The sequence below is a fragment of the Orbicella franksi genome, chromosome 11 (assembly GCF_964199315.1).
Source record: "Orbicella franksi chromosome 11, jaOrbFran1.1, whole genome shotgun sequence".
Classification (NCBI taxonomy): Eukaryota; Metazoa; Cnidaria; class Anthozoa; order Scleractinia; family Merulinidae; genus Orbicella; species Orbicella franksi.
This window is the reverse complement of record NC_138155.1, coordinates 21,084,779-21,213,245: the sequence shown is the minus strand read 5'-3', so window position 1 is coordinate 21,213,245 and position 128,467 is coordinate 21,084,779. Positions and strand designations below refer to the sequence as shown.

The 128,467-nt window shown below is 39.1% G+C and overlaps 6 protein-coding genes and 2 long non-coding RNA genes across 10 annotated transcripts; 4 read left to right on the top strand and 4 right to left on the bottom strand.

The window, feature by feature from the left end:
- Positions 1-19,803: 19,803 nt before the first annotated feature.
- Positions 19,804-24,132, top strand: LOC145460500 (melanocyte-stimulating hormone receptor-like). The gene has a single exon (XM_081445338.1). It carries the CDS (start codon positions 20,844-20,846, stop codon positions 21,732-21,734), a length of 891 nt encoding a protein of 296 aa, XP_081301464.1. The 5' UTR covers positions 19,804-20,843; the 3' UTR covers positions 21,735-24,132.
- Positions 24,133-24,983: 851 nt separating this feature from the next.
- LOC145460498 (DDB1- and CUL4-associated factor 1-like) lies at positions 24,984-66,427 on the bottom strand. Of its 2 annotated transcripts, none has more exons than XM_081445335.1 (34): positions 65,311-66,427; positions 63,512-63,588; positions 61,669-61,877; positions 61,158-61,227; positions 60,368-60,435; positions 58,977-59,241; positions 58,370-58,566; positions 58,157-58,258; positions 57,237-57,395; positions 55,487-55,666; positions 54,884-55,090; positions 53,309-53,398; positions 52,458-52,537; positions 51,426-51,566; positions 50,157-50,259; positions 48,810-49,074; positions 48,111-48,253; positions 47,573-47,654; positions 46,630-46,724; positions 45,790-45,903; positions 43,146-43,285; positions 42,672-42,747; positions 42,140-42,201; positions 41,766-41,832; positions 41,047-41,118; positions 40,553-40,612; positions 39,771-39,853; positions 38,394-38,478; positions 36,223-36,456; positions 29,798-29,891; positions 29,433-29,537; positions 28,362-28,435; positions 27,738-27,818; positions 24,984-27,129 (listed from the first exon to the last, which is right to left on the bottom strand). In XM_081445335.1, the coding sequence occupies exons 1-34, from the start codon at positions 65,406-65,408 to the stop codon at positions 26,962-26,964; spliced, it is 4,146 nt and encodes a 1,381-aa protein (XP_081301461.1). In that variant the 5' UTR covers positions 65,409-66,427; the 3' UTR covers positions 24,984-26,961. The 2 variants fall into 2 exon arrangements, with proteins under 2 accessions (XP_081301461.1, XP_081301462.1); XM_081445336.1 differs by having other exon boundaries at positions 61,158-61,223; positions 61,683-61,877; positions 65,311-66,426.
- On the top strand, positions 30,508-36,212 carry LOC145460499 (beta-1 adrenergic receptor-like). The gene is made up of 2 exons (XM_081445337.1): positions 30,508-35,383; positions 35,419-36,212. The coding sequence occupies exon 1, from the start codon at positions 33,395-33,397 to the stop codon at positions 34,391-34,393; it is 999 nt and encodes a 332-aa protein (XP_081301463.1). The 5' UTR covers positions 30,508-33,394; the 3' UTR covers positions 34,394-35,383; positions 35,419-36,212.
- Positions 66,428-75,496: 9,069 nt separating the features above from the next.
- LOC145502884 (transmembrane protein 121B-like) lies at positions 75,497-80,100 on the bottom strand. Its single transcript, XM_081482285.1, has 2 exons — positions 80,030-80,100; positions 75,497-79,916 (listed from the first exon to the last, which is right to left on the bottom strand). Exon 2 carries the CDS (start codon positions 79,837-79,839, stop codon positions 78,814-78,816), a length of 1,026 nt encoding a protein of 341 aa, XP_081338411.1. The 5' UTR covers positions 79,840-79,916; positions 80,030-80,100; the 3' UTR covers positions 75,497-78,813.
- A 2,747-nt stretch (positions 80,101-82,847) lies between these two features.
- On the top strand, positions 82,848-86,054 carry LOC145502311 (uncharacterized). The gene is made up of 3 exons (XR_014051310.1): positions 82,848-83,020; positions 84,066-84,216; positions 85,848-86,054. It is a non-coding gene; the product is annotated as an uncharacterized LOC145502311 (long non-coding RNA).
- Positions 86,055-87,220: 1,166 nt separating this feature from the next.
- LOC145502309 (von Willebrand factor A domain-containing protein 7-like) lies at positions 87,221-94,800 on the bottom strand. Of its 2 annotated transcripts, XM_081481569.1 has the most exons (6): positions 93,844-94,800; positions 93,622-93,735; positions 92,590-92,853; positions 91,052-91,327; positions 89,589-89,849; positions 87,221-88,794 (listed from the first exon to the last, which is right to left on the bottom strand). In XM_081481569.1, the coding sequence occupies exons 1-6, from the start codon at positions 94,310-94,312 to the stop codon at positions 88,205-88,207; spliced, it is 1,974 nt and encodes a 657-aa protein (XP_081337695.1). In that variant the 5' UTR covers positions 94,313-94,800; the 3' UTR covers positions 87,221-88,204. The 2 variants fall into 2 exon arrangements, with proteins under 2 accessions (XP_081337695.1, XP_081337694.1); XM_081481568.1 differs by having other exon boundaries at positions 87,222-88,794; positions 93,622-94,800.
- Positions 94,801-99,225: 4,425 nt separating this feature from the next.
- Positions 99,226-107,735, bottom strand: LOC145502308 (von Willebrand factor A domain-containing protein 7-like). The gene is made up of 5 exons (XM_081481567.1): positions 105,895-107,735; positions 104,354-104,623; positions 102,794-103,099; positions 101,469-101,729; positions 99,226-100,977 (listed from the first exon to the last, which is right to left on the bottom strand). Exons 1-5 carry the CDS (start codon positions 106,757-106,759, stop codon positions 100,397-100,399), a joined length of 2,283 nt encoding a protein of 760 aa, XP_081337693.1. The 5' UTR covers positions 106,760-107,735; the 3' UTR covers positions 99,226-100,396.
- A 2,537-nt stretch (positions 107,736-110,272) lies between these two features.
- LOC145502930 (uncharacterized) lies at positions 110,273-126,503 on the top strand. The gene is made up of 6 exons (XR_014051405.1): positions 110,273-110,772; positions 111,979-112,109; positions 113,975-114,066; positions 114,966-115,044; positions 119,915-119,978; positions 125,294-126,503. It is a non-coding gene; the product is annotated as an uncharacterized LOC145502930 (long non-coding RNA).
- Positions 126,504-128,467: the final 1,964 nt, after the last annotated feature.

Here is a 128,467-nt window from a genome sequence, read left to right as displayed (position 1 = left end):
CACATGTCTTTTCATATTTGAATACTTTTTCTCTTTAACTTTTCCAACAATAAATGTATGATACTATCACTTCACCTCACAGAAAATTAATTAGTAGAAAGTACGGTGATCCCGGTACCTTTTGATTAACCCATGATCAAAAAGCACATTCACAAGTGGTAACGAAACAATATGTAGTATTGAGACTCTTAATGGTGCCACTTATAGTTGTCTAGTGGTTTTCTTACATAAACTCGGGTAGCGTTCTAATGATACTGTATTGTATTGTATTCTATTGAATTTTGCCGACGCAGTTAAAGAAAAAATCTGTCAGGAAATTCATTAAACTGTCTTGACCAGTCACCGCGGTGTCTTTTGATTGAACATGGTCAAATAGCGCATTCACAACTGGACAGGGAAAAGTTCTCCAGTGCAAAGCGTTGAGAGCCTAAAGGGTTGCCACTTTAAAAAGAATATATAATAGATAATTAAAGCACGAAAAGATTCAAGCTTCTCATTGCGGATTCAGATTCACGAGCCGTTACTCACCTTTTGATAAGGGTTTCTACCTCTCACGATATTTCTCCAAACTGGAAACGACCTTTTGACACCAAGACACACCAGTACTGGTGTGATACCTGTCAGTGATTACTGAATCGGGACAATACAACTTTGGTAAGAATTGTAGTCCCTGCTTAAGTTGCTACGATAAACACAGAACCTCCGCGCCACACAGGGCTAAGCGGCCTCAAAGTAGCATTAGTTCGCAAGCCTGTTATTTGGTTTAGTGTCAGTTGTACTTCCCGTAAAAAAGATGGCTGTAGGAGCCTTTTGAACCTTGTATCTAATTTATCGGCAGTGTCACGCATCTTATGAGTTTTTAGTTCATTCCTATTGAATTTGTATATTCCGTAACCGGATTAAGTCGCTTGATTATGTAATTTAACTTTTTTCCGCGACAGCCAAAAGTTCGGCTGGAGGATTGACAAAGTCTTGTAACCAACAAATGCGAAACTTCCTCTCTTACTTCCTTGCTAATTTGAAAGTTTCTTGCTCCTTAAATCGCAACCGGATTTACTGGACTGAAACTCCTCATTTGCTTCATTTTCAGGTAAAGCATATTGAAGCAGTGCTGTCCGATACTAACAGGGTCAGCCCTTTGCCAGGTTGGACAGGTTTACAACAGAGAATTTCGATAATTGTACTATAGGAACATGAATTCTTGGCCTAACTAGGAGGGAAAATGGTGAACTTTACTATTTGCCAGCCAGTTCTCATCGAAACACATCAACAGATGGTCATATCAGCTTTAAATATTCCTCTATCCCTCACTGCATTTCTGGCGAATCTTGTGATCATCATTGCTCTTCAAAAACCATCTTCTCTTCATCCGCCATAAAAGCTTTTGTTAGGTTGTCTTGCGGGCACTGATCTTTGCGTGGGTCTCATTATACAACCTGTTTTCGCTACCTACTTAATGTCTTCTGAACACTATAAACGTTATTATCTTCAATTACTTATAAGTCCTACAAGTGCGATTTTCTGTGGAGTGTCATTGCTGACAATGACTGCTATAAGTGTGGACAGACTTCTTGCCCTGATGTTGGGACTACGATTTAGGCAGGTGGTAACTTTGAGGAGAGTCTGGGTTCTTGTTGTTTCTTTTTGGTTTTATCATGCTTCGATTTCGCCCACATTCTTCTTCAACGCCGACATTTTTATAAAGCTAATTAGCGTAGAAGTGTTGTTGTGTGTAATTATCTCAACTTGTTGTTACTCTAAAATATATTTCATACTTCGTCAACATCACGCTCAAGTACATGTGCAAGACCATGTCCACCGAGGACAACTGAACGGAGGAGGCATTGGAATCAATATAGCACGATACAAAAAGACGGTGTCCAGTGCACTATGGATGCAAACAGTATTTGTTCTGTCTTATATGCCATGGGGTTTAACAACAGCTCTTGTTGTTACAATTGGACTGTCTACACCATCTCTTTACCTCGCCGTGTGCGTAACATTTTCTCTCACTTTGTTAAGCTCATCTCTTAACCCATTTCTGTACTGTTGGAAGATGAGGGAAGTGAGAAAAGCAGTGAAGGACGCGATCAAAGGATTCTGGTGTTCGAGTTAACTGAGCAAGTCACTTATTTAGTTATAGCCCTAATAAAGCGAATTAACCCTATTAACCCTATTAACCCTATCGCACTACTCAGAATTAACCTACGATCAAGCCATTCTTTTTTTTTTTTTTTTTTTGCAATCGTTATTTTCTTGACGTGGAGGCGAATACCATGTTTAAGAAAAAAAGTAAATGATCGCGGAAAATTCATCTGATCACAGGTAAGCTCGCTGCTTTTGATAACCTGCTAAGTCTATCGGTTGTTTTGTTTTGTTTTGTTTTGTTTTGTTTTGTTTTGTTTTGTTTTGTTTTGTTTTGTTTTGTTTTGTTTTGTTTTGTTTTGTTTTGTTTTGTTTTGTTTTGTGTTCTATCTACAACAAGCCGCATTTCGCACTTGAAAGAAAAAAAAAAAAAAAAAAAAAAAAAAAACGCTTTGTGAAGAGTGCGGTCCGCCTTTAATTAGTGGGCTATTGTTAACTGTATTGCACCTTGGGATTTATTTTACCCATTCAACCGTTTGATTGACAGCAGCTCAAATCTGTGAAGAGACTCAAGTATTTCCAATGCTAACTCTGTTGACCAATCACAGCCAACTAGTTTTAGACATGCAAATTATTATGCCGCGGGTTAATAATCTCAGAACTGTAAGTACATGTCGCGAAAGATAATGGCATCCTGCGCGATGGACAGGTTTATTTCCGGTTGGAACTTGACGTGGGGAAGAGAAAGAGTCCGTTGACTCACAGCTATAGACCACCAATGTTACAACCACTAAATAAGAACAGCAGAATATAAGCATTACTTGTGTTCACTACAGGTACTTTGCTCGCATTATGACGTTATTTTTATTTGTATTGCTTTGTTTTGATGTTTGAAGGCAAGACGACGAAAATTTTGATGCAGTTGCGTTCTTGATTAAAGTATGAATTGCAAGAATATTCTGGATGTCATAAGCAACGAAGAACACGTGATCATCACGTCACTGATTTCCTAAATTTAGAGGCAGAGGTTCTTTGTTATTTACAAAACATTCGCAAGTTTCGTATGGGAATATCCGTTCGAGAAAAATGGGTTTCATTTGACGTTTCTCCAAAGGGACTCTGCTCATTAGGCGAAGATCGTGGTCATTTTGTCCAGTTTTGGGCATCATTAATAAATTACTAATTTTTTACATCCCAGTTTCATTTTTGGCTATTTTTGGACTTCGAATTCTAAGCCGAATGCTGAGTCAAGATGGGAGACTTCATTACTTTCTAAGACCACCTGTTGCTCTATCTGAGGGAAAAATATATTGTCAAATAAAGGAAAACGACACTAGGCAGGGCCGGGAGGCTTTTTATATACTTACTCTGAAACTTAAGGGCCGTCGCAACCTTAACAAAGAAAATAACAGTCAAAAAATGTGATGGTCATGGGCCAGCAAGAGCGTGACAACCACTTTGTTTAATCATTCACAAAGGTCATACCGATCCCACCCCATACCACTCCCCAAAATATATCTCTCCACACTTTACCCTCCCTCATCGATGAAACGTCTGATAGTCTAGGCCGAATCACCACGAAGGTTTTAATTGTTTTCTTGATGTACCATAAAATTCTAAGGAGGAATTTTAAAAAGATGTTTGGAAATCAATGGAAAAAAAATTATGCAACTGTTTTTTTTACCAAGCAGATCAGTAAATGATGGATTCGTCTCGTATAGTTAGTGTTCTGCTTTGATTACGTAAATATATTTCTTAAAATAAATGGAACCCTTAGCTGTTTAAATCTGTTATTATGTCGGGTACACAGTGCGTGTTTGATGTTGGGTCAGGTGCTTCGCTGTAAGGGCGTCTCTGCTTTGCGATTAAAAAGCCGCGAAAAAAATAATTTCTTATACCAAAGTTACCCAACGGTGTTTGTGTAAATTTTATGTATTAAATGGATGTTTTTTCTTACAGCTGCCCATATCTTTTCAGATTAAATGCTGTGAGTTTTTACTGTTTTTGTTATTTAATGGCTTTGTTATAGTATCACTTCACCTGGTGTAGAGCTGACATTGAATCTAACATTGTATCTTGAGCTTAGATACAAATTGTTTCCATCTAAAAAGCATTGGCCCATGCCTTTTTCATGTAGAATATTTCATCAGTTTTTACTGTCCAATGGTTTTCTAAGATCACCTCTCGCGTTGTGATGATATTGTATCTTAATTGAATTTTATTACAACGCTTAAAAAGAAAGAAACTTTTTTAGGAAATTAATTAAACTGTCAAGACCAGTAGCTAGCCGCGGTGTTTTTTGATGGAGCCAAAGACAAATAGCACGTTCAGAATTAAATTAGATAAGTGAAACATAAACAGATTCAAGTTTTTCACTGTAGATTTAGATTCACGAATTGCTCACCTTTGAAAATGTTTTGAGCTGCTACAAATTGGAAAACGACCTTTTAGCACCAAGGACACACTTGTACCAATCTGAGGGTTTTCAGTGATAACTGGATCGAGTTAATACAACTTTGGTGAGAATCATAGGTCCTGCTTGAAATGCTAGGTTATACAAGGTAAAAACATAAACTCCATGCCACACAAGACATAGCAGTTTTAAAAGGAATTCGTGGACAAGATTGTTATCTCCATTTAGGTTTACAGTCAGTTGTGTTTTTCTGTAACTGTGCCACTGAAAACACCTCGCTTGATTACCCGATTTAACTTTTCAGAATACAAGTGGCTGCAGCTTAGAGTGAATGCCAAATACGGGGCGACAATGATCGTGCTCGTGCTACGCAAGTCCCACTTGTCACGACTTTAGGGTTTGTACCGGAGTCCTTAAAAAAGCGACTTGTCATTTTGGATTACAATTAGTTCTGCACTGAAACTATGCATTCGCTTCATTTTCAGGTTAAGCCACTAAAGCAGTGCTTCATCCATCACTTTCCGACAGGCCTTCGACCGGTTTTGAACAGAGAATTTCAGTCAGTGATGCTAAAGGAGCATAATTTTTTAAGATAATTGCTAAGAAGACAAGTAATCAGTTAAATAAGACGAAAAATGGTGAACGTGACTATTTGCTTGCCAGGTCTTATCGAAACACATCAACGGATGGTTATATCAGCTTTGAATATTCCTCTATCCTTCACGGCAATTCTGGGAAATATTCTGATTATCGTTGCTCTTCAAAAACCGTCGTCTCTTCATCCGCCATCTAAGCTTTTGTTGGGTTGCCTTACGAGCACTGACCTTTGCGTGGGTCTTATTATTCAACCTCTTTTCGTTATTTATTTAATGTCTTCAGAAAACTACAAACGTTGTTATTATATTCAACTAGCTGTAAATGCTATCAGTGTGATTTTCTGCGGAGTATCTTTGATGACAATGACTGCAATAAGTGTGGACAGACTTCTTGCCCTAATGTTGGGACTACGATACAGACAGGTGGTAACTTTGAGGGGAGCCTGGGTTCTTGTTGCTTTCATTTAGCTTAATAATATTTCGATTTTGGCCACATTATTTGTCAACGCCAACATTTATGTAAAGCTAATTAGCATAGAGGTAATGTTGAGTGCAATTATCTCAACTTGTTGTTACTCTAAAGTATATTTCATACTTCGTCAACATCAAGCTCAAGTACGAGATAATGTCCATCAAGAAGAAGCGCACGGAGGACGGATTAGAATTAATCTAGCAAGATACAAGAAGACGGTGTCCAGTGCATTATGGGTGCAAGCCGTTTGTCTGGTGTCTTATGTCCCATTCGGTTTAACATTAGATGTTGTTGTTATTACTGGATTGCTTACGCCATCTCTTTACCTCGCTGTGTATGTAACATTTTCTCTTACTTTGTTAAACTCATCTCTTAACCCATTTCTGTACTGTTGGAAGATGAATGAAGTGAGACAAGCAGTGAAAGACACGATCAGAGGATTCTTTGTTAACTGAGAAATTGCAAGTCGTAAATTCATCAAGCAAACACAATCTAATGCTGGTAATACCTGTAACAACGCGAATTCGTTCTATTCATTTATTTAAGTGGAGACTGGAGGTGGGTAAGAGAAAGCGTTCTCACAACTCTTGACTGTCACTACAACAACCACCAAATATATACATGTACAGCATATACGCATGAAGAAACTCTGGTCACTTAGTTGATTTTTCAGGCTTAAGCCGTCTTTGATGATGTGATTATCACGTCCTTTCTATAAATAAAACAGAAACTAGCGCCTCTCCCAAATTAGCGATAAAGGCTGCTCACCATTAAGAAAAAAGAAATAGATTATAAGTTTCGTTGTACAATTTCCTTTCGGGAAGAATGTGTCCCATTTTACGCTTCTCCAAATTAAAGCAAGAAAACGCCCTTTTCAGCGAGGCCTTTGGCCGTTTTTTTTTTTTTTTTTTTTTTTTCACTTTCCTTGGGCGACATTTCAGAATTGTCTTTTGGCTAACTTCCCATGAATTCACATTTATTTATGTTATGATGTTCTGAGCAAGTAGAGTAATCCAAGATGGCAGAAAAAAAGATGGCGGACTTAATGACCATAGCCAGTAATGCCTGTAAGATTTACTATTCTGTTTTACTGAATTACTTATATTTAATGCTTAAAATGAATAAAATTTTTTATCTTTTTCTCAACTCGTGAGCGGGCGGAATTCAACAAATCCTACAATCTGATTGGTTCCGGGAGCGGGCGGAATTTTCTCATCCGGACCGCCACAGCGGGCGGAATCCGTCGAGTTGATCTATTTTCGTGAACGAATTAGCGGAAATCGTCAATTTTTCACCCATTCGCTAGTTAGATTTTTTTAGGATTGGTTTGTGCACGGCGCGTAGGCTATGACAAAGTTGCGTAAACAAACCCACTTGTAAGCCAATTTACCGCAAGAAAAAAAAGATAAACATGTTATTGTCCGGCTTAGGGTCGGTCCGTATAGTGAAAAACTGTGACCTCGGGCTTGAAAATGCCTCGGTCACAGTTTTTCCCTATACGGACCTCCCAACCGGCCAGTAACATATATTTATTATATGGCTGTGTCTCACAAGGACTGGGAACTAACGAATTCACGAATTTGATTGGCTGAAATCGATATTGACCGCGGTCTAGATTTTCCCATCTAGACCGGCATCTAGACCGGTTTCATTTTGCGTTGAAAAAGTAGCAAACTAAAATACAAAAAATGTTCACCATTTTCTTTTATTTTCTTCTCAATCATTTATGGAAGTGCCAAAAAGCCTGATGACAAAAAAAAAAAAGTAAAGAGGACGAGCAAATTTCGGCAGGTTTATGTTAAGCTCATCGCCGTTCGCAAGCAAAATGTCAGCAAACCAGTTATATTAAACGAATTAAAGTTTTCTTCTTTGCCATATAATAAACATCTTATTAACCGAGCTAAGTCGGTCTGTATGGGAGAATCTTGACCTCGGTCGTGTGCACAGACCTCACTGCGTTCGGTCTGTACTCACGACCTCGGTCAAGATTCTCCCATAGAGACCTCCTGCTCGGTTAATAAGAGCTAATTACTGTTTAAATCTGTCTTAATATGAGGTGTACAATGACGACTCTTGCAATCCATCGGGACAGGGTGTTTTGCTGGAAAGACGACTGAGGCGTTGTTTGTATAAATAAACCGTAAAATGAAATATATATATTTTTTGACCTCAATGTTTCCAACTGTTTGCTTCAGTTTAGTGGCAAAGCATCGATTAGCTTTTTTTCTAATACTAACCCATGCCTATTTGATGTAAAAAAGCACTTTGCTGACTGTATTTATCATGAGATGACCTCGCCTAGTGTAGGCATTATCTGAATTTGTGTCTGAATTGAATTTTCTTGAAACCCTTGAAGAAAAAGTCTCAGTTGTAAGGAAATAAACTAAACTTGCTAGACCAACAGCCACGGTCTGTTTCAATCAAGCCATTAACAAAATAGCATATCAAAACTGGCAAGAGAAATTCACAGCTCATTAGGTTCAAAACAGCGAGGTATTCATTTACAAAACTAAACTAATTTTTGAAAACACAAACATGTTGCAAGCTTCGCTTTTTCCAGTGGATTTCGACACAAGAAGTCCTTGCGGTTTGACGCGGCCGGTTTTTTACTGATCAGACTTCTGGTAACTGGAAAACATTCTGTACACACCACGGTCCCTTGTGTTCTGGTCTGAAGCTTATTTTTTCAATGACGATTGGACCGGAACAATATGACTCTGGCAAGGATATTTTATTCTATTTGAAATGATAGTGAGTTTTTAAAGCTAGGTCCATAACTTCATTCACCATGGCATTGTGGTTTCAAGTGGCAGCATTGGCCTGTTATCTTCGAGTCGGTTTAGAAACAGCTATATTTTCCATCACTGTATTACTATCACCACGCTCAGACCTTGCTTTAAAAGTGTCTGCCTACCTGTTAAATCTAACTTGAAATTTTTCAGTGAATTGAACTACGAGCGGCAACGTCTTGCTTGCAATAAGGTAGAAATACTAAACTTGTTGTACAGCTACCAGATGCTAATTCTTACTGTTCGATGCTTGCAAACTGTTTTAGGATACTAATATTACTATTTCGCTTTAATTACGTATATCAATTTCTTAAACGAATGCGGAAACTCTAACTTTCATTTTCCTTTTTTTTTTTCTTTTTTTCTGTTTTTTTTTTGTTTTGTTTTTTGAGGAGTGCAATCCTTCTAATTCATAAGGCCAGGTGTTTCGCTGTTAAGACGACCATGACGTCCTGCTGTTTGTATAGATAAACCGTAAAAATAATTTCCTTGGCTGACGTTTCGCGATTAAGTAGTTCAGCTTAAACGCGAAGTATTAATTAGCCTTTTTCAATGTCAACCCATGCCTTTTTGATGTAAAGTAGCACTTTTTCTTTTTAATTGCTCACTACATTTATGAGGAGATGACCGCTCCTAGTGCGGATTATCTGAATTTGTGTCTGAACTGAATTCTAAGGAAACGCCGAGGAAAACCTTCAGCTGTCAGGAAATTAATTAAACTTGCTAGACCAACAACCAGGGCGTGATTTAATAAAGGCATTCATAACTAGCATATTCAGAACTGACAAGAGAAATTTGTAGCCTATTAGGCTGTCAACATCTTATTCGAGAGACCTTTTTCGATGTCCACCATTTCGAATGAGATATGCCTTTGCCTTTGAATGCACATTAAACCTTAATTCTTATTTTTTTTTTTTTTTCATAAATGAAAATGAATAAAAGATAAGAGAGACGACGAAGGATAAAAACCGAAAGGTTCAAGGTATGAAAAACAAAACAAAACAAAACAAAAAAACACACACTTTAAAAAAAAAAACAAAAATAAACAAACAAATTGCAGGTATTCATTTAGAAAATTAAAAGGAAAACATGGAAATTCGCAAGCTTTTTGTGGTTGATTCAGACTCAACAACTGCTCAGAGTTGGAGCCCTGTTTTACTGATCACATATCTTGGAACTGGAAGACGATAGGTAAAGTCCACGGACCCATATCTACTGGTTTTAATTTAAAGGAAAATGACACTTGTCAAAACTGGGTATCCAGGATAAAATGGACAAAACTGGCAGAAGTCAAATGGAAATGCATTTTGTAAAACAAGCGAAACAGGTTAAAAAAAAAAAAAAAACTTGTTACGTCTTCTAGAGTTCACGCAGTACTGTGCTTTTGGGTAAAGAACTTTAATGGTAAAATCTAACCAACATAGAAACAGCGTTGCCAGAATTTTCATTTACCGTCAATGAAAGTTTGCACGTGACATCTGCTTACACAAAGTGCGGAATATGAGATGACAGTAATCATACTAGAGCTAGACAAGACCCTCTTGTCACCGCTCCGGCAACTGCAAGTTTGCACAAGAGTCTTTGAAAACGTGACAAATCCCATACTCTGTGACTCGCAATTTTCTGTAATAAAACTCTGCATTGTCTTCATTTTTAGGTAAAGCAACTTAGACGGTACTGTCAGACCGTCACTTCAAGACAGGCCTTCGACCAGTTTTCAACGGTGAATTTCAATGAAGCTAAACGAACATTGTCTCTTGACCTAACTACTACGAAAACAAGGATTAACAAGAAAATTGGTGAACTTGACTATTTGCTTGTCAAGTTTTATCGAAACACATCAGCAGATGGTCATATCAGCTTTGAATGTTCCTCTTTCCGTCACTACATTTCTTGGAAATCTACTGATCATTGTTGCTCTTCAAAAACCATCGTCCCTTCATCCGTCATGTAAGCTTTTGTTGGGTTGGCTTGAGAGCACTAATCTTTGTGTGGACTCTGGTTTAATTACGTATATTAATTCCCAAAACTCTAACTTTCGTTTTCTTTTTCATAACTTGAGGTGTTCATTGACAGCTCTTGTAATTCATAGGGTCAAGTGCTTCGCAGCAAAGACGACCAATAGGTCTTGTTGTTTGTATAAATAAACCATAAAATTAATTCCCTTGGCTGAATTAGGGTCTGGACGCACTGGACTGACAAAATTTGTTTGGCCCTTCCAAAAATCTCGACAAAATTTGTCTCTGCCAAATTTTTAATTTGTCAAGCGTGGGCGCACTGAATCACAGCAAAATATTTGTTAACCACAAGTGTTAATCACATGGAAATTAACATCATCGCTTGCGCGCTTTCAATTTGATTACATGTAGTCGAGAAACTTGCACTTGTACTTGTACTCGGCTGACTCGGGTGGACATACGGATGTACCAATTGAGCAGAGCTTGGTCTTGGAGATGCAGCTGGAACGTTAACGTAGACTTGGGAACCGTAATAGTTGTACTGTGCGAACGGATCGTCATGGAGCATACCGAGGTACGAATCTTCCATGTTTATCGTTGATTGCCGCGCAAATATAAATTTAATTTTGGTGGGCTTCGGACTGAAATACTCCGACTAAAAATACAGATCAAATTTTCTTGATTGACATTTTCCTTCAAATCATGGCGTGTAAATTGACAAATCTGTCAGATTTCATGCCTGACAAAAATTTGTCCTGCTCCGAGGCAGGACGACGGCGTCTTTGAAGTTTGGTAAGCCTTGACAAAATTTGGTAGGTCTAAAAATTACCGGACGCACTTGTCTCAGGGAATTGATGACAGATTTTTTCGCAAAATAAACAAAAATTTGCCCAGTGCGTCCGGCCCCTTAGAAGTTTAATTTCCCGACTGAGTACTTCAGCTTCAATTCGAAGTATTAATTAGCACTTTTTCAATGTCAAACCAGGTCTCTGTGATGTAAAGTACCACTTGGTTTTTAACTGTCACAATATTTATCATGAGATGACCTCACCTAGTGTAGACACTATCTAAATTTGTGTCGAAGTTTATTGAAACGCTCTCAGAATAACATGAGTTGTCAGGAAATTAATTAAACTTGCTAGACCAACAACCACGCAGTCTTTTAATAAAGCCACTGATAACTAGCATATTCACAACATGCAAGCGAAATTCGCAACCCATTAGGAGAAAAGTTCAGGGGAGACCTTTAGTCGCGTTCCTTTATTTCGAATGAGATGTACCTTTGCCATATGACTGCAAAGAAAATGTTTATTCTTACTTTTTCAAAAAAAAAAAAAAAGAATTACGAAATAAAAGAGACGGCGAGGGATAAAAAAAATGAAAGGTCAAAGCTTTGTAAAAAGACTGCACGTATTCATTTAGAAAAGATGTAATCTAATAAACACAGAAAATTGCGAACATCTTCTTGTGGATTCGGACTCAAGAACTGCTCACGTTTGCTCGCTGGTTCAAGTTATACTGATCATATATCCCGGAAATGGTAAACGTTAAGTAAACACCATGGACCCATACATAGGGGTTTCAATTTAAGGAAAACTGACACTTGTCAAAACTGGGTATAGTGGCAAAGTAACCTGAAATGGAAACGTGTCACGATCTAAGACATACTTCGTAAAACAAGCGAAACAGGTTAAAAAAAGATGTGATTTATTCTCGTCTTCTTGTAGTATTGTGCTTTTGGATAAGGATTTTTTATGGTAAAATCTGACCAACATAGAAACAGAGCTCCCCGAAACTTTAATTTACAGTCAATGGAAGCATGCGCGATTCCACTGCTTGCAGTAAGTGCAAAATATCACATGACAGTTATCATACTCGTGCTAGACAAGTTCCTCTTGTCATGGCTTCGGCGTGTTTGTAAGTGTCTTTCTAGAACTCGACATTGTCTCTATTTGTCGGGTAAAACAACTTAGACGGCGCTGTCAGACCCTCACTTCAGGACGGGCCTTCGACCAGTTTTCAACGGTGAATTTCAATGAAGCGTAACGAACATTGCTTCTTGACCTAACTACTAACAAGACAAGGATTAACAACAAAAATGGTGAACTTGACTATTTGCTTGTCAGGTCTTATCGAAAGGCATCAGCAGATGGTCATATCAGCTTTAAATATTCCTCTTTCCGTCACTGCATTACTAGGAAATCTTCTGATCATTGTTGCTCTTCAAAAACCATCGTCCCTTCATCCGCCATCTAAGCTTTTGTTAGGTTGCCTTGCGAGCACTGACTTTTGCGTGGGTTTCATTATTCAACCTCTTTTTGTTACCTTTTTGATGTCTTCAGAACACTACAAACGTTGTTATTATGTTCAACGCATTTTCAGTACGACAGTTGCAATTTTCTGCGGCGTATCTTTGATGACACTGACTGCAATTAGTGTGGACAGACTTCTAGCCCTGAAGTTGGGACTGCGATACAGGTTTGTGGTGACTTTGAGGAGAGTCTGGAGTCTTGTTGCTTCTCTTTGGCTCTATCACGTTTCGATTTCAACCATATTACATTTAAACGAGGATATTGGTTTAAACGTAATTTGTATAGAGGGGATATTGTGCATAACAATCTTAACTTGCTGTTACTCGAAAATATATTTCATACTTCGCCAACATCAAGCCCAAGTACAAGATAATGTCCACCAAGGACAACTGAACGGAGGATGGACTGGTGTCCAGTACATTATGGGTGCAAATGATGTTACTGGTTTGTTATCTGCCAATGGCTTTAACAACAGTTGTTGCTGTTATTACTGGACTGCTTACACCGTCTCTGTACCTCGCTGTGTATGTATCATTTTCTTTCGGGTTGTTAAACTCATCTCTAAACCCTTTTCTGTACTGCTGGAAGATCAAGGAAGTGAGACAAGTAGTGAAGGACGCGATCAGAGGATTCTGTCAACTCATCAATCTATTCATCGAGCAAACACAAGCTGATGCTGGTAATATAGCCGTAACAAAGCGAACTAAACCTATTAAGACCAGTCTACTTTCCGTTGGAACTGGACGAAGGAAAGAGAAAGAGTTCAGGGATTCACAATTGAATACCACTAATGCTATGAACACTAAATAAACACAGCAGAATAACAATAACTTTGATAGGTACGTTCTTGATGAAAATATGAAGCGCAAGGACTCTCTAGACGTCATTAGCAACCAAGACGTGATTATCACGTCATTTATATAAAAAGACATTCCCCGAGAAAGATTTTCTAAAATTAGCGATGGAGGTTCCTTGACATTTCGCGAGTTTCGTAAGGAAATATCCGTTCGGGAAGAATGGGTTTCATTCGACGTTCCTCCGAAGAGTCTGTTTTATGGGTGTGGCCCGTGTTCATTTTGTCCAGTTTTCTTGGGAAAATGAATTACTAATTTTTTTTACATTCTAGTGTGATCAAAGATGGCGGGGTAGAGATGTCGAAAATGATGACTTTGTAAGACTACATATTGTTCTATCTGAGGGAAACATATATTGTCCAATAAACGAAAACGAAACTAGGTAAGATAGGTTGGCTTTTTACATATATCCTCTGAAACTTAAAGGCCGTCGCACTCTTTGCAAAGAAAATAACAGTGAAAAAATGTCTATGGCTATGAGCCGCCAAGACAATGATAACCTGTTTGTTTAGTTATGCACAAAAGACAATAATAATAATAATAATAATAATAATAATGATAATAATAATAATAACAATAACAATAACAATAACAGTGACAATGACAATGACAATGACAATGATAATAATGATAATAATGATAATGATAATAATGATAATAATGATAATACTGATAATAATGATAATGATAATGATAATAATAATAATAATAATAATAATAATAATAATAATAATAATAATGTTATTTAACCAGGGAGCTCACATCACCAAAGGTGTTATTCAGTGAGGCCCTGCCAAAAGAAAAACAAAAAGAAAAATGTTAAATTTGAAATAGTTAAAAATATCAAAAGTTAAAAAACACAATATTAAGATGTTCAATAAAATAACAGGATTGAAACCAGTTAAAAACCCTCATGTCACATATTGATTTGTCATAGCTGTTCCATTCTGCTATTCCTTGACATAAAAGGCGCTGTTTTCCATAATTGCGTCTAACTCGCAGTAAGTAAAAATGTTAGGTGTTTAATTAGGTTGCTTTGTATTAGTTGCCACTGGGATAATCATACCTTTATATACCACTCCTTGTGAATATTACACCACTTGACGCCGACCACTTTACTTGAGGCTGTTTTTCCTTATTGACAGTATCGTTGTTTAACTGAATAGCGTGTGACATTTTCTTAGATTCTCTGGCTCAAGTAACCTGTAATCAGCGTGTCTAAGTTCTTGTAAATAAACTTGATTATTGCCGGCGGCTCCCTCCACTATTTGTCCTCTACATATAATAGAAATGTTCCTATTCGGCTGAGCGAGGCGAGATAGAAGAAAAATTGGATTTGCCACCAGTATTATAAGAATGGATGTTACTGATTCGCTTTGTATCAAACTTGAAATCTATAACGCCATTTTCATACTTAAAAACGAAGACACAAAGGTGAAATAACCTATTTTTAAAAAGTGTTGGCCAACAAAGTTCTTTCAATACGTCTGTAGAAGAATAAAAATTAGGTAAACTGAGAATAATCTTGGCAGCATTGTTTTGCAAAATCATCATTTAGATTTATATTGTTTTGTCATGTACCACAAAATCATAAGCAGGAATTTTAAAAAGAAGTCTGGAAATCAGTGAAAAGAAATTATGCAACTTTTTTTTTTTACAAAACAGATCAGCAAATAATGGATTCATGTCATAAAGTCAATATTCTGCTTTGATTATGTAAATATGTTTCTTAAAATAAATGAAACCTTTAGCTGTTTAAATCCGTTATATATAATGTGGGGTATACGGTGCGGGTTGAAGTCGGGTGAGGTGCTTCGCTCTAAGGACCTCTCTGCTGTGCGATTAAAAAGCCCCCCCAAAAATTATTTCTTTTACTTAAGTTACCCAACGGCCCATACCTTTCCATATTAAATGCTGCGAGTTTTGACTGTTTTTATTTTTTTGATGGCTTTGTTATAGTATCACCTCACCTAGTCATTGAATCTAGCATTGTACCTCGAGCTCAAATACGAATTGTTTATAGTTTCTTTCCTAACATTGGCCCACGCCTTTTTCATGTAAAATATCTCATCAGTTTTTATTGTCCAAAGTTTTTCTAACATAAACTCACCTAGCGTTCTGATGATATTGTACCTTTATCGCATTTTATTGAAACACTTTGACAGAAAGAAACTTTGCTAGAAAATTAATTAAACTCTGCAGACCAGTAGCTAGCCGCGATGTCTTTAGATGGAGCCAAGGTCAAATAGAGCGTTCAGAATTAAATTAAATAAGTAAAACATACACAGATTCAAGCTTTTCATTGTGGATTCAGATTCACGAGTTCCTAATCTTTTGACAATGGTTTGCACTGCTAAAAAACTGGAAAACGATATTTAAACACCGCAGACACTATAGTACTGATCGGAAGTGTTTCAGTGATAACTGGACCGAGTTAATACAACTTTGGTAAGAATCTTAGTTCCTCCTTTTAATACTAGGTTATTAAGGGTAAACACTTAAACTCCATGCCACCCAGGTTATAGCGGTTTCAAATGGTATTAGTGAGCAAGCTTTCAGTAAGGTTCAATGTAAGCTGTATTTTTGTAATTTGGTTTCTTACACCACCCTTGATTATCCAGTTTAGCTTTTCAGCATACAAGTGACAGCAGCTTAGAGCGAATGCCAGATACGAGACGACAGTGATCGTGCTCGCGCAAGAAAAGTCCAACTTGCCACGACTTCACGGATTGTACAGGAGACATGGAAAAAGCTACCTGTCACTTTGGATCGCAATGTTCTACACAGACACTCTGTATTCACTTTATTATTACTTAGCGACAGATCTTCGACCGGTTTTGAACAGAGATTGTGAGTCAGTGATGCTATAGGAACACTGTCTCTTGAATTAAGTGCTAAGGAGACAAGGATAAATAAATAGACAGGAAAATGGTGAACTTCACTATTTGCCTGTCAGGTCTTATCGAAACACATCAACAGATGGTTATATCAGTTTTAAATATTCCTTTCTCCGTCACTGCAATTCTGGGAAACCTTCTAATAATCATTGCCCTTCAAAAACCATCGTCCCTTAATCCGCCATCTAAGCTTTTGCTAGGTTGCCTTGCGAGCACTGACCTTTGCGTAGGTCATATTGTTCAACCTCTTTTCGTTATTATTTCGAAACCTACAAACGTTGGTATTATATTCAATTTGCTGCAAATGCTATCAGTGTGATTTTCTGCGGAGTATCTTTGATGACAATGACTGCAATAAGTGTGGGCAGACTTCTCGCCCTCATGCTGGGACTACGATACAGACAGGTGATAACTTTGAGGAGAGTCTGGGTTCTTGTTGCTTGTCTTTGGCTTTATCATACCTCGATTTCGGCCATATTGTTTTTCAACGAGGATGTCTTTGTAATCGTCATTTGCATAGAGGTGATATTGTGTACCATAATCTCAACTTGTTGTTACTCTAAAATATATTTCATACTTCGTCAACAACAAACTCAAGTGCAAGACCATGTCCGCCAAGAAGAAGCAAACGGAGGAGGGATTAGAATCAATATAACAAGATACAAGGAGACGGTGTCCAGTGCATTATGGGTGCAAACGATATTTCTGTTTTTTTTTTTCTGCCAATAGGATTATCAGTAGCTGTTGTTGTTATTACTGGACTGGTTACACCATCTCTTCACCTCGCGGTGTTTGTTACATTTTCTCTCGTTTCGTTAAACTCGTCTCTCAACCCATTTCTGTACTTTTGGAAGACGAGGGAAGTGAGACAAGCGGTGAAAGATACGATCAGAGGATTCGGGTGTTTGAGATAACTGTGCAAGTCATTTATTTATCAAGCAAACAAAAGTAACTGCAGACAATAGCCCCAACATAGTGAATTAACCCTATTCAGACCGGGCTATTTCGGGTTGCAACCGGACGTTGGAAAGACTTAAAGTTCAAGGACTCAAATCTCTGTACAGCGAAAGCTATAACCACGAAATAGACACAGCAGAATGGACCCATGAATTGTTGTAGCTCCTGGTACTTTGTTCTCAATTTGATGTCACTTTGATGCTGTTTAATTTTTTTGTTTTGCTTGTTTTTTTTGTTTTTTTTAGCAGAACCCGTCTTCCGTCAATATTTCCATGAAGATTGAAAGTAGAACAACAAATATTCATAAGCAAAGGATCTATCGTGATTATCTCGTTATATATTTATACTAGTACCCAAGCCAGAGGATAGCGACTCTTCGAAATTAATGAGAATAGCTGTTTACCTTTTTTTAAGTTTCTTGTTTAATTTTTCGTTCGGGAAGAATGTTTTCCCTTTCACGTTTTCCCTAAAAAACTTCGTTTTTGGGGGAAGTGCGCGGTCGTTTTTTGAAACTTTCGTGGGCAACATTCCGGAATTACTAACTTTTTACATCTTAATATCATTTCCGATAATTTCGAAACAACTTTCCTTTGTTTAGTCATGGCCAAAAGTCGGACCCATTCGACTCCACTCCATCCCATTCCATTCCTTTCTGCCATTGGTGTCACTGGACTTGTTACACCATCTCCTTACCCCGCGTGTTTGTAACATTTTCTCTGGTTTCGTTAAACGCATCACTTAACCCATTTCTGTACTGTTGGAAGATGAGGGAAGTAAGACAACAACATTCCAGAATTTCTAACTTTTCACATTTTACCTTCATTTTCCGATAATTGCAGAATAGTATTATTTCGTTTATGGTTATGTGTCGCCATAGTACGGGAAAAAATGACGACAGCCACATTGTTTAGTCATACCCAAAAGTCGGACCCATTCTACTCCATTCTTGTCCCAATAAACATTCGTCTCCAGTTTAGCTCGTCTCATCAATGATACTTTAATAGGCTAGAGCGAATCATCACGTTGTTTTATATTATTATGTTGAAGTACGTCCAAATTCTAAGAAGTAATTTCAAAGCGGGGTCTTGAAATCAGCGGAAAGAAATCATACACAGTTTTACTCTTCAGAATCAGGAAAATCATGGATTGTCTTCTTAAAGTCAAAATCTGCTATGAGTACGAAAATTAATTCCTTGGGAAAAAATGAACTCGCTGTTTAAATTTTCATAATTTGAGGTGTGCAATGAGGGTTGCCCTCGGGCCAGGTTTTTCTATGTAAAGGTGTCTCCTTTTGTGTGTATAAATGGACCATAAAATTAATTTCGTTAGCTAAAGTTTCCCGACTGTGTTCTTGAGCTTAGCTGACAACTATTAGTCACATCTGGTCTACGATCACCACATACCTTTTCATGTTAAATGCCTTAGGTTTTACTGTGCAATGACTTTATTAGAATATCAGCTGACCTAGTGTAGAGCTAACATTGAATCTGATATTGAAGTTTGAGCTCAGCTGCAAATTATTTATTAGCTTTTTTTTTTTTCAACATTGCCCATGCCTTATTCATGTTAAATAGCTTGTCAGCTTTTATTCTTTAATGGTTTTATCATATAATCTCACCTAGCACTGATGATATCGTATCTTAATTTACCGAAACGCTCAAAGAGAGACTTTGTCAGGAAATTAACTTAACTGTTTAGACCAATTTATTACCGCGGTGTCTTTTGATCGAGCCATGATTGAATGGCACATTCACAACTGGTAAAGTAAAAGCTTTTAAGTATGTAAAATTGACATCCTACAGGACTGCCACTAATACAGCTAGTTATAAAACATAAACAGATGCAAGCTTTCCGCTGTGGATCCAGATTAACGACCTTCTCACGTTTTGGCAAAGGTTTCTAGTCATTGTCAACTACTCCCATTGGCAAAAGTTGTATTCCTCGAACACACACACAGTAGTAATGAATGAATGTTGAGCTAAATTTACAAGTTTCTATGCTTATGTAAATCTTAGAAAGTTCCAGAAGCGTCTCTGCATCTATATTGCAACTATACCTGAAAGGTGACAGAATTTATAGAATTACATATGCTGATTATGGAACACTCATCACGATGTACCTCAAAACTTGAAATCGAATTATCAACCACAGAAACTGGTCTGAAGCGTTTCAATGATTACTAGAATGGGATAACACAACTCTGGTAAGAATCTCAGTTCCTGCTTGAGATACTAAGGTGATTACATAAACTCTATGATATAGCGGTTTCAAACGGCATTGATGGAGAAGCCTGCTATTTTCAATTAGATGTAGTGCCACGAATTGTGTTTTCTGTAACTGAGTTTCTTATATCACATCTTAACTTCGCTTGATTATCTAAATTTATGTATATTTTTCCCTGACTACAGAGAATTGCGACTAAACGAGTAATAATGGGTACCTTCTTGTCAGTAATTATAAACTAGGGGGGGGGGGGGAACAAGGGGGTCAGAACCTCCTGCCTCCTGTACCCTGCTCTCCCATTTCCCGTACCTTTATCTCCCGCCTCCCGTCCTTTCGCGTGCTGCTCCCGTTCCCTGTAAATTGGCAGTCAAAACACATCCTAGTCATTTAGCGTCGCAATTCTTAAGCATTTCCTTTGTTTTTAAATAATTTAACAAGAGCACTATTGTCATATGTTTTAATTCAATGAAGTTTTGACCTACTTGTTTATCTTGAGTTTCACCATTTCAGTCCATTTTCACCGGCTGTTCAGATTTGTTTCTGAAATCCGTTTTCAGTGACGACGGTCTCAAAAGTTAATTCTAAGTTGTCTCGTGTTCTGATAAAGTATACGCATTTCCAGTAACCAGCCCGGCGTTTATTGGGACCAGACAATTAAATCATGGAAGTAGGTCGTCTCACCTTTTTGCAATTTGACAGTTTACGCGACACGTGCACTCATGCCGCTTGACATTTCGTGACTTATGACGTAACCACTGTAAACGGGTTTACTATTTAACCGGAAGTAAGCCTGTTTTTCAGCCCAAGCGCAAATTTTCGTTTCCTCGTTTGCTCAGAAGTCTCAGAAGTGACTGAGAAGACGTTAACTGCAAGTCAACTATATTTTGGGTTCTTGTTTTTGAAAGTATTCTAACGCATTGTTGAATTAAAAAAATTAGCGTTTCGCATTTCTCTCCCGCTTCCCGCCCTTTCCTCTCCGCCCGCCTCCCGTACCCCTCCCGCCCCCTATTCTCCCGGGCTCCCGCCCTCCTGTCCCCCCACAAACTAGAAATGGAAAGCTTCTCCTTGAACATGTGACAAGTGTCTTCAATGCCCTTTGGATCACAATATTCTATACTAAAAATCTGTCTTCTCTTCATCTTCAGGAAAAAGCCTTAATGCAGTGCTTTCCGACCTCATTCTAGGGACAGACAATGGGAAGATTTTAAACAGAAAATTTTAATAACCACACTAAAGGTACATTATCTCTTGACCAACCTGGAAAGGAAATAGAGATTCACAAGAGAAATGGTGAACTTGACTATTTGCTTGTCAGCTCTTATCGAAAGACAACAACAGATAGTTCTATCAGCTTTGAATATTCCTCTTAGCGTCACTGCATTTTTGACGAACCTCCTGATCATCGTTGCTCTTCAAAAACCATCGTCCCTTCATCAGCCATCTAAGCTTTTGTTAGGTTGCCTTGCGAGCACTGACCTTTGCGTGGGTCTCATTACACAACCTCTTTTCGTTGCCTTTTTAATGTCTTCAGAAAACTCGAAACGCTGTTATTATGTTCAATTATTTTTAAGTACCACCAGTGCCATCTTTTGCGGAGTATCTGTGGTTACGCTAACTGCAATAAGTGTGGACAGACTTCTCGCGGTGAAGTTGGGACTACGATACAGACAGGTGGTGACTTTGAGGAGAGTCTGGGTTCTTGTTGTTTCTTTTTGGTTTTATCATGTTTCGATTTCGGCAATATCATTTTTCAACGACTTCATTTTTGTAACCTTTACTTGTATAGAGGGGATACTGTGTATAATAACATCAACTTGCTGCTACTTTAAAATATATCTCACACTTCGCCAACATCAAGGTCAAGTAGAAGACCAGGTCCACCAAGGACAACCGAACGGAGGAGGGATTGGAATCAATATGGCACGATACAAGAAGACGGTGTCCAGTGCGCTATGGGTGCAAACAATATTTCTTGTTTCTTATGTCCCATTTGGCTTTGCAGTAGCTGTTCTTGTTATCACTGGACTTCTCCTACCAGATCTTTACCTCGCTTTGGATGTGACATTTTCTCTCATTTTGTTAAACGCATCACTTAACCCATTTCTGTACTGTTGGAAGATGAGGGAAGTGAGGCAAGCAGTAAAGAACACAATCAGAGGATTTTGGTGTTCGAGTTAACTAAGCAAGTCATTTATTTATCAAGCAAACAGAAGTAATTGTCATTATAACAAACCTAAGGGGGCTGGACTTGGCGTGGGAAAGAGGAAGAGTAAGTCCAGGGACTCATAATTTAAATCTAGACTGCCAGCACAATGACCCCTAAATAAACATAGCAGAATATACGCATCGCTTGTTATAAAAAAACTTAAGGTACTTTCTTGTGATTATGACGTCACTAGTTGATTTTTTTTGGGGGGGGGGGGCGTCTTTCGTCATGTTTAAATGTAGAACAATACATTTGGTAGGTACGTTCTTGATGAAAGTTAAATTGTGTAACGACACTTTGGCCCGAATATCATCAGCAACGGATATGACGTGATTTGATCGTGTTTAAATGTAGAATACATTTGGTAGGTACGGTCTTGATGAAAGTTTAATTGTGCAATGACACTTTGGCCCGAATATCATTACCAACGGAGGTGACGTGATTTGATTGTCTCGTCAGATATATAGAAATACGAACCCGGAGGAAGTACGGATTCTCAACAATTAGACATGATGGTAACTTACTATTTACAAAACATTCTAGTGTCGTGTGGAAATATCCATTCTGGAAGAATGGGTTCCGTTTGACGTTTCCTCAAAGAAACTGTCTTTCAGACGAGGCATGTGACATTTTGTACAAAGATGTTTTAAGATTATATATTTATATCTAAGGGGAAAAAATGTATGTCCAATGAAGGGAAACGTAACTAGGTAGGGCAGGATTCACGGTTTTTATATATTTCCTCTGAAACCTAATTGCCGCTGAAAATTTATGAAGAAACGAGCAGAGAAAAATGGCATAGTAGTGTAACTAGTGCGTTTATGGCTGTATCACCATAGTACGTAGGGATCCCTCTTGATAGGGAGAACTATGACAACCACTTTGTTTAGTTATACGCGAGTTATACCTATTCCACCACCCGTGTAGAACTATCTTTCTCCAATTTGCTTCCCCTCATAGATGAAACGGCTCATAGGACGGGAAAAAAAAACCAATCATCACCCAGGTTTATATTGTTACGGTGATGTACCTGCAAAGTCGGTACTAAAATGAATGGAAAGAAATGACAAACTTGTTTTTTCGTGAAGCAGTTGTGCTCCTCAGAAGCGGTAAATGTTGGATGGACTTGGCCCAGTCAATACTCTGTTTTACCACAATTGCTACTAATTTCGTAATCTGATTGGCTAATTTGCCGTTGTTGATAAGAGTCCAGACAACGCTGCTCGCGTCAATGTGTCTCGCGATGCCTTTTTCAGCGCGCGCTCTGAAAAAAGCATTTTCTTTGACGTTGATATTGTGGTAAAAAACAAATCGAAATGTGGTTTAGCGTGCATGGTCTGCACTCTTATCGACAACGATACGGGTCATCGCAATGGTCAAAATTTGTTGTGGACTCACTCGGCCGGCTGCGCCTCGTGAGTCCGCAACATTTTGATCACTGTGATGACGCGTATCGTTGTCGAAAAGAGAACAGACCACGCTAAACCACATTCGATTTGTTAACTTTAATTGCGTATACTAATTTCTTGAAATGAATGAACCATTTTCTGTATAAATGTCATAATTTGAGGGGCACAAAGGGGGCTCTCGTCAGACCAGCTGGCGGTCTCTTTTCTGTGTATAGACCATAAAAATAATTTCCTCAGCTAAAGTTTCCCGACTATGTACTTCAGCTTACACGCAAAGTATTATGTAGATTTGGTCTAACATCATCACCCCATAGCTTTTCATGCTAAATGCTTCGGGTTTTTACTGTTTAATGCCTTTATTACTTATTAAATGTAACATTGTATTTTGTACTTAGCAGCAATTTAGTTATTAGCTTTTTTTCATTGTCCCATCCCTTTTTCAGTTTAAACGCGTTAGTTTTGTTTGTCTCATAGTTTTCTCATATTACCTTAGCTAGCGTTCTGATGATATTGTGTCTTCACTGAATTTTAAGAAACGCTCAAAGAAATTTGTTAGGAAATTAATTTAACAGCCAAGGTCACCGCGGTATCTTCTGATTGAGCCATGGTCAAATAGGACATTCACCACTGGTAAGGGAAACGTTCCCCAGTATAAAGCAATTAGAGCCTATAGCTGCCACTAGTAAAACTAATTACAATAAATAATTAAAACATAAGCAGTTAAAGCTATTCATTGTGGATTCAGATTCACGAGTTGTTCACCTTTTGACAACGGTTTGATGTATCTCCAAATTGGAGGCGGTGCTGTCAGAGCCTCACTTCGAGACAGTCCTTCGACCGGTTTTCAACAGAGAATTTCAGAGATGCTAAAGGAACATGGCCTCTTGACCTAAATATCAAGGAAGCAAGGATTGACACGAAAAATGGTGAACTTGACTATTTGCCGGCCTGTTCTCATCGAAACACATCAGTAGATGGTGATATCAGCTTTGAATATTCCTCTATCCGTCACTGCATTTCTAGGAAATCTTCTGATCATTGCTGTTCTTCAAAAACCATCGTCCCTTCATCCACCCTCTCAGCTTTTGCTAGGTTGCCTTGCGAGCACTGACCTTTGCGTGGGTCTTATTATTCAACCTCTTTTCGCCATCAACTTAATGTCTTCTGAACACTACAAACGTTGCTATTATGTTCAGTTACTTGTGCATGGTATCGGTGCTATTTTCTGTGGCGTATCAATGCTGACAATGACTGCCATCAGTGTGGACAGATTTCTCGCCCTGATGTTGGGACTGCGATACAGACAGGTAGTAACCTTGAAGAGAGTCTGGGTTCGTGTTGCTTCTCTTTGGCTTAATGTTTTGATTTCGGTCGTATTATTTCACAACGCCGACATTTTTTTAACTCTCATTTGCATTGAGCTTTTGTTGTGTATAATAATCTCAAGTTCTCGTTACTCGAAAATATTTCTCATACTTCGCGAACATCAAACTCAAGTGCGAGACCATGTCCACCAACAACAACTGACCGGAGAAATTCCAATCAATATTGCACGATACAAGAAGACGGTGTCCAGTGCACTATGGGTGCAAACCGTTTGTCTAGTTTCTTATGTCCCATTCGGCTTAATAGAAGCAGTTTTTGTTGTCACTGGACTGCTTACACCATCTCTTTACCTCGCTATGTGTGTAACATTTTCGCTCGTCTTGTCAAACTCTTCTCTTAACCCATTTCTGTACTGTTGGAAGATGAGGGAAGTGAGGCAAGCAGTGAAGGACACGATGAGAGGATTCTTTTGTTCGAGTTAACTAACCAATTGATCCACCAGGGAAACCAAACACAAGCAATTGCTGGTAACAGCCGTAACAAAGCGAATTAACTTTATTTTAAGTTGGGACCAGGCCTGAGAAAGAAAGTCTAGGGACCTTCTACTCTGCCACTGAAACCGCCAGTGCTATGACCAATACGTAAACACAGCAGAATATGGCCATGAATGAATTGCAATGGAATTGTAGTGGAATTTCGGGAAACAATCAAAATCTCAAGGGTGTTGACAAATCATGGAAGTAGCGTTTCTCCAAAATATCACTAAGTAATAATGTGACATTTTAGACTTCATCTGATGCTTGTTTGTCACGTATTGACACACTAGAACTGAAAGAGTCAATATGCCTGTATTACCGTCGCTGCTGTGTTTTTTTTTTTTTTTTGAAGGGCAGATTACAAACATTTAAATTGGTAACGAGCTTAGGATATTTTGGTTAACAACCTGGAACTTTATCACAGTATAAAGAAGTGGTTCAATCTTAATTACTAACAAGCATTGTGCAACATCCCCCCCCCCCCCCTCGGGGGGAGCGTACTCACATATATAGGCTATGGACAGTTTGCACGGCAGGCATGTTGTATGGCAAGAAAAATTAAAATGTTTTGCATTAGAAAGAAAATTTTTTGCCATAGGAAAAATAATCTATTGTTCCTGCCATAAAACACGGCTGCCGTGCAAAACCTTTATATAGGTATGTGTCGCTGTGAAGTGTATGGTTTTCAGGTAGTTCAGTTTGGGATAGAATATAGAGATCAGACAGTTTTGGTCTAAAATAGCATATGATGTTCCGGAAAAGTGGCCAGTGTATAAATAATTTAATGTAGAATAGGGTTCTTTACCTGGGGTTATATAATAGAGATTGAAACGCGGAAGTGACTTTGTAAGATATTGGTTTAGTTCACGTATGTTGGACTAAGATAGCGATAACGATTCTGCAAGGAAAATAGCTAGTCTGGGATGGGGTAGGGGTTTTTGGTACCTAGTCTGGAATGGGGTTGCAAAAAAGAGGCGATTATGGTCTGGTATAGGGTAAAGGGTTTCTGTGTCTCAGCGGCGTACCCAACCCAAAGACTAACAGAGTACCATCCACAGGAATTTTACAAACCTTAAATATAGAGGGCGGACAGGGCGAGGGAATCCGCTTCACAGAGGTTTCTATAATAGATCACAATGGGAAACACTGTCGTGGTAATTTTAGACTAAATTCAATTAACTTTTCCTCAAATAGCGTTGGTAGATAGAGTAGAAAGACATACAAACTATGCAATCAGAAAATGTGGAAATACCATTCATTAAAGCGGGGAATTATGAATTTTTGTTGAAGTTTTAAATACGGTTGCCATAGAAAAGTAAACGTCAGTAATAGACGAGGTAGTAACGTCAAGATGTTCTCAGATACATCTATTCAACCGAAGTACAAACAGTATGTACAAGTCTGAGATATGTATCCAACATATTGAGAAAATCCCCTCACCCTTAAAAATAAAATACAAGTTGTGTCGGAATAATGATACATAAAAATTATTTTTTTGCCATATTGGTTTAATCCTGAATGTCGTTCGGGTTGAATGCTGTCGACAAAGGCAAGGACTGAGCGGCTTGTACGAGGTCGTCTTGCAAAAAGAATTTAAAGTATGCTCAGGTTTCAATTTTATTTTGTAATCGCCGTCTTCCCTCCCCATTGTTGCCCATCGTCACTTCCAGATGGATTTGTGCCACTCAACGAGTGCTGCCTACAAAATCATATCATTTATCGTCGAGGATCCTGTTATTTGGTCACGGTTTTGAGTTTCTCAAATTCATGGTAAAAACTAATGGAACTTTATGACTTGTTTCGTTTGAGACTGGTGATTAAAAACCGAACGTTGACGTTGACGTGCTTCCATCTAACTTCCCTTCCTGTTGTCAAATTCCCTGTGATCTGAATTGACCTTTCTGGAGGCACGGTCATGCTGCAGTCCTTCAAAACGCTACCAGTGTATCACTATCTTCGTCCGAATCATCGTCATCTCCTGAAATTGTGATTTCTATTTCGTCATCATCATCGTCATCATCATCGTCGTCATCATCGTTGTCATCATCATCATCATCATCGACGTCATCGTCCTCCTCACCGCCTTCGTCGGATTCCTATGAGCAAAGAAAAATATTACAAGGGGATTGCGTTACGTAGATAGGATACTTGGTAAAAGGCCTTGGCCACAAAGGCTGGAAAACGTCATTCTATACGCATTTTGCCACTCCCCACCCCTGCGCAACGTTGACAAAACACATCCATCTAACGCAAGTTTTCATTTTATCATTTTCCAACACTAAAAGGGGGAATAAGGTTGCTGACACTTCTTTTGTAGGTATTAGGGTTATGATTTCATGTTTTTACTCATTTTTCTTGCCAAGTTTGGAGAGCACTCAAGAAGCTAGAGTTGCTTTCGACTATCGCCTCGAGCAACTCTCGCGCTTCTTTCGTGCTGTCCAAACTTCCCGCGTGCATCCAGAACTCGATATACGCACGCTAAGCATGAACCATTTCTTTAATTTTCGGACAAAAAAAAAAAAAAAAAAAAAAACGGGCTCAAATTCGAGGTAACGGAGGAGTTTCAGTCAATTTCAGGAGCGAAAAATGAAATGTTTGGGACTTCATATGTTGAAAATATAACACTTCTGTTGAGACATGAGCGAACAAACTTTATGTAGAAACAACCAGCAAGTTAAGCACCATGCCCTCAAACCTCTCTTACCTGCTCGTCCTCTTCATCCGCCCTACGCATCCTTCCAACTTCGTATACGCGACAAACACTCTCATCTGTGCTGGCCTGGTTCTGAAATAAAAGGCGGGCATTCTGGTGAAATAAGGTTAAATAACTTCAAGGGGAGAAGCTCTCAAGTCAATTGTGACCACAATTAGCACTACTCGATTCCTTCTTATTTCAAACTATTTTCTGTTTCATACTTTTCAGTTTTTGAAGCACCCACCTGGGAGAGCTTCTAAATTAGTTAACTTTGCTCCTCTCATTAAAACAACAACAAGAAACAAACCAAAGACAAATCAATTGAAAATAAATAAATAAATACTTAAAAAAATACACAAATAAATAAATAAACAATGAAAATAAATACAAAACAATTCTCCCAGACCATGTTCGTCATAACACAGTAAAAGTTAAATAAGTAAATAACTTTATTTATGTGACAAATCTTCTAACACTTGAGGTACTTAGTGGTCAATGAATAACAAAAAAAACCCCTTAAGTTACAATGCTTAACGTCAAATTAAAAATACCTAAATAAATATATTTCAAGTACTAAAATTATGCTATACAAGAGTAATTTAAATACTGTTGACTAGATCTCTGGAAGCTTACCTCGATAACGGCCACAAAACTGTCAGTAACATCCGTACACAGGTCAAATATCGTTTTCTTGACGTCAATTGTAGCTGATGAAGAAAAACCTCAGTTGAAATTTATCTTGTAATGCATTTTTCGTTACATCGATAAGTACAACATATTTTCAGTCGGAAACATATTCTGAAGATGCCCCGTATATAAACTGCACAATCCATCAACGAGTGGAAAGTGGTGAAAGCCCATCGCCTCCTGTACCCTTCCTATTTACGGATGAAAAACGATTTGCATATACAATGAAAATTCATTCTTTTTTTTTTTTCAGTAAGAAAGCTTCTAGTTTCCTTGGAATGTCCCTTTACATCATCGTTTCATAACCTATGACGACCCCTATAAAGATGATTATTTTTTTCGAGTTACTATAAACAAATGTTTCCGGTTAACAAATACAGAACAATGGGTGGGTTGCAACTGACTGTCGTGAAACCAGCGATTTCGCGCATCTGGCCCATGACAACAAATGGGAAGAACACAATGAACCAATCAGAAACCGTGACAAGAGTATGCAAGCGGCGCAAAACCCGACAACTGACGCAAAGGGCGCAAAGGGCGCAAAGGGCGCAAAGGGCGCAAAGGGCGCGAAAACGCGTATGAACTAAGCGCGATTGATCGTAACTTTGCCTCTGATTGAATAAACCCAAGAAAAGAAAGAAAGAAACGAAACAAAATAGGGGGAAAATATAACAAAATCGAAACACTGGGATTTTTCAACAATATTACACAGGTGTTCCGAGAAAAGTTGTCTCACCAAAGCGTAAAAGCGTACGGTCTTAAGGTATCATGGGTAATGGTCACGGTGGTTCATGGTTGTTTGCTTGAAGCTCAAAGCACTTCACCGTGGTAGAAGGAAACAGCACAAACAAGTGTTTTCATGCTTTATCCTTCCTTCTTGGTGAAACAGCGTGAATCTCAGTCAAGCAACGCCAAACTATTACTACGCATCGAAATTGACGCGTCCGCTTTCACGTTCTTTGGGACAACCTTTGGCAAAAACGCTGTATAATATTTCTTTTCGCTTATCCTTCTCACCAATTGGTTGGTAGTCTGTTGCATCGAACGTTCTAAAGGATGACTCATACGGTCCTAATAGCCTGGAAGCCAAGGGTATTTCCAGTGGATCGGATTGATGCTTTACTGCAAGAAATAATTACAAGACTCATTTTAGACAAGTGTTCAAGAACGATTCTTATTATTTTTTGCACCAATAAATAAAGAACTGAATAAGGTCTTAATGGGGTTAACCGTCAGTGGTTGCTGGTAAAACGGCCCAAAAAACAATTTTAACCCTTGGTCGTAAAAAAAAAAGTTCACCGTAATTTTTTTTTTCCCTTGAATCTAAGACTTTGACTTTCTAAGTTAGAAGGAACACGATCTGAAGCCATCAAACAACTTACCACCGTACATGACGTCACCACTGTTGTTGAAAATCACGTGACACTGATCCAGTGATGGGCAGGTATCAAGCAAATGAAACGAACGGAGATCCCACTGTTTGTCGAGTCAAGGATTTTCAAGATAAAATTGAACAGATAAACAAGATTAACTCTACTCACGTAATCTCGTATGTGTACGATCTCATAATGAACAATAACGCTTTTCCAGGGGACCTGGCCTTTCGACCTTTCATGACTCCACGAGTACCGCGCTCCAACCAAACCTACCCTTCCCACCCCTCCCCACTCCTTCCCGTGGAACTGGTAAACCAACACCTTTTTAACCTGTTTTCATACGCATGGAAAGGCCACGAGAAGTGCTTACTACGCTCATTTGACACTGTAGAAAAAGTTAAGATTAAAAGATTTTGTGCCTCTTTCCCAGAATGTCCCAAGAAGGCAAAGGCAGTGAGTTACAACTCACTGGGAATTTGTTCAAATTTGGAAAACAATCTGTTTAACTTAGCTACATCACGGGATGTAATAGATACCTATATATAGATAGATAGATAGATAGATAGATAGATAGATAGATAGATAGATAGATAGATAGATAGATAGATAGATAGATAGATAGATAGATAGATAGATAGATAGATAGATAGATAGATAGATAGATAGATATAGATATATAGATATAGATATAGATATATGGCAACGGCCATTATCATCACTCATTTCCGACCATTTTTTAAACTATCTATTTTCTCGTTTTACGAAATGATACGTCAATATTCATCTGCAATCATACGTCTGAAAATTTAGCGTCTCTGGAAAGAACAGATCACAAAAATGTAAACTCCGCTGTTTTAAGCGTGGTCAGCGCGTAGAATGTCCACTGTTCTCAGGACATTGTCTTCGATTGACGAACATGATGAAATACCCGGAGGGGGGGGGGGAGGGGGACTCCCACATAAAAAGGACGGGGGTGCTCGTCGTACCTTTAAGGGGTTAAAAAAGCGGTTTTGGTAACTGTTACGGTGTTCAGCCTCAACAGGTGCACGCCGGGAGCTTTTGCGGCACCTTTTAGGGTATTGAGCTGAAAACATATGAGAGGAGATATGTGAAAATCAACTGACTTTTAATTTTGTCTCAGAATTGGTACCTCTTGGGAGTGAAAAAAATTTCAAGCCACGCCCACAAAACAGGATCTTGGTACCTCTTAGAGGCTCTTTTCAAAATTTCCCACGAGCACCCCCGTTCTTTTTACATGGGAGTCACCCCAGGTGACATATTGCCTATTGGTACTTAAATATTAAGATACATTTATTTCAGTTAACGTTGTCGGATCAAAGATTCAACTTTACGAAACAAGACTCTTGTCCAGTTGGCATGGGTGGAAGAAGAGAGCTGGTGTACTTGCTAAGGCAAACATCATGTCACACGTTTTCTTCTTCAGACTTGAAGAAATAAGATTGTTTTCCCCACACTGAATTTAAGAAGAATTTTCAACTAAAAGTAATGCACTAACGAAAAATAAAAGCTACAAAAAAATGGTCTTATGAGTGCAAAATCTAGTGTATCCTTGCTAATACCTCACGTTCAAGGTTAACTGAAAAAGATGTAATAAACGTGAGCGTTTTTCCGCGGGGAATAAAGCTCTGCTCATTAACGTAACAGGGCGGGTCTACAAACAATTAACCCTTGGAGCTATTCTTTTCGTTATCGCTTCACTCACTTGCACTTCTCAAAGTAATTTTACTACTTTTACAAACACACAGCCGCCTTGATCGCTACAGAAAAACTTGAGCGATCTTTATGACTGCCGGTTTCCATATGATAGCTGCACTTCTTGAAACAGAACTCAAGGCTATCTCAGCAAACATTGTCGCAACGCTCGCTACGATTTCTATAATCGCTTGAGACCACTCTCTCTGTGATCGCATTGATCTCTGAAAGCAATAAGAAAATGCTAAAATCTCAAAGTGGAAACGAGGGTCGTTTTGTCAGAGTATTCCAGGTCCTTCAAATTCGTCATTTGGAAACAATTTTCTTTTTTTCGCCCAATTGAATTTAAGAAGGATTTTCAACCAAAAGTCATGTAACAGTGAAAAACAAAAACCACAGAAAAATGGTCTTACGAGTGGAAAATCGCTAATACCTCACGTGCGAGGTTAACTGAAAGAGCTGCAATAAACGTGAGCGTTTTTTTTTCCACCAGGAGTAAAGCTTTGCTCATTAATGTTTCAGGGCGGACCAAATAAACAATGAACCTTTGGTGCTATTGTTTTCGTTATCGTTTCAGTTACTCGCACATCTCAAAGTAAATTTACCGCTTTCACGAACACAAAGCCGCCTTGATCACTAAAAAAAAGCTGAGCGATCTTGAAAAAATAAACAGCGACGAAAGAAAACGAAATGGAGAGAAGTGACGAAAAAACCATCAATCAATAAACGCTACAAACATCAATGACAATCTGCCTTTGAAGACACATGGTGAACTGAGGTGGAGATAAATAGGCCAATTTTTACCCTAACAATAGACCTCAGCACGACACTCTGGGGAATAAACCCCACAAACTCTGTGCTGAGGTCTTTTGTTTCAGGATGAATTTTAATATATAGAAATAGGTCTATTGAAGCTATATATAGCCCGTAGAGGTAAACTTGTAGACCGTGTTAGTACAAATCTTCTCGCGTTCTATCAAGAATGATGTTTTCTTATTTACGCTTCTCACTATCTATTCTGTTGTAGATAGTGAGTAGCCTAGCTGTGTGCGGTTGTAAACAAAATTGCGGCCTTTTCTTCACGTTTTCGAAATGTCTGTGAAGAGGATTTAGATAATTTACAGCAGATTTTCAATTATACTAAATCTATTACATAATTTACGCCGGCCTTCGACAACTATCACGCCAACGATCTCGACCTCATAATCCAACTGTTGAAAAGAGTTACAAAAGTTCCTTGTACACTCTTTTAAGCATTGTCCTTTAAGTGTTAAATCCGACAGAACTCCTGCGAACAAAGCCTTTTTATATGTAGCTCGATTACGCAAACACCGGTTCCAGCTTCTCTTGTCCTTTGTATTTTTAAGCAATTGTTTTATTATATACTTTTCTATATTCAAGCGCATCACAAATTCCAGCTACATGAGCAGAATAGCGAAGCGCGCGAGTGACGTTATAACTCAGACAAACTCACACAAACAAAACGGAGTGGTGGAAGATTTGAAGCTTTTTCAAGCGCGTAAGCAAGTGTTTCTGAAACAATTTTTAAACCTAAACTTCGGCGCTCATTTTCCTCCTTTTGCTCTCTCCCGGGGTTCCAATAATTTGCATTCTATTTTTAATCTTCGCCCGCTACGTTATTTATGAATAACAAAACATCTAATAATAGACTTTTCATGAAAAGACATACTCGTGCAAATACTAGTTCACACAACCAACATTAAGCGCACGTTTAAAGTACCATGTCATTGCAGGAACAAGATAAATAAGGAGCCTTTCTTGAACAGTGTTAATTCTACATTAACTGCCAAGGAAACTCCACCTAACAGGGGACTGTGCTACGCCAGAAAACTATCTAAAGAACACGAAAGGTCAGTTAACGGAAGAGAGATGAATCACACTACGGCCAACACCACTTTGATTAGTTGTGGTTTCGCATTTCTTCCTTTAAATCCCGCAATGATTCTTCCTGATCTTTTCGCTGTATTTATCGTCAGAATCGTCGTTAACCTCCTCACCTGTCCTCTAATCATTTTGCTCAACATCTTGGTGATGGTTGCAGTGAAAACCAAACGACAGCTTCGCACCAAATCTAACATAGCACTCGCCTGTTTGGCCACAACTGACCTCGTGGTAGGTCTAGTTGTTCAACCTCTACTCATCGCCAGCTCTGCCTTACTCTTCGAAGGTAAAACAGACACGTTTTGCAGTCTAACTGACACATCATTTGCCGTTACAAGAAAATGTGTTCCAGCGTCGTTATACCATTTGTTTTTAATCAGTTTAGAACGTTACATTGCGGTTAAACATCCCTTCACGTACCAGAACAAGGTGACTGAAGGTCGTATCATCATTGTCTCTGGTCTGGTGTGGGCTGTAGTGATCCTTCTTCCCAGAGAGGAACTCTCGAAGACTGACATTCATTTTGCAATGATAATAGCTGGATCTCTTATACCGTTCATTTTGTTTCCCGCGATAATTTTCTTTAATGTTTCTGTATACAAGGAAGTCCGCCGTGCCGAGAAACAAATTGCTGCTAACCAAGTTTCTTTAGAAGCCAAGGAGAAGTTACTTAATAACAAGAAAGCTTTGTACACGACGATAGTTCTATTACTCGCCATGATTCTGTGTTACATTCCAGTAAAAATAAGTAATTATGTTATGACCTTCCTTAAAAAGAGCATCCCTTCTTATGATGGATATTCATTTTTATGTCTAGTTACTTTATTACCAGTAGTGAATTCGTTGTTTAATCCGTTGATTTACGCCGCTAGAATGAGATGTTTTCGCGTAGCTTTCATTCAGTTGTTGTCGAGAAAAACTATTTCACAAGCTGAGGAACTTGAAAGGAAAAATCTTTGGACCACGGCAGCTTGGAGTCGCAACTAATGTCCAGCAACGACAACATCGTGGGGCAAGCAGAGAGGAAGAACAACAGGGAAATGAGACAATGAACAACGAACACGACACGACAGTGCGAACACAGCCACAAGAGGAATATGAAGAAACAGCTCTGTGAGGACATAGGTGAAAATCTCTTGAAGGCTTTAGCTCAAAAGACCGGGCTTATTAAAAATTCATTAAGTTTAAACAAAGGACTGTGTTTTGACTAACTATGGTTTGGATATCTTACCCTAATTAGTACAGATTAAATGATTCTTTTTCTCTTTAGTTTTAGTTTCGATGTAATATATCAAACACGAGAGACAGTGTTTCACTGATATATCAAACGCTCAAGACAGTGGCCGCTTTCCATTCGATAAAAAAATAGACTGTTCACAGGCCTCTTTTCCTCGTATGTTTAATTGAAGGGGACAATGGGGTTCGCGGTATTGAACAGTTTTTCTTACGGTATGTCGATAATTTTAATCTCGAATTACGTTATTGCGGTATGCTCCGAAACCGCGGGATGCGTTTTTTTTTCGCATTTTGGACGGTATTAAAAATTATCCTCCAAGTCCTCCAACGTTTCGCGAGCCTTTTCCAAAGTCTGCTGAAAAAGGAAGGAAAAATGCATCGAATGATAATTCGCGTTATTCCCATCGATCACTTTCGACAATTTTTTTTTTATTTTCCTTCACGATTTACAAAATGGTGCGCAACTTCCACCTTAAACAGATTGATTGCAAAACAGTCTGAAGTACAAGGAAAAATTACCACAAGAGAAGAAAGTTTCTTGTTTTGGAGGATGGGGAAGTTCTTTTTTTAAAAAAAAAAAACAAACAAAAAAAACAAACAAACAAACAAACAAAATGCGTACGGCAGTAAACAAGTCTTTCTGCGTCCGTGTTCGCGAGCTCAAGAGTTTTCATTGGCTTAACCATCATAGTATATATAAACAATAGCCTCCATTTGGCGCGAAAATATGCTCGGATATTTGTCCGCGGACATTATTTGTTCCGAGAACGGAACAGAAAACTGTGAGCTTTGAAGAAAAGATAACGTCCAAGGACAAATATCCGAGCATATTTTCAAAGTCAAATGGAGGCTATTGTGTTTATTATCCTTCAAATATTTTTCGCAACACGCGCAGTTTTGAACATTGGGGAATATTCTGGGATATTCCCAATTTTAGCTGGTGAATATCCGGTCACGTGTCGCGTTTAGACCAATCGCGCGCCAGCAAAAATATTCGATGGATTATAAGAGCCATTATATTACGCCGCTCTACAAAAATGGTAAGTGTATGTGTTTTTTTTTGTTGTTGTTGTTTTTTTTTTTTTTTTGGTGGGGAGGGGGAGGTAATTTTACTTTAGGTTTCTATATTTTAGGGGCGTTTTTAATAAAACAGTTATTCCATTCACGCTTGTTGGACATGAGATGTATACAGTCACTCGGCGCTAGGCGCCTCGTTGGCTATCTTCCATCTCATATCCAACGGGCGCTCGTGGAATCATTGGTAATTATACGTTTGGAATTGGTCATTTCCCTGCAAGCGAGCGAGTGCGGCCCGTACGGTGACCATACATGCTCATCAAGTAGGGATTCGATCGATTGGTTCCTCTTTTGTTAACTAGTGCTTAATCCGTGCACCCTGAGTATAACAGAAGATTATTCGTGTTGTTCGAGTTGTACTGACGCGAAGTAGATAACAGAGAGCGATTACAATGAACCGAGCAAAACACACATTATTGAACTCTATCTTCTAATTTAATTACCTGTTTGAACCTGTTAGAAAGAAAAAGAGAAGTTCTCAATTGGTTATTTATCAAGGATACAATTTCCGAGTTGATGATGATCTCAAGTCCCGACGGATGAAAGACGCCGCTGACGAAGTTGTTGAACTTGTCAAACTTGTGTATAACCCGTTTTCCCTTGACATCCCATAATACACCGTCATTGAGTACCAGGTCGTCTGTCGGGTTGAACGAAGCGAGGTTCTTTGAATAGTTATTGGTGTTGTTGGAGTCGTGTAGAGTTAAAATTTTGTGACCTGTTGCTGTATCGTATATCTGAGGGGAAAAAATATTTTGAAAAAAAGAAAATAGAAAGGAAAAAAGAAAAAATAGTGAGTGGATCGAGTCTGACCAAATGACAACCGGCCTAAACATACGTCGTCTAACTCTTTCGGGTGTTTTCAGTTTGAGCTGACTAACAGTATTGTCTCTCTTTATAAAAGGAATTTTAATACAATCGACCCTATCTACACCGGCGACCTTGGGGACAGAGGCAAGTGGCCGTCGTAGAAAGATGGCCGTTATGGTGAGGTAGGATTGTAATATGACACCTTCCTTTCGAGGGTACATCATTTATTATTTGTAAAAATGCTTATTTTAGCCTGTAAATACGTAACACAATCAAAATATATCAATAAAACAAAAACTGAATAGAAACGGAGACCAACGACGCGTGGTACGGATCAAGTTTGGTGACCTTTTACAATAAAAAAAGTGTGGTTTTGTATACACCTTTCGCCAGTAATTGATTAACTGGCCGTTGTCGAGAGGTTAACAGGGACTTTAAGATACGCTACGGCGAGGTGCTACTACGGCTACTTTGGCCGTGAGGGACTAGGCTTACAACGGTGTTTTACCCGCCAAACTCAAATGATTAAGATTTTGCTGTACGGCAACGGTATGTGCAGTCTCTACGTATCTTTCAAAAATGACTACTTTCAAGGAAACCAGAGATCACTCTACTTTCATACGAAATAGGCTTGATTAATGACAATGATTTCCTTCTCCTGCATCCGTCTTACATCTCCCAAAGCTAAGATTTGCCTTTTAGAACTTGATAGAACCGCCTGTAATTCCAACCACAATTTAACACGGACAGGCTGTTCGTACGACGATTACATGATAAGCCCGAAAATACAAACTTTTGATTATAATAAAATACATTTTGAACAGTAATAAACAATTATAGCTCCTATTAGAACATTCGAAGCTTTCTTATAAACGGCTGGTCGGCCCGATACTAATATGACTGAATTGATCATCTCGCGGTAGGTGTTAAAATCGTTCAAATTTTCTGTACAAATGACAAAGAAACAATGATCTTAGAACTGATTTTTATGATTGAGAACTTTATCTTCAAACTAGGCTGTTAAAACAGAGAAAAAAGCGTTAAAATGAGAAGTAAACAGCAGGCTTATACTCACGTAGTGAAGAGTACGTGAGAGTGAAGAGTACGTAGCAAGGCTACGGCGGGAAAGCCGTTCTGGTACGCGCCTCATGACGTCACCGGAAGCGATCTTCACTAACTGCCGCCGTACTACAACCTAGCCCTACCATATCTTAACGTCCCTATTTTAGCAGTTTGGACCGGTTTTAGAGGCCGTTGCCGCTCTAGAGAGGTTAAAATAAGAGCGAATGTATGGACTTTCCGTCGGGACCAAGAAAAGTGACCATTGTAGAGAGGTGGCCGTTAGTGGATGGTCGACTGTACACGGCAGCAATTCTTAGCCACTCAATTTCTCGAATGCTGTTGACAGTTGTTATACCTCCAACTCAAATACGCGTTCCGATTGGAGGAGAACACGTCACGTGTCGTGGGTCAAAACTCACCAACTCCCTAGGGGAGCAGAATTCACTAAACATTTGTCCCAGAACATGTCGCACGAAATTCAGCTGGTTTGAATTCGAGGGTCAAGAAGCAAGGACAAAATAGCCTCAATTTTCAATGCCACATTGTGTGCACTGCTCTTGCAAACTTGCCCCTGCTACAACAAAATCTTATGCCTCAGTCTCCTTCATGTGCAGAAGCTTGCGTTGTTCCTGCAATCTTCACAGTGTTTTGCTTGATTTCCAATCGTTTAATCATATTATTTTTATCACATTTGGTTTAAAAAAGTATGGATCACGTCTGTGATATGCAAATTAGCTATGAAATGGTATCTAATGCGCATGTGTACCAGCTGACTGTGTCCCTCTGACTATACAATACTTACATGAGCAGTTGCGTCGTGTGTTCCAATAATTCGGTCTTCTGATAGATTACTAAATTTTACCCAAGTGTCCTCACTAAAGGAATGTCTAGACGAGAAAAACAAAAAAGAAACATCAACGACTGATTATGAGCGTAACGACTAAGGCTCCGTCCGCGATACGCCGAAGGAGCTTTATTTCTCCAGTTAGGCCTACCGTCCACACTAATCTGTCACGAAAACGGAGCTTTTCGAAAACGTTCTACAAACCGTAGGAATTTTCCCGATTGATATATAAAAATACTCAAGACAATGGGCACTTTCCACTCGATAGAGGATTCTGGTTTGGATTTCCGGAGACGAATGAAACAGCACTTTTCCGAATTTCGGAAAAAAGAGGACTACCACGCGAGTTGATCTCAAATTTTAGGAATTTTTTTTTCCCGGGATTTTTCCCCGGAATTTTCGGTTGAATGGTTCGCATTTCGGAAATTTAACAATTTCCGGATTTTCTGGAAACTTTCCAAGGAAACTTTCGTACCATCTCTTCCTCGTTTCCAAATGTTTGGTTGAATGGAAAGCGCCCAAGCGCCGGAAACTGGAATCGGTTGTCAGCGAGGGAAACCTGGAAGCAGTTACAAGCTACCGGTTGCAAGGGCGGGAAAACGTGATTTGCTAAATGTGTAGGAAAACGTGTAACCGGTTATAAGGGCGGGAAGTCAAGTAATTACTTGATCTGACTACACTCACACGAGAAATTCATTGTGAAAAGTTTATTGAGGATGCGTCAGTCAGCCATCCTAATGTTTACCTCACAAATTTAACTAATGGTTCCAAGAATTAGAACCTGTACTACGCCAAATACGAAAAACCACTAAAAAGCCACCCTTTATATGTGGCCAAAAATATGTGGGAACGTATTCCTCATTTAATGCAGCAGCACGAGTCCCAAAGGAAAGGGTAGTCTACAATTATTTACACAAGTTGATCAAATTGAAACATAATCATAAAAAATAAAGTGGGCGAACACTACGACTGACCGACTTAACATGACTTAAATCTCCCGCCAAAACCTTAAATAGTCCCCAAGCATCCCACTATGCACCGCGAGTCTCTCCAACGTGCCGTCAGAATAATAACCTCCGACTAATTCGTCCCTCCATCGTCAGAAATTGCATCTTTTCAGGGAAAACATATAACCGGCTGCAAACGCGGGAAACCATGCAAGCGGTTTACGCGCAGGAAAATATTAGCTACAGGCGCATGTTCGGGGAAGTTTATGATATGCTCTAGCGTTAAAAGAACAGAGCAAAGACATTATAAAGTAAATCAAGAACGTAAAAAACCTCAACTAAGAGTTTGATAATACTCTAAAAAAGGTTTTGAATGCCCAAAACTTACTTCATTTCGAAGACGTCTCCAAACGTCCAAAGAGCGCATGGAGGCAAGGCAGATGACGAGGAGGTTAACAACAGTTCACGGTCCTGGAAGTCGAGTAAGACACACTGTTAAGTACACATACACAAGCTATGGAGAGACAATGGAGGACTTCACAAGGAGAGAGGGGCTCTTTTGCGATTTTTAATCACTTTGCAACGCTTGAAGGAAAAAAAAAAAACGCGTTACTAATGTCCAAACTTACTTCACCTCCGAAGCCTCCTTTTCAGAGGGAAAACTGAGGCTGAAATTCATGTTTATCTTTCCCAACCTTAGCCATTTTAAGAGTCTCCGTGATGCTCATCTAACACTGTTTTTTCAAACTAGGTCATTACTTCTTATATCTTTTTTTTTTTTTTTTAGACGGTTCTCTCGCGATTCTATCTGGACGTTCAACTATCTGGACGGCCCCACTCCCTACCCCGTCAAAGCTCCTGTTTTGCGCTGGCGTCCACGAGATTCTATCCGCGCGTTCAACGATCGAATAAAAATACGACAACTAGAGGGCTATGAACAATCGATTTTTTGTTTGTTTGTTTGTTTGCTTGTCTTTTTTTTTTTTTTTTTTTTGCATTGTAACAGAGACCTCACTACAAATCAAAAACTCTACTGTTTCGCGAATTTAATGTATCATTCCTGGGTATTTGGAGTCATTTCCCTCGAGTCTGCTATGAAATGAGAAGGGGACAGGAATGCAAATGACACTCCCACGAAGGAATACATTACTCTGTTAAATATCCTCTAACCTTTGAACACTGGCACATGGAAATGGCCCTGTCTGCGGTACAGAGGTAGGTCGCTTCTTCCTATGACCAAGCAAATCCAAGTCAGACGTTAACGAAGTGGTGTAAGAATGACAACAATGCATATCATAAGATGATCTTATTTTTCAGCATGAGTAAGGCCTGGTTCACACTAGCGACATAAACGACATAATCGTTTATGTCGGTAATGTGAACATCGACAAAAGGACATAAGGAAAAGATCAGTTTTTACACTATTGTCATCCGCTTGTGTTCGTCAATGCAAATGAGTTATGCATCCAAGACATGTACTCTTTGGGTGCCAATTTTTTTCGTATGTCGTTATCTTCATGCTGTTATGTAGCTGTTATGTCATTATGTCAGGATGTTCACACTGCAAATATAACGACACAACGTCCTTCTTACGTCCTTATGTCGTTAGTCGCCAGTGTGAACTAAGCTTAAGACATTAAATTAATGCATTCGTTAGAGGATACCTGTCCTGTGATTAAGTTGTACTCCTTTAGCTCCCCTATTTGGGTGCCAAGTAAAACCGACTTGCCATCGGGCTGGAATAATAAAAACAAGAAAAAATAACAATTAATTCACAAAAAAAGTTCCGATTTGTATAGTCTAATCTTCGACTATTCTGAAGGTATTACTTTGGAGAGACGTCATAAGGATAAGTTCAGTTGCTTAGCAACATCATTGACGGAAACTGTTGGCTAAGGAATTAGCCCTCTAAAAATATCACAGACAGATTCGCCCAACGTTTTAACATCCTTGTTGGCATCCAATTCAGATCACGTGGTGACCCATTTAGGCGGTTACAATTGTTCAATAGGCCATCTCCGAGTTACCTTTTGCCTCGCTGTTAAAACGAGTCTTTGTGCGAAACAATTCATATGAAAATGAGCCTCGTCTACAGGTTCATTTTCATGTAAATCAAACGCATTTTCAAATGAAAGATTTTACACGAGAACAGGCCCAGGGTAACTCAAAAATGGCCTATTTGTCACACGCAACTAATTACATGGGAGCATGTACAAACAGAACAATTGTAACCTCCCAAATGAATCATCACATGGCCTGAATTGAGTGGCAACAAGGATGTGCACACGTTAGCCGAATCGGTCTATTCTATACTGTTCGCTTGTACGACGGACGTATTTTACATTAATAATGTTCCCTCGACACTTAAAATAGGAATACTCACCGAAAATGAGGCACAAGTGAAAAGGCTGTTTTCCTCGGTGTCTCGAATAACTCTGAGAGGTTTAAATCTACGGAAATGAAAAAAAAAGGCATTTAATGACATCAAATGAAAGATCTGAATCGTGAATTACAATTGTACAAGAGAGCAAAAGACATAGCTGGAAGGAAAACGGTACTATGGGCAAAACTGGACAGAATGAGTAAGTGAGGTTTATATGGAACAGTAAAAATATTTTCTCAAGCCAACAGGGCTAGATTTCACCATGAGTTCACTTTGTATTACATTATTTTGTTAGGCATGTCAAGAGTACTTTACGGTCTTTTCTAAAGTTTGCGGATCAAAACTTAAGAATAGCGTAGTACTGATCATGTTACCTGCCGTACACAAACCGTCTATTAAGCCTCGCACCATAATAGCCTCCATGGCGAGGAATAACCTGCAAGTCCATAAATATATCAAACAGGTTTTTGACTGAGTGAACTGAAAAACCAAAATTAAACGATACCAATGGCTAAAACATGAAAGCAAAAACATGAACGAACTAAAAAGATCTCGAAGCAAACACACGTAACAGACAGCAAGTGAGGGAGAACGCGCGCGAACACGTCGCGATCACTAATGGATTTCGTGGGTAGTTAATGGAAAGCACAGCAAAATCCAATAATTAAGGGTTACTTTCAAAAGTGAAATTAAAACCGTTTGTATGGAATGGAAAATATGGATTAAACTGTCAAGTTTCAAGATCAGAATACAATTTCTATATTTTGCCTTACAAGAAACTGGGGTTAGCGAAGACCTCCAGTTACGAGACGACACTCTCTGTGATTAACGTAGCCTGCTCATTTGAATTTATATTAAAAAAGAACAACTGTGTATTTGAAATCGACGAAACACAGCTCTCCTTACCTCTCTTCGCTTTAACCGTGTTGTCATGTTTGATGGAGCGTAATATCTGTACTTTGGTTCAGGACATTTGTGAGGTCTATAGGAAAGGTTAGAGAGGGAGAGATTGCATACATGGTAAATACTGCGCTAGACTCGAAATCAGTTTTTTTACGTCAACAATGAATTTAATGAATAGTGAAAAAATTAATTTAAAGTTTCATTGAGTTAGCGTCAACGGTAGAAGTGTAAAAACGTGAAAAAAGTAATCTGAGTGATGAGAAGAAAGCACTACAAACTGCAAACACTTACTAAGAGAAACAATTCTCTTTTCAGGTATTTTACGAGCAACACAAGTTAACACGCAGGCACAGGAGTTAAAACAGACATCATGAAACTAGAGAAAACAAAATACACTAGAATCACCGAAAACATTTGCTTCTTGCGCTTGCATCTGTAGTAAAGTTTACCTGTCTAAAAAGGTCATTCACAACTCACCGCAGTAAGGAGAAAGGTGGGCCAGCGGACACTGGATTGTTGCACTGAGCATGTTGCTCACGAAGATACCGCGTCACAATCAAGTCCAGCGTAGGAGGTGATGGCGGGCGCGTAGTTCGAGGTATATCAGGAAGAAGCCGCTAGAAAAAAAAAAATAATAAAAGCAATTGAACTACTGAAATACGGCCACCCTAACCCAGAATTAACTGGCGCTTGTAGAGACCCTGTTAGGGGTAAATTCCGGCAAGCGACATGGCCTTGAAAAGGCGACATGAGAGCTATGAATTGGCGACGAACGGCAGACTACTCCAGCGAAATAGAGAAAGCGACACCAATGGCAAGATAGACCGACAACGAATTTCGGAACTGAGAATGCATCGATTGTTTTAAACGTCTGAGTCGAAGTGAAGACGCATTTCCAGAGTTTTAAATGTGTTTTCCTCTCTCACGCGCGATGTCGACGGGTCGTGAAACCCAGGCTTTCTTATATATGCTAAAACGTTCACGTCCAATAAATCGAGCCCGTCATTGCCGAGTATTTTTTCTCACTCTCAGCTGAGTGAGCAGTGCCCTAAAACGCCTAAAAACACGCTTAACGAAAAAGGAAAGAGATCTTCGACCGTCTGCTTCATATTTTTATTAGTGGGTCACCAGTGAAAGAATATGAAGCTGTATTATCAACAAATGGCATTATGGAAGGAAAAGAGAGACAGGGGAAAGCTGCCAAGGTCTTCTCGTCTTCAGCAGAAGGTAAGGGTTACGCCAAATTCAAAGGAAGAATATAGGTAGGAGAGATTATCTGATTGAGGCCGTTGAGATTTTGAGTTAAAGAACGCTTGTTAAACATAACCATGGTAAAAATAGTCATAGGTTCGATTGTACATTAGGTCCAAGTACTGACTGGAAAATGGCTGAAAATAGCAATTCCAAGCGTCTAAATTTCAAAAGTTCCTGGGGGAGCATGTCCCCACATCCCCTAGGAGGTTGGCAACTTCAGCGCTCGAAAGCATGCCCAAGCCCTTAGAAAGCATGCCCCAGAAGATTTTGAAAAATTGGAGTAGCTAAGAAGTCTTTTCCTTCATTCTGAGTTGAAATATGATGCTTTAAAAGTAACCATAAAGTAACCATTAAACCCACTGACTGGAGAAATGCTGGCTCTGCATAAGAATTCCTACTGCTGAAAAGTGGTCGAAGCAAGTGCAAAGCATACAAGGAGTAAATTATATCCAAAGAGATACTTAATTATATATGTACTTGACTAAAACAGCAAGGAACCTTCAATGCGTGAGAAATAATCGTTTCAGCGTGAGAGCGCAAGATTGAATTCGTTTGCGTGAGCCTCATGCTCAATGCGTGAGACTTGAGAGCACTGTGTCGTTTTTTTTTGTTTTGTTTTGTTTTTTTGTTTTTTTAGTAAACAAAGGTATTACGATGTGTTATACATGAAGCTTCGTTTTAATCGAAAAAGGTCAAATTTCCTGACACAACTCCTCTGAGACGAAATTCCGACAGGCGACATAGGAATCTTGCGAAATGCCGACATGGCTGGTGGGGAATTTCACACAGGGAACATGGGTACCCCCCTTAACAGGACCTCCTTGTAGACAGGTTTCAATGACAATAAAAAGTGAGGATCGGCGTCGGGTTGGGATGCAAACCATAGCCGTTTTGGAGAGGTCAAACTATCCTGTGTTAGGAACACAGGAAATGAAATCAAATCATTATTCACATTGCTTTGACCAGAGAGGAAGAAAACAAAAGTACAGAAAAGGGTACAAAACAGCAGAAAACATAAGCAGGTTATGTAAGTAAGAACTAGATCAGTTTTAAATTCGTGTGCAGCTCTGCCAAAGCTCTGCAAAAGTAGCAGAACTTTCGACTCGACATCTGGACACTCCAGATGCGTGTGACAACCAGAGGGAACGTTATGTATTACAGAGGCCGGAACATGAAACGCTGAAGCCGTGTCCCGATCGAAGTCATGCAGAAATGTTGTTTATCATATTCAAAGAATTTTTGGAAATTTCGGTTGGGAATTTTCGCTCAGGAAGAATGTAGACTACGAGTAGTCCATCTTTCGCGTAGTTCGTCGAGCGAGACCGAAAATACACCGCGAGGAAACTAATGGCCCCGTGTTCGTGCGGCCATTTTTTTCTCGCGGTTTTCTTTCGCGTCACGCACGACGGACTAAGCGAAAGAAGGACTACATGTAGTCTACGAAGAATGTATTGCATCCGAATTTTCCTCGAAGTACCGACCGCTTGGTTTGAGCTAAAGAAATATCAGAGTTAAGAATAAGTCAACAATGGTTATCAATGGCAAAGATTGAAGTCAGCAGGCCATTCCCTAGTTATCTTGTGCTTCTGTTTCAAATCGAATCTTCGTGCAAAACCTTTCATATGAAAATGAGTTCATTTCCATGAAAATAAAACTGTTCGTGGAACACACTTTCATATGAATGGTTTCGCGGGAAAACTCGTTTTGTCGCGGAGGCAAAAGGCAACTCGCGAAGAAAGAACATGACTTAAAAAAATTAGGCTAACTGTTTCAAGACACAACATCTTTGATTCTTGAACCGCATAGACGCGGGTTCTTCTCCTTCCATTGTGATAAATTTTAAAAGACTTCAGCATACGATATTTACCTTTTCTACGGGAGTTCCTGGGTCGTTAAACCTGTAGCGTGTTAATGATGGAGTCCCGGGCGTGCTGGCGCCTGAGGACACTGTAGACAGGCTTGAGGTGTGATTAAAACGAACCTATGAAAACAGCAATGGACGTAACAGTTCATAACATTTTTACTTTAATCCGATTTTTACTGATAAAATCCATTTATTTGTTCCAAGGACGATCTTATCTATTTACCATTTCTGCCTAAATGGGAGGCGCGGTGGCCTCATGATTAGTGCGCTCGACTCCGGATCGAGCGGTCTGGGTTCGAACCCTGGCCAGGGACATTGTGTTGTGCTCTTGGGCAAGACACGTTACTCTCAAAGTGCCTCTCTCCATCTAGGTGTATAAATAGGTACCGGCGAACTTAATGCTGGGGGTAACCCTGCGATGGACTAGCATCCCATCCAGGGGGGAGTAGAAATATTCCTAGTCGTTTCGTGCTGCCTAAACCGGAGAGAAGCGCCTCCTTGATTGGCCATTTGGCCCGTATGCAAACGTTTCCGCTTGAATGTGCTTAGCTAAAAGCAATAGCGATTCTTGTATTTTATACCCTTCCAAAGCAAACACAACGCAACGCAAACTGTGATACTTAATTTTTTAACAAAATTACATCATCCACTGCATTTTGTAGACACGAACGCTCATTCCAAAGGACTTTCAAACACAGAATCAACAAAATTGCGCTTTTTTGAAGTTCAAGGCATTAATCATTTTGTCAGAGGTTTTCAATGTAAACACCTCTTGTTAAAAACACGCTGATACAGAATATAACAACGTAACAACAACAGAGGGAAAAAATATATAGCAGATACCTTTCTATTTGTGGGTGTAGACATGGTATTGGCTTCTGGTCTGGGATCGGGTAAATTTGCTTCCCTTCGTAAAACATCCGCTGTCTCGTGAAGACCTGAATTAAAAGGACAAAACTTGTAACAATAAATCCCCAGGACATCAACTAATACAGTCGAACCTTCGGTTTTCCAAAAAACCGAACGTTCCAAGTCAGATCACTATATTTGAAACCTCTTGTAAGCGACCACTCTTAGAGCTAACAGTTTGAAATTTTGTTTTGTTTTTAACCTCCGGTAAGCGAAAACTTGACAGATAATAGAGAGAAAATTTTATAATAAGGTGTTGTAACATTATCGTATTCCTAGGCAGTACAAGAGACGGAAATTTCTCAATGGGAAGAACCGGATATTTTTCCCGAAATTGACTTTTACATGAGTAAAACATTACATCGGCATTGGCGCATGGGGTAAGGCGGCAGTTACCATATTCCAATGAGGCAAAATTTTGACCCAATAATGGTCTAAGCTCTCGTAAGCGACCACCTCCTGTAATCAACCACCCAGGCTTGACATTTTGAGTGGTTGCAAACGGGATGTTCGTGGTTGGCCAAACACGAAAGAACCTGTTTGACCACATTTCCAAACAACGAGAAAACAGTACAAAATAGGACGCGTAGCAGAGTATTTTTGACGAACTTCAAGGTGTTTGGTAATGTTATCAAACACTGGGTGTTTGATGATAGATCTTCTCAGTCGAGACTAAAACTGAACTTAGGAGAAAACGAAGAAAGAAAATCGTCAAAATCTATTCCAGCTAATTAAGATCAAATATCATATTCAGACATTGTCACGGTCATGATTTCCTTAGTTTAAACTTGATGAATTCTTGATAAGTTTGAAAAGAGTCTTGCAACGTCCATGCCTCTCACAAGACGTTAGACGTACACAATCGTAGAGAACAAACCTTGAGCAGTGAGATGACTATGGACAAGCTGTAGTAGTTCCTTTGCGGGATATGAAATGTGTGTCTGGGCAACAACATCAGCCTTTAAAAAAAATAATAAAACGGTTCAATGTTCAGTAGAACCTTAAGCTAGTACCTCATCTACCTTAGAAAATAGACTTCTTTCTTCTTTCTTGACTACTAACTTTGCTTGTACCTCAGCTATCTCTCTCGAGCAGTGCTCTCACGCGGTACTGTTTATTACGCTGTAGAAGTAGGTTCTAACTTATATGTCTGGAGATGAAAACCTAGTGTGTGACCATTCAAATGAAAGCTATTGAGCAGTTCTCTCATGTGGTACTGTTTGTTATGCTGTACAAGGTGGTTGTAACTTTTAAGTCTGTGAACGAAACCTTAGTGTGTGACTCAGTATTCAAATGAAGCTTGTTGAGCAGTACTGTATTTCCATCAGGCGCTGTACATCATTTAAATTTTGCGGGGACTCTTCACAGATAAAGCCGTTTGATTCAGTGAGGATAGTCAGGTCTCTGTACCATACCTTAGTTATTCTGGACAGGGACGGCACAGCAGTGGAAGTCGCAAGTGATTTACCAGTGACTCTCTCTAACAGTTCAGCCGCATATTTACAGAACAGCGCATGGTCAGAGGCATTATCTTCAATGACTGGTTCCCGCATTAAAACTAAACATAACAAAAAAGAAAAAGCTAAGAATTAAAAATCCTGGTTGTTTGCTGGGAACAGTCCTGTTGTTTATTTGGGCAAAACACTTTACTCTCACAATGTCGCTCTCTCCACTCAGTTGTGCAGATGGTTAACAGCTAAATGTTAAAATAATCTTATAAAACGCTGGTCCAGGCACACGGAACTTTTAGGCTAAGGCCCCGTTCACACACTACGCTGGAGGAAGTTGAAAACGCAGCTTTATTTCTACGGTTCGGCCTACCGTCCACACTAATCCGTCACGAAAACCACGCTTTTCGTAAACGCTCTTTAAACCGGAGGAATTTGAAAACGCCGGCTTAACATTTAACATTTTGAAAACGGAGCTTTTCGAAAACGATGGAGTCACGATTATCATTTGATTTGTCAGGCCGAGTTTTACTCAAACACAAATCCAAATTGTTCGGTGATTGTTGCGTTTTTAGATTTCTCCAGCGTAGTGTGGACGGAAAACATTTGATGCGTTCAAATGATGACCGTTTTGATAGAGATAGTAGCGCATGTTATATCACTCACTTTGTAACTGCCCGCTGTTAAAAAGCTGCAGCTTTCCGATCACTTGTCTAATCTTGTCGCTCCTTGACAACCCACATAGCGCCTTACAAGCCAAGGAACGAATACAGTCTGCATCGACCAGTGGAGTTTTCACCATCAGCAAGGACAGCAAAGCCTTGATACCGTTACTCGCTCGAACAGAGCTCCACATCTTAGCCAGGATGTCGTCACTGCTCTTGTATGCTGGTCGGGATTTGCCCTGGAATTTCGCTACAGCTCCGCTTACCTGCAAAGATGTATAGAGGTCACCATAACTTACTTGTACATGTAACAAATAACAATTCAACACAAAACCAAACGTTAAACTTCATTTTCGGCATATTAGGCATAAGCAGACTTTCACTATTTCATTTCTAATTGATGTTTTGTAAACATCCTAAGAATTCGTTAAATACACCTGTGCAAATTGCGCAGGGTACTGGGAGGGGGGGGGGGGGGGAAGTTTCCACCACGTTGAATATGGCCAACTGACCAAGTTTGAGGATGCTTTTAGGCTGAAGACAGCCTAGGTTGTGGGCCTTGAAACATGGTTTAAAATCCTTACAAACCTCCCTAATTTTGAGACAGCGTCAACCAAAACCATATGAACTCTAAATTTTTTTTTAATCATGTGATACTCTTAAAAATGGGCAAATATAGTGATTTTCATCTCAGCTTCTTCCAAATGATAGGTGGATGACAAGATTTTACAGATCTCACAAAACTGATACAAAGTTACTGACGAGACAGTCAGAGGTTCAAGCTTTCAAGTCAGTGGATGAAACCCTAGTGTGTGACCATTCAAATGAAAGCTATTGAGAAGTAGTTTCATGTGGTACTGTTTATTATGCTGTACAAGGCGGTTCTAACTTTTTAGTCTGTTGATGAAACTCTAGTGTCTGACCATTCAAATGAGGCCTATTGAGCTGTACTGTACTTCTATACGGTGCTTTTTATCATTAAAAATGGGCAAATATCGTGATTTTCATCTCAGCTTCTTCCAAATGGTAGGTGCATGACAAGATTTTACAGATGTCACAAAACTGATGCAAAGTTATAAGACAGTAAAGTTTCTTTTGTTGGTCTCTATTCACCCTAAAAGCATCAAACTTGGTTAAATGACCAATCAAAACACCAACTTTCATGTGGTGGGCCGTGGTGTCAAATTATCGCCCCAGTACCCCGCGCAGTTTCAAAATGACAAGTTATATAACCACAAGTTACACAAGAAAACCGTGCAGTTTTCTTTCCTGAGTGTGTGCTTATGTTAGAAGAGGCACTATCAAGGTACAGCTGCGAAAGGAATGTCAAGGACTGGCAAAGACTTACCCTCAATCGCGGTCCACAAACACAGTTACAAATAACATGAAGAGCCGCTTTCTGGACTTCAGAGTCGCTGAGAAGTCCTCCTTCAGCACAACGCAGAAGAAGCCTGCAAGAACTGTCAGTCAGTAACGAATTTCGATCCCGAGCTTAAATAAAAATTTCCTTGCCTAATTTTCTTTCCCCCGTACCATCTTTACTTTGGAGAATTTAGCGTTATATCAAGGCAATACCCATTTCACGTCCTAATTTGGTGACTACCTTGAACCTGGTAGAGACCCTTACAGTGAGCCGTGTATGCTGACATTGTATAACCTCATAGAAGACACCAAAGCGGCACAGATGAAAGTTCATGTCGAAGTTTCCGTAATACTTACAATAACAGGTTAACATCAAGAGACCGTCCACACTTTGCCGGAGGGGATTTGAAAAAGGAGTTTTCACTCTGAAAACGCATCAAATGTTTTCCGTCCACACTACGCGCGGAGAAATTTAAAAACGCAACAATCACCGGTCATTTTGGATTTGAATGTGCGGAAAACTCGGGAAGAGAAATCACATGATTGTCGTGTCGCCATCGTTTTTCTATATAAAAACTCCGTTTTCCAAATGTTTTCCGTCCACACGAAAACGAAAGGCCGGCGTTTCCAAAATCCTCCGGTTTGAACAGCGTTTACAAAATGCTCTGTTTTCATGACGGATTTGTGTGGACGGTAGGCCTAACCACAGAAATAAAGCTGCGTTTTCTAATTTTTTCGGCATGTGGGACCTAAGTGAATTTTGGTTTTCCGGCGCCAGCTGAACAGTCCGTTAGACAGACCTTGGAAGGTGTCCTTGTTATAGCGGTGCACACATATTTTCATGATGTAAAAAACTTGTTTTTACGTTCATGTGAAACGAGGACAAGGTCTTAGCCTGTATTGAAAAGTGATTCTGTTGCCGTAATCTGTTGTTATGTCAAAGATCGCACCTCAAACCAGATAAAACGTATAACGATCGTTCTATTTGCTGCAAAACTGAGTGACTACCCCCCACCCCCACTCCGACCTAGACCTCTCCCGCATTCCAATAAACAGTGGCACCAAGCAAAGAATGTATAAAAATGTTTGCCCGTCACGCAAATGAGTTTACTTCGAGTTTAAAACGCGTTCGATGGTTCGTGTATCTCTTAGAAGTACTGCAGGAGCTGCTCGCAATGAACTCATTCCTTGTCTTCTCGGATAGATTTAAATGCTTAAATACTGAATGCAAGGTTAAGGTCAATTTGAAGAGTACCTCATTCCCTTCTGTTGCTCCCCTGAGGGAAGTTGAACTTCCTCACACAGCGCCAGCTGAGCTTTGGGTACTACTGTCAGCACAAACAACATCTCTAACGCCAGGCGGGTCACGTCTGCTGCTAAGCGCATGGCATCCGTTCTTAAGTGAGAAGAAAACAAATTAAGACATAAGAGAAATAAGCACCACATATTTTCCAGATCCTAATCGAGAAAAATAATGTAACATGTATAATGTGTAATCTGGTAGCACAATACAGCAGATAAACCATAATTGTAAGAGATAAACACTAACATCACTGCCAAAGAACTACATATCCTGAAAGCCTTTTGGTGTAAGGGAGAGCAATTCGACTTCTAATAAATAGCAACTGGACTACTAGCTGCCAATGCTTTTTTTTTTTCTTTTGTAGTGAACGAAGGAACCTACGGACAACCAGACGGACGGCAAGATAGATGGGCAAACAGACAGGTAGACGGACGGACGGACAGACTGATCGACTGATCGACTGATCGACTGACAGACAGACAGACAGACAGATAGACAGATAGACAGATAGACAGACAGATAGACAGACAGATAGACAGACCGACTGATCGACTGACAGAAAGACAGACATAAAAACGGACGGGCAGACCGGCTGACCAACCAATCAACAGAGACAGACAGACAGACAGACAGACAGACGGACAGAAGGACGAACAGGCAAAAGATGGAGGGATGCACAGAAAAGTAATAGCAACCGTAACGTATCTGGAAACTAACGTTTAAGAAACATTAGTCTTTTCCAGGACAAACGGGTCCAAGAAAGATTTGACACTAGAAACGTTAGCTTTCCAAGTACGCTATTGTGAATAGTTCAATTTCTAGCGCGCTGATGATAAACGTTTTATTTGTCTGTCCAAAGAACAGAAGTCTCTTCAGAAGGAAATTGCTTTGGACGGAAGACCAGAAATTGGGCTGTCTTTCAAATGATCAAAGTTTATAGCGCTTGTCAGTTAATGTTAAAGGCGAAAGAAAGTTGAAAAATACCTGTTGCTTGCCACTCCCCAGTCAGATGACAGGGAAATTAGCTGAAGCAGTAATGTAAATCCTTGCAGTTTGGTCATCATCTACACAGAGTGGAAAACAGTCACACGGTTACAAACGGATCTCTATGCAACCTTAACCCCAGGGGTAAACATGTCAGTAGGACCACGAGGGGGGGGGGGGAATTTGCAATTCCACATGCAAATTAGAAAATAGCGAATTAAGGTTAAAATCTCACCCCTACATAACAAAATATTGTATTGTGTAGCAAAAATATCAAAGGGCTGGGATAACAGAAAAAAATTGTTTCCAAAGACAGCTTTCATCCTAGACTTGAAATGCTGCAGTTACCTTAAGCCTCTTACAGTACATATAAATCTAAAGAAAAAAATAACTCTCCCTGACAAGCAGACATCTAACAAAGGTTCATACTTTTTTGAGCTTTTAAAATTCCATGACTTCACTGCCCTTGCCCATGATCTTTCCGAGTTTTCCATGACCTATGTTAAGCAGTTGTTCTCAAAGTGTTGTCAAAACAATCTGTTACTTAAGGTTTTTTCCCAGGTTATGACACTCAGATTGCATGCTAGTGTTTACGTTTTACTGGAATCAAAACCAGTTTTCTGATTCGTCTGTTCTTTTTTAAAACTTTTGATCTTTTTGCCGTTTTATTCTCAGAGAGTATATTGCTTTTCCATGACTTTCCATGACCCACACTTCAAATTCATGACGTTCCAGGCCCGGAAAATGAAATTATAAATTCCACGACTTTCCAGGTTTTCCATGACCCATACGAGCCCGTAACAAAATCAGGATTAAGATTCAATTTAAATCTATGATTGCTGTGACAATACCTCAACAGGCTCCCAGCGCAATGTGGGTGGGGCATACTCTAACATCAGCTGACAGTTATCCATCACATTACTGTGAGACAGCGATGCAGCCTAAACAAAGGTTTATACAATAAAGGTTAAAGGTTTAGATAATGAGGGCTTGCAAACGACCAGGTAGTTTAATATCGTGACAGGGCTGTGCTCTAGAATCGCCCGGGTGCCACAGGCGACTAACATTTCATTTGCCTTTGGGCGACTGGAAAAACTTAGTTTTTTCATACATTCAAACTTAAGTGCTGAGCACCCAGTATTTCATAGTTAGGAACCTTTGGGCTCCTTGTAATTTTCTTAGACCACAGCCTTATACCCCATTTCCCTATTTTCAAATCATGCTTTCCTTCATCTTGACTTCTTTTTGTTTTGCCATTTCTACCCTCTACCTTTTCATCTTTCTCCTTCGCTCTTACATGTAAGTTTATGGGCCGCTTCGGCCATTTCTGTCTCCACCGTCAGTAAGCATAGGTCAAAACTAGATGAAAACTTTTCTTTTTTACTTTTTCCTCTTAATAGTGGAGACTAATATCTTTTGTTTTGCATCGATGTTCGTTGTCGTTCTTGCTGTAGTTGTTGTTGTTGTTTTTGTTTTTGCTGTTTCTGTTGTTGCTGTTAATATTGATATCGTCCATGCTGATGTCATCGCTGTTGAATTATGATTGTTCAAAGATATTGTCCTTGGTTTAAAACATGGCAATCTCGTTCCCAGAGCCCACGTGTCTTTTGGTTGGCGCTGACCAAAAGACACGTGGGCTCTGGGAACGAGATTGCCATGTTTTAAACCAAGGCACGCATGCGCCGTGAAACCGGAACTCCTAAAATCTTGCAGTGTGGAAATTGATTATTCAAGAGCTCCATGTCTTGGCGCTGACCAAAAGACACGTGGGCTCTGGGAACGAGATTGTATTTTTGATAGCGGAGGCTGATGGCGCTCATTATCAAAAGTAACACATTGCTACATTAATTTAAAAAATTGACAGCTTTGTACAGGGTTACAGTAGTGTACTGAACACATTGCGATACAACTGAAAAAATAAGGGTACATAGTTCCTTGAAAACCGGTATTTCTTTCACAGTAGTTTCCAGATGCATGTGTACCAAGATTTCAGAGGGTACAGCTTAATGATCGTTTGTGTGTTCATTATTTCGTTTGTTCGTTCGTTCGTTGGTGCGTGCGTGCGTGCGTACGTGCGTTCGTACACTCGTCCTTCTGTTTGTTCGTTCATTCGCTCGTTCGTTGGTTGCCTCGTTAGTTTGTCTGTTCGTTCCTCCATCGGTAGTTCATTCGTTTGTTCGTTCATTATATTACCAGCAAGAACACATAAAAAAAAAATTCAACAAATTAAAAAGAGATGCCAAACGCCGAAAAAAATCGCAAATCAAGGCGGGTAGCAACAATGACAATTTAGCACTGCAACTATTAAATTCTTAAAAAAATATACTACACACAATATACAAAGTAAACAAACGAAAGCTTAAAAGATTTTCAGCAATAAAAGTTAATATTATTAAAAATGAAAATTAGCTTCATCATATACTCACCTTATAGGCAGGAACTGGGACAGGTGGAGTTCCCCCCTGATTTCTTGCAATAGATCTCCTCAGTGCATCTGCTCTGATGTGGAGATGTGCATCAAAGTATCGTCGCAGGGCCATACAAGTGTGTTTTGCTGTCTGTCGACTGCCAAACACTTCATCGTCACTCAGTAGTTCAGCTTCATCAGGACGAAGGATGGCAAGTGTGCTTAGCTACATTTAGGTGCGCAATAAAAGAATCTTACAGCAAAACCACAATTCAAAAATGCAGAATTGTAGCCTAATCTTTACTTAGTTTTGTACTTTAGGTAAGGGTTAAGTCTGCATAAAAACCAAGTGACCTACAATTTTATTATTCAACAAATCCTTGACAGAAAAAAAAAAAACAAGGATGACAACACATTTTTTACTAGCAAAATGAACTGTAGTGACACAGTGTTTTGGGCGTTATGAGTAATATTTGTTAAATAATGATAAATCAGAAAGTCATTGATGTTGACAATTTTCCACATCAGAGACATGTACTGTTAAACTATGTTGAGTTATTAGAGGGATATTCTTCACTACTATAAATTTAACAAAGACTGTACAATGAAAATCATAAATCACCTGGTTCACCAGTTTTCGCAGGCCATCATTGCTGTCAAAAAGTTCCAGCACTGCTCGAAATGAACACGTAAGTGAGAAGAACAGAGTCGCATGACATCTGCCCGAGTCATGAGAGCATTCCAGCAACCACAACGCATACTTCACCATGTCACTTAACACAGGGTGTGGTAAAAGAGATACCTAAAAACATGGCATTGATTTCAAATTATGAGGTTGAAATGACCATTCACTATCTTTAGTAAGTCCAAAAGGATATAAACTAAACCGTAGTCCTTTCCATAACGGTAGCTACCGTGTATGTTTATAAATGTGATTGCCGGGTGGTAAACTTCTCCCCTTCCCCTATATTGTTATTGAGAAAATAATTAAGGCTTGGTGGAAAAAGGGCGTTAGGTATTTTTGATCACAAGTGAACTTTGTCGAAAACACTTTAAATTTCGCACGAGGTTTTTTTTTTAGGTGTGTTAAACAATGTCCTGTATTTTTTTGCTTACATTTGCTTCGTTTCCGAGATATTACGTATGCAAAAAACCACTCGGCTTTTCCTGGCAGCGTCTTAAACCTTTATTTGTTGAACAACAAACAGACAGACTGTTTGTAGTGTACGAATTCAAAATCAAATCCCACAGAGTCTTCGATGTCTTTCTTTTAAGTCAAAGGAAAATAGCCTATGGAGCGGAAATCTGGGAACAGATTGTTTACATCAGTTATTGTGACGTGAAACACAACTAGTGAATCGATGAAGTGTCAAAGGAAATATCATCGAACAGAAAAGAGATCTATGTGATACTTTAGAGCTCTGTCAACTAATATTTTAAGCATTGTAATGTTTTAAAGTACCTTGCATGCCTGCCTGGTGGTTGAGAGCCTTGATAAACCCTTAAGTCATCAACACGTTTTAAAGAAGCAAAATGTGTTCTGAAACTTCGAACACAGATATAATCAAGTTATCGGCGTTTGAAGTCAGATGGATTATTTTCTCAGATCGTCAGTCAACACGAAATCTTGAAACATTTAACTGTTTTTGATGTGAAATCAACATTTTGCTGTTTTCTAAGTGAAATTAACATCTTTCCGGTCGCGAGTTAACGTTAAATCAACATTTTAATTGTTTTTAACGTGAAATCAACAATTTTGAGCTTACACGTTCCGTGAAATCAACATTTTGTTGTTTTCTAAGTGAAATCAACATCCTTTCGGTCGCACGTTAACGTGAAATCAACATTTTAACTGTTTTTCACGTGAAATCAACATTTTTGAGCTTACGAGTTGCATGAAGTCAACATTTTGCTGTATTTTAAGTGAAATCAACATCTAAGTGCGGTCGCGCGCTGACGTGACAACAAATAAGAGTTTTTTGCATACGAAAACGACGCAGACTTTAGCCAAAAAAATACGGGAAATTGTTTAACACACCTAAACAAAACCACATACGATATTTGGAGCGTTTTCGACAAAGTTCACTTTAGACCAAAAATACCTACATGTAACACCCTTTTCCACCAAGCCTTTCAATGTCCAATGGGCAAGAATGCAGACTTAGCAGTAAGTCAAATACTTGAACACGCACTAATAAGGGGAAGGGAGAGAACACAGTTTTATATTCAATTGGTAAACTGGCTGATTGCTAGAAAACCCTCAGGCGTCAAATGGCAAAATATCAGAATCAAAAGTCACAAATGATCAGATCAGAGGACCTTTAAGAATGTGTAGTAGATATTTTACAGAATGAAAGAAAGCACAGCATTACCCTCTCCATAGCATCCTCATTGTAAGCCAAATAATACAAACACATGGAACATCCTGTTGCAGCAACTGATGGGCGTGGCACTTCCAATAATCGCTGGACACCATTATGGGTGACAAATTCTGTGGCAAATTTCTTGTGGCAAAGAAGGGATGCTAAATACTAAAAATAAGAACAAAACATCTGCAGTTTAAATTGTTTCCCTAGCATTTCCATGTTTTTAAACTTTTGTCATAGGTACATGTATCAGTAGTTAGGCAATGCTCTTGTAAGTTCTGCTTGTTTTTAGTACATGAAGCTACTGTGGTGAGCTAACAGCCCATTCCATGAAAGATTCCACCCCACAGACAAAGAAAAACTGTATTGTTGTTGTCTCTGATAGAGAGAAGACATCCCTCTATCACTTTGGGGTGAAGATTATCAAATCACTTGTTCAATCATTTACTTGTTTTAAGTCATCGTGTATAAAAATAAATGGTGCAAATTAACACCCATGGCTATTGATAAACTAAAAGCAGGTTTTAAAAGATTCCTTGCTGCATCAAAACTAAAAGCAAATTCACGAACATGATTGGCTATCAATAGGCCCCATTTTCATCCAAATAAGACAAAGCAATGTTTCCCCCTTGTAATCATACAATCTTATGGATACCGCATGCGTTACGTTTGTAATTCTCATTAGACAGTGTAATTAGAGAATTTGAATGTCTTTGAGTAATCCAGTTTTCCCTGTAATGACACTATGCCTTGTTATAAAACAAATTATCGGACACCGTTACATGGCTGTCCAATTTTGTTAATCACCCCAATACTTATGAAACTACAGACTGAATCGGACTCCACTCACTCCACTCCTATTAATTACCATAATCAAATACGGCATGATCTGTACAAGACATACCCAGTTGTGTATTTTGACTTACCTTAAGAGCTTCAAAGACAAGTTGTACATCAACTTGACCCTTGAATGTGATGTAGTGCATTACAAGATCCAGAGCTTTTGTTTCAAACACAGTTGGCAACAACTAAATGCAAACAAAGAAAAAACATGGGTGGTTATCATACATGTATGTTTTCCTTGGCTATTGACTTTCAGGCAAAGTGTATCCATTACAATGTTATCAATGGTACAATACCTCCTGATATTCTCCCAGTGGAGTCAGATATTGCAAGATGAGCCTCTGCTGCATGCCAAGTGTCAAGGGGAAGAGGGAAAATGACATAGGAATCACATGGTATCCTCCCTTAGGAACACACATTGCACTGCCTGAGGAACGGGCTGTCTTGCTTGGCTTTACCAGTGGCGAGGATCTTGTTGGTAGCAAACTCTTACCTAAAATGTAAAGTAGGTACTGTTCAGAACAATTGCCATAAAGACTGGAAACACCCAGTCCTGTAAAAAATTAAGCTTCAATTCCAATACATTTATTTATGATAATAATGCACTGGTGTGAAGGATTTTTTGGGGGGAAACAGAGTAGTACAACTGTAGGAAAGTATTAATTTGGTCATCAGAGTTTTTTCATTTTTTGGTTGGCATTTCTAGGACTGTGCCCTCCTCTATGCAAATGTACACTGTACATTCTATCTGACATTGGGGTTTGAAATGGTTGAAAAGCCTGCTCAAAATAGACCTTTGAATTTGCCAGGCTGCAGTTAATGAGGAAATCAAAGCCCATCGACTTACATGTTGATAATGATCGCCCTATTATAAACTGAACTTGCAAATGAACACAAACTGACCCTTCCCGCTGTAGCTGCTGGGGTCATCTGACACTTCACCATTGCACAGACTGGATATTTCACTGGTCTGCTGTGTGTTACTTGACGGTCCAGGCTCGGCCAAGCCTGTTTTCTTGACCTTGTAATTGAAACTGCTACCACCGTCTGCCCTGTTCCTGCTATACTTTGCCTTGAGGATAACCCTGCTAGAAAGGTCTGTTACTGCAGGCTGTGTCAGGTCTGGCAAGTCTTTTAAGATGTGCAACCGACGCAGCACACAAGGTACCTACCCATGTAAGTGTCAGCATTTCAAACACAATGTCAGAGAAATAAACAACAAGTCTACTATGAGAAGTAATGTACTGTAGAATTAGCAGGACTCAAATAAAACTTGAATTCCACTTTGGGACAAGCAGCTTCCAAATTTTGCTTGCCCTGGGCAAATCTTAGTTTACTTTTATTATGAAATCTTCAGTTGGCATATGACTTGCATGGGTCCTTGGCCATCAGGAAAGTGAAATTGAAAAGTTACTAGCCTGGCAGGAAAATGACCGGATGGCACTTTTTTCGAGCCCTGCTTAGAGCTTCAACTTAGGGTTTCATGACCATTCATGACCATTGGCCATTGTGTTTGAAATCTATGACCATTCACTTTGTAAAAAAACCCAAGAGAATTTAGGAGCCCAATTGATGGGATTTGAAGAACCATAACTTGAACCACATTACCAACATGCTTGGTACATGTAGATGGGAAATGGCCAAATGCGCAAGATTTGCAATAAAGGTTTGTAAATGTTCTTTGAATGTTGTTGTTCAAGAATGCATGGACATGATCATCATAAGAAGACAGTATAACTTCCATCTGTCTCTTGTAGAACCAGGCATTCCAGAAAAAATCTGTCTCTACCTTAAGGAGGGCCACTGAAATTTCTGAGGGGGGGGGGGAGGAGGTTCAAAACGCTTCTTATTTAGGGAATTAAGCTGAGCTGGGACATTTTAGAGGAGTGGGGTAGGAGTCAATCCTTTCATTGAGGTGGGGAGGTGGGGTATGGAGACCTAGAGAACATTTGATGTCATTCCTATTCGTTTAGAATATTCTACTCAGGGCTCGAAAAAAGTGCCGTCCGTTTGTCCAGGACAAGTAGCTTTTCCTGCCGGGCAAGTAACTTTTCATTGTCACTTGTCCCATGGGCAACTAAATATGCCAACTAAATAAAACAAACAAGTCAACTAAGGCTTACCCAGGGCAAGCAAAATTTGAGAGCTACTTGTCCGAAGGGCAAGCTAGAATTCAATTTTTTTCAAGCCCTGCTACTACTATTTCAGGAATATTCTATCACTCCAACTTTTAGACAGTCATTGAATGTAGTTTAAAGTTTACAAAGTAAAAAAGGTGTTACAAAGGAACTTACCAAGGTAGAATTTTCTTCTCGGAATACAGCAGCAATATCCTGGCTTTCCATTGCAAATGCTAAAAGACCTGTTGATCAAAATCATTTCAGTTATTACTACTGCCAAATCAGACCTTTTAAAAGCAATATTTTTTGCCTTATCCTTAGCATTTTGTTACAGATTGAAATATCTTGAAATAATCGGACCAATCTTTCCAAGTCTGTCATTTTTAGAAAGGTAAAGGTGCATACGAACCAAGTGGCCCATCAGGCTGGCAGTTATCTCCAGTTTCTGTAGCATGAAGCGACTACGATTATTTTCTATTCCCCCCTGGATGGGATGCTAGTCCATCGCACGGGTTACCCTTAGTGTTAAATTTGCCGGTACTAATTTATACACCTGGGGGAGAGAGGCACTGTGAGAGTAAAGTGTCTTGCACAAGAACACAACACAATGTCTCCACCCAGGGCTCAAACCCAGACCGCTCAATCTGGAGGTAAGTGCACTCACCATGAGGCCATTGCACCTCCCGACTTCTTAATCATAAAAGGTCCAATCTCGTTTAAATACTATCTGTTCATTATTACTGGACGTCTTTGGTGTTTATCTAGCTTTAAAAGTTAGTATTAAAACAAAGTTTTCAAAATGTTCTTCAATTTGAAAGTCATTTTCTCTGCATTCGAAAAATGACTAAAAAATATTGCAGCACACTAAGCTCTTTCACCTTTCATTTAGTGACTGAAAGTTAATTTTAACTCACAGAGTTTGTATAACACCATCAGCTGGAGATGATGAAACAGATTAACTTACCTGTAGCATAGGACCTGAGGGGCTCAATAGCTTCTCTAGCCCACTTGCACAGTCGGGTGAGCATAGCTTCCTGGCAAAATCAAACAATTTTAATATTTAAAATGACTTTATTAAATTAAACAAATCATATTTCCATAATTGGCATAACTTTGTATCACAATACATAAGGTGAAGATCAAAACTTCTGTCATTTGATGGAGAATGTGGTAGTAAGTGATCTGGTACAAAAAGGTGCTAAGAGTATTCTTGCAGTCTGCGGTAGGGGGATTTTTCTCAATGATTTCAATTGTGTAATAAATCAATTCTTGCTACCTTGCCTGGAAACAAACAGGGAGAATATCAACCTTTGGTCTTCACAAATTACTGTACACACCTCACTGTGCTTGTTCTGTATGTCAAAACCACAGGCTGACATTCTCCCAACATGAATATTGTGCTAGGTTTTAAAATGAGATATACAGACATCTTCGGCATTTAAACTAGAAAAATGAGAGAAGTGATTCAATGTTACCACTTCTCCTAAACTTGCCATATCCTGGAACACTGCGGCACTCTCAAGTCCAGGCATGGCATTCAACAGAACTCTTGCTGCAATGCAGTTGAGATGAAACTCTTCCACTGTGCTCATGATGTACGAGTTTACAAGCTTGTCCATGAATTCATCATTCCTGAATAATGTCTTAAGGAGATGACCCAGGGCACAGTCAGGATCTGCTCGACCTAAAAAGCACAGTCACACTATTAAAAGACATGAACTGCAGGAGGCAAGACTATTGGAACTGTACTTCTAATATAAGAAAAACTTTCCTTGAGATGGTCAAACCAGGCGTGCAAAATCACCCTCACACGTTTTAATGAAGAACTTTGCTTTGTGTGACATTCTGCATGACATTTATCATTGATTTTAATAGTTTAATATTACACTTTCTGTCAAACATGATTACATTGACTGACATTGCAATTTGAGCAGCTCGACATAGGAACCCATTTTCAGTTAGTTTTACATGTGTTGGTATGAATAGCTTTCTCATTTTTAAAGGTTTTACAGTTTAATTGAACTCTGGAATCCCATCACGAATTGAGTCAGTTTTAAAGTTGGTGTTTTCCGTTTTCTAAGGCTTTGTTACTTTAAGTCGTTTCCTTTGATTTCTGTTAGTGTAATTTCGGTAATCAACCACATGTGATTTGCAAATTATTGTGTAATTGACCACCTGGTTTACTCAGTTAAATCTGTTCGTGTTTCTTGGTTGATATATGATATATTTGGTTAGTTGCTATTGTTTAAGTATGTCATTTGCTGTGTTTATTTCAGATCGAATAAAAATCTAACTTGTAATTTATATGATTCACAGGAATTCAGAAACAGGGGCATTTTGGCAGTCTTCGTCCGGCGGACTACTGACAATTTGCCTTGTGCCCAATTCTTAATGAAACGGCTGGGAAATGTTACAGTTATTGAGTAGAACCTTATTATCTTGAATTTGGTTACCTCAAAATCACCAGGGCTACATGTATCTTGAACTCAAATCAATTTCTCTTGGATACACTTTTCCTGTCAATTACTACATGTGTATCAGCGACCTCTAACCCTCAACATCTTGAACTATTTCATTTTTTTGCTACCCTTTAGAGTTCAATATCAAGGGATTCAACTGTAATCTTGTATTCAAACCGGGTCTGGGAAAAGTTCAAACATGACTACAAACAAAGCAAGTGCTTCTACTGCAAAGTTTTGAACATTTAACACTGCGATCTACAACTCTAGTCTTGACTAAATCTAAAAGTGAAGATCATTGAATCCTGTTTTGGTACACATGACAAATTATGAAACAAAAGATGACCCTTTCTTTTTTTCAAAAAAACCTAATATTGTCAAAAATATATATTACAAAGGCATAACACTCTCTCATAACCCGCATTGTACTGCCAGTTACTAACGTCAACCATACATGTAGTTGATAGAGTGGAATGAAACTCAACAAAGTTCTTTGTTGTATGTTTCTGTTCGCTTTTTTGTCCTTGACTATACACAAAACACAATTTAGTTGTTTACTACTGACGGAGGAACTAACCAATAAAAACGTTTTGGTTAATACATAATTCATGCATAGTGTATGAACGCAACACAAAAGATTGTGCACGGTCGTGGACCTTCCAACGTAAATCTTGGCATCTTTGTTTTCTCCTTTGATGTTTGCTGGGCTTCATAACCATTCCCCTCTATTAACTATGCATCAACTCAGTAACATTTGTATGGTCAATACTTCCATCAGCCAATAGCTTTTTTATCAAAGTTATGAACTTGCCAGAATTCTATGTGTATCAGTTGTAATATTGTTGTAAATCACTCTTACCTGGATGCCGGTCATCAAAAGGATCTGGGTCTAGTTTATGGTAAGCCTCGTTCTCACGCTCAACCAACTCTGCGATCCTAATTGAAGAAATCACAACTGAGGTTTGTAACCCAAACATCATAGAATAATGACGAGATATATCACCAAGCACATGAGCCGTACTGGGAGAACATCAGCCCAAGGTTTTGACAGTAAAGACCAAGCACACCAATATCCATACAAAAAATCAAGGGCCAATATTCTTGCAGTACCGTTCTGAGCAAGCTTGCAGGGTTCGTATAGGTCATGGAAAACCTGGAAAGTCATGGAATTTATTATTTCAATTTTTAGGCCTGAAAAGTCATGGATTTTACAGTAGATAAGCATTATGGAAAGTCATGGAAAAGCAATATGCTTTCTGAGAGTAAAAAGACAAAAAGACAAAAAATTGAAAAAAATAACAGATGAGTCAGAAATAGGTTTAATTTCAGTACAAATAGACACAAGCATACATTTTATCCCTGATAATAATGCTGGAAAATATGTTCAATAAATGATTGTTTTGATACTACTGTGAGAACAGCTATATAACTTTGGTCATGGAAAACTTGGAAACGTTATGGAAAAGGTCGTGGAATTTTGAAAGCTTAAAAGAGTACGAACCCTGGCTTGGTTAATAAGAGATTTATTACACCATGGAAACTGTTTGGCAAAAATGCCCAAGACCACAGTGCAGTGACCCCATCCATGGCTTGAGCCCAAATGCCTAATCCAGAGTGCAACATTTTAACCACAAGGTGATAGTGCCTCTGTCAAGTACTTTAGGCATGATAAAAATCAGTCACATCCGGAAACATTTTTTTTATTAATTCAAACTATAATTAATAACAGTCCATTAACAGGATCTCAATGTAACAGAGATCAGAAATACAGTCAAACCTCTTTAACAAGGACTCCACTGGACCAGAGCTGAGTCTATATTGGATCATTCTAGAACATATCTATACAGTTGTACCTCCACCAAGGATGGCTATTTGGTTTGTACCCCTTCCACCACCACAACCACCACCACCCTCCCCCCCCTCACCCCACCCTCCCCTGTGGAAATTCCAGTTTAGCTTCATACTTTCTCTTTAAAAATTTAACCCTCAGAATTTCCAAAGACCGTCCTTGCTGCGGGTATCAATATTTTCTGGAGCCGCACATTATGGAGGTGTGTACATGTATTACACAGGCAGAGACAATTTATATGAGTTCTGGTTTCCCTGCAACCAAGTAAACTGTTCATAATATAGAGTGGTCAGGACTGCCCCCACTGCAGAGAGACTGTGAAGGCCTTGTGCATCCCATGGTGCCACAAGGATTGATAATGAGTATGGAGTGGTCCATGTTTTGAAGGTGTATATACATGTAAGGAGAGGTTCGACTGTAATCGCATGGTAAAGTAAAATAAAATGTAAGGAGCATACATGTAATTGCTCAAAACAAAGTCCCAATATATATAATTATCATGTGCAAATTAATACCAAAATTATGATAACAAGATTTGGCACAGGTATAAAGTCCCTTTAAGTCCAAAAGTTAGTTATCGCAGTACAGAAAGAACCCATTTGAAATCATATAATAAATTGATTTGTGGAATTACATGTACAGTGGGTCAGTTTACCAACATTCTTAGTGGAAAGCTGTATATATCGCTCCAATTAGTTAACAAGAAGGCATACAGAGAACCAATCAGAAACAGAGAGTTTGTTTATATTGATATGAATAACAAATTGATAAAATTAAACTCACGTGGGTCTAGCCTAACTAACACAAACCTTTGAAGTGTATTAACAGGCGAAGAATTTTCTTGATCTTCCCTTCTCCAGTTATCCAGAAGGGTGTTAAGCTCAGATATGCTATCCAAGGCAGCCATGGCTAATAACTAAAGCCTCCTTTCGTCTTCCACAACACGGAGAAGAATGGATAAGATCGAAACTCCCGCCATTACGATACGACGAGACAGAGCGCGCGTAGAACTACTGCATAAACAGATCTGTTAAGACAGCGAGCCTTTCTGGCTCCGCACGGCGTGAATTTCACGCTTATGGGTGTAAAATGAACTTCCCCGGGACTAAACAAAGCCACGAGAAAACGAAGCTTTAAAAATAACAAAATTCACATCAAACAGTCGCATGTGGTCAAACACGCTGAAAACGTTAAACCCAGTCTCCTACGGCGAATCTCGCAGGATGCCTAGCTATTATCTACCTCGCACCAGTCTCTTTACATCTTGAACGCGGCCGAGCATTTTGACTGGTGCGCATTATTCTCTTCAGCTAGGTAATTGGTCTTAATTCTGGCCGATAGTTTTTCAAACAAAAAAAAACGACTTTGTTCCTACTAGTAGGCAAAATTAATTATTCCAGTTCCAGTCCAGACAGCGATGCAATCGGCGAGACTTGAACAGGGGTTTTTGGTTTGGAAGTTTGACATCATATCAGAGGGAGGGGTGTATTGATTATAACTTCTCTGGGGTGGCATTTTCGTGGCGGAGCCACTATCGCTATAAATCAAAATGATACGGCGCAACCTCAACCTCGTTCCCAGGTTCTTTTCCCTAGCTAGGGGACGGTGGGGCGGGAAAAAAGTTAAATGCGAAAATAGATCGAGAAAGGCGGAGTTTTTGAACAAATCTCTTTGCCAGACTACGAGTACTCCCTCTTTCGCTTTGTCCGTCGACCGAGACCTTAGGTAAACCGCGAGAAAAAACAAAAGGCCGCGTGAAATCCTGGGCGCGCCTTTCTCTCGCGTTACGCACGACGGACTACGCGAAAGAGGGACTACTCGTAGTCTAGAACTTTACAAGCACAGTTTGAAACAATAGGATCAATGTAAGTCGTATATTCTAAGAACAAATCAGCTGTCGATAATGCTGTCGACAAATCAGGGAACACATTTTAGAAAATGAAACACCTAGTTCATAATACCAGCTAGCAATTGACTAAGTTATGACTCGGAAAATGTCTCTGAAGTACTCAAATGAGTGATTACAAATGGTCGGCTAATTTTTAAATATAAAACCAAGTTGATAGTAAACTAGTATTAAAATATATTACAGGTTATAATTATAATGCAACCGGACTCAAACCGCGTTCACAATTTTTATGGAATAGTACTTAAGTATAAACTACGCGAATGTCTTGCTTGACTCTGCCTAATGACGAAAACAAGTTGTTAACAAAGCCTAAAAAACTTAACAGGAAAGCGAGAAACACAAAACAACATTTATCTATTTATCCTTATGGCATTTGAAATAAAATTCTAAAAGTTCAGTTCCTTAAATTAGTCTTGCCTGCAAAACCTAAAGCTTCTTCCTTTGGAAATAAAACCACAGGAAAGTTCTCCTAATGGCGGCGAAGATAACAAATCGCCATTTCCAAAACGACAGGAATTTAATCGGCTTGGTTGAACGCGTCTGTAATTAGATGAGAAGCAATCGACAAGGACTGCGTTGCTCGGAGAGGCCTGGTTCCCTTTGGTCTGGTCTGACTCGAGCACCAATGGGTCCCACAACGGATCATGCCCAGTCGGTACATCAAAGGAAGGTGTCAGCGGACGGTCTAGGATTTGGTCCTCTTGAAGATTTCCAAAGATGTGTGGCAGCTCTTTGGCGACGGAATAAGAGAACGGGAACTCATCGGCGAGGTTCCTGGGTTGTATAGCAGGGAGCTGATGGATATCCTGTTCAACGGGATTTACCAGAGGCAGCGGATGGTGGGCAGGGAATGATGCGGCGGCGCCAGTGGGCTGCTTTTGTTGTGTCCAAGAGAAGCTAGCTGCACACGCTTGCGACATCTGATGCGATGCTGATGCGGGCTGAGCAATGGCCAGGAACTGAGGCGGACACAGTGGCTGCGACGGTACTTGTTTCTGCGCAGCGAACCTTGGGAAGCCATCGAAGCTGACAGTACTCTTGAAGGACTGCTTACATGACGTTTCAATCAAATACGTCCCTGGAAGGATAGGACGGAGTCCTGAAGGGCCCACGGCGCCTTTTTTCTGGTCTTTTCTCCACTTTAGGCGACGATTGCTGAACCAGTTCTATGAAAACAAAAAAGAACGCAAGTCATTACTCCACCCAAGCTTTAACACTAACTTATTTTAGAAAAATACCCATAGAAAATACGCCGCAATTTGGTTTAAAATCGTGTCTCTACTTAACGATTATATCGTGAGCTCAAGATTTCTATGCGGTGACTCGGCCTTATCAACTATCACTTCGTAGAAATCGAGGGCAAATAATCTGATTGTTTTAGCAGAATTCTAAGTATTTGTCGCGATATTTTCTAAACGAAACAGAAAACAAGTTCCCCGTGTTTCTATCGAGTTTTAGTATAAATTTAGTAGCGTTCTATCACGAATGCTGTTCACTGATTTGCTACGCTACTCACTAGCTATTCTGTTGTAGATATCGAGTAGCCCAACAGTGCGTGGTTGTTATCAAAATGACGGTCGATTCTTTGTGTTTTCGAAGTGTCTCTGAGGAGGATTTAGATAAAGTTTTGAACGACTAATAGATTTCTACTAAAACAATTAAATTATTCGCTCTCGATTTCTATGCGGGCTGCGACCTCGACGACAATCACGTATTAGTATTAATCTACTAGCATTCTATCACGAATGCCATTTTCTGATTGGCTACACCACCAACAACATGAGTTTCGTGCATCAGTTGTTATAGAGGATATGGATTCCCTGTCACAGGCTATTTTCATTTTCAGAGTAAAGTTTTACGTAAAGACTAATTCTATCCTCGGCTACTGAACTGCTTTTTCATTCAGTTCAGGCTGCTTTAAGAAATTGTGAGAGGATTTTAAAGCAAACAAAGGTATTATTTTTGACGCGTAGTATTCTGAATTTTTTCTTTACACCCTGTGCCTCAATCAGAGGACCTAGGTTTATAATCAACTTAGTCTTACAAGCAATCTTTGCGTAACCAAATGCTGAGCAAATGCAGAACTCCTGAAACGTTAGCTTCACTAACCCTTTGCCCTATTTTAAGCTTTTCTTTTCGTGCGAGGACTTATTACAAAGTTTCTAGCCGCTGTCTAATTGGAGCCAGAAAATCACTGGTTTCTCTTCACGCTGTACCCACTTTTGATTTGCCCGATCCTTATAAATCATCGTACACTCTTTTTTTTCTATAACAATATATTTCTTAAGAATATCGTGGCTGAAATTTGCGAAATTTTAAGAATATTTTATCAATAAACCCGAGGCTGAGATTTTGAAAAGAATATAATTTTCTGCATGGAAAGTTTGTAAATACGATACAATTATATGTTTTTAACTTAACCATATAAAATTCTTACTAAGTTTCTCTAAACGACAAAACTAGCCAAGAAAACAACAAAAACAACACTAGCCGTATGTTCCATGCTAAAAGTCATTCCTGCAAGAAGCTATGTATGCCTTATCAGACTTAATTGCCTACAGTCTTGCTCCAAAATTACTTCAACGCCATCAAAGTCAAGAAAAGGGAAATGTAATACGCTATAATCTAAGAATATTCATAAGAAAAATTTCAGTCTAAAATTGGCAGAATTAAATATAGGAGTATTCAGCATGGAACGTAGTAAACAAGAGTGTAATTGTAACCGCTACATTTAAATGAGATAGCAATGAATATTCACAGAGCATACCTGTACTTTGGCGATGCCGACGTCAAGTTTTGCAGCCAGAGTTGCTTTCTCTTTGCGAGTTAGATACCTCTTGTTTCGGAACGTAGCTTCGAGCGTGGTCTTCTGTTCGGCCGTGAAAACTGTTCTTCTTTCTCTGTGCGGAGGTATGATCACTGAATCAAAGTCACACCGGTCTGGTAGGAGGTCTAGAAGAAAACGAAAACTACATTAGAAAGAGCGTTTATATTCGCATCGACACGAAGCAGCAACTCATATTATTATTATAACGCGGTCTCCGCGAGCACAATGTTATTGAATATTGCGTTTTGGTCAAGGCTGAAAGCATATCACGAATTATCTTTTAAAGTTAAGCTTAAGTTACAAACATGAAAAAGCTGGACAACTGCAGAATATTCAGTGTCTTTTCCGTCAGAGCAATAAATGCTCCTTTTAAGCCTTAATCTGATAACAAATAAACGCAACACTGTCTACTGAACAAACTGAAAACATGTGATCCTTCGGTTCCTCTAAAATTTTCAAACCCGTGATAAAACGCTGAGGAAAAGCGGTGAAAGATCTACATTGTAATATCCATTTGGCTATAGCTTACAACTTTCTCGAGATTTAATTTCAAAAGTTAAACTCAAAAAACAACAAAGTTTAAGTAGGAATGGCCTACAACGAATGCAGTTTTAGAGCAAAGGTTAAGTTACAAACATGTACAAAATGGGACAACTACAGAATATTATCTCCTCCGTTACAGAAATAATTGCGCCGGTTAAGCCTTTATTTCATTTAATATCAGTTTTTACATACGCGAACAAAATGCAACAAAGCAAAGTTTTCAAACCCGTGATTAAACGCTGAGCTAGACTGAATTAAGATCAAGAAGGCATAGCTTACAAACAACGTTCTCTAGATTCAACTACGAGAGCTGAGCTCGGAAAACAACAAAGTTAAGCTAGAAATAGTAGTGGTGTATTTGAATGAAATTTTACAAACTGCAAAAGTGAAACAAAGAAAGAAATCTTCATCAAAGTCAAAAAATTCCGTTCTAAGTTCTGAACCTAAAAAAGCTTTGGTTTTAGGTTTCTCTGAGGTAAATCGTAAACTCAGTGGTCCATAAATTGATCATGCCCTCACTTCAAGATTCGTTTCAGTACACAATTAAAATACAGGTACCCGAAACAGACAAAGTAACTATATCTCAATTATAAACTGCAATCAGTAATGTTTTACCGCAGATTTACGTTAGGTAATCAATCAATCACACTCACCAGGACATCGTAAACGAACTGACGGGTCGGTTTCCCCGAAGTCTAAACGACGACCCTTCTTCTTTCTCCATGTCAGTGCTGTGGGAAATACGGCCCCCGTTCGGCGGTTACGAAGCTCATCGAAGTCCAGCTTTCGTTTCACAGAATCTACTGCAAGGACCTTCTGAGCAAAAGTTCCAGAATCAGTAGACATGATTGAAGACTATTTACGCCAACAGTAGCTTTTTCAAACTGATGAAAACGACTGAGAGAAACTCAATTTATATCTCTGTTGCACGCATTTGGTTAAAAGTCTATTGTTTACAAATTGAAAGGATTTGACAAAAGAGCAAACCGTTTAACCGTTTACATCTTAATTAGCTTCGCTACAAATAGAGTGATCTCACCTTGTAAGTGGCTAAAAAGTAGCAGTTAAAGAGAACAATAGATTATCTCACTTGACAACTTGGCAACCAAAGCTCTTTTTTCTTTTTAATCGAAACTACATCACACGCATTGTTGTAAAGTATATGAGAAAAAAAGCTTATTCAGCTTCCTAACATAAAGTCAGAGTTACAGCAATTTTGAATTAATGGTAAAAATTTGCGCGTAGAAATGTGTGAAGCTGGAAAAGAACAATACATTAGTCATCCGCCACTTACCAAATCAAGATTTTGTTCACTTGTTGAATTAAGAAAAGTTTGAGTTTCGTGACCCAGTTTTTTTAGACCATTTTATAGGAGAATCTTTGTTTACAATATTTGCCTCATTACCATAAGCGATACAGTTTCTGATGGAGCTACAAAGAGATTAATACTGAATATTGAAAGGGCACAGCACGATTAACTATCCCAAGTAATTTGAGCGCGATGTATTGAATACTTTTTGTGCGACGAGGGTTTAAAAGCTCAAAATTTTACAAAGAATGCATGAGCTCATTATAGCGCTTTTGCCACCCAGAAATTTTGATGTTTTTGAAAGCCAATTTCTCCTCGAATATTACATCCAAAGAGCTAAAAGTTTCACCACTTACTATGTTTCACAAGCTCTTTAAATTTTTCTAGTAAAATCGTGTCTAGCATGATGCCTTCTATGCGCACAGTCGTAAGTTAATGAGGAAAAACGTAAACAATGACGTCAGCAAAGATTCGCCTATAGAGATTGTTTGGAAGCGGGTCCCCTATCCAGATTGAATTAGAATTTGGAAATGTTGGTTTTGGGATCTTTCTGGCTTTGTGAAAATATCAGAGAAAGAGAACAGTTTTCGGAAAACTCTGTTCTACTTTTTTGCACGTACCAACCTAATTATAACTAGGAGCGCGTTGCTTTGCGATCGAAGAATAGCCAACTCGATCGGTGGTACTGCTCAAAACGTGACCAGCTTTTTTTCAAATTCGCCACGGCAGTAATTAAGACAGCGTCCACACTACGCCGGAGCTGAGGAATTTGAAAAGGCAGCTTAATTTCTGCAGTTAGACTACCGTCCACACTAATCCGCCACGAAAACGGAACTTTTGAAAAGCTCTCCTCAAACCCGAGGAATTTGAAAACATAGCGATAATCATGTGATTTGCTGGCCTAGTTTTCTCAAATACAAATCCAAAACGACCAGTGATTAGTGGGTTTTTAAACCGTTCCTCCGACGTAGTGTGGACGGAAAACACTTGATGCATGTTCACGGAATGAAACCTCCGTTTGAGTTTGAGCGGGGCATTATTGTACCTTTAAGTAACTGTTTCACTTGCCTGCCAAAGCAGCATTGCAGTTTCTTCATGTAATCAGAGACTGATAACTTTTCATTTGATTGGCGCACAAGAGTAATTTAGTTTATTTTCTAATCTGACTCTATGCCCAAGGCGTTTATCTCATTGTACATGAGGCAAGATGTAGATCGTGGTCTCTTGACATGAGGGTTAAGTTCTACGCAAACACTAATTCTATCTGACTGTTTTTTTTTTTTTTTTTTGTTCAGCCCATTCGCTTCCAGAATTAATTTTCAGCGCACAGTAGCTTTTTAAAACTGATGAGAACGAACAAGAAACTCAGTCTATATGTCTGTTCTGATCCACGCGTGATGTTTAAAATTATATTTTTTACAAATTGTAAGGATTGACAACAGAGCAAAGCGTTTGTTTACATCTTAATTCGGCTTCGCTACAAATAGATTGATTTCACCTTTTAAGTCGCTAAAAGGTGGCTTGAAAAGAACACAATAGATTATCTCACTCGCTCCCTTAGCTTACCAAGCTTTTGTCTTTTCCTTTTTCATTTTCGTAAACGGAAAGTATTCCACGCATTGTTGTGAAGTTTCTGATGGAAAAAGTTCATTAGCAAGCGTTAATTTGCTGACTTGTAGCTAGAATTGCAGCTTCTTGCGCATCAGAGATTTCAGGCTTGAGAAGAACAATGCATTATCTCACCCGCCCATTTATCAACTCGAGCGTTTATTGTGATTGAAAATGCTGAAAAAGTGGTTAAAAGACTTTTTTTTAATGAAATCGATATTGACGCGTCAAAATTGAAAAAAAAACAACAATTACAAATTCCCTGTCACAGGCTATTTTCATGTTAAGGGTAAAGTTGTAAGTAAAGACTAATTCTATTCTCGGCTACTGAACTGCTTTTTCAGTCAGTTCAGGTTGCTTTGAGAAATTATGGGAGGATTTTAAAGCAAGCTAAGGCATTTTTGACCAATAGTATTCTTACTTCTTTCTTCATACCCAGTGCCTTAATTAATCAGGGAACTTAGGTTTACAGTCAATCTATTTTAACATTTTTCTTTTTTTGGTTAAGACTTTGCAAGTGCACCATAATTGTCCTTTTTTAACGCCACAAACAACATGTTCATTTGAGTGAACGGTGAGAAAATCTTTTGTTCCATTGACTTAACAAGTGTGGGTGAGAAAATTATTGTTTACATCTTGCTGTCAGATCAACATGAGAAAACTCGCACCTGGTGTTTGTTGTAGTCACGACGAAATCTCTGCCAGTCTGTCATTACAAATAGCCCTCGACTAAACACTGACAAAAAAGATAGAACGACAAGCTTATCCATAGTCTGTTCACAGACGTTTTTACTTTTATTTATTTATTTAGTTATTTTGGTTACGATTTATTTTTCTTTGAGCGCGCGAGCGATGCGAGCGCTATTTTCTGTCTTTCTCTAGTCCCACCCCCTTGCGTTTTGGCTCATTCAAATCCCACGCGCTGGGTTAACAATTTGCTAGGCTTGCGATCTCGACGAACTCAAGACAAATTAGAGTGTCTGTGGACAGACTAGTTTATCTACTCTGGAAGAGTTTCCTTTTGTATGCGTTCTTAACGAGTCGATTAGATCAATGTGGAGGAAAACAACACTTATTACATGGTGTCTCCGGGCCTGAATCTGTTACGAAACTTTAAGCCGCGATGGCCACTACATTTAAAATGCCGTACGTAATAAACCTTAGGTCTTTTTTAACTTAGGTACTCTGAGTGAAGACTAGCTCGTAACCTATGTTACTATTGTAAGTAAATCCCAAAATTAGCCACTCTCTGATATGTTTCTAGCTTCACTTCAAGATCAGGAAAATAACAAGGTGTAGCTGACACACACCGTTACAAATTGTTGCTCTTCTCTGCATAAAATCGGAAATTGGAAAACGAGTAATTCTGGTCTCTTCGTAGAGACTGATTGCTTATTGGGGGGAAATAACGTGCGCATACATATATTATTCAAGATGTGTTGTGGGTTGGTTTAGTTTGAAGGTAGGCGGCCAACTAAGCGCAAACTATTTAAATCTGGAGTTAAATTTGGAGTTTTTACATAGAGTTCCGCTAAATACTACAAGACACATCAAACCGAACATCAAGTCTGTTTTCCTCTGGAGTACAAGCGCCGCGCGGGAGTAGTCGTGCAAGCGCGTAAAGCGCGTCCGCGCGTTTGAACGGGAGACTAGAAATAAGAACTACTTGGCTAATCCGCACGCTTGGCTATGTGTAATATAAACTGTTTGCCCAAAGTTTTTCTCAAATTAAATTGGGAAGCTCCTCCCTAAAAGAGAGGGAAATGTAAACCTGAGTGTTAAGAACGGTAAAACAGAAATCAGAAACCATGAAGTGAGGAACCTTTTTATTTAAGACCGGATAAATGAACTTTACATTTTTTGAAAAGTATATATTAAATGTTACACGAGTTTACAACAACTAGAGACTTTAACATTTTTTTTTTATAAAATAAACTAAGTGCAGGGTGATGCATATGTTTAACCAAGTCATTTCTTATCTCAACCCTGCTTTTCTAGGCTTAAATTATGAATTCTCAGTAGAAAAAAAAATATGCCAACTAAAAAATAATAATAATAATAATAAACTAGTAGTTTTTTCCAATCCTTGCGATCAGTAGAGCCTGCCTTTGTTCATTAGCTCTGGGCTGGGTTGTTCAAAGCCTGATTTAAAAGCTAAACCAGGAATAGCGAGAATTTTGATTTCGGTTTTGTGACTTTTCGGTGGGATTTTCTAATATAGCTTGCCCGTCCTAGTTTTGAGTGGGAAAAATCTCAATCTACACAAAACACAATCAGTGAAGAACATTTTTATACAAGAAAAATTAATACTTCGGTTAACTTTTAACCCTGGGTTGGCATTACCCGGCTTTCGAACAACCCGGCCCTGGTGCTTACGTCCAGTTTCCATAGCATGAAGCAACAAGCTTGCTTCTACCCCTGGACAGCATGGTAGTACCAAGTTATACCTACCCCCACCCCACCCCCAACATTTCTGTCAGGTTGCCCTAGCATGTTAGCCTCCTATGTAGACAATCTTTGGGCTTGTCACGCAGTCTTCCTCTCCCAGGTTGCATGACAAGCCTAAAGGGCGTCTGTGTAGGAGGTTACCTAACAGTCCGCCAGTACCCATTTATACTCCTAGGTGGAGAAAGGCACTGTGAGAGTCAAGTGTATTGCCCAAGAACATAACAGAATGATCACTGCTCCATCTGAAGTAATTAAGCACATTTTTGCAATTTCTCTGCCCTGGAGCAATCAATAGCATATTAGGAATGGCAAACAAAAAAATTCAGTTAGTCAAAATTTTGCACTCAAAAATAAATTTTAAATCAAAAATTTTAATAAATTGACACCATCTATGCACATATTAAACAATTATAAATTAATGTCACTACCAACTTAAAACTGCCACAACTATGATTCTGTGGACACTGTTTGTAATATGAACAAAGTAAATTAAACAGCCAGCATTAAAATTTGTATTAAAATATTCAGAAATTGAAACATACCAACTGCTTACTCTAACTAGCAATGAGAAAAATATGTATATAATTATATTCTCTACAATTCCCTTTTCTTTTTATAATTTTAACTGAATTTGTTGAACATCAGTGTCAATCTTTCAGAAGGCAGCAACAATATGAATCATGTTTTCTTGGCATGATACAAATACAATGAGTATTTCTGGATGTGACACTAACCAACAACAGGGTCACCATCTTGTAGCATTTAATTCAATGGCTGATGTGATATCTATTTAATATACACCTAAGCGGTACTTGGACAGTATCACTCAGTAAGTAGAGACATTTCTATGAACTGCATGTGAGTGATATGTCTCTATACATGCTTCTGCTCTATACTAATAGCATTGTTTATAAACAATACTGCACGCTTACATTTATCAGAATAACTCTAAACAAAATGAAAAGAATATAAAACAAGTTCTTGAGTCATCAATCAAATGCAACTCTTAGCTCTCTCACCCTTTTGCTTTCTGAACTGCAGCAGCATTAAATTTATTAGAAAACAGGCGCTTTAGTAGGTCTTTATAATCACAAGAAATAATATGTTGTCTAAAACACGAGACACACAAGCAATGCCGACACAAATGCAAGTGCAAGTTACACAAACATAATATGACAACAAGCATAAATGCAGGCACTAGAAAAAATCTTTTCCATACACTTGGCCTGTGTTTGCATTTGAATTTGCTTCGTGTCAGATTAGAAATAGTAGTTCCAGTAAATATCCCTATCTCCCCCATGGAAGGGATTTTTCCTAAGACCCCCACTCCAAGCCCTCTGGAAATTCCACTGAAGCTTTATACATTGGTCTTAGAGATCCTCACCCTCACGAAATTTCAATCCCTTCTGTGGAGGGAGTATGGATATTTTTTGGAACTACTCATTATGCACATTATGCAAATTATGCTAACCCATGTTAAAGAAAGTGAAGCATGAGTTATCTGCCATCTTGAAGGGAAGAAAACAAATTTAACACACCTGTGGACCTAGTTTGCTCCTTGTGCTTCATGTGTGAACATCTCTTGTGTTTGCACTTATATTGGCAATAATAAACAATAGCCTCCATTTGGCATGAAAATATGCTCGCATAGTTGTCTGCGGACATTATCTGCTCTGAGAAGCCAACAGTTTTCTGAGAACATAGCTTGAGGAAAACTGTGCTTTGAGGAACAGATAATGTACAAGGGCAAATATCTGAGCATATTTTCAAAGTTAAATGGAGGCTATTGTGTTTATTATCCTTCAAATATTTTTCGCAACATGCGCAGTTTTGAAAATTGGGGAATATTCTGGGATATTCCCCAGTTTTAGCTTGGGGATATTCGGTCAGGTGACACGTTTAGACCAATTGCGCTCGAGTGAAAATATTTGATGGATGATAATTGCAATTGTTGCATTGCACATGTGAAGCCAGGCTTATTAGAGCAAAATATGTATTACATAACCCAAGGGAGCTCCTATCTAAAGTGACAGGGATGCTTGTCAAATATTCTCAAAATGACACTTGCAAGGAACCAGGATTTAACACATGCATGTGTACAACAAGCTAATCTTTACACCTATGGGGGTGCCTAATGAATGTTGACTTTTTATTGATGAGCAATGCTTGACTAACCACCCAAGAGTTACAGTACATCCCAGAAAAAAGGCAAATAATATTGTTGATTCCCATTATCAACTCCTGACATCTTAAGCTCCTTTAATGTACTTTCAGCTTCCTTTGACAGTATACCATAATACCAATCGACAACATGTATATTGCACCTGTCAAAACGTAAAATGGAACAGTCTAACTGGCATCACCACATGATTCTTCCATGGCACCCCAAAAAGGTGTGACAAGCATCTCTGTCACTGCCATATATGGGTTTCGACAAAACACTGACCCCCAGTCAACTGACCCCCTACTGACCCCCCTACTGACCCCTATAAAATCAATGAGAAAATGAAAATGAAAAAAGCCCAGAACTATCAATGAGACCGATTCAAGTTCATCAATAAATTTAACTTACCTGAAACTTCTAAGACAGCGGATGCGTTGCAGATTTCTGACTCTCTTGTTCTCCTTTGACTGTTTAGTGGAGGTTTTGTTGACGGAAGATCGAGCACAGAATAAGCTTGAATATCATCAAATATTGTTTTCGTTCGCATTGGAAAATGAAGCAAAGAAAAAAGCTGACAAATGAGCAGGCTTGCGAAAGGCTTGTGATGGACTGCTCGTGCGAGTGGCACAAACATGCGCCTAAACCTCAACCGGAAGACAAATTTCATAAGGTAGTTCCAGGCCTCTTGCCTTGTTTTTGCATTTTAAGAACTGTAGTAACTGTAGTATAAACCATTTGGACAAGCCCGATGGATTAATTTCTCCTTGGTGCATGAAGTCGTCAAAAAGACCACGGATTCTCAAGGTAGAATTCTTGGATAATCTCATCAAAAACCAACATACCTTTCTACAAGCTCTACCACATCCAGATTGTCGGCAAGGAAAAGTTCAGAATGTATTCATAATGTATTATAAATTTCATAATGTATTCATGGCATAATTCGGATATACAAAGTGCAAAATAAGAGGCAAATCGATGAAAAACAGTAATGCCACTTACCATCCATGACTAAAGCCATGTGCAATGTAGTTTGTGCATGTGGAAGGTGAGGGACCTAGGGCTACAAGTTTGCCAAAATAAACTTCCGGTTGATGTAATCATGTGCGTGTCACTCAAGGTTAGTCGCATGCGTGTTAATTTGCCAGAATTTCCTCGCTATTTTCATTGCTCAATTCTCTAATGGCTATAAATACTATACTTGATGATATTCCAACTTATTGTGTGGTCAATTTTCCGTGACAAATCCTTCAGTCAAATGAGAAGGGAGTCGGAAATCTGCAATGCGTCCACCATCTTGGAAGTTTCAAGTAGGCTAAATTTATTGATGAACTTGAATCGGTCCCACTGATAGTTCTGGGCTTTATTCAATTTCCATTTTCCCATTGATTTTATAGGGGTCAGTAGGGGGTCAGTAGGGGGTCAGTAGGGGGTCAGTGTTTTGTCAAAACCCACCATATACAGTCCCCCCATCCCCCTCTACCCTGGGATCACTTACAGTCCTTGATTATACTGAAGACTGGCCATCTGACAAAGGAGAGGTCATCGGAGTACCAACATCATCGTCACCAAGGACAGGATTTGAACACTCAGCTTTGTGTCCATCAATGTTATCTGGCGCAAAATGCTTGTCACATTTCGGGCACTGTTGAGGATGTTCAGGTCCACAGGTTGCGTAGATATCAAACATGTAGATTGCTGATGCAATAATATTTTTCCCGATGAACACCGACACATCTTGGTTATACTGCGTCCATAGAATAATTCTGATTGCTCCTAACGGCACATTGACCAGAACAATGTACGATATTGAGTACAGAAATTGAAAATTAGCAGAGCGTACTTCACCTTTTACGATGGCACTCAACTGGAGGAGAGCAAGGGTGGGAAGGAAAAAATTAATACACGCAAATGCAATTATGGCATTTTCCAGTCCAAGTGGAAGATTGATTTCCATGTCATCCATAAATAAGATTTCCAAGATGTCTATGCTGTCAAGTAAATCTAGCGTGACCCCTGCAGACAGTTTGTCAATGTAGATTCTGCGTTTGGGGTAACGCTTACCATCGTGGTGTGAATTCACTAGTAGCAGGAATAACATTGGCGTAATGCACAGAGCAACTTTAAGAATGTTCTGCCCGAAGAGTTTGGCATCCCCGAGCTGATCTGCAAACCGTTTGAAAATCACCGCCACCTCCGGGACCAAAGTTATAGCAACATAAGCCAGCCAGGCTACAAAGACATAAGCAATTTCATCGGCTCCGTCGTCGTTTTCAACCTCTGCACGTCGATGTTTGCCGTCGACTTTTTCCTTTGCTCGTCTCTTCTTTCTCAACTTTGCGAGAAATTTTCGTTTGGCCATGAACATCACTCCAATCCAAATGGTGAGGACAATAATGTCGGTGGCAATGAAGCCAAGAGATTGAACCTCGCGGTGCTCTACTAGGTAGTAGTCCAATATGGCTCCTTGTAGAATCAGTAAAAGAATACACAATGCTTTACCCACAGCTTCAAGGTTCAAACGGCACTTCATGGCGTCGAAATATTCTTGAAAGCTGGATGAATAAACTGCAATTGTCGCGAAGCTGTCAATAAATGTGTCACAAACGGCTGAAAGAGAAATCGAAGCATTGATCACAGAAGTCTTTAAATTGTTTATGATCTCCTCGTTCACGGGGAAAAATAAATCAAGTAAATTCCGTTCAAAGCTCTTCGTATCTTACCTCAATTTTCTAGCGAAAATATGCACAATCGTCAGTCAAATTTCCGAGAATTGTGCTTATATACATAATTTACCGCCTTTTTTTCGCCATATTGACTTTCAGGTCAGACCGAGTTGATCCCTGGGCTCAGATTTTCCAAGGCGTGATCTCTCGTACCCAGTCTGCTCTCATGGTCTCAAAGGCGCGCGAATCAAATCAAGTAAATAATTAGACTGCCCTAAACCAGTTTCAAATGAGGAAGATTCGCTTTAAAAATTAATTCACAGAGACTCGAAAATAGTCTGTTTCTAACGCAATTAGGAGAAAAATATAAACAGATTCTATCAATTGTTTTCTGTCGTTGAATTACAATAAAGGAAATGACAATTTTCTGCTAATAAATTATTACAGGAAAAAACATATTCAGCCTTAGTAGAGTTACAAATTATTGATGACAGCGACTTAAGAATTTTTTTCTCTCAAGAATAAAAACAACAAGAAGATAGTCGAAGCAACTGATTCTGTAGTGAATGCCACTTCTCCCCCCCCCCCCCCCTTTCCCCACCACTACAACCATGTCGCTCTAGGTCTTGTGTAAAACTTCCTTCAGTTGTGATGAGATCCAGATTCAGACCTCCCACACCCCAACGTACGCATTTTAGAGAAGACTGAGTGGGGTGAGGGGGTTCATAAACTACTGAGGGAATTTTTGTTGACAGCCTGAACTATAAGGGTCAATTTAGGCTGCTATACTAAGGAAAAGATACAGCGAAAAAACAATAGCGTAAACTGCAGCTTCCAAGCCCTCTCGCTTTTAAGTCCCACCCCCTTCCCTTCCCTCTCATTATAGTCCCATCTACCTGTAAACAAAAATTACTTCCTATTATAAGCCCCCCGGAAATATGCCCCCGCACCGCTGTAGCTCATTTCTTATTCCGCCTACAAGTCCCCCACCTCCCGATATATAAAGCCCATTCGGTTATAAGCCTATCCAAAACCCGTTACGAAGATGTAGAAGTCTACGGCTTATGAGCGGCGGCCAGTTTCGGTATGTTGCTGTGCCGTGGAATCTATAACTTACCCGTATCAATATTTGAAATCAAAATACTACAATAGTACTTGCAATAATACTTGCAAACGATAGCTAGTATTGTTGCATATATCATGGTTCCTTATTTTACAAATTATTGATGACTTTTTTTTTTCTCTCAAGAACAAAAATAGTGTCCCCAATTTGTTCTTTTTTAAATCTAAATACTAATGACACTTAAATAAAGTCTTTCTTTCTTCTTCTTTCTTCTTCTTGCAAATTAAAAAAGCCAGCAAAGCCATATCGTAGAGCTTATTTAAGTCAAATGTGTCGAAATAATAATAGTAAAATAAGCTTATTTCAGGGCGAATTTAGCTTGCCCAAAGCTTGCGTTCTCTAAGTTTTCAAAACAATTCAGTTTCCCTTGCTCGGTATAAATTATTGTAACGAATAAAATGTGTGAAGTTCTCAAGAATCTTGTAATGTTGTCGAGAAATTTGCTTATATTTTCGTGAAAAAAAACATGAACTGCGCATGCTCTAAAACTTTTTATGTCGCTAATTCTCAACTGTCGACTGAAAGATGATTTTTTAAAAAGTATCCTCTTATTGCTCGGAATTAAAAATTAAGCTACATCCTTTGTCTAATCAATCAGTAATTATTAATACGAAAAGCATGTACCTGGGTTTTTAATAATAATTCGGTTATTTGACAAACAAAAGAAGACGCGTTTTTACTGATATCCGCAAAGCTGCTTTCATCACTCCAGATAAACTTAATACGGTAGGAAATCAAACCTTCCTACAGGAAATAAAACTATTGACACAGAAGTATGACAAGGAAAAAGTTGGCCGAGTTTACTAACGGCTTAGCCGTTGTTATAGGAACCGTTTGTGAATTCTGATACCTTTGTCATCGTTTCTGACATACAAAACAGTCACTGTACTTCAAATCAAAATTACAACTACAGTAGTTTTTGATAATCTTTGATGCTTTCGTGAGGAAATACCCTATTTGGCCGTAAAAAACATCATTTACAGGTTAATAACAGCTATACAGGGAAAGTGATGCGGACTTTTAAAATCAGTATGTTAAGTTAAAAACTGCAATGTTAAATCTGTGATCAGTTCGCGGCGGTGGGATACATGTATTAAGCTGTTATATGTTCACTCTTCACGGTTTCTTGGAAACGAAGTACCCCTCTGATATTATGCAATAACAAGTTTATATCACGCGGCGCAATCCACTTTGTTATTAGAGGCGAAATGACTTTTTATTTTATGAAATACCATTGAATACGACCAAAAAATGTCAGCCTTTATCCGCTTCACCAGGCTGAATTCACTTTATTCAAAATTCGCCTTTTTACCCCATAAAATTTCAATTCGGATTCAGTCTTTGGGCGCAGCGAAAAACAAACAGTTTCTCACGAAAGTGTTGCCATTAGCTTTAATTTGAAAACTTTAATTCGTCAACTGAATTAAAAATGAAAATTAAAATCACTTTGGGCTGATGCTTGTTTCAGGTTGAAAAAGGTCAAAACGTGGCTGCTACGGAAAAAAATCTGTTTTTTTGACAAACAAGTGTTATTCACCACTAGCTAACTACAAATTTTGAACAAAGAAACGTTTCCTTATGTTTCCAATCATAGGATCTGGCGCAAAAAGGTAGTTACTTTTACAAATCCAAGTAGCTCTTTTTCTCATATTAGAACATGGCTCCCTCAAATATTTGCATTAAAAAGTAAACGAAATTTCGGTAAAAGTGCAACCGCCTTTCACAGAAAAGAGCCTAAATGATACAAAACAATCAATCGTCGTTTATTACATCGCAATTAATTTTCACTGTGCGTCCATTGTTTAAGACGGAAATCCCAAACGGGAGAACATTTTAAAAGCAAGCGTTTTTGCGTTAATACGAGTCTGCGCTTCAGATTGCGACGAAAAAAATCGTATTTTCAGCTTCCACTACACTTGTCGCAGGTAAGCGTAAATTTATCATGCCAATCTTTGTCAATTACGTCCCTTGCTACTTAAGAGAGAGAGAAGTTAGTTTTATGGATGTGTTGCCAATTTTACGGTTATTTTAAAGACAATCTATCCTAGAAAAGGTTTAATTTGTTTCTTCCTTGCTCAAAGTTTGATTTAAAGGTATCCTTTTTTCGCGTGTCAAATTATAAGGTTGCCTTGTTATCGTTAATGTTTCAGTGGTTGAAGGTAAAGTTAAATCTTGCTCAGAAAATTTCAAATACCACTTTGAACGACGGATAAAAAGCGATTGTGAACTCGTTGTAATTTGTTTTTAAGAAGTCCCACTTTAAATAAAACGGCACGATCTCTCTTATTTTCGGTGCCCACTTTGGTGATCTCGTTGTATTTTATTTGTTGTGCCATGCTTTTGTCGTCACGTGAACAGAAATCGTTATATTTTAAAAGATTTTATTACAGGAGATTCAAAGACAGATTCAGAGATTTATGACGCCTTGATCAAGCTTTTATCTTGTATTTTTATCCTCTTTAGATCTTGACTGTTGAAAATATTTCAGCATTCCAATTTTAGCATTTTCGCACAATCTTCAGATTTTGTATATTATATAGTGGCTGGTTTAGTGGTTTGTGGCAAATGTATGAATGAATTCAAGAATTGCTGACTAACTGACTGAATGAATGACTGACTGGCTGACTGACTGAATAGATATATGGATGCATGGATGGACGGATGAATAAATGAATGAATCGTGAAGAATGGCTCACTGTCTAACTGACTGACTGACTGACTGACTGACTGAATGAATGAATTAAAGAATGAATGAACAAACGAACGAACGAACGAACGAATGAATGAATGAATGAATGAGTGAATGAATGATCATATTAACTTTGGCGTGGCTTTCTTCGTGTGCTACGCGCTTACAGTTAACTTCTATGGTTGGCTTTCCCGATTACATTATTTAAGCCACTTCATATTTATCGAAAAACAAAGATTCTTTCTGTCTTTTGAAATTGTCACACTTATGGCTTTTCACAGGTCTATTTCAAGAGCGTTCTGGAAATACAAAATGAACCTAAAGATATTTTTAATCGTGTCGTCTGTACTTCTCGGAGTATACACAGTGTCTGCTAGACCAAGTCAACGAGCAGTGGAACTATTAAATCGCCTAAAGCTACTTTCTGACGAGGTAAAGCTAAAAACACTGTTATGAAGCAAGCGCGTAACCTAATGCGCGTACTTTATTTAAGAAATAGAAAACAATTGTTCCGTGTTTCTATCAAGTTTTTTAAAATAACTCATACTGCGCACGCGCTCTCATTGGTCAATAGGTGTGTTTAGTTGAGAGTATGTAAACACGGTTGTGACGTTTTACATCAACACGTATTCTTGAGAAATATTTTATGACTGCAATAGAGTACATTTTTGGTGTTTACACGGCCTCATCTAGACACTAGAGGGATTGGGAGAATTTTCGAAAGTTATGCAAACCCAACAGGCGCGTGAGCAGACAGGCGAGTGTTTCCACAGCTTTTTCGAGTTCTCCCAAACTTCTTCGACTGTTCTATTAAGGTGGCTCCCTGGAGTATTTACGAACACCCTCCCTATAGGGAGCGAGTTAGAAAAGGAAACTTAGTTAATTTCTCTTAAAGTTTTCCCTGTAGAGATTTACTAGTATTGGTACTGTTAAAATAAGGCTTATTGTTTGGTTGTCAAGTTTTGGATTAAGGCTGTTACCATGGCAACATCTCATCTAATGACAGGCAGGTATATTCCTCATTTTGGCCTAAACTCCTTAATATTTATACTTTCTTTCGGTGAAATGTTTTCACACTTTGCCACATCATGAAAATGATCTATCGATATTGCCTGACATTTTGAATTCGTAAAAAGTCTAGGTTGTTCAGACGGTTTTACCAATATTCTGTAATTTGTCATTCTTCTAAGTATATTAGATTAGCTCTGACAGATTTTAACAAAAATAGGATATTTTATGGGAATTGTATGCGGTTACAACTGAGCAAAATTTAACAAAAAAAATCACCGAAGGAAACGCGAGAAAATTCACTGTCAGTTTTGCTTTTTGTGCTCATGCTGACGTCATAAAAATCGAAAAACACTTACATTTTCCTTTGAGCGCGCGCAGATTACTTGAGCTTTCGTCCTATGGGCGCGTACAATCGTAAAACAATAGGGAGCCGCCTTAAACAATTAGATTATGAGCTCAAGATTTCTATCGCGTGATAGTTGACGAGGACGCAGCCCCAGTCAATTACCACGCGATAGAAATCGAGAGCGAATACATATGAATGTAATTGTTTTAGTATAAATCTACTAGTCGTTCAAAACTTTATCTAAATTCTACTCGTATAACGCCAAGAAGCGGCCCTCATTTTGTTAACAAGCGCACACTCCCACGCTACTCACTATCTATCACAGAATAGACAGTGCGTAGCGTAGCCAATCAGAGAACAGTATTCGTGATGGAACGCTAGTAGATTACTACTAAAAATCGATAGAAACAGGTGGAAGATCCAGATACAAATTAAGTGGTGTCGAAGGTGCAGTTAAGGGGACCAAGTTCTCTGGGCCTCGCTGCTCAATACGAGTGGCTTGGCCACGAAAAAAAAAAAAAACAAACCCCTGGCACACAGGGTAACCTTCTTATAAAATGTCTTCAATGAGGTATTAGAATTTAGGGTTCATGACCATTTTCTGAGTGTATCAGGGAAAACTGCTCACACCCAAAAGTGATTTCTCTTCGCGGCTGTGATCAAACACTAAATGATCAATTTGTATCTTTTTTTGTCTCCTTCGCAGCTGATCCAACCAGAGTTCAGTGACTCCATGAAACACGCCGAAGCAAGAAATACGAAAAGAGAGTCACAAACAAGATGTTACGCTGGGCACGTATGTCCGGGCTAGAATGAATTCACAGCTAATAAAGAATAATAAAATGCTACTCTCAGTTTTGTACTCCATTTTCCTGTGAGAACCCTGATGTAACTTAATTTAACTGTTTACTAATTTATTGAGTTAATTTTTAAATTGGAGTTAAATATATACCCTGGTACGTTTTTATGCCTCCTCGAATTTAAAATAAATGACTAAATTGTAAAATTTAAGGAGGAAGCCACGCCAGCCGTAACTGGTTTATTTTTCATGTGGGTCCTCTATCCTGTTCGAATTGGAAACTGGAATGATGTTTTTCTTTGTGGAGGGAGGAAAACCAGAGAACCCGGAGAAAAACTCTCGGAGCAACAACAAGCTCAAACCACATATGTCACCGGGCCGTAATCGAACCCAGGCCACATTGGTGAGAGGTACGCAGTCTCACCACTGTTGTATACCTTACATTAAAATAACAGTGCTTTATACACAGTCAAATGCTTCGATTGAGCGCCGGTTTTATATTATTAGGGCGTGCGGCGCTTATTTGGGGCCTTTGGTTTTTCATATTTTTGCTGTTTTCTGATGCGTTTATTTCATGGAGGCGCCTAATTGAGTGCGGCGCTTTTTCGAGTAAACACGATGCGTAATTATGTAAATTTGAAAGCAATAGTCTATCCGCCTCTAGTTCAATGACTGTGAGAGACCAAACCCAGAGTAATCCTATCTGGCCAATCAAAGCAAACTGACGCAAATAACCCAACGAACCAAGCAGAACTGATAGAAATAAAACCTAGCACGGGAAACGTGCAACCGATGCCAAGCGAGGGAAAATGTGTAGCCAACGCCAAGCGCGAAAACATGCAGCCAGCGCCAAACGCGGGAAAACGTGCCGCCAGCACCAAGCGCGGGAAAACATGTAACCAGTGCCAGACGCGAGAGAACATGCACCTAGCGCCAAGCGCGGGAAAACATGTAACCAGTGCCAACCGTGCCAAGCGCGGGAAAACATTTACCAGTGTCAAGCGCGGGAAAACATGCACCCAGCGCCAAGCGCGGGAAAATGTGCAGCCAGCGGAAGGCGCGGGAAAGGAAAGTCACAGAATGTATCGTTGTTGTTCCTGATTGGTTAAGAAAATTCGCGTGCTTTTTCTGATTAAATAGTGCAAGTTGCAAATAATTTTCTTTCACTAATTCTAGAGTTCTCCAAATGGAATAAAGAAGAAAGCCGACCTGCAATCTCTTTCGAAAGTCAACTTCAATACCTCAGTGCTTTAATAGCTTTTGACGGTTTACTACGACTGAAATATATTTGTTAGATAAACATTCCGGTTTACTACGACTGAAATATATTTGTTAGATGAACATTCCTGGCTGCTGGTAAAGTTATTGACCTGCTGCAAATTGCAACAAACTATTTCTCTGTATATGTTTCTCCTGTACTAGTTAAATGATCAAGCATGCATTTATATTACTGATGAGCAAACCCTTTCCTTCAAGTTGAGAAAATCTCGAGGTGATTGATGCCTATATAAATTCGCCACTCCCGTAACTTCGTGGAAGAATGGGCACTAACGCAACTTTCTACCTTTATAAGTCTAGGAAAGTTAACATAACCTGACATAGTTAATGATTAATCGTGATTTTAAGGTAAATCTCAACTATAAAAGCTGGTTACCTCTGCGAGGTCTCGGGACAGATTGTCACATCAAATCACAGTTTCCATACAGAGTGTGCTAGGCTGAAAAAGTGTCTAGCTCAGCGCTGAGAGAGAATTTACGCAAGCGTTACAAAAAATTATCCGGAGAATAACTGCAAGGGGAAGGAAAAGTGCCAAGGAGTTAGGGTTGTTCAAGAGCAGCCCTATGTTGAAAAAATAATGAAGCACAGCATTTACTAGATCTGTTTCTGTCACGACTCGCATATATAGTTTCTACAGAATGCGCTCTTACAGTAAAATCTTCGGGCTTTTAACATGGAAAAGTTCTTAGCAACGTTTTGAGCTTTAGCCGTGGCTTTCCTCGCCCATAATTGTTCTATTCTGTTATGTTACTGGTTCGCTACATCTATTGATATATTTTCAATCTTGAAATAAATCAACTCGCGTTTGCTTTAGTATAGTCTGTTATTATCATCATCAAATGTATTCATTTATTGGGCCTTGTTACTAATAAGGAGTATTAGTTTATTATATGCTCCCTATCTAATCTTGGCTGCGCTCGTGTGCAAAGTAAAATCAAGACTCCATGTTTTTTTTACGGGAGCTATTGTTAAAGCCGGTTACTCAGTTAGCCCTCTGCGTTGACTACAAAGAGCCTCATGACCCGTGAAACGATGACACCTGAGGACTGCCCTTTAGCAATCAAGGTAACGGAATTCGTCTTGTGCACGTTCTCTGGTCGCGTGGCTTTAGCACGAACGAACACCAAGGTGCAACGGTCTTTCGCAACATGTTTGGGTCGCTGTGAACTGGCACTTTGGTGCACGATGAAATTCAAACTGTCCTTCTTTACGACGATCTCAAACAGTTCACTGTCACCGAAGTTGCAGATTTGAAAATGAAGGTACGTGGTCACATTCAAGGGAAGAGTGAAATCATTGCTGGCGTGTTTGGCTCTGAGAACTGCAGTGGTTGGTTTTATCTCACGATGGGACAGCCGCTCAAATGTATGCCCCTTTTCAGTGGTTCCAGTGAGTTTGAGTCTGAAGGGAGTGGTGGGTGGAATGAAACTTGTTTCGTAATGTGTGCTACCATGTGACTGTATTTTTAATTCCCGGATCACAGCACCCGATTTGGTCACGATCCGTAGGCGAAGAGAATCAGTGTTGACTTTTCCTTCCTCAGCCAGCAATTTTAACACCATCTTGTTTAATTTTCCTGGCAGAAAGAAAAGGAGTGTTAAACCACCTATTGAGAGCAATATATACCGGATTTAAAAAAACATAAGGCCGCACCGGAAACAAAAAATTAAAGGGGATCGGCATCCTAGACTCCAGTCGGAAGAAACAACTAGGTTCTTCCCTAGGTAAGATGCTTCGCCAGCAACCGGACGACCCCAGCATTTATAAATACCCATTTACACTCCAACATGGAGAAATTATTTTAGATTAAAGGGTTTAGCTCAAGAATTCAGTGCAGGGGATCTCGGGTGTGGGTTCAAACCCGGACCACCCCGATGCGGAGTCCAGCACACTCAAGAATAGAATTCTAGACCCCTATAAGCTGAAGGAGTGAAGCTGGACTACTCGGACCCCCATGACTGTAAATAAACTGCGATAAAAAACGATGGCCGCGTGATTTCTTTCTGCGTCACGCATGACGGGCTAAGCGAATTACAGGAGGCAGGAGGGAGGAGGGGTAGGGGGTATTGACTGATAACCGATAACTAAGATTCCACTTTCTCCACCCAGACCCTATCAGAAGCCCAAAGAAAGGCGCCTGATCTGAGGTGTTTACAGTTTCCATTGACAACCCATTCTGCTGGCTGAAACAGTTGCATGCTTTGAAACAGTAATAGGTCTCGTGTATATCAAGAACATTTGGCAAATTGGGATAGTAATGTACGATGTCTCAGAGTGAGGCCCGAGCTAAAAACATTGGGAATCAAAGAAGTTTGTTTAATTAACAGGGTTAAACCAACTTTGTTACGAAAAAATATACGTAGTACAAACCAGTAATTGGATTTGCAAAAGACGCTACAGCTTTCCTGCGACCACGCCCGAGCGGAATCATGAAATAGTGTTTGAAGTCGATGTTGGTGTTGCTGCTTGACTTAACAAAATACTCATGCCCCCCTGTAGTGTCGTCTGATATCTCCAGAGTCCAGTTACCCAGCGCAGGTTTTGTGATCTGGTAGACAGAGACCTGGGTAAGAACGATTTTCTCAGCCGTAACTGTGGCACCTGTTGGATCCTTCAAAATTATTCCATGCCCTACAGTGAAATTAATGAGATTAATAAATTAATAAAAGATTAAGAAAAGTATTAATTTTTTGAATGCTCAGAATCTCTCCGTGGAAGGTAACTTAGAAGAAACGTAAGGCTGAAAACCTAAAATTGGTGTCCCATACTGAAAGTGAGCTAAAGTGAAGTGCTGTACCTCTACCCCCTGGGAGTCTAAAGTTGACAGTTAATAGAATAAACTTATTAAACATCATTCCCGCCAACTTTGACGTATGCTTTATCTGTTTCCAGTATTTGTTTATAGGTATTTCTTTATTTACCATAGGTTTTCCGCAGAATTTTGCATGAAGTATTCGTTGTTGCGTTCTTGGGAGATCTGTAACTTAGTAAACAGGCATTAGATCGCCTTAAGTAGGTTGGAACCCCTGGACGTTAAAAATTCGTCACGAACGAATGGCGTATTTTCGTCGCTGTTTTAGGAGAAAAAGTACTTCAAAATAATCAATCTCTTCGAACGCTTCCCTTTGCATCAACGAATGTGCTCAACAAACGGTTAAAGCTCGAGGTCGCAGATTCAAGTCTACCACCATAAATTCACCAATCGCAGACTTTCTACGCAGTGGGGCCTGAGAACTGCTAACAAACAGATAACCCGAAGCCGAGATATCAGGACAGAAATAGGAGGCTGCATTATGCGGGCAGCAATAAATATTACAACGATGTTATAAGACCATGTATTTCAGTTACCTGCAAGATTTAGTGAAAACCGCTAGCTGGTTCCCAGCATAACTATAACTATAATTAATCGAATTAGCTTGAAAGATTGCTAACTACTTGAAGAAAGCGGTATGTAATGTTGCTATTTTAGGTATTAGTATAAATCATGTATAAGTAAGGACTGTTAGTAGTGGAAGTTGTTGCATTGTTTTATGGCGTATTACCATATCCTTGTAATGTAAGAATAGCATGGTAAACAGTGTAAGTAGTAGAGTCAAGAGAATATGTCTTGGTAGAGTAAAATAGTGTATTGCATGGCATTTTATTGTATTGTACTTCAAGTAGAGTTAGTATTGTGTCGTATTATTAGTAGAGAGAGTACGTTGTAAGTAATTTTGTATTTCGCAATTAAAAAAACAACAACAACGACAACAAAAACAAAAACAAAAACAAAAAATTAAACAAAACAACAACAAAACAAAAAGCTGGCTTTAGCTCCAGAAAACAACACAAACCATTTGTATCGCGTCGAGTCGTTTTAACAGAAATCGTCATTGTCTCAATGGAATCATCGATGGGAAACCTGTACTGATTTGGTCTCCCCGAGCTTCTTTTCTTCCTGGCTCGTAGGCTCGATCCCATGCTAATGAAGGTAGTCCCTTCCAAGGCCTTCACAGTGCTATTCTTAAGCTTTTCGATTTCTGCTGCGTCTTTCAACATCAGAGCTTGACCCGAGGTGAAATCAGAGAGTTCGCGAAAAGCTGGATGGAGTTCATCACCATGGCAGCTTCCTGTTGAAATATAAATATTGTTATTTTTAACATTACTTAGTGTTTTTTTTAGGGTTATTCGCTAATTAAGAGTGGCAGGAGGTGACGGGAAGATGGAAGGGAGGTACAAAGGAAGTAACGTAAAATCGGCCATTTTGTTGTCGTTGTTGTTGTTGTTCAGGTTGCTCTTCCTTTGGAGTATGCCTTACTATGAAGGGGAGGTCTGTGTATTCTTCCCGCGGGAGGGGAGAGGGCTTCCATGTGAAAAAGGTCAGTGGGTGATGCTTGTCGTCTCACTTAAGGCCGTAAATGAATCATGGATCTCGATCTCACTTAGGATGTTTAGTAGGAAACTCGACTATTTTTAGCAATCAAGACATCTTTTAGTTTTGCACTCGAAAAACGAATAGAAAACGCTGTCATATCCTTTTTAAATTGGTATCTTTTAGGGATCAAAATAAGCTCGAGCAACGAACAGATCGGCCACCTTTAGGGGTTTAAGTCAAATTTTCCGACGATAATCCTCGACGTTTCCACATGGGAGTCCCCACACGGGGCAAGTTTTTGACTTCAAAAGTTATGTGGGTGGGGCTTTGCAGAATCTTTGCACAGCTGGTAGGTTCAGCCTTTCGAAATTGCTTTCTGGGAAAAAGAAAAAAAACTTAAACAAAACATAAACCTGCCAGTACCACAGGATAGAATTGGCTGTAGGATGAGCAGAAAACAACACTGCTACAGAAACAAAAATATGGATGCACATTACACTATTGGATACATGAGATAACTAACACATATCTCCCGACAACGTCGATTTCTTTGATGTCTTGCCCAAGGTCAGCAGGTGCTCTCGACTACGATCTTCACACACAAAAACAGTGTAGACGCTTTTTTCGTTTAAATCTGGAATCCAGTCTTTCATCTTTCAATTAACAATTAGTTCAGCTCGAGATTTCTTCCTCTTGAAAACATAATAGTCGCTCAAACCTTTGAGTAAATCCTCTACACAGACGCTTCGAAAACGCAAAGAAATGGCCGCCATTGCGCTAACAACCGCACACTGCTGGGCTTTTTAGTGTCTATAAAGGAATAGATATCGAGTAGCGTGGCCAATAAGGGAACGGTATTCGCGATAGAACGCCGGTGGCTTTATACTTATTTGCAGCACATTGTTCCTTAAATCCCTTGGGTAGTACAAAAATTCTTTAGAACCCCAATTCTCTGTCTTGCTTGATTGCCTTGGAACACTCAACATCTTTGGAACTTCGTAAATAATTTTAACGTACCTGTTGAAAGAAAGTTGATTGTGATTTCGTCATCTTCTGCTAACATTTTCACTTCTTCTATGTTTTCAGGTGTAGCATCTTTAGGACCAGCGTCAGTGAAGACGTACATGGGCGAGCCAAGGAGGGGTTCCTGTCCAAGGGCATTTAATATTCCCTGAAAAGTATATTCTGGGCAGTCCCCTCCTTTGTGAGCATTTAGAGCGTCGATCGCCTGCACAAATTCCATTGATTGGTTATCCTGTTTCGTTACCATTTCACCCGCGTCTTTTGAGAAAGAAATAACGAGTACAGAAATGAGAAAAAGGGAAAAGCAAGGTGATAATGCTGGGTGAGTTAGATTCCTGAACATGAATGTTTTAAGTTAGTCCGGAACCCTTTCCATATTTTTTAAGCGAGTTGCAAAATTGTTGTATAATATCTTGATCATTATCGAGTAATGGATTATGGGGATCCCTTCCTTTAATTTTAATTTTTTGAGTCAGAAGAAATAAGGGTGTTTTATGCGTTATTGCGGTGTTCAGATTGGACCCCCAATGTCCCCGTCCTAAAGAAATTATGGACTCAAAACAGCAGCACCAGTACTAGCGGCCATTTGACTTTATATACCCCCTGTATTTTTTGTAACTGTAGTTTAAGTTTAATTGTAATTGTTGTAATTTACACGTGTATTACAAACGCGCGTGTAACACACGTGACACACTCAGTCGCGCAGGGTACGAGAGCGACGACACACGCGTATGATGTCACTCCAGACTAGTTGGTATGGTGGCAAAATAGACCTTGTCAGTGGGATGCTTGCTTTCTCATTCCAGACCATTTGATATTCTCCGGCTAGAAAATTGTTCTTTGGTCCATCAAAAATCATTCATTCATTCACATACACGCCACTATTTGAAAATTTTAAAAGCAAAAATTCTCAAGAGTTTAATGACATAGCCCTAAATGGGGCTACAAACTGCCCAAGCTAAAAAAGGTCTATTACCCTAAAACACGTATTCTGAAGACTACGATAGCAAACTCCTTGTTACACACCTGACATTGGGTCATTGAAAGGTGATAATATATACTCTACTGGTGCCTCACGCGGATAATTTGCCACAGCAATTGCGATCTTTTTGACGGCTTGAATTTCATCGCTCATGCTTCCTGTATCATCAACAACGAAAATTAGAGAGACATCTCCTTTGACCGCCATAAAGCTATCAAATGTGTCGTTCCCAAGGGTTTGACGAAGTTCTTGAAGAAACGTTGTACCTGCGTTTTCGGGAGACCTTTTTCTACGCCTCGAAGACTCTGTGCTGAGCAAATGCAAAACTTTTCCAAGGACATCCCTGGCGTATTTGTAGCTTTTACTTTTTATCGCGTTTGCCAAGAGGCGAGACAATTTGGTCTTCGTCTGCTCGTTGTCTCGCAGCCGGCTATCAATCGCTCCTGCGTTTGCTACGGCTTTTTCGATCTCGTTGATAACTTCGAGGAATTTGTTGGAAGGTCGGTAAACATTGACGCTTTGCGGTTGTCTCTTGGGGCCTCCAAACGACCGGCCGAGAGCAAGTTCGATGGGTGATTTCGTGGTCGCAGGCTTTGCAACAACTCGAGAGAATCCGAACAGAGCATCGCGAGTAAACTTGAGTGAGCTAAAGAGGTTCCCATTACAAACATTGGTCGACATAGCCAGGCAAAGGAAACCAACTTTGAAAAAGAGTGCCAAATATATAGTCGCCATTTCAACAACAGATCCCAATTGGCAGACGAGATTCCAGAAGACACAAAACCTAAAACCTACCCTTCAGCTTCAGAGAAATTCATACGTTTGTCTACTCCTAGCAGGATTTCACTTTTTCGACAAATTGGCAAAATTTCAAATGTTTTCTTTAACCTTTTAACCCAAACCTGAAGAGTTAAATACAGATTGGGGCTAAGGAATTATTCCTCAGCTCAGTGATTTTTACAATGGAGACCTTTAGATCCATGTTCACTACAAACGTCTGACTGCGGTTTGAGGTACGTTAAACGTTTGCCGTTCACTCCGTTCGGACGTTAGTCGATTTAGAGTGGAGTAAATTGGAGCGAATAGGAATCATCTTGTCAGTGCATTGGAAATGATCAAAATTACGCCAAAAAATAGAAAAAAATAGTATGCTGTTGTTTTCTAAGCATGAGCAGCTTTCTAAGGCAATATAGCATCGCAAAACACACTTTCAACTCATTAAGCCGCCGCCATATTGGATTTCCACTTAAGATCAGTAACTCTCTACAAACAATAACAAAAGACTAGGTAATTGTTTATTTGCCTAAAACTTTGAACCAATTTGTAGAAAAAGGGTTTCTTTATTCCATTTCAGTATTTGACGTGGTATAAAATAAAACTCAAGGCAATAAAGCTTGAGGTAAATGACTTACGTGAAAACCCAGGAGTACCCGACGGAGCCGCTCGACAGAAAACCCGCTCGACAGGCTGCAATTACGCTGGCTGGGAAATATTAGCATTAGATCATTTACTGGCTGGGATTTTCGTTCAGCGTCTGGCTTGCTAAAAACTGATTTAAAACACTGTCCCTAGCTGGAAAAAACGTGACTTGTTTGTTTTTCCTGGCTGTGACTTCTTCGAAAAAGCAATCAGTTAAACTGCTTCCGTCCTGGGACAAAAAACGCGTGAGTGAGCTCTAAAGTCTAAAGTCTTCCGCCGTGAGACAATAAACCGCAAGCGGTCGTACTTACTCCCAGCGCCACGCGCTACAAATCAACGCGCGCGTGATGCCATGCCCGAAAATGATGGCTCCATTGTCAGATTGTTGCGGTTTATATTTTTCATCAACCAGTAAAAATTGCATAACACCAGCAGCTGTCATTTTAAATGACGTAATAACACTAGTATCTCGAATGGCCAAATCCGTTAAAAACGTTCTCTTCAATGGAACACCGCCGATCTCCAGGATCTCCGCTCGTTTGTCGTTCCAAAGGCCTTAAGAAGTCGTCACTTCAGAAAACCGCTGCTGGCGCTATTGTGCTGCAAGCAGTCGGCAGTTATAAAGAAACAGTGGAAAGCAACTTAAAGGTTGGTAAATTCATTCCTATAATTCTCTTACAGCACATGGAAAAGTGATGGTACATTGTACTGGAATCAGTATGTTTTGCATAAGAACTAGACTCTAAGGTGTTCATTTACATTCCTCGTTTGCAGTCATTCTGAGTTATTTCGAGGGCTCCGCTGGTAAAGGAAAGAAACGAGATCTGCCAATTAATCTGAGATCTGCTGTGAAAGGGACTTGGCGCAGACAAACAAAGCAGCTGGATAAAGGGTAGGCATATTGTTCTGTTTATATGCGCTAGTCGTCTCCATCGGTGGTCAACTTTTCTCTCTTGATCCTAAAGTAATCAAGTAAAGTGATCTCATTGTACCATACACTCATCGTTTCGCTCATAGTATTTTTGGGTTGCTATAAATCTGCAAATTTGCTTAATCGAAAATTTTCCGAAAGTTGCCGGAAGACGAGGGACAATGGTTTACCCTCTTTTTCAGTCTTATTGGGTACATTAAATGCCTTAATCGTGGTTCAGTACTAGCATAACGAGTTAATGTTTGTCCTCTGGAAAACAAGGGACTATCGCGCGTTGCTCACCGGAAATGGCCGTCGGGTGAATTCATTCCACACTGTTCGCTGTCTCTTTGAGAGAAATGCTTTTGGTGAACCCATTCCGCACTGTTCGCTCTCTCTTTGAAAGAAATGCTTTTATTTTGAGACCCTAAACTTATTAATGTATCGGCGATTCAAGATTGCCGGGAGTTAATTTACATTTGCAGTCATTCTGAGTCATTTCAAAGGCTGGAGAGAAAAAAAGAAAAGAGACTAAGGGAAGACCTCTGCCAGATCTAAGTTCCGCTGAGAAAAGGACTTACCAAAGAGACAAAGTAGCTGGATAAAGGGTAGGCGTATTTGTTTATATGCGCTAGTTCGGACTGCAATGCTGGACATACAACTATCCTCTCTGACCTAAGATAAAGGGATCATTGTACCATAGAATCAACGCCTCGATCATAGCACTTTTGTATTGCTTTAAATCACTGCAACTTTGCGTGATGGAATTTTCCGAAAGTTGCCGGGCGACAAGAGTCAATTGTTTGCCCTCTTTTTCAGTCTTATTGGGTACAAGGGACTATCGCGCGTTGCTCACCGGAAATGGTAGTTAAATCATGCAAGGTATTTTATTTGGCATAATAAGTAAAATGTTAAAATTGTCTATGTTATTAAAATCTTTGTCAGTTAAAAGAACTCAAGATTTTACCTTCTTAAACTTTCCTTCAGTTTTTAGTTGAGAAGGAAACAACTTTCGTCTTTCTGTGCGGCTTTCTTTGAGCAAAAATATATCATTTGTCACCTTTGGTTGTGTTTCACAAGGCTAACTGGTCAGACCTGTAGGTTCTGCGTGTAATCATGTAATAATTGAATTTCCGTACCAGGAACCGAAGGATCTTTCGAAGCCTAAAGAAGACAGAAATCAGCGAAGGATTACAGAACTCGCGATCGTTTGTCATTTTGAAAACATTGTTTTAGAATTGTGAAAAGCAAACTACTAAGCAAGAAAGTCCGGAAAATATTGCCAAAGTACAATTTGACAGGCATAACGCGCGATGTGTTTGACTGCTCCAAGCAAGTGAATTTCCGGTAATAAACGCGATCCAAAACAGCTTTCATTTGAACTCATCGTTGACCTACCAGTTGAGGCAACGGTTTCATTCTGCACGCTAGTGCTGTGAACTAACTAGAGTCGTGAAATGAATGATCTATCGATGGACTGTATATCGAAATGAACACTTCTGCCAGTTTAAAATACTTTCACCAAAGAGCGCACGTCTGGACGAACAACTAACGATTGCTTTTGCTGCGAATCCTTGCGGCTTCTGTCGTGCGTCTTTTGCGGTGATCGCCTGACGAACAACCAACGATTGCTTTTGCTGCGAATCCTTGCGGCTTCTGTCGTGAGTCTTTTGCGGTGATCGCCTGACGAACAAGTAACGATTGCTTTTGCTGCGAATCCTTGCGGCTTCTGTCGTGAGTCTTTTGCGGTGATCGCCTGACGAACAACCAACGATTGCTTTTGCTGCGAATCCTTGCGGCTTCTGTCGTGAGTCTTTTGCGGTGATCTCCTTACGAACAAGTAACGATTGCTTTTGCTGCGAATCCTTGCGGCTTCTGTCGTGAGTCTTTTGCGGTGATCGCCTTAGGAACAACCAACGATTGCTTTTGCTGCGAATCCTTGCGGCTTCTGTCGTGCGTCTTTTGCGGTGATCGCCTGACGAACAACCAACGATTGCGTTTGCTGCGAATCCTTGCGGCTTCTGTCGTGAGTCTTTTGCGGTGATCGCCTGACGAACAACCAACGATTGCTTTTGCTGTGAATCCTTGCGGCTTCTGTCGTGAGTCTTTTGGGGCGATCGCCTGACGAACAACCAACGATTGCTTTTGCTGCGAATCCTTGCGGCTTCTGTCGTGAGTCTTTTGCGGTGATCGCCTTACGAACAAGTAACGATTGCGTTTGCTGCGAATCCTTGCGGCTTCTGTCGTGAGTCTTTTGCGGTGATAGCCTGACGAACAAGTAACGATTGCTTTTGCTGCGAATCCTTGCGGCTTCTGTCGTGAGTCTTTTGTGGTGATCGCCTGACGAACAAGTAACGATTGCGTTTGCTGCGAATCCTTCCGGCTTCTGTATTGAACCTTTTGGCAACGAAATGTCGTATTGACAACGGTAACTGACATCTGTTTGTATCGTAGGTTCATTTGAAAATAAAAATGACAGACACTGGGTAGCCAAAGCCTTGTGAGGGCTTTGTAATCTCGTCTCGCTTTTACTTCATGAGCTAAACAATGTTTCTTTGTATGGAGGTTCGTTGACTTTTTGGAACAATAACTGTGAGAAATGAAATGAATGTGAAAGTTTGTCGTATGTAAGCGTTAGAAACTGATTGATAGGTTTCTTGTTGTACTTATAATAACAACGATAGATCTTCATTAATATCTAGATTACGTCTGTTAAGTGAATGGACATTGTTTATACTTCACGCTCTTTTGGAGGGAATTCACGATTTATTTTCAGAGTGAAGCTTGGATCCCTGAAGGATAATCAGGACACTTTAAGCACATTTTATCTTTCCCTTTTGTTTACTGTTGAATGGTAAGTGTAATCTCTTAAGTGTTACAAAAACTTTCCAGTCAAATGTAAAAATGAAACCATTAACGTACTTATTGCGTTCATGGTACGCAATACTAAATCCGTTGTTATATTAATAGTTTTAAGGAAATGTACCTTGCTATGGTATATTGAAATTACTAGCTCGCTGGCTGGCAAAAAATGGTATACTCGAACATGCTGGCAAACTTTTGGCAAACTTTTCTTATGCTGGCTGGCTAGGTGACAAGTTTAAAGCATGCTGGCTCGTTGACGACCTCAACGTCGAGTGCTGGCTGGGAGTCCGATAACTTCGAAATCCTGCTTGCTGGCGGTGAAGAGCGGGTATTTTTTTTCCCAGGAAAGTTAAATATTAAACAAGATTGACGTAGCGACACTCGGGTAATGTTAAGCAGACCGTACGGTGGATTTTCGTCAAAACTGTCGTTGGGTACTCCTGAAAACCTACCTCTTGGCTTTTAAAACGCTAGTCAAAAACCTCAAAGGTCCTCAAACGTGACGTCTGGCTCTGATCACGTGAGCGCTAGCTGTTTGCCATTTGTGGTACACATGGATCTCAAAGTCTCTAATGTCGGTTCCAGCTAGCGAGCCATGTGAGCAAGCTTGTTTCTTATCCCAATGAAAATGCCAACTCTAAGCCAACTAAGCAAATAGTGCTATCAAAACTAAACATGGTGCTATTCAGTTTAGGCTAAACGGAGAGTTCAGCCAAGCTAAACAGCAAGTGAGAAATTCAAACCATCAAGCAAGTCGACATGCGAGCCAGTTGAAACCTCACAATGGGGTTTCAACTTCCGTAAGCTCGTTGCTTCCAATAATGCTTTAGGACTATCAACTCTTCCGAATTTGACTAGGATTTCTAAGAATGCGGGAAACAAGAACAAAACAAAAACAGCCAAACAACCAAAACGAAAAACGAAACACGAACAACTCTGTCGAACTTCCAGTAAGGACACATGTTCCCTTGAAAGTTCTAAAAGTCACCATTGTTCAATTTGTTGTTGTTGTTGCTTTGTTTTGGCCAAAGTTCCCCTCAATAAGTATCCCAATGATTTAAACCGTGGCTACATGTATTGTTGAGGTGGCAAACCTAAGTTTTGCGTTTTATGGTAAGCCTTGCGACAGCCTGGATTCTGGGAAGCGAGTTAGCAAACAGAGGCTGGAGACGAATTCATCCTAATTTCGTTAAAGTATAGCAAAAAACAGAGAAAGGAAGACTAGAAGGTACTAAAAGAAATAAGATTGGGGGATGTAGTGCTTGTACAGTTTTCGGTTGGGATGTTGCTTTTCTATAGCGGAAATAAAACATACTTTTTCTTCCGATTTAAACGCCCATCTCGCGCTGGACAAAGACAACCAGTTTACTCTCTAGCACTGGACAAAGACAACCATTTTACTCTCCCTTAACTTGAGAGGACAAACCTCTCTTTACGTTTATTCAATACAAATTGAAGTTTATATAGCACAAATATCGCTTTATAAAATGTAATTAAAACGTAAAATTGTTCCTCCTATATTGAAATAAAATATATCTAGATGAAAATAAAACATATAGATTGAAATAAAACTTACAGTTTAAAATGCACGACGAAAAGAGCAGGTTTTCATCTTATCTAAAGTTTTAATTTGCACCTGGGACAACAAAAAGCCGCACTGCTTGAGAAACGACAAATTTTGACGTTCGACCCTTAGCAATTATCAAAACAGTATTTGTCTTTTCTACGTCTTGAGAGCGGGTAGCTCTTGCTCGAATGGACAGAGTCGTGCAGCGCCCCTTCATAACACGCCTGGGTCTGACATTGGGGGATATGACATAGCCCATTTTGTCTTTGACGACCGTCACGTCAAAATACTCACTGGCGCCAAAATTACACAGTTGAAAATGAACAAACGTGACAGCCCCCAGAGGGAGGGTGTAATCATTGCTAGCGTACTTCCCCCTAAGCACGGCTGTGGTTGGTTTGATGGTTTGGCGCGAGATTCTCTCGAACGAATTCCCGCCACGTGTGGTTCCTCTGATCTTAAGCTTGAACGGCTGGCTTGAACGTGGTGTGATGCTCGCGGTGAAATGGACATCGTTGAGTCTCTGCAGGGTGACGTCACTAATCCGGGCTCCCTCAGTGGTTATGAGCTCCAGACGAACAGAACTTGTGTCGATTTTCTCAGATCCAGCGACAGTTAGAACCATTTTGTTTAATTTTCCTGTGAGAAAAATTAACGAACGTAAGGTTAAAAAGGTCGACACTACTACATACACGTTACGTTAACTATTCTAATAAGTCTTGTAAGTACTCATCTAAACAACAACAGCAGCAACAATATGGAATGGCTGTTATTGCAGTTGAGTCTGCGGTCAAATATCGTTTTGTTAAAAAGGGCGTAGAAGTGAGGGGAAAGGGTCAATACAAAGCAGAAATGACCCTATGGCCTCGTCTGTATATCAAACCGCTGAAAACTGCGATAACAGCTATTGTAAATTTGATTTTACTCTTCGTTTTATACTTCTACCCTTCAAAGCCTAAAAATTTACCTCTACTAGAGCCAATGAATTGGCGAGTAGTTTTGCCTTTGCAGGTCTTTCGACAAGATATATTTCATTGATATATCGTATATATTTTACGTAGATGTTCTAAAACAATGCATTCTTTCCTACGACCGCTATGATGTTTTCATGTTCTAAGTCTTCAACCTACCTATTACAGGATTGGAAATAGGCACTTCAGTTGATACTCCTCTGCGTCCTCGCAGTGAAATGATAAAATAATGCTCGAAGTCAACGTTCGTCTCGCTCGTCGACTTGACATAGAATTCGTGTCCGCCATTGCCACCCGAAACGACCAGAGTCCAGGCTCCCTTTTTAGGGTTGTCGATCTGATAGACAGAGATCTGGGACAGACTGAGTTTTCCAGACGTTATTATGATGTCATCAGGGTCCATTAAGGTGATTCCTTGACCTGCAAAGAAGACCGGAAGATATTACATCTTTTAGCTTTATGTATCGGACACAATGCTGTCCTAATATTTGGCTAATCGCCTTTGGCTAATAAAATAAATTGTAAGCAATGCAATAGGACCATAATCTTTTTTTATCAGGTAACACTAGTTACTTCCATTTTATGGCAAGTTAAAGTCTTACACGGAATGAAACTTGGTTTTTGGTTTGTTACATGTAGTATTCTTTGCAGGCTCCAACCTTAGAAGAATAACGGCTTTGATCACGCTATAATAGGAGATGCCAACTAAAATTTTGATTCCTCTCTACCTCCCTCTCCGTATCAGAAAAATTAATACAAGGTTAAAAGTCGTGGGTGCTAAAACGATGTTAAGTAATCCCCATACGGCTGTCTTGATAGTGTTGTACGCTTGTTATGGGATAGCACTTAATATGACGAGACTGTCAATCAAAATGTGGATTCTCTTTCTCATTTCAGAGACGTTGGTATTTGTTGAGCTGGTAAGGTTCGAGCCGAAATGGACACCCTTATGCCCGGATTACAAAAACGTTGCGTTGAGAGAAACAATTCACAATTCTACATGGAGACCCGATCTTCATCTAATAGGACACACAACTTACGAATAGAAAAGCATGTTAAATGGACTACGTAAACACCGTTCCCGGGGGCGGGAGGACCCCCAGAAAAAAAAAATGGGTGGGGTGCCGCTTCCCAAAAGCCTTACCCTATTTAAGACCAAAATCTACGATTTTCCCTACCCTATTTTAGGACTTGATCAAGAATTCGATCCCCTTTTAAATGCCTGACCCTTAAATCAATACCCAGAGCGATGTTAAAGGCATTGCGAAGGGCTGTTGCTGATGGTCGCATCGATTATGATGAAAAAGTAGCTTTCTTATATAGAACATACCCACTATTCAAGACTAGAGTGCAAGAAAACATACCCTATTTGAGACCAAAATGACCAAAAACAATACCCCATTTCTTACCAAAAGGGCTAAAAAAAGATACCCTTTGGGGTCGCCCATACCTATATAGCCCATATAGGGGGAGGGGATACCAACCTCTAGTGTCTAGCTTTGTGGTGCTGACCGTAACTAACATTTTTTCAATGGACTCGTCAACTGGAATGTTATATCGACTGTCTGCAGCTACATCCACACTTCGTTTCTTTCTGCCTGACATGTTTGAACCCATGCTAATCACATTGGTGCCCTCCAGCACCCCTCCCGTCAATTCATCGAGCGTCTCCAGTTCCCAGTGATCTTTCAACAAGATCGCTTGCCCGGACGTCAACTCTGCAAGCTCCTTGAATGCTGGGTGAAGATTTCTTGGATCACCGCCGGAGTATCCTTGAGACCTGCAAAAACCTAAAATAAAAGGTGACGGGGAAAGCAATAAAGTCAAGTGAAACTGATTTCATCCATCTCCATTATCCACATGGAATGTACATCGTAACGTTACCCTCATCATTGGCATTATTTAGATCGGGTTAAACTAGATTGGGTTGAGTTGAGCGTCGCTTCACAATCCAATTACATTTTTTTTATATATAAGAATATTGTTTCACGGCCCAGCCTGAATATTCTTACTTATTTTTCTGTTGATTTTAGGCTTAGAATATTCTTGTAAATATTCTTAGATTATAGCGTGTGAGATTTCTGTTTTATTGTTTTTGATATGCACACATAACTTCATCCAGAAATGTCACTGGCATCGAGCAGATGGCTTGTGCTGTTTTAGTTGGTTGTTTTGACGAGTTCTGCTGTTTAGAGAAAGGTAGAATTTTATACCGTTAAGTTAAAAAAGAAGTATAACTGTATTGTATTTACTCATTGTAACACTCAAAATTATAGTCTTTAAAAAAATCACAGCTCGGGTTTATTCTTAAAATAGTCTTAAAATTTGCAAATATCAGCCTCGATATTCTTACAAGTTGTATTCTGATATACAAAAAGTGTGTAACGAGATGTAACGCTTAAAGGCGCTAAGTCAAGTTATTTTGAGTTATTTTGTTCACGTACAAAATTACCTATAAATTGAAAGAAACCTGAAAAATAAAAGTTTACTAAGACAGAAAAACACCAAAGAGATAAAAAATAAAACATTAAAGGACAAGGAAGATGAAAGATGGAGAAGATTAAATCGGATTACACACGGCGAACTTGAAAAATTTTAAGCTAAACTTTTCAAGGTGGGTAAACTGTGAAGTAGTTCCTTAAAGGAGAAAATTTGTAGTTTCATTTGTAACATCGCTTCTCCCAAGGCGAGTTTGCTTTTAATTTCAGGGTGTCCAGGCAATAGCCCTTTTTTGCAGTTAGCATTTTAAATTTATATTACAATGTAATCTAACGTGGATGCGAGGACAGAGATTAGAAAATTGCCCGAAATTGCTTCATATACACGTCGGATTATACTGTAATACAATCAAGAAAAGTTAACCATCAAAAGGGGCTATTCACTGGAAGAGATCTCGAGTGCATTCTTGTCCAAGAACGTAGCACAAAGACCTCGACCAACGCCTTACATAACAATGGAACGTTTCTGTTTTTTTCACTTCCTGAAAGTACTACAATAATTTTATGTACGATTTTAGTGACCAACCTTGTTGTTACACTCCTTACCTGTGGTGAAGAAGTTAATCGTCACGCCAAATTCTTCTGCACTTGCCAAATATTTCACTTCCTCGATGAATTCATCTGAAGCATCTTTTGGGCCTGCATCCGTGAACACATACATAGGGGACCCCCACTGTGGTTCCTGATAGAGTGCTTCTAGCATGCCTGTAAATGCTAACTCCGGACAGTCCCCTCCCCCGTGAGGTGTGAGGTCGTTTATGGCTTCCACGAACTCTCCAGCGTCTATTTCGTCCTTGAAAACTACTGGCGATTCATCTGAGAGTGTTTACATTGTAAAAGAAGCTAAGTTAGGGCCGGGTCGCAGTAGAGCGAATTCAAATATTTTCTAATTTTTGGCGAGAAAAAAATTGGCAAAAAGTTCCAAATTTTGGCAGTGGTAGCATCAAGCCATCATGTTTTAACCAAAACATTAGCCGATTGACGCACACGTTAGTCATGCGTTCTTCACAAGAGTACACAAGAGGCAATGAAATATCTAGGGCGCCTTCTCTTCTTTTCCGTTTGAGGGGCTGCCGCTTATGGCTTCCATATTTGCGATCGAAGGAGACTTGTCTCTCTGAGGTCATTTGTTCATTTGTCGATACTACTGCCCGTAACCAGACCGAGGATACGAGTCAAAAACATTTAAATCATTTTCCACGTTTCCCTTGATGAATAACTGTGAAAAGGACCGGGTTAAAAAATGATTTGGGTCAGCCATCGCACGCGCCAAACTGGAGTAGCCAACTAAAGTTATATTGTTGCCGTGATTCTATCGAGACATTTTTTAAAGAAATATGACAGTTTAATGGTAAAAAAAAAAAAGAAAAAAAACATAATTCCTTCCGTTGCCAAAAATTTGGAAGCCTCCGAGGCAGCACTTTGGCTTCTTTGAAGATTGGTGAAATTTTGGCAATCTGCAAAAATTTGGCAAGCTTTTGAAAGTGGCCATGGGGGTCGCACTTATTTTTCGCTACTTGTTGACAGATTCAATGATTACTTGTACAAACAAAACTGGCTTTATTGCGACCCGGCCATCAATCTTCCGAAGAAGTCAAACTGTCTGTTGTCTTGTTTATAGCTTGCGAGTAGGCTCTTGTGTTTGGGTTATGATGCTCTTCATGAAGGATTTCGGCGCTTCCTTAAAACCCCAAACAAGAGAGGCCACTCCGGCGCAGGGAATGATAAAATGCAAGAGATGACATACTCTTCTATTAAAGGATTGAAGGATGCTAAGAAAATGTTGCAAAAACACTAATTGGCGGCCAATTTTGCATTCCTTTGAGTAAAATGTTCTTAAAAAAGAAATGCCTCATGAGAAAAACACAGAAGAAGTCGTCTGGTTTTAGACTTTTTTCACTTAATGTTTTTCACCTATTGTTTTTAACTTAATGTTAAAAACACAGTGTAAGATTGCGAAATATGATAAAAAAAAAAAAAAACCCGCTTTAATTCCTCCCCCAATACATATTTCTACTAATCGGATTACGTTCTCTGATAATTTAGGTCACTTGACGAAATAAATAGAACTTTCTGGATTCACGTACCTGGGTAAGGATCATTAAAAGGTGACAAGATGTACTCCACAGGAGCTTGGCGTGGATAATTGATGATATCAATCGCGATGTTCTTCGTCGCCTGAATTTCATTTCCCATGCTTCCGGTGTCATCAATCACAAACATGAGCGAAACGTCGCCTTGAACAGCCATGAAGCTATCGAACGTCGAGCTGCCAACTTGTTGACGAAGGCCCTGGAGAAAATTACCACCTTCATTTTGCGAGCTTCGCTTTCTTCGCCCCGGAGGCGAAGTCTTGGTGCTCAAAAGATACATGATCTGTCCCAAAACCTCCCGTGCGTATTTATAGCTCTTACTTCTGATGGCTGTCACCAAAATTCTTTTTAGTTTAGCCAAAGTAGCTTCGCTGTAACGCACGCCCGACGCTCGTGCGTTCGCCACTGCTCGTTCGATGCCATTGATGGCTTCTAGAAACTTGTTAGATGGAGATGTGCGCGGTCTGTAGGTCTTGCGTTTCTTCTGGTATCTGATGACCGTCTCCGTCACTGGTCTCAGTGTCGCTTTTAGTCCTGGATGTGGACGTGTGGAATGTTTAGTTCCTTTTGGTACATGTACCCCTGCCTTCTCCATCACGTAACTTTTGCTCTCTACTCGCTTGTGAACCTTGAGTTTAACTTTTGTCTTCGAGGCAGTAGGCTCGGGAAATGTTAACGTTTTCGTCTCCTTCTCTGGCGTAAGAATTTCCACGGTTCGTTCAGAGCCACGAGAAAAGCCCATGAGGGTGTCGCGAGTAAACTGCAGCGACGAGAAAAGCTGGTTGCCGGTTGATGTCTCTAGAGACATCAACAAAAGCAAAGAAATGGAAGCCTGGAGTAACATAACTCTCTTCTCCATGATGTTGTAATCGAAGTGTGCGCCTCTAATGCAGTTGTGTTCCTTTTAAGCAACGTAGAAGACAGGAAGTTGTCTAGGATTTCATTGCTATTAGTACGTTTAATGATAGTTTGCGAGAGCATCCGGTTTGTTCAGCTCTTATTTCACACGCCCTTTGGGATGCCTCGTGTCATTGCTGCCAGCGTATTGAATCGACAAAGTTGATAATCGATAAAAATCAATTGAAATCGATAAATTGTTTCGGAAATTTATAAAGAGATACTCTGTTAGTGTTGATTTTTACTGTTATTCTTATCGATTTTACCGGAAGTTATCAACTTTATCGGTAAGGGCAGTGAAACATCAGAAAATGGACAGATTTACCAAGATTGGGTTCCTTCAGGATTACCCGTATCAGGATCAGTGATCCGATATCACTAGGATCTAGTGCCTCTGAAGAAGCAGTTTTTTTAGTCGTGGCCGTACGCGTAGCATATAAACGACTATCAAACTTCAAAAAATCAGTAAAAAGCGGTCTTGTTAAAGATTATTAGTTACATCATAGTTATATATGAAGTCACATTGTTTTAGATTGCAGTTGTGTCATTTCCCTAATGGTAAATTAGACTAATGGTAAATTAGCCTTTCGTTAAATTGTGTCACCTTTCTCAGCCTTATTATATGTTCTTCTATAGTTTATAAATATGTATATAATATTGTTAGGTGTTATTAGTTGTCACATCTATAGAATTGCGTGCTTCTCTTGTATTAATAGCCTATACTCATATATAAATTTAAGTATTTCAGACTTCCCTAATAGCCTAGTGATAGCGTTTTTTTCCTCTTCTTTTCCATTCTACTTATGTGTGCTTCCTTGCTGACCTGTAATTTATTTTCATTTAACGTTGATGTCAATTGGCTGCCTGGCTTCGCTAGCCCCTATGGTTATTCCAGGCAGCCAGAACTCTAATGTTATTATCCATATTTTCTGTAATTAGTTTTTCAGCAAGAGAGAATACAAATAAAGATTGTTTTTGTTATTGTTATTGACATTTTAAATTTGTCACTCACTCGGGTGTAAACTAATCGATATGTCAACGACCAATATCGATTTTTTTTTTTCAGGATATGCCAAATTGTAACTCACTCAGCTGAAAACAAATCGATATGTCAACGACCAATATCGATTTTTTTTTTCAGGATATGCCAAATTGTAACTCACTCAGCTGAAAACAAATCGATATGGCAACGACCAATATCGATTTTTTTTTTCAGGATATGCCAAATTGTAACTCACTCAGCTGAAAACAAATCGATATGGCAACGACCAATATCGATTTTCCGACGCATCGACTACGTTGGTAATATATCCGTTGAAATATTCTCCTTCGTTCCGATGTGATTGATGCTCGTTGCAGTCAGCACGTGTTACCAAGTCATTGCGCAGTAGTGTACAGCTGTTTGGAAGGCTAAATGTGTGACTATGTGTGTCGAGATTAAATGTGAAGATTCTTCGAGTCATCGAGACGTTTGCTCGTCGGTCCGTCAAGCTCAAAGGGGGTTTATAAATTCTAGCTGGTTGGATAGGAAACATCCGTACCACCGCTTATCAATCCATAACGTCAAACCAAAATATTCGTGAGCCGAAGTACCGAAACGCAGTTAGAAGTGACTCATCTAATGCTAACAAAAGTCGATTTCGGAAAATTAAAGAAACGAAGAAGTATTCAAGTAGGTCTAAATCCACTCGGCTCATTAAAAAGAAATAGGCAGTCGAGTTCTATATGTGGCTGCCCTGAATATATCAATGATTGACCGAACTCCTCGTTTTGATGGCGAAATAAAAAGTGTTCGGGAATTTGCACTCAGTAACTGCCACAGTTCTTCTCAAAGTTCCTCTTCGTTGGCTAACCCGGGTGCTAAAGGGGAACCCATAGCTACTCCACCTATTTGATCGCAAAAGCAATCGTTGAATGAGTGTGGCTAGAAGCAAAATTAAAAAGTTCCTTAAGTTGAAATTTGTTGAGTTTGAGGCCTGACCCAACGTTACCTTCCTTTTTGAAAAATAGCATTGACAGTAAATCAGTGACTGATTTCAGTTAAAGGAATATTTGGAAAAAGATTAGTAAGATCATCTGAGACCAAAAATATTTCACTGAAACTTACATCTTGAATTTCCCTAACAAAAGAGAAAGTATCTGCAGTAAGAAAACTCTGACGAGATGTGGGGCTTAAGTAAACAAAAAAGATACTTTACTAAGTTTTAGTTATAAGTGCCTATGGAGGAGACAATAGGTCTAAAAGGAGGAACAGTTGATCTTCAATCTTTGACTTAATGTAATTTAGGTAAACCATATAACCTAGTTGGTTGAGAACCGGTGGGATAAATATCCCGGTATGTACCAGACCATTTTTCTTTAGCTTACGCAAATACCGTTGTAATTGACTTTCCCTAGGTAATCATGTTCAATCAGATTGCAATTTCTTAAATTTAGAGTTAGGTCATTCAACAAATCACTAACAGTGGCAGATATAGGGAAGGGGCCCGGGGGACCTGGCCCACCTCCCTTTAATTTGGGTAAAAAAAAGAACAACAACACACACACACACAAAAAAAAAAAATAGAACAAGGAAGAAAGCCGGCAAGGGATGCAAAAAAAGCAGCCCCACCCCCTTTAGCCGAAGGTCTGGATCAGCCACTGACTAATTGCTAATTGACTATTTCATCGAGCACTATACAACACCATTACCTTTATCAGGTGTTAGGATAATGATGTTTTTGTTCTTTTTGAGTTTTTTCAATATTTTAAGTTTCTTTAAGTCACTTAGTGAAGGCTTGAACGGAGTTGACATAAGTGGTTGCCAAATGCTGGATTTCACTTCCTACTTCATTGGATTTGCTCTTGTCCCAGTCGAGATGTCTCTTAAGATCTTGGTGAAGAAGTTCCAATGTAGTGAAAACGTGACTTTTGTTTAGATGCGGTGGTTTTATGGAAAACGTAAGACCTGAAATTTCAAATTGTCAAGTTCTTCTCCAGACAGTTTGTAAGACGAAATGTTTACAAGTGTATCTTTGTAAGTGAAAGGAAAAGAAGAATTCCTTGTGAGGCCCTAAAAGCTTCTCCTCATGTACCTTGTAAAATTCGTCGAATTTTCGCTCAACATTGTTTTGCGTGACTTTCTTGAGGTTGAACACGTCAATGTTGCTCAAAACTTTTTAAAACACAACACAATGCAAGCGTTACACCTCCGGTCGCGGCATTATGAATGCAATTCGATCTAGCTTGATGCCCTGATCTGGTCCATGGTATCTATACGGTAAGATTTTGACCATAGACCTGACAATTAATTTTTGTCAGTTATGCCTGTTCGCTTATTCGAAGAAAATGCGCTTTAGAGGTTTTTTAATCCACTCATTGTCGTCTTTAGATTTTCTGCGTGACTGAAACCCGTCACTTCAATGTTTTGAACCTGTTATTTGTTGTCATATTTAATTTAAACGTAAGCGAATTGCGTGAACCGAGGGCTCGGACATTAACAAAATAAAAACGCAAGTAAAAAATGGCTTACGAGGAGAAAGTTTTGGTAAATTCCTCCATAATAAATCATATAGATGCTCCCATTGTTAAAACGTAGAAGCACTAATGCAAAGGTTTAGCCAGTTAGAGATCAACATGTAGATATTTTTGAGAATGAAATCAGTGCCCGCGTTGAATCATTTGTCTCCAGAGCTTCTCCAGGGCCTCCTTTCCTTCGCGCCAAGGCCCCGCGGGCTAACAAAGACAGGCGGCCCTGGGACTCAACTCCAATTTGCATTGCGAATAATTTTTCGCTCCTTCTTCCCACGAGGTGCTTGGAAGTGCGGCTTTTTCTTTCAAACTTTGCCTAATGCTTAGTCTATATTGCAAGAAATGTTCCCAAACTTGTGCAAGACACAAACCTTTGCTGGTGGAACAAACACTAGAGGGAAATTCGCTCAATTCAAGAGCCAGAAACAGCAAGCGACATCAAGATGTTGTCTCACGGCATCCTCGGTAAGCCATGTTATGTACATGTACAATGAAAACGTTTTGCATGCTTTGTGACGTTTATTTAGCCAAGATAAATCGATACCTCGTGAAGGAAATTAAAATCTTAGATGGTTTCAGGTCATAATGTCTATGATTTCACAATTGTCAACTTAGAGGGTGGCAAAGGGTATTTGCGTGACGCGTGATCGCCCCAAAATTAGCAGCGTGATGCGTGATTTAGGGTCAAGAAAATAAAATTGGCGATGCACTTACTTCTTTTTACGTGGCGCATGATTTGTGAAAAAATTCTCAGTCAGGCGTCACTTAATAGAAAAATTCAGTGTGATGCGTGATTGATACCCTCCCCCCACCCTTTGCCACCCTCAACTTAATTTGATGGCGATCAACTTTTCTTCTTGCACTAGTGTTTCATGAAAAGCCACATTAAGCATATTCTTCACATGTTTAGTGCAAGCATGCCGGGGGGGGGGGGGTACTCCCACAACAATTGGGTGGTGGTGTGCGGCCTGCTTCCCAAAAGCCTTACCCTTTTTAAAACTAAAATCGGCAATTTTCCCTACGCTATTTATGACATGAAAAAAAAGTCAGTACCTTATTTAAGACCTGACCCTTAAATCAATACCCTGTTTCAGACCTGCGTCATACAGTGTGGTAATTAGTTCCCTATTTCAGACCACTGTTTAAGTCAAATTGTGAAGGGCTTTTTTGATGAAAGAGTAGCTCCTTCTAAAAACGCATAGCCAATGCAAGACTAGAATGCAAACACCATACCATATTTGAGACCAAAGGCCAATATCGTTACCCTATTTCTGGGCAAAATAGCTAAAAAACCATAGCATTTGGGGCTGTGCATACCTGTATGACAACGTAACTGCATATCGTTTAAGGAATACCGAAAACAAACTAGTTCTTCCTCAAGCTTGAACTGATTATCTTAAGAGACGGTTTTCGTACAGCGGACCTCAGTTGTGGCACAACTTACCTATAGACCTAAAACAGGCATCTTCACTGACTGATTTCAAATCTAAATTAAATTGCCACAGTTAAAAGTAATATCTTAATTTTAAGTAACTTTTTAGACACGGCCTCCATGAAAAGCATTTTTTTTATTGTAGTTAGGCAGATAGGTAGATAGTCCTGTAACTTTTTTGACTGGTGGAAAAACCATGTATAAATAAAGTTATCTTATCTTTATCTTCTCTTATATAGCTGATATAAGCAAGCACCCCTCCCCAGGAGTTACCAAGCTTCTAAGCTGCATTTATCACAAGTCAAATTTGTAAAGATGAAACAGAAGCTGATAATGTGGAGTATGCAGTGGTTACGCATCCACTCTGACGGTGAGTTTTACTTTTAGATTTTCTGTCTTAGCCCTGGAAATATTATTGTTATTACTCAATTCAGTTCTTATTGTTATCAGAAAGTTACCGGAAATTGCTTGTGGATGTAGCCCGAGCAAAGAGCCCTTGGTTTAACCCTTTACTCTCTAAGAGTGCCATTTGGCAGACAATGTCACAACTTTGTGAATATTTGAGAGATTTCTATGAAATTTTGCCACGAAAATTGCCTTGTAAAGATCTGCTAATTGAAGGTATAAAATTGTGACCCCCTCTTATCCAAGGTATGGTTGACCACCTCCATTGTTTTCCAATTTCTTTTTAAGATGCACATGGAATGTAAGACTTGTTTCACATCAAGCTATGCACTAAGACCTGCTAAATAAGCTATAGTTCAGGGGCATACCTATGATATTTGAGAATTGATCCATGTTGGAAGCTTTTCAGTTTCACGTTTTAGAACAATTTCTGTCAAAATGACTACCTCTTTCATAACTGCTGATGTCAGTTCTTAAGTAAGCTGATCAGCAGCTTTCAAATGGTATATATTTGTACACAGGCAGAGAGTCTTTATTTGCTGATTTGGGAAACACTGCCATTTGTCCTAGGGGGTAAAGGGTGAAAAGTACATGTACAATTTCGGATTGGCCTTCACCGTAGATCATTGATGGAAGGGGTTCATGAGTTGTAACTAGACCATGAGTAATCACTCTTTCACCTAGTTTGTTGTGGGTGACGCAAAAGGAAACTGTGAGAAAAGAATGGTATTAGGCAAAATCCTGGGGGTGAGAAGCCATGAGAAGCATGTGAAAGGAGGGAGTATTGACAAAGGCAGAGAAATCAATCCTATCATGCATTCTGTGTCATTCTCTTTCACTCCCTGCTCTGTCAGTCAATTAACTGACTTGCTCTTCAATGTTAAGTGGCCATATCACTAACATACCTGCATTCAGGTTTGAAACAGAAAGCTTGGCCAAACAAAACAACTGATAAAAATTAAATTCTTTCCAAAGCCTGTTGGCAGAATCACAGTGAGGGAGTACCAGCAAAGGCAGAGAGGTCAACCCTATCATGCATTCTGCATCACTCTCTTTCACTCCCTGCTCTGTCAGTCAATTCACTGACTTGCTCTTCAATGTTAAGCGGCCAAATCACTAACACATTTGTATTCGGGTTTGAAACGGATAGCTTTGCTAAACAAAACACTTGATAAATTAAATTCTTTCCAAAGCCTGTTGGCAGAATCGCCACAACTTCATGGCCCACGAGACACAATTCCAGTGCTTCTGTTTGCTCCAGTTTTGGAAAGCAAGGTAAACATTCCTGCAAAACGTCATTTGTATCTTGATTGGTGATGTCCTTCTTTTTGGCATAAGCCAATCATTCTTTTGCATAACGAGAATAACACACATTTCAAACTCTCTGGCTTTGTTGGTGGTCCCTCCTCTCTTGCGCTTCTTGTGCCAGGATTTCACGCGGCCATTTTTTCCTTGGGGTTTTCTTTTGCATCACGCACAAGAGACTTAGGTGAATGAGGGACTACTCATAGTTTATTTTAACTGCATACTATTAGTGGCCCTCCTTCAAGCCATGCAGGGATTTTTTTTTTCATGCCTGTTTGACATTTTCCCCTCCTCAACCATTTTTGTCTTTCTTTTTCGGAATTTGTTCCCTTCCCCCCCCAACAATAATCTGAATAATGGGCTACCAGTTATTTGAATTTAAACTTTCCATTGGTTTGTTGTAAATTTACTTGAGTGATTGATTAATTGGTTGACTGTTTGAACATTGTGCACCTAATGCTGGATATCCTACTTGAAAAAATAGAGAGTACATGTATGTCACTTGATGTCTGTATTACTTTTCAGGTAAACGTTATACAAAGCACATTGACATAAAGTGGCAGGCCGTCTGGAGTACTGAAAGAGGAATGATGGAAGTCAGAGAAAGCTATTAAAAGGTAATTTTGTGTGTATATATGGGCATTGGCAACTCTACATTATTAATAGTAGTTACAAGCACTGCAGTAGCATCAGTATACATAGTACTAGTTGGGATTCTTTCTGTTGAGAATTGACAAAGGGGATGACACCACTATTGAACATGATACTGTTGTCTTAGTGGAAAGATCCCAGGACTCCTGTATTAAAAGTGTTAACTTATCTTGATGTAAGCATTGAAGGTTGTTCTTCAGTAGCATTTTGCATAATATAGTGTTCTTTCACATGGGGTGGTAAACTGCTGTATTTAGTCAAGTCAAGTCAATGATGTTGTCAATCTGCAAAAGCTTGGAACATTGACTTCACTAATTACATTCAGTTTTTAACTAATAAAACCTCACTCAAAAGAACACTGCCTGTAGATAACCTTGATGTGTTGAACGATGAGGTTATTTACCTGGAGAAGGCAATACACTATGGGTTGCTGGAAAAATGTAATAAAACTGCTGTTCAAATGATCACTTTTACTAAGTAAACATAGCATTTTTAATTTGCTAGTGACAATGTTGCATGTAATAATGTTTACTCAAAAGTAAACAGATATTGATAGGCTTTTCATTGAATTTTTTCATTTATGATTTATTTGTTTTATTTTTCTTTTTTGATTTGCCACACAAACAAAAATAGAATTCAAATACAATGGTTAATAAATTGTGAACAAAAATTAAATATTAAAGATTAATTACAATTAAGACACAAAACTACAATTTATATAATCATTAAAGGATAGTACTAAAAAAAATGATGAGGGAACCTAATAAAAACCACGGGGCTTGCAAGCTTAGGTTCCCTCTCAAGAAACACCAGATAACTAATTTAGATAAAGTTCATGTAACTAATTTAGAGGTTGCTAATTTAGATAATCAGGCAAACAAGAAGCAAACAACAGCATACTGGACAACTAAGATGAATGGAGGAGACAGATACAGCTAGATCAGGTCAGTTTATATTTATGGTATCTGCAATGGTGTTCGCAAGTGTACCTACACTTAGTAGTTGTAATTCCATCAGTTAGATTTACAATGCTAAAGTATGCCAATAGTAAGTGTCATAGTTTGCATGCGGTTTTATAGATGCACGCATGTGCATCAGAATCCTTGTGTAGAACTCCCTTGCTGTACTAAAAAGTTGTTGTGTTTATTGCCTTGAATCTCGTTAAATCTTGTCCATCCTGACTCGATACTACAACATGGTGTCAGAAGTGGGATCCTCTGATTTTCAAAGAGAATTTTGAGCACCAAGCCGGTGCATATCCACATTCTTGATCAACCTCAATAAAATGAAACCATGGCGGAGCTAGCCAGATCACCAATTCTCTGTATGCACGGGTTGTCATCGGACACACGGCAAGCTCTCAGAAAATTCAAAGATCTCTGGCAGCTGTACTTCTCCGGCCCGTTGAAGGGAAAGAGCGAGGAAGAACAGATAAGTTTTTTGTTGATTTGGTGAGGCGACGAAAGCCGAGAACTACCTTCCACATGGACGCCAACAGCCCATGAAAAGAAGGAACTCAACACATACTGGGCAAACTTTGAAAACTATGTGGCGCCAAGAAGTAATTTCAGACTTGCCCATTACAAACTTTGCATAAGCAAGAGCCAAGCGAAACAGCCGCCTCCTTCCTCAAGAAAGTCGGTATTGCAGTAAAAGAATGTAAGTACACGAACCCTGACAACACATCACTGATGCCTTAATCTTTGGATGAAATAATCCACTTGTGCAGTCAAAATTTCTTGAACATGATGATACCTTGACACTTGACAAAGCAACAAATATTGCAAGAAACCAAGAGGCTACAAGTAACCAGTTAAAGGATATCAGAGGCATTCATACTACAGCAGTCAATGCCCTGAGGCAGGGTCCACACACAAGACAGCCTTCAATACAGCAAAACCAAGCTAAAGATGAAAGGTGTGGAAACTGTGGAAGTCTTCATGACCTAACTCCAAGATCTTTGTGCCCAGCTTATGGAACTAAGTGTGAAGCCTGTGGCAAAATACAAACACTTGAAGGCTGTATGCCACTCTCACCCAGGAATAAAGTCACAAGGCCACGAGCAATCCAAAGACCGGTGGCAAAAGAAAAGGGAGAACATTCATGCTATTTACACAGCTGAGCAAAGTGCTGAAATTCCACTGTCAGAGAACACTAACACACCACACATGCTAGACACCCCACAACTGTACTTCCACTCCTTATACGTAAACAGTATCTCTGAGAACGATACACAAGCTTTACTACAGCTACAAGTAAACTCTGGTCAAGTCACAGCACCCCTACTATGCAAAATTGATACTGGAGCAGAGGGGAATGTCATATCCGTAGACGTATACAATCACCTATGTCCACAGTCAAGCTACAGCCCAGAAGGTGCACCGCTTGGACTAACTCCTTCAAATACAACGATGACTACCTTCAGGGGTCACACCATACCACAGTATGGCATCTGTGAGCTCACCCTGTCACACCATAGCCACTCCAAATTGTATGCGTTCCATGTAGTGAACACTGTAGGTCCAACAATTCTGGGTCTCCCGACCTGTTGTGATATGAAGCTCATCACCCTCAACTATGGTATCTCCACCACACAGACTGAAACAGTGTCTACAGCTGTATGCCAAATCACAAGGCAATGCAGATGCAAAGTCAGAGCTTCTTTGCCAATATCAGGATTGCTTTCAGGGAATTGGGTGCTTCCAAGGGGAGTTTCACATCACCCTAGACCCCACGGTTCCAACAGTCATCCACCCACCACGGCGTGTACCTGAAGCAGTACTTGAGCCTCTTAAGAGAGAACTTGATGCACTTGTTGAGCAAGTCATAATAGCCAAGGTAGATGGGCCCACCGACTGGGTGAACTCATTAGTTTGTGTAACCAAGGCCAATGGTACACTTCGGCTGTGCTTAGACCCAGAAGATCTCAATCGTGCCATCAAGCACCCACATCACTGCACCCCAACATTAGATGATGTACTCCCAAAGTTGAATGGAGCCAAATACTTCAGCATCGTTGATGCCCAAAGTGGATATTGGAGCATTCAACTTGATCACGCCATCTCCTTGTACACAACCTTCAACTCACCTCATGGCAGATATAGACTCCTACGGGTTCCCTTCAGTCTGACATGGACCCAGGAGAGCTTTCAGAAGAAAGTTGATGAAACCTTTGGAGATCTCCCTGGTGTAACCGGCATCACTCATAACATCGTCATCTGTGTTTGTGATCTTGCTGACCACGATGCAAACCTGAAAGCAGTCATGGAACGTGCTCGTGATACCGGTCTCCGTTTCAGTGTAGACAAATGCAAGATAAGATGGACAGAAATACCATTCTTTAGTCACATCAGCTCAAGCGGCCTCAGACCAGACTCACAGAAGGTGAAAGCTATCAGCAGCATGGACCCCTCCACGAGTCTTGCTGACTTACAAATCTTTCTTGGCATGACACAGTTTGTCAGCCATTATCTGCTCAACCTAGCATCACAATCAGCCACCCTTTGGGATCTCACCAAGAGATACAGCAAGTTCCAGTGGCAGCCCCAGCACCAGCAAGCTGTAGACGAGATTAAGAAAGCCATCACATCAGCCAATTAATTACAATACTTTGACAGCACAAAGCCAGTGATTATCTGAGTTGATGCATCCTCACGTTGCCTTGGTACAACCTTGCTCCAAGACAGGGGTCCCATTGAATATAGAAGCAAGCTCTTGACAGAGACAGAATCATGCTATTCAAACATCAAGAGAGAAATGCTAGCCGTAGTACATGGTCTTGAGAAGTTCCACTACTATGTATATGAAAGAGGTGTCACTGTTGAGACAGACCACAAACCGTTAGAGGCAATTTCCAAGAAACTCCTCGCTACTGCTCCTCCATGCATTGCAAGGATGATGCCCAGGGTTCAGAAATACGATGCTGAAATCAAGTATGTACAAGGAAGGAACATCCCACTGGCTTATGTATTGTCCAGGATCAGGCCCTGTCCTGGTGACACAATTGGAAGGCTGGATGTGTCTGTCCATGAACTGCACCTCCACTTGAATGCAAGCCCAACAAGGATTGCACAGATTAAGGAGGAAACAGCCAAGGATGAAAACCTTCTCTCACTTCGTTCAATCATCACCCAAGGACGGCCTGACACAAGATCAGATTGCCCAGTACACCTTCATGCATTCTGAAATTATCGGGACGAATTAACAGTTGTAGATGGAGTAATCCTGAAGGGTACACACATTCTCATTCCGAAGAGCCTACAGGCAGATGTATTGCAGCAACTACACTATGCACACCAAGGAGCAGAAAAATGCAAGCTCCGTGCCAAGGTTTCGGTGTTCTGGGTCAACATAAACTGCGACATAGAGGAGATGATCAAATCCTGCGCTCCATGTCAGCATAATCAAAACATGGACTTAAAGGAGCCCCTCATGCCTCATGACATCCCACAGAAACCCTGGCACACACTTGGATGTGACATATTCTTTTGGGACAATTCACCCTATTTGCTGTTATTGGACTATTACAGCAAGTTCCTGCTTGTGCGAAAATTGAACGACATTCGGTCAGACACAACAATAGCACATCTGAAATCCATATTTGAAGAGCATGGGATCCCAAATAAACTTGTCACTGGCAACGACACCCAGTTTACTTCTGCATTATTCCAAGAGTTTTGCAGCACTTATGGTCTCATCCACGCGACAACTAGTCCAAACTATCTGCAAGCCAATGTTATTGAGAGAACCGTACAGACTGTGAAGAACCTCCTCCAGAAATGCAAAGAACCCGGTGCATATCCTCATCTGGCCATGTTATGCCTCTGCAGCACCCCACTTGACCACAGCATCGCATCACCAGCAGAGCTCCTGAACTCCAGAGTATACCAAGCCAACCTCCCTTCCATATGCAAACTTGGCCTGTCATTATCTGCAGATGGAGAGGTAAACACCAAGCTCCGAGCACGACAAGATCAGCACAAATCACAATACGACAAGTCCTCCAAGGCCCTTCCTGCCATACGCCCTGATGACCCAGTGTGTGTACTTAAACCACATGACCAGAAGTGGGAACCTGGTATTATCAAGTGTAGCATGCAGGCCCTCACTCGTACATGGTCACCATGGCAAATGGCAGTACCCTAAGGTGAAACTGCAGTCATTTTCGACCAACAGGAGAGAACATTTATATCCAAAACAACATCCTCAGTGATGAACTACTAACACCCCTGAATGAAGTCTGCAGCACCATGCCCAGCATCTCACGTAACAACTGTGAACAGACCACAATGGCCTCCGATGCACCCGCTAGTACACAACAGCTGAGATATCCAACTCCAGAAGCTCCACTCTGCAGATCCTCCAGACTTGTCAAGCCCCCTGACAGATTGGACTTATTGACTGAACTAAAAAAACTTATGTTGCTTTGATTTCGTTCAAGGTCACTTGTTGTATGTGATCTTCATGATCCATAACATTTTTGTTTCCTTATTATTTAGTTTCTTTCTGCGACTTCATAGCTCCTTTTAGAAGGAGAGGGATGTCATAGTTTACATGCGGTTTTATACATGCGCACATGCGCATCGGAATCCATGTAGAACTCGCTCGCTGGAATAAATAGTTGTGTTTACTGCCTTGAATATCATTGAATCTCGTCCATCCTGACTTGATACAACAACATGTATCTGCAATGGTGTTTGCAAGTGTACCTACACTTATTAGTTGTAATACCATCAGTTAGATCTACAATGCTGAAGTACACCAACAATACGAAATCACAAGTAACTCAACAATATGTTTGTATCTCTTATCAAGGAAAACAAAAACACCAAAAAATCAAAAGATCAGTGGAGGAAGGGAAATATGTCAGGCATGGCAGGTCAGTCAAAGTTTTTCTTTATCTGTAGTGGACTAGTGTATCACTATAATTTTAAATAATCACTTTGAGGAACAGGTGCAGTTTACCATTATACATGTAGAATGGAATTAAGGCTTCAGAATTTGGTTAAATGACACTCGTTGGTGTCAAGACTAATAATATTATTGAGAACATCCATGCTTTTTCTTCATTAGACAAGAAATAGTTGAAAGTTCTTTAACCAATGGGTTTTTTCACAAGGATTTGTCAACTGAACGTAAGGCTTCTTTGCCTCACTTCAAGTAATTTAAAATGTGTGGATCTAGTCAATTTATAAAAAAAATGTTTAGTTTCTCCCGATGGTCTTGAATGTTGACCATGATGATTCCAAATTTTAACTGAGAAAATCATGTTTTGATCACAGTCAACCTCCTTACTGACAACTGACAGATATTCCAAATTTCAATTGAGAAAATGATGTTTTGGTCTCAACGTCCTTTCTGACAACTGATAGATGATTCCAAATTTTAACTGAGAAAATCATGGTTTGATCTCAACATCTTTAAGTACTGACAACTGACAGATGATTCCAAATTTTAACTGAGAAAATAGCGTTTTGATCTCAATATCCTTACTGACAGCCGACTGATAGTTCCAAATTTTAACCGAGCAAATCTTGTTTTGATCTCAACATCCTTAAGTACTGACAACGGATAGATGATTCCAAATTTTAACTGACAAAATAATGTTTTGATCTTAACATCATTACTGACAACTGACTGGTGATTCCAAATTTTAACTGAGAAAATCATGTTGTGATCTGATCGTCCTTAAGGACGTTCATGTGAAAATTTTCCAACATTGATTTTTTTCTGAGACTTTTACCACTGTAAGATGATTAGTTAGTTATGTCAGAAATGTAAAAAAAAAATTTTGAGTCACCGACTTCGTTTTGGAGAGAACATGCCGGGAAGAACACCGTAAATCTGAAAAAATCGGGCTTTGTTAGCGAATAAGGCCACGGTGTCTGTAAGCCCAAAAATATTCCAATCAGATCTTTGAAGAGAAATGTTCTCTGCCAAATATTGTTTAAGTGGACCTATTAAATGATTTTAGTCAACTGGCAAGGCTCCTTAAAGAACAAGTTCTCATTTAGCGACCATAGTTTCACGCAACTATCTTTCGACATGCTATGTAACCTGGCCTACGTCAAAAATGTAAGCACAACGGACTTCTTTATGGTCAAACTCAACTGTTAGTCATGAAAGATGGATTCATTTCACATCAAACTCAGGTTAGGAGATCAAGAAGTCATTCCGTGAGAGACAAATTGTTTACATCTTTCGAATATTAAACTGAGCGGTAGCGGCCCAATTCTACCGGAAGTCACCATTAAGAGCCGATCGACTACACTAAAATCGTTTGAATTATCCCGTAAATCGGGAGTCCACAGTCTCCTTCATTCATTTGAGGTCAGTAATTATCATATACTTGTCATTTGTTCCGCTAATAACCAGAAAAATTGCCAGTTTCACAGGTAAACGGTCTTTCTGCCGTTTACATAGCATGTCGAAAGATGGAATGTCGAGAGATGGTCGAAAGACGTCGCCTATGCACATAACACTGAAAGCGGGTGTAACTTCCCACATTGATTTTTTGTTCATTTTTGAACAATGTGGAGATAATTGTAAATAAAATCTGTTTCTGAAAAGAAAAGTGGGGGTCACTGAACGTCCAAGATCGTATAATCCAGGGAAAGCTATAGCAGTGGCCATCTGCCCTATCAATGTTCATTTTAGTACTTAGCGGGCGCCCTCATTCATGACGTGGCGTGTGAATTTGCGTGTGCAGTAAGGATGCGCAGAAGCAATTAGTGCGAACATCCTTAATTACAACTGACTGATTATTCCGGATTTTAACTGAGCAAATAGTGTTTTTACAATAACTGTCTAATTTCTCGCGCGGATTGGCTCATTTTTATCGTCAATAAGAGTACAGACGGATAAAATTTTAATTTATGCAAGCTTTCAAGTTCAATTTTTAGCTGTCAAACTGTCAACGTTTTAACCAATGAGATTTTATGAACTTTTTAAAGTAGCCAATCAAAAAGCGAGAATTGCTATGGACAATGTTCGCATCATTTTGAATAAAATTCACTTATCTTTGTTTACGACAAGTTTACGGCATCTTTCCCCTCATTTATTTCCGGCATTTGATCATTTTGGGGTCTTGTTATTGTAACAAAACAAATTGATGTCAGCTTTTTATGCGTCTGTCCTCTTATTGATGATAAATTTGGTCATAGCATTGTCAAAGTTTACTGCGGAACCACTCGCCTGCAGCTTGTGGTTCCGCAGCCACTTTGACAATGTTGACGCAATTTATCATAAATAACAGGAAAGACGCACAAAAGACTGATGTCAATGTGTTAATTTGATCTCAATATCCTTACTGACAGCTGACTGATGATTCCAAATTTTATCTTAGAAAATAATGTTTTGATCTCAATGTTATTACTGACAACGGATAAATGATTCCAAATTTTAACTGAGAAAATCATCTTTTGATCTCATCGTCCTTAATGACAACTGACTGATGATTCCAAATTTTAACTTAGAAAATAATGTTTTGAGCTCAAGTCCTCACTGACAGCGGATAGGTGATTCCAAATTCCAAATGAAAAAATAATGTTTTGATCTCAACATCCTTACTGTCAAGTGACTGTTAATTCAAAATTTTATTTTAAAAAATCATGTTTTGATCTCATCGTCCTTACTGAGAACTGACTTTAATTGGGAAAATTATGTTCTGGTGTCAACATCCTTACTGACAACTGTCCGATGATTCCAAATTTCAACTGAGAAAATCATGTTTTGATCTCAACATTCTTACTAATTTTAACTGATAGAATCATGTTTTGATCTCGATGTGCTTACTGACAACTGACTTTAATTTTGATCTCAGCATCCTCATTGACAACTGACTGATGATTCCAAATTTTAACTGAGAAAATTATGTTTTGATCTCATCGTCCCTACTAACAACTGACTTATGGTTCCAAATTTGAACTGAGAAAATCATGTTTTGATCTCAACATCCTTACTAACAACTGACTTATGATTCCAAATTTTAACTGAGAAACAATGTTTTGATCTCAACGTTCTTACTGTCAACTGACTGATGATTCCAAATTTTAACTGAGAAAATAGTGTTTTAATCTCAACATACGTACTGACAACTGATAGATGATTCCAAATTTTAACTTAGAAAATAGTGTTTTGATATCAAAGTCCTTACTGACAACTGGCTTAATTTGACAAAATCATGTTTTGATCTCAACACCCTTAAGCACTGACAACGGATAGATGATTCCAAGTTTTAACTGAGAAAATAACGATTTTGATCTCAATGTCCTTACTGACAACTGGCAGATGATTCCAGATTTTAACTGACAAAATCATGTGATCTCACCGTCCTTAGTGGCAACTGATAGATGATTCCAAATTTTAACTGAAAAAATAGTGTTTTGACGTCAACATCCTTACTAACAACTGACTGATGATTCCAAATTTTAACATAGAAAATAATGTTTTGATGTCAAGTCCTCACTGACAAGGGATAGATGATTCCAAATTCTAACTGAGAAAATAACGTGCTGATCTCAACATCCTTACTGTCAAGTGACTGTTAATTCAAAATTTTATTTTAAAAAATCATGTTTTGATCTCATCGTCCTTACTGAGAACTGACTTTAATTGAGAAAATTATGTTCTGGTGTCAACATCCTTACTGACAACTGTCCGATGATTCCAAATTTCAACTGAGAAAATCATGTTTTGATCTCAACATTCTTACTAATTTTAACTGATAGAATCATGTTTTGATCTCGATGTGCTTACTGACAACTGACTTTAATTTTGATCTCAGCATCCTCATTGACAACTGACTGATGATTCCAAATTTTAACTGAGAAAATTATGTTTTGATCTCATCGTCCCTACTAACAACTGACTTATGGTTCCAAATTTGAACTGAGAAAATCATGTTTTGATCTCAACATCCTTACTAACAACTGACTTATGATTCCAAATTTTAACTGAGAAACAATGTTTTGATCTCAACGTTCTTACTGTCAACTGACTGATGATTCCAAATTTTAACTGAGAAAATAGTGTTTTAATCTCAACATACGTACTGACAACTGATAGATGATTCCAAATTTTAACTTAGAAAATAGTGTTTTGATATCAAAGTCCTTACTGACAACTGGCTTAATTTGACAAAATCATGTTTTGATCTCAACACCCTTAAGCACTGACAACGGATAGATGATTCCAAGTTTTAACTGAGAAAATAACGATTTTGATCTCAATGTCCTTACTGACAACTGGCAGATGATTCCAGATTTTAACTGACAAAATCATGTGATCTCACCGTCCTTAGTGGCAACTGATAGATGATTCCAAATTTTAACTGAAAAAATAGTGTTTTGACGTCAACATCCTTACTAACAACTGACTGATGATTCCAAATTTTAACATAGAAAATAATGTTTTGATGTCAAGTCCTCACTGACAAGGGATAGATGATTCCAAATTCTAACTGAGAAAATAACGTGCTGATCTCAACGTCCTTGTTAAAGAGTCCACAAAGTTTTTATCCTCATCAGACAAAAGAGGCGGGTATATACATGTATATATCTCTTTACACTTTAACAGCTTAATAGAGTGCTTCGTTTGGAAACGAGATTATTTTGAATTTTAGTGTTATGGAGATGCATGACACAAGGCTACGATCGAGTTTGTTGAAAAATATATACTTATCTCATGGTTTTGAGCCTTTTTGGAAGTTGGAGCATTAGGAAAAGTGTTTATGTAAATGCTTGTTTGTTCAGTACTGATAATCAGTCGCCTAGATAGCCAGAAAGTAAGTTCCAGATAGTTACACTATTTTCCGGCCGCCATATTGGTGTACCACGGATGTACACCAACATGGCGTTTTATTACTGGGCTCTGTAAATTTCTGCGAAACATTTCGACAAATATCTGAAGTTTGGGGAAACACACAGGCCTAAAACTTGGAAAAGTGTCTTATTTAGTTATCTTCTATAACATCACGATTTCTTAGCTTTTTCCACTGGACGATTTTCGGTTTATTTTTTTATTGCGTGATAGTGACAACGATCTATGCGGGAATTCTGTTGCCAATGTACATGGGCTTGGATGAAGAAAGCTTTACGTAGTCGCAAAGAAAGGGCGAATACAATATACAAACTTCAGTATATAAAGCTGCAGTTTATATGTCAAACATTTCATTTTTCTTTCTTTTTTTTTCAGGATTTCCCAGTGACCAGACGACTGAGGGAAGATAAAGGGAAAGGCAAGACATGACATGACATGACATGATACTAAAGACACAACATTATTCATAAAGGACAAAAGTAAGACAGATTGAGAGATTTTCTCGTAGCCGAAAAAAATAGGACGTGTAAGATAGGAATTTTTTTTTCGCGGACTAAGCTACCTATAAAAAATGAACTGGCTCGAATATGATTTACAGTTAGCTTTCCTGTACAGATTTTATCCAGTTTTAATCATTTTGGATTGTGTGACTGACGCCTACGTGACTCTTGAGCATCAGTGGTGTTGCGTTACACTATCGGCCGATGAGAATATGTTAGTATGAAGGCTTTGTGCGAGAATTGCAATACACGGCATTGTAATAGGAGATTTAACTGTTAATTTGGCTTGTTTAGATAAACAGCAAGGCAGCAGAGTACCAAACAAAACTTTGTTTTCTTTATTTTCTGAGTTAGCATTTAAAATACGGCAACATAATTCCCGTGCAAAACTTTATTAATATATTCTCAACGGTCGTTAGTGTAGTGCTATTCAATAGTCGCGTTCGTTTCTTTCATATAATTCACCGAGCTCTCGTATCGTGATCTTCGTAATTCTTTGATTTTCCTCGAGAAGAAAATTCTTATAGTTAGCTTTCGTGTTTAGAATCACAATTTTGTTTCTAATTTTTTTTACAGACCAATTTCAGAATAGATTGTCTTATTTATTCAAATTGTCTCAACCAAAAGCTATTTTAAAAAGTTTTTAAGAACCAGAATTTAGGAAAATTATTGCTGCTAAGTTTTTGTCGAGTTATTTCAAGCGTATTTCGTCGAGTTAGCTTTGTACAAAATCAGTTTCTCTTGTTTATTAAATATTATCTATACAATTGTCTCGACTGCCTAAATTTACTCTAAGGGTAACCCTTGTCAAAATTTTTAATTTTCCCGCCAAAAAACTTAGAAAAAATACGGGCGCCAATAATACGCATGCGCCAACTTTTTAAAAAAAAATTTTTTCTTAACATCTCTGTAAATATTTTTAATTTTCCCGCCAAAAGACTTAGAAATATTACGGCGCCTAAAATACGCATGCGCCATTTTTTTTTTTTCAAAAGTTGTAAATATTACTGAACTTATTAATCAATAAATGCAATCTTTTATTCAGGTGTCCAGTTATTTTGTAATCTTTATTATTAAGGAAATAAAGTATTCACAACAAGTGTTTCATTTCAATTGCTTTATTCATCTTTAATTTTTTACTTACAATGTATTGTTAATTAGTTAAGTGTAATTTAATTAAATTGATTACAAAGGTGCCATCAAAAATATGCGCTCTATATATACTAAGACTTTTGGCGGGAAAATTGGAAAAAATTTGCACAGCGTTTCCCCTGGCAACTTTTTTGACAAAAATTTTAAGGGGGTACCCCCTTGAATTATTTCCCTCCAAAAAAATTCAACGTATACCATCGTGAACACAGACTAAAGGAAAAAAGTTTGATTCCAATCATTCCAGTTATTCAAAAAAAGAAAGATTTTGAATCCAGGGAATATTTGTTTGTGTTCAAGATGGTATATATTCCATGATGATATCGTGTTATCTAGTCAGCCGTAAAATGACGAGCAAAATAAATATATTTACAGAAATGAGAAAAGCAAGTTAAAATTTGTGCAACGTTTCTGCAAAACATCGAGAGGGTGAGAACATTTCTAAATCGAAATATTTAAGAAAGTTTACATAGCCGGGTAACTTGAGCCCCAGCTATGTAAACTCTCTTAACTATAGCGATTCCAAAATGTCGCCACCTTCTCAAAGGTTTACAGAAACGTTGCAATTGAACAAATTTTAACTTGCTCTTCTCATTTCTGTAAATACGTTTCTTGTTGCCCCTCATCCACAGCTAAACTATTTAACTTGATATCATCATGCAATGTATTTCAAGAAGATAGTGGAAGTAAGCCATGAATCTGATTGCTCCTCCGAAATAAAAAAAAAGCGAAAACGTCGTTCAAATCCTAGTATTTGGATAAATTTAGAACTTCCGTCACTTTTAGTCGAGATGAAAAAGAAAAAAAAAACAATACCCGACAAATTATAAGCAAATTTAAAAAACTGTTTATGGCTTGCTTTGTTATCTTCTAGAAATTACTTCCAGCGAGGTGTTAAAGGTTAATGTCTGGTCATCAAGCTTCAAGTGTATCAGAATATATCCTATGGCTTCTGTTAAATACTTGAACTAAGAATTTGTCATTTGCGAACGAAAGCAATAACATTTTAGATGAATCAGAGCAATAGTGCTAACAGCAAGTGTTTTGAAAACTTTTGTTCGTAGCAAGCGATAGCGATAAAATTTTAGAACAATCACGCAATTGGAGCTACGTTTAGGATGATAAATGTCATAGTGAATACAAACGATAGCAATTATCTTTTCAAAGAATCATACAATTGGTTCCAAGTTTTGAAAATCAAAGATAAAATGGTGAATACTTTCATTAAAAATGCTTCTAAATCAAACAATTGGAGCTGCATTTTTGAAAAGCATCAGATCAAATTGTGAAAATTTTCAGTAAACATGTTTAGCAGTCCAAGTGATAGCTTTAGAATAATCCGAAGATTGAAGCTACATTTCAAAAAAGTAATAGATCTGATAGTACAAATGACAGCCAAAAATTTTGGAAAATCAGACAATTAGACCTACATTTTTCGATAAGCGATAATGAGAAGAGTTGCTTGATACCAGTCATAATTCATTACAGCCTCGCTGGAAGTTAATCAAGAGGATATATTGAGTTTCTGGTTGATATTTATACACTTAGTGCCCTTCTGAAAAAAAAAAAGCAAAACAATTTTATGCTACCGTTGTCCGTTATGTGTAAAACAATATCTGCCGATAAATTTAGTACTTTTCAGATACAAAGATCAATCCAGAAACTCAATATCCTCTTCTAAAATTATTAATTCAAGGTGGCTCTGCATGTCAATACACGACAAACGTCAAAAGAAATCACGCATTTTACTACAAGTGCACAAAACCGAAAAATGAAACAAAATAAACACGGGCAAAAAAAGGGGAAGAAGCGTTCGATAATATGTTGTGATCATGTCAACAAATGTGTTAAATATTCAGAAATTAACTTGGATGAAGTTGCAAACTAATTGTTAACGATT

What these genes read in the sequence shown, in the direction of transcription:
- LOC145460500 (XM_081445338.1), top strand. Translation starts at nt 20,844, where the DNA reads ATGGTGAACTTGACTATTTGCTTGTCAGCTCTTATCGAAAGACAACAA.
- LOC145502309 (XM_081481568.1), bottom strand. Translation starts at nt 94,312, where the DNA reads ATGGCGACTATATATTTGGCACTCTTTTTCAAAGTTGGTTTCCTTTGC. An exon ending in AATCAACTTTCTTTCAACAG is followed by an intron (nt 91,328 to 92,589) that starts GTACGTTAAAAT and finishes ATATTTCAACAG; the next exon opens with GAAGCTGCCATGGTGATGAA. An exon ending in GACTCGACGCGATACAAATG is followed by an intron (nt 89,850 to 91,051) that starts GTTTGTGTTGTT and finishes ATTTCACTGTAG; the next exon opens with GGCATGGAATAATTTTGAAG.
- LOC145502884 (XM_081482285.1), bottom strand. Translation starts at nt 79,839, where the DNA reads ATGAAGTGCCGTTTGAACCTTGAAGCTGTGGGTAAAGCATTGTGTATT.
- LOC145502308 (XM_081481567.1), bottom strand. Translation starts at nt 106,759, where the DNA reads ATGGAGAAGAGAGTTATGTTACTCCAGGCTTCCATTTCTTTGCTTTTG. An exon ending in TTTTAATGATCCTTACCCAG is followed by an intron (nt 104,624 to 105,894) that starts GTACGTGAATCC and finishes AAACACTCTCAG; the next exon opens with ATGAATCGCCAGTAGTTTTC. An exon ending in GATTAACTTCTTCACCACAG is followed by an intron (nt 103,100 to 104,353) that starts GTAAGGAGTGTA and finishes CTTTTATTTTAG; the next exon opens with GTTTTTGCAGGTCTCAAGGA.
- LOC145460498 (XM_081445335.1), bottom strand. Translation starts at nt 65,408, where the DNA reads ATGGCTGCCTTGGATAGCATATCTGAGCTTAACACCCTTCTGGATAAC. An exon ending in CCACCTTTCTCCTTACTGCG is followed by an intron (nt 42,748 to 43,145) that starts GTGAGTTGTGAA and finishes CCTTTCCTATAG; the next exon opens with ACCTCACAAATGTCCTGAAC. An exon ending in TGGTGACGTCATGTACGGTG is followed by an intron (nt 29,538 to 29,797) that starts GTAAGTTGTTTG and finishes TATTTCTTGCAG; the next exon opens with TAAAGCATCAATCCGATCCA.
- LOC145460499 (XM_081445337.1), top strand. Translation starts at nt 33,395, where the DNA reads ATGAATCACACTACGGCCAACACCACTTTGATTAGTTGTGGTTTCGCA.